Genomic DNA, 144,179 nt, shown 5'->3' with positions numbered 1-144,179 from the left:
TTGTCACGAGTTTTTTCTTCTGTCAATTCCGTCCCATCTTCCTTGGTCTGTCTAACTCTTCTTTATTCTGAAAACTCAACCAAGCATCCTTCCCTCCAGGAAACCTTCTCTGACTCTCTTTGACTGGATCAGGCACCTCTTCTGTGTGCACCCATAACTTACATATCCCTATACATTTGTCCTGTAAATATTGGCTCCTTAGTCTGCTTTCAGTCACTAGTCTGTGGATGCCATGAATGCAGGGGCCATGTCTGTCTTACTAATAATTCAACTCACAACATGTAACACAGCACCAGGCACATGGTAAGTTGTCCATCAGTGTTTATTGAACGAATGTGTAATGAGCATCCCCAGCCCAGAAAACCACACAGAGACAAATATGGCTGAAGATAGAACATTTGGGGTAAAAATATTTTGCAACTTCATCAACGTCAAAATATCCTGACCCCTTATAGAACCTGATTGCAAAAATATAGATGATCAAGATAATTACATTAGAAGAGAGGCCAAAGCAAACTTGTTGGGGGCTGTATAAAAAAGATATGAAAATGAAATTTTATGAGTATGTTTAATCTAAACAAAAGAAAATGACCACCCTACCTTTCTATGATCAAAACCAGTCATTTTGAATGAATAGTAGTAATTATAAGCTCCGTACAGGTGTGTGTGTGTGTGTGTGTACTCATGTGGTTGTATGTATATTCTTCAATGAAATCTTATGATTAATCATTTCATAGACAATCAGAATTTCATGTGCACTGGTATTTTGCCCTAAGTTATCCTCCTGAAAGTCTCACACTCATAGAAAAATATTGGCTCTTTATTCGACATAACGTTTTGATTACTCTGGCTCCAGCAAGTCTGGGGTTTGTCCTCTATCTGCATGCTTTTTAAGGAAAAAGCTTTTGGTCATGACAGACCAATATATGCACCTGAAACATTTTTTGAATAATCTAAGTGTTAGAATATGTGCCAAGAAGAAGGATACAGGAAGAGTTATAGGAGTCAAGACACGGCAGGGCAGAGTGAGCCAGAATTATCAGGGAAGCCCTTATGGGCAGGACAATGGGGATCATGAGTGCCTTTTGGGAGCAATTTCACACAGAGAACAAGGTACTGAATATCATGGAGTAAGTAGAAGAAGTGGTGTCGATCACTTCAGGAAAAGACAGCAATGTTGCAATAGAATGCAAGAACATGGCTAGCATTTGTTGATACAGAGAGCCTGGGAGGGTGCTGGCCCTAACAATTATTTTTATTATTGGCATACAGTAAAATTAGCTTTTTCATGTGCAATTCTATGAATTTTAACACATGTATAGATTCATATCACCACCACCACCACCACAATCAGGACACAGAACTGATCCATCATCCCAAATAAGTCCTTGTGATGCCCCTCTGCAGCCACTCCTCTCCCCAGTCCCAGGCCCTGGCCACCGCTGATCTGTTGTTCATCACTATAGCTTTGTCCTTTCAAGAATATCCTATTAATAGAATCATGCAGTATGTAACATTTTGAGACTGGCTTCTTTCAATCAACATAATGTCTTCGAGGTTCATCCAACTAATGCATCACTAGTTAATTCCTTTTCCTTGTTGAGTAGTATACCATTGTATGGATGTACCTCCGTTTGTCTATCCATTCAGCTGTTAAAGGACAATTGAGCTATTTCCAGTTTTTGGCAATCATGAATAGAGCTGTTATAAACATTCATGTGCAGATTTTTGTGTGAATATACGTTTTCATTTCTCTAAAGTAAATACCTAGGAGTGGAATCGCTGGGTCATATGTTAAGTGTAGTTTAACTTTGTAATAACTGCCAAACTGTTTTCCAGAGTGGATGTACCATTTTGCATTACCAGCAGCAATGTATGAGAATGTCAGTTGTTTTACATCCTTCCAGTTTGTATAGTATTATCTCACCATAGTTTTAATTTGCATTAACCCAATGGCTAAGGATGTGGAACATCTTTTCATGCATTTATTTGACATCAATCTCTCCTCTTTCATGAAGAGTCTGTTCAGATCATTTGCCCATTTTAAAATTGGGTTATTTGTGCTTTGACTGTTGAGTTTTAAGAGTTCTTTGTGTTCTGGATACAAGTCCTTTATCAAGTATGTGATTTGCAAATATTTTCTTCCAGTCTGTAGTTTGTCTTTTCATTCTCTTCATATGTCTTTTGCAGGGCAAATGTTTTTAAATTTTGAAGAATTCCAATTTATCAAGTTTTTTTCTTTAGTGGATCATACATTTGGTGTAACATCTAAGAATTCATTGCCTAGTCCCAGGTCACGAAGATTTTCTTCCACATTTTATTATGAAAGATTTGAAGTTTTATCTTTTACACGTAGATCTATGAACCAATTTGAGTTCACTTTTGTAAAAGGTGTGAGGTGAAAGTCGAAGTTCATTGTTTTTTGTGTATGAAAGTCAGTTGTACCGTTTATTGAAAAGACTACCCTTTCCTCCACTGAAGTGCCATTGCACATGAGTCCAAAAGCCCAAGAACCAGGAGTGCCAGTGTCCAAGGGCAGGAGAAGATGAATATCTCAGCTTAGAGGAGAGCGAATTCACCCTTCCTCTGACTTTTCGTTTTATTTGCTTCCTTAAAAGACCGGATGATGCAAACCCACATTGGGGAGGGTCATGTGCTCTACTCAGTTCACCAATTCAAATGCTACTCTCTTCTGGAAACACTCTCACCAACATGCCCAGAAATATTTTTACCAGCTCTCTGGGCATCCCTTAGCCCAGTCAAATCGACACATAAAAGTTTTCTTCTAGTGTCACCAGTGCTTCCTAGGCTTTTGACACAATTTCATATAAAATAATGCCTGAAGAATCTCTGGGAGGAAAATATTAATACTATCAACTCTACAGGCAAAAAGGTTAAGGCTCAAATTCACTAAGTAATTTGCCAGAGGGATTCCTAGATTTCGGATTTAGATGAAGATCTTGTGACTGCAAATACTGTTACTTTTTCCATCAAACCATAAAAAAAAGGCTTAGAAATCATCTGCCAACTTGTCTACCAACGCTAGTGCCTTCTGCCAATCATTCAAGTTCCCTTTATATGCTGACATATGGTAAAGGCAGAGCAGGTTCTGAACATGTCTGCTTGATCATAGTATCAATGAAGTTTTTGCATAGCAAAAAAATTAAGGCCAGAGATATTGTAGCCGCAAAGAACCCCATTTGAATTCTACCTCTTCCACTTACTTAGATACATTTCCTAAACTCTCTAAGCTTCACTTTCCATGGACAAAATAAAGATAATAAGTACCCCAAAGAATTGTTAAGAGTAGAAAAGGAGTCAGCATGTAAAGTTTTTAATCTTGTTCCTAAAATGTAACTCTTCCTCAAGAAATGGCAATTGTTACTGATTTATTGATTAATTATTACTACGTTTTGAACATATTAGGTAAAATATTAAGTATATATTTGAGCATATTAGATAATCGTATTCAATATATCTTCTTTTTTATGAGCAAGAATGCACTATCATGGGTAAGGTTTCCACAGTTCACATGGTCTCTAACATTTGCAATTAAATCAATTTTTAAAACAGCACTCAGGATAGCAGCAAACTGGACTGCAGAGTAAGGTTCAGGAAATGAGATGCAAAGCAGAAAGTTTCCTCAAAGAAATGAATTAAAATCTGGTTAGGATTTATGCTATTCAGAGTATATTGAAAACGGTAGAGGATTATATTTCAGCCATCTTTAGTCCAAAGAAATGTATAAAGCAAAAGTTAGTTTGAGATACATTTTCATTTCAAGCAATTATTTTTAAAACGTAATTATTAGCATCCTCACTCTGTTTGCTGCCAGGAGGTAAAATAAGACCATCACCCTTGTCCCTCATAATCAGCTGGTTATTCTCTTTTGGCAAATGCTATAAGTGAATGGTTTCCCCACTTCTCACTTTTTTTCTTTTCTATTTTTTGGAAAGAAAACAACAGATTAAGAAACAAAATACCTCTTTTCCCAATAGTCATATTTAGAGACTGTAATCATTAAAGGAAGATAATGTTGAAAAATCAAACTGAACATAAATTATCAGGTGCGCTTATTCTATGTCGAGCAATATGGTGAATTTAAATAAATATAATACAAACCATTAATCATCTAGTGAAGATAGGACTGAAACACACAAAGCAATATTAAGAAAAGTAGTTTCATAATTAAGCATTGAAGGTGATACATACATAAAAGTAACACAGAATGATGGCATCAGATTTCCACGAAGCTAACTTGAAGCGACAGAATAATTCCCTGACCAAGTGTAAGAAAACACACTCATGACGTTATGCTTCTAAAGGGAGAAGATGTAAATCCAAAGGGACAGTCTGTCAGATCATAAAAGTCTGAGAGGGAGCAATTGGTTGCATCAGTTATGGATCAGGCAACAATACCAAATAGACAACAGATACACTTCTAATGATCACATTTTATCACATTCATTTCTGTATCCCCAGTGCAAAGTATTATGCTTGGCTTTGTGTAGATGTTTGATGCAGATACTTTAGAAGCCTCTAAGGATATAGTGCTGAACATGAGAGATAGGTCCCAAACTCCCATGGAGCTTATATGAATAAAGAATATACTAGATAGTGATGAAAGCTCTGAAGGGCCATGTTATAAAGAAATCTGAGGGGAAGAGAATGATCAGGGTGCCTTCTCTGAGCAGGTGACAATCATTTCAGCTGAGACCTGAAGAGTAGAAGAAGCCAGTCAACTAAGGATCTGGACAAGTGCTACAGGCAGAGGGAAAGGCTAATGCAAAAGCTCCAACAGGGAACAAGTTTGGTGTGGTAGTGGAACAGAAAGAAAGCCAGTGTGGATTTAATAAAGAGAGCAAGGAGTCATATAAAATAGAGTTAGAAATGGAGCAGGAACTGTACCATCTAGGCCCTTAAAAGTCGAAGTAAATTATTATAAGTGTGGTAAGGTATGAGGCATTGGGCAATGCCCTTATATTATTAATATTTTTAAAAGATTACTCTGGCTGATGTGTGGAGATTGAATTATAGATGAGCAAAAGAGAAAGTAATTGCAGAGGTCAAGAGCAAGTTGACAGTAACTTGGACAAGGATGACAATTTGTTGGATTAATGAGTAATTAACATGTATTGGTACCCAGATATCTACAGGGGAGAAAAAAATCAAAGATAATGAAAAGATGTGGAACCTGGGTGACAGACACTTGAAAGATTCTGTGAAGGCCAGAGCTGTGAAAATTGGAAGAGTGAGTACCATCAGGGAAGAAGGTCAGTCCTGTTGGGGATATATTAAGACAGAAGTGGTGATGGACTATATAGTCCCAGGAATCTGAGGATGATATGAGACTGAAACTAATAAAAATGAAGAAAAAAAATGGAAATGGTTGTTTATAAATCATTCTAATAAATATGATGGTAAAATCAGAAGAGTGGAAAAGTATAAAGGAACAAGAGGAGAAAGTGAGACCTTCTTAAGAATAATTTTAGACCATCTAATAAAGAATGTTATTTTTCATTTAAAGTTACAGTTTTGTTTCTCTCGTAGGTGAGGGCTACAGCAGTGTAAGCCAGGGATGCCAAGCTGATCTTGAAAACGTGACCTGTCATTTGTTGCCTTGTCATTCCTTTACCCTAGTCTAACAAATGATAAGATCACATCACTGCCCAATTTACATCAAAGGTGTTATGTGTCCCTCCATGAGACATTAAGTTTTTTAATGTCCAGATTTGTCTAAGATGACATTTCATTCGTCTTTACATGCTCTGAATTTTCTCGCCTAAAGCCTTGCATATATTAGCAAACAAGGAATATTTGTTGACTTAAATGGACACAGTCTATTTAAAACTTGTTTACTCGTTTTACGTTACTGCTTGTTTACATTACTAGCATGATTGTTTACATTACTAGTATATCTCTTTCTCCATATCACAGTATAAGAAGATTACATGTGTCCTATTTCCCTACTTCCCCCAAACATTGCCACTCTTCGTATGGATAGTTCTCACTCTGGGTGTTGTTGCAAACCCAGGCTATTTTTGACCTGATTTTCATCACTAATGGGAATCCTATGAGGGAACATATGAGATTGTTACAGGGATCCTGAATAGTTGAGCCTGGACTATACAGAAAAGGAATTAAAAGTCTGTCCTCCTAAAGGAAGACCCCAGGAGAAGTCAAGAAAAATATGCTAACCCAGGCAATACTGGTAACCCAAGATTCTTATACACAATGAATCAAGAAAAAGTCAAAGATGCTACAAATATAGCAGTGGATGCAAAAATCTAAGTGACTCTAAAGACTTGGGCTTGGACTTGTGACTAGAGCTTGAGACTACTACTAGGGACAAATAAATCCAAGAAATTTTGGGAAATCTGTCCACCGTTACTTAGGAGTGCAACCTATAAGCAGATCTAAAAATAAGGTACTAACAAGAGACATCCAATACCCCCAAGAAATTCAGAGATCCAGGTGCTGAATGGAAGTGGCCACCAAATGTCACCCAAAGGCATAAGCAACCAAAAGCCTTAGGCCCCAACGGAAGGTAATCTTGTCTTATGGACTCCTTCTACATTTACCCACATTCAGTCCTAGCTATGCCTCCCTTGAGGACCTTCCCATGACGAAGCAGAGAAGAACCTACTTACTCCTCCCTCTTTAGATGTGGACTCAGTCAGAGAGAATGGTGTACAGTTACTTTACTTTCTCCTAACCCAATAAGCCCAAGGGTTCATGTGAAAATCAGCCCAACAGTAAGTTTGGGTTTCATGATTACATGTCATTACATGTCTGCCATTAGATGGCTTGTTAGACATCACACTCCTATCTTGTTATAAAATGTGTTTCACTCAGCTGCTATGAGACTTAACTGTCCCCATTTCTCCACTCTAGCAGCAGTTTATCTCCCAAATACAACAAATAATACTGTCAGAAAGTTTATCCTAATAATTAGGTTGAATTTATTGCTCTAAAAGCACTAAATCTTTCTTCTTCATAGGCATTGGGAACTTTAAAACATTCGTGCATCATTACCCACATACCTCCTGAATTATGGCTTAACCAGACAGAGTTGACTATTTCGTTATTTCCTCAATCCTACTCCCAATCCTTCAAATCACTTCTGTTTTTCTATACATTCTCAATCAATCACCAGCAACTCTGTCGCATTGAGACTCCAACGTTTAAACCTCTTAGATGGAGTACCCATTGGAAGGCCCCTACTTCTTTCCTAAAACTCAGCAATGCCCTTAGTGACTTAATTTTCTGTCTAATGTAATCCATGGATGGTTTCCACAACTCAAATTTCTTGCTGGATAACAGGATAAAAGGATGTAATGCTTGAGAGAATAAACTTCTTCTGATATACCCATCAACCTTTTTTAAAATTCTGCTTTGTTCATTTATTCAGTGAGATTCACACCTATTTGTGTCTATAGCTTTGAAATATCCCTAACACTCTTCCCTGAGCAATGTAATTGATGTACTTTGTTTGATTCTTTAATCCACCTTTAGGCCATGTCAATTGACATGGCTAAGCTGAACTTCATCTTCAAGACTAAGTCATAATAATTGGGACAGACATTTGACAGTTTATCAGTTCACCAGAATTCTTGGGATCCTACCAACTGTGACTTTTCCTACTTAAAACGTATCTCTTATTGCTCAGAGCTCATTCAATTGATTGGCAACATTCCCCACTGCGACATTATCCCTTAGTTTTGCTTTGCTTGGCAGAAGCTCTCACATTATTTGACACCACATAATCACTAATTTAAAAATTACAGTTAAAGATGACACATAAGGATTTGAATTCTGTAGCAGTAACTACAGTCATTAGCTTAGGATCTTTGTTCTCTTGGAATTCATCTAGTTCTAAATATTCTGACCATAAACTTAAAAATAAAGAAAAAATATTCTCTGTGGTCTTCTTTGCTTACCAACAGATAAATGTTCATTTTAAAAGTGTAAGTTGAATAACAGCTACCAAGCCAACAGTAGAGTACAATCTAAACACTCAAGGAAAATAAAATCCCAGTCTGACCAGCTTGATATTTGAGACTGTGAGAACCTAGATTGTGCCAAATGTGAGATTCCTACTAACCCTTACCACATACCTGACATCAGAATAAGTCACTCAGAAACAGTCTAGCCAACACCATGACTTTCTCTAAACATTTCCTCCAAACGTCCTTTAGTGGAAGTTTAAATTTCACATCTTCAGGCTAAAATAAAATTCCTTAAATCTTTCCTTGCATGACTTGTTTTGAAACACAATAAGCTTTCTCCTGATTGACCAAAATAATTATGCTTGTGTGCAGTTTCCAAGATTTAAATTGGGAATAAATCGTAGCAGGATAAAATGTCTGGCACCGTTCTTTGCTGGGTATAAAGAAATGGGAGTGGGGAATGTGCTCTTAGCAGGTTTTAAAGAAAATTCAATGTTTTGGACACTGGCTGCCCCACCACCGCCTGAATACCTCCACCATCACTAACTCCACATCACTAAAGCATGAGCAACATCTGAGCATTCCTGTCCCCCAGCTAGCAGGACATTTTGTTGCTTTCATGCTTGAAAAGCCTTTTTCCATTCCCAGATATTTCCAATATTTTATTCTAAGCTTTTTTCTTATGATTCCTTTAAAAAAAGCCAAACAACTTTTAAGTTCACCTAGCATTTTCGCTGTATGATGTAAGGTGAGAATCTAATTTGGTGTTTTTATTCTAAACAGTCAATTTTAACACCATCCTACCTCTAATTGAATAGTATTTTTATTTTATAGGTATAGAGGTTAAAAAAAATCAATAGTTGGGTAATCAGATTTCCAAGTGACCTCCTAACTTACAATAATGAAAGCCTTTCCTAACAAAATAATCGAAACAACTACCTATTGGCATAGCAATGGTTGAAGAAATAGCCATTTAAACCCCTTATAAAGTATAATGTGTTACATTACTGTGAAGCAGTTTTAAAAATAGGAAAGTCCTATTCAACCTCCTCTCTCCATTAAATAAACACACTTCTCATCCCCTCCTTATACATCTACAACCCTAGACCTCCCACTCTCTGCTTTCCATAGCCCAAACTTCTCCACAGACTTCCATTTTCATACCCCAAAGCTTTGTTTCCTGTTAAGATTCTCCAAGGAGGACGTTTATTTCATTCGTTCTAACTCCCTGTGATGGAAAACAAAGAGGTGGCTTTGGCATTGGACAAACCCAGATTCAGACATTGGCTTGATTACTTAGTCTTTGGATAAATTACACAGACAATCTGGATCTCACTTTCCATATCTGTCCGTTGGAGAATCTCTGAGAGGTAAGATTAGCACTAATGTAAATATACTACTGTATAACAGAAATCCATGATTATTTTTGTGTGTGTGATTTTGCTTGATCCATAGGTTGCAGACTCCTGAGACAGGTTGACAACAGAGTTAGGGAATAAACACATATTACTCAGAAAGCCTGGACTTGGAGATGGATGCAGTTTGAGATTATTCATCCTTGGAGAGAAGATGAATGCATTTTCGTTGTGGAATATTTACATTATGTTAAGCCAAAGCATTATTGAAAGCTTATGTATAGGAATATAAATGTGGATATTTGGATAGCCAAAAGCATGGAGTATATGTGGCAACTACTCTCCATCCTTTCTTGACAACATTCTTCTGCAGTTTGATGGAACCAAAGATAAGGATGCTCTGTGCTTCTCTGGCTGGAAGATAAGCAAAGAATCTAAATTAGCCTGCTTATATCTAAACTTGCTAGAATTTGAAATTGGAGCACACTGACAAAGGCGGAAAACTGAATATTGTGTATCAAGGGGCCAGGATGTTTGATGAACAATCTATCCTTTACTGCTGTATGGATGTATGAAGTTATCCCAGTTTCTGCTCTTCCTGAGCCTGGTTCTGCAGCTTTCCCATTGATTCGTGGACTGCCCCATATTCTCCCAATGAGTTCAAGTTAGCCAGAGTCACTTTCTATAACTTGCAACAAAGAACCTGGACGAATAGAATCCTCACTTGGTAAAAGTGGAGGCTGAAACTTCAGAAGCTAAGTTACTTGTGCAAAGTTTTCACAGGTAGTATGTGGTAGTACCAGGACAGGAACCCACAGACTTTAACTTTAGAATTTGCCTCCTTCTGATGCTGGCTCTTGCCACACATGCCATTTTTGATCTCGTGAGATGACCGTGGCTAGAAGAATCTCCCCTACCCTTCAAGGTCATGTACTGGTGCCAGGGTTAGAAAAACAACAACAACAACATCCACATCAACAAGCAAGGAAGCAAACGACACTACTTAGACTATTCTCTCTTTCTATCTGGTTACAGTACAAATTTTTCATAACTACACGGTTTGCCATGCCCTTGCAATAGTCCAAGCCACTGTCTTTGTTCTTAGTCACTCCCAGTTGTTGAAAGTGTGCCAAGATTCATTAGTGTCCCAAAGGAGAGGATTACAGTCAGCACCCAGATGCAGCCTGACCCTCATGTAGCAGCTGGGAAAGTAGGTAGTTAATCCCTTCCAGGGAGAAACTGAGAGATGGATGTTTTGCCTCCTTCCTCTGCACTGAGTCTGGGTGTAAGCTGCTCCCGCACCCATTTAAAATCTGCTTATTTGTTTGCTACAGTCCTGTGTGCCTCATGAATGCAAGCCTTGTTGTCTATCAGAGCCAGCAATCTGAGACCCCATCCCTCGGGCAGTAGCCACAAAAGCTGGGGTGCCAGATGTGTGTACAAGTTCCTTCCAGAGAGATGCTGGCGATTTGGCTTTATCATTGGTATGAGTGAGAGGAAGAAGGTGGGGAAGTGCCCACCAGCTCTCCCAGGCTCTGGGGAGGATTGCAGCCAGCCCCTAAATTCATGCTAAATTAGAAGCTTGACCCCCAGGCGGCATCTTCTAAATTAGGCAATCAGACTCCTTTCACAGAAAGACTGGAAGATGGGCATTTTTGTTTACTCCCTCTGAGCCGGGCCCTGAATGGGTAGCTGTGATGAATTCTTGTGCATCAGTTAAGAACTGCTTCTTTGTTTGCTTTAGTCTTGTGGGTCTTGTGGGTCTTGTGAACACAGGCCCCACTGGCTTTCAGAGCTGGGAGTTTGGGGGGTCCATCCTTCCGGTAGAAGTCTTAAAAGTTCAAGTGCTAGATGTGTGGTCTAAGCACTTCACTCCTTGGGGAGAAGCTGAGAGTTGAAAATTCCCTCCTGATTGCATGGCATTGTGCTAAGGGTGGGGGTTTATGGCGAGAGTCTGTCTCAGCCTTTCACGTTCATTTCTGTGTGGGTATTTTCTCATTCACCCAGTATGTAGGAGTCACTCAGCCAGTTTCTGGATTTCTTTCAGAGGGAATTGTTCCAAGTGTAGTTGTACATTTGGTATGTCCATGGGAAGAAGGACGTTCAAAAGCCTTGCCATCTTGGTCCCTCCCTCTGAATATATCATTCTTAACTAACATTTCATCTTATGGTTTTAGTGATGGTCATTAGCACAATCAATTATTTCATTGTGAAGTTGCAAAGTGCTGGGTATTTTTTTGAGTTATATTATTTTCTATGTTTATTAGTTGGTATTTTTCTATAATGAAGGGTTTTCTTTTATCAACTAGAAATAAACTACAGTTCCTCTTTAAAAATTGGATAAATACTTACTTTTCCTTTTATTTACTAGTAATATTTTGATATAATGATCACCTCCAGTGTTGATTTGGCCCATAGAAGCTCCTCAAAACTGACACATTGCTATTAGTTTTGAACTCTTGCCTTCTGACATAAAAAGTCCCAGGATAACCTTGTTATTTCCCAAACCAAGACCTAGAATTTACCATTTCACCACACCATCCTAATTGCTCTAGAAGGGAATTATGGAGCAGAAACCAATTATGAACACTAACGTGATAATTGTTACTTGGAAGATAGTCATTTTAGGCATCTTAAGTGAACAGAGCTAAGGAAAATATTTAAAAAGGAATTATGAGTCCTGACTTCTCTTTTTGGCCAAGGTGGACTAAGAGGGACCAGATTTATCCTCTTGCTGCAAACAACCAAAAAATAATCTATATGAAATAACAGTTTTCAAGATACTGGATATCAGGCAAGGGATACCGATCTCCAAAAGATGGAAAACAAACAAGATGAGTCTTATGATTATCAAAGCTTATTTCCTTAAGAGAGTTCCCAGACCCATTTCAGGAAGTGGGAGCCCAAGTAAAGTCCAGTAGATTCCCCAAGTTGAGGAGAAGAATCTGAATATCCATAAAGAACAAGGCACTAGAGTTTCACATTAGATTCCTGGGGACTAAGGGGCTGCACAGAAGGGGAACTGTGGGAGCAGAGAGTTTCCCTTCAAGACACAGCTGGGAGCATGCGTGAATGACAACTACCTGAGGCTGGGGAAGATCCGCACAAAGGGTTAACAATAACAGTGCCTGTAACGCATACAGGGCTAGAAATAGTGCCTATTACCACCAGGCAGACTAGAAAATCTCATGATTCAGGGGCATTGAATAAGATATTCAGACGGGACTTGTTTCAATACTAAGGAATAATTAGCCTTAGCCTGAGCAGTTCTCCAGCCCAATCTAATGAATCTGAAGAACAGTACCCAAAAGGATCAGAATCTTTCCATGGAACTTAATCGCTTGCCACAATAAACTTCAAGACTATTTATAGGAATTCCAAAACATCCAGCCCCCAACAAGTTAAAACTCACAATATGTGGAACCTAATAATAACAACAAAGCTCCCAGGCATATAAAGAAGCAAGAAAATATTTGGGGCTGGCCTGGTGGCATAGTGGTTAAGTTTGTGTGCTCCACTTCAGTGGCCTGGGGTTTGCAGGTTTGGATCCTGGGCACAGACCTACAAACCACTTGTCAAGCCACATTGTTGTGGTGACTCGCACACAAAATAGAGGATGATTGGCACAAATGTTAGCTCAGCGGTAACCCTCCTCAAGCAAAAAGAGGAAGGTTGGCAGCAGTTGTTAGGTCTGGGCCAATTTGCCTCACCAAAAAAAAAAAAAAAAAAAAGGAAGAAAATATGACCGCTAATGAAAAGAAACTTAAATCAACCAAAAATGATGCAGAACATACATAAGTACTAAAATTTCAAAAAAGGACATTAAAATAGTTATAATAACTACATTTCATATATGCAAAAAAGTAGAAATATGGAAGATATAATATAAATTAAAATCAAACTTCTAGCAATGAAAACTATACTGAGTTAAAGAAATACACTGGATGGGATTAATGGCAGATTAGACATCACAGAAGAAAAATTAATAAACTTGAGGATGTAACAATAGAAATTCTCCAAAATAAAACATAAATAGAAAAAAATAATTTTAAAAAAGACCATTAGTGCACTGTGGGAACACTTTAAGTGGGCTTTTATAGGTATAATTGGAGCCCTAAAAGGAAAAGGGGTTACACAAAAAGTATATGAAGACATAATGGCCAAAATGTTTCCAAATTGGATGAAAATTAGAAATTCACAGATCTCAGAATCTCAAAAAAACTCTAGCACAAGAATCTTGAAGAAAGCTACACCAATGCACATCATAATCCAATTGCTTGAACCCAGAGATGAAGAGAAAAGTCTAAAAGCATCTGTAAAACAAAGAAACATTAAAAATATAGGAACAAAAGTAAGGATGGCTACAGATTTATTGTCAGAAACAATGCAAGTGGGAATACTGGAGCAACGTCTTTAAAGAACTGAAAGAAAAAAATTGTCAACCTAGAATTCTATACTTAATGAAATCATCCTTCAAAAATGAATGACAGTCTTTAAACAAGAAAGAGATTCTCAGACATTCAAAACTGTAATAATGCATCAGCAGCAGACCCAAACTACAAGAAATGTTAAAGGAGTTCCATCAGGCAGAAGGAAAACGATATCAGATGGAAGTATGGATCTTCACAAAGGAGCAAAAAGCACCAGAAATGGTAACTGTGTGGATAAATGTACAAGAATTTTTTCTTATTATTTAAATGACTTTAAAACATAATTTTAGTTTTAAACAAAATTATAAATGAAAATAATAACAATGTAGTGTGAGGTTTATAAATCTGGAAAAGCAAAATGTTTCATAACAACAGCATAAAGTTAAGAGCAGATAAAGAAAAGTATAGTATTGTGAAGTTGTTATGGTGTATATGAAGTGGCATATCACTTGAAGGTTGACTATGATAAGTTAAAGATGTATACTATAAACCCTAAAGCAACTAGTAAGCTAAGAAAACAAAAAGTTATAGCTAATAAGCCAACAAAGGAGATGAATGGAATCATTTAAAAAAAAAAACTAATCCAAAAGAAGATTAAAAAAAAGAGCAAACATAGATCTCATCAAGATGGCAGTGTAAGCAGACTCTGAACTCATCTCCTCCCAGGAAAACAACCAGGTTACAACTATTTTTGGAAAAATTACCCTGGATGGAAAACTGAAAACTGGATAAAAAGAACCCCCACAACAAGGGACAGTCCTGACTAAGGCAGAAGAGGCAGAAATTCCTGCTGGAGAAGAAAAAAGCCACCTTTGGGAGCAGCAGAGCTTCTCAACTGGCCAGGTGGGAGCCACCTTAAGGTACGCAGCCCTCCTTGGAGGAGTGAGGTCCGGGGCAGGGGCCGATACTGCTATAAGCATCCTTCAGACTCAGCCCAACTGAGATGAGGGTCTTACTGTCTGGCTTTGCTGGCTGTTATCTGTAGCGAGGATACCCCCAGAAAAGCTATCAGCCGAAAGCCCAAAAGACCTGGGTCTTAAAGGGCCCGTGCACAAACTCGCTCATCGCAGCAACCTAAAATCACCAGAGAGAAGGCTGACAGTCCTTCGGTGAAACGAGACTCACCTATTGGGCTCTGGTGGCATCTTGGTGAGAGGGGAGACCTCTCCAGGGACTGAGACATTGGTGGGGATCATCGTTCTGACCTGATCCAAGTGTGCTAGCGTGGACCCAGGTGGGCGCCATTGAGGTTCTTTCCTTGGCCTGTTAGCCCAGGGGTCTGCCACACCCACTAGAGCACAGATTTAATCCAGTTCAGCCAGTGCAGGCAGCTGCCCTAGGGACGGGCCCCACCCAACAGCAAGCCCTCAGGCTACTTTTTGGCCTGCATTGACTGGGTGCCTTGATCCACTACTGGCAGGCGACTGTGTCTGCCTCTGTGGGGCAGGGCCTGTGTGAGGACCATGTGAACTGTAGGGGGCATTGATGGAGAGGTGGGGACTTCTGCAGTGCCGCGTAGGGGTATGCTCCAGGGGGTTGGGAAGTATGCATGGACCAGACTGTGTTGACAGTGTTTGTGGTCTCATGGTGGGGTGAAGCTTATCAGCAGCACAAGACCTGTGCTTCACAAATAGCCATAAAAAGGATCAGCCCCACCTTCCAAAGCCTGAAACAATTGAGTGCTCTTATGCCTAGAGCCAGCCCCACTCAGCTGCACTCCTAAGAGAACTGACCACAGCCTTGTAGGCCTGAGGCCTATGGCAACTGTAAGCCCCTGAGACCAGCAACCAGCTACACTGGGTAACAACTCAATTAAGAAGAAATCTGCTATAGGAGCGTGCTGATAGACTTTGTAGCCAACAGTGCTGAAGCTCCCCAAGCCAGATTCACAAACAGCTGGCCAGGGAAGGAAAGACTAGACTCCCTGGGTACCTGCAGTAAGAACAACCCTGCCACAGCAGAAAGATACAAGTAGCCCAGAAAGTGTCATGCCTGGATCATTTGGACTAGTGACGAGAGGGAAGTACACTGCTGGGCCTCGTAAGACACCTCATACATAAGGCCACTTCTCCAAGATCAGGAGACGTAGCTGACTCACCTAATACATAGAAATTAGCACAGAAAAAGAGGCATAATGAGGAGACAAAGGAATACTTTCCAAGCAAGGGAACAGGACAAAACCCCAGAAAAAGGACTAAATGAGACAGAAATAAGTGACCTACTTGACAAAGAGGTTCAAACAAAATATCATGATGCTCACAGATATTGGGAGAAGAATGGATGAACAAAGTGAGCTCATCAGCAAAGAACTGGAAAATATGAAAAAGAACCAATCAGAAATGAAGAATACAATACTGTAAATGAAAAATTCAATAGAGGGACTCAATAGCAGAGTAGAGGATGAAGAAGAATGGATCAGCAAGCTAGACAAAAGACTAGAGGAAATCACCCAAGCTGAGCAGAAAAAAAGAATTAGAATGAGAACAGTCTAAGGGAATTCTGGGACAATATCAAGTGCACCAACATTTGGATTATAGGTGTCCCCGAAGGAGAAGAGAGAGACAAAGGGGCAGAAAATTTATTTGAAGAAATAATAGATGAAAATTTTCCTAACCTAAGGAAGGAAACAGACATCCAAATACAGGAAGCACAGAGAGCTCCAAACAAGATAAGCCCAAAGAGGCCCACACCAAGACACGTTATAATTAAAATGTCCTAAATTAAAGATAAAGAGAGAATCCTAAAAGCAGCAAGAGAAAGAACACAAGTGACATACAAAGGAAAGCCCATTAGGCTATCAGCGGACTTCTCAGTTGAGACCCTACAGGCAAGAAGAGAATGGCATGACATATTTAAAGTGCTAAAAGGAAAAAAACCTACAGCCAAGAATACTCTATCCATCAAGGTTGTCATTCAGAATGGAAGGAGAGATAAAGAGCTCCCCAGACAAGCAAAAATTAAAGGAGTTTATCACCAAGAAACCAGTTGTACAAGAAATGCTGAAGGGGCTTATTTAAGTGGGAAAATGATGACCACAAATAGAGATTAAAAAAAAATTTTGAAAGAAAACAACATAAGAAACTGGGCAACAAAATCACTTGTAAAGGTAAAAATATGGTAAAAGTAGCAGATCAACTACCTGTAAAGATAATATGAAGGTTAAAATACAAATGTACTAAAATCACCTATTTCAATGATAAAAGAGACTATGATTTCAAAAACATAAAATGTGGGAGGAGGGGAGTGAAAAAGTAGATCTTTTAGAAAGAGGTCAAGCTAACGAGTTTATCAACTCGATATAAATTGTTATATACATAGACTATTAGATAGAATCTTCGTGGTAATCACAAATCAGAAACCTATAATAAGTAGGCAAAAAAATAAGACAAAAGAAATCAAACATATTACTAAAGAAAGCCATCAAACCACAAGGGAATAGAGCAAGACAAAAAGACAGGAACAGAAAAGAACTGCTAAAACAACCAGAAAAAAAAAAAAGTAACAAAATGGCAATAAATATGTATTTATCAATAGCTACTTTAAATGTCAATGGACTAAATGTTCCAATCAAATACCACAGGGTGGCCAACTGGATAAAAAAACAAGACCCATGCATATGCTGCATACAAGAGACATACTTCAGACCTAAAGACACTCACAAACTGAAAGTGAAAGGATGGAAAAAGATATTCCATGGAAATGGAAAGAAAAGAAAGTGGGGTTAGCAATACTTATTTGAGACAAAATAGACTTTGAAACAAAAACTGCAACAAGAGACAAAGATGGGCACTACATAATGATAAAGGGAACAATCCAACAAGAAAATATAGCACTTGTAAATATCTATGCACCCAACATAGGAGCACCTAAATACATAAAGCAATTATTAACAGACATAAAAGCAGAAATAGACAGTAATACAATAATAGTAGGGGACTTTAACACTCCACTTACACCAACGGATAGATCATCCAAACAGAAGATCAATAAGGAAACACTGGTCTTAAAGGACACATTAGACCAGATGGACTTAGTAGATATATATAGAACATTCCATCCAAAAACCACAGAATACATATTCTTTTCAAATGCACATGGAACCTTCTCCAGGATTGATCACATATTAGGCCACAAAATAAGTCTCAATAAATTTAAGAAGATAGAAATAATACCATGCATCTATTCTGACCACAAAATAAACTATCTAAAAGCGCATCTAAAGGTAGTGGAAAAAGAAGAATAAACAAAGCCCAAAATCAGCAGAAGGAAGGAAATAATAAAAATCAGAGCAGAAATAAATGAAATAGAGACTAAAAAAAACAACGGAAAAAATTAATAAAACCAAGAGCTGGTTCTTTGAAAAGATAAACAAAATGGACAAACTCTTAGCTAGACTCACCAAGAAAAAAAGAGAGAAGGCTCAAATAAATAAAATCAGAAATGAAAGAGGAGAGATTACAATGGACACCTCAGAAATACAAAAGATAATAAGAGAATACTATGAAAAGCTATACACCAACAAATTGGATAATCTAGAAGAAATGGATAAATTCTTAGAAAGATACAACCTTCCAAAACTGGACCAAGAAGAAGTAGAGAATTTGAATAGGCCAATCACCAGTAAGGAGATCGAAAACAGCAATCAAAAACCTCCCAAAAAATAAAAGTTCAGGACCAGATGGCTTCCCCGATGAATTCTACCAAACATTCAGAGAAGACCTAGTATCTATCCTTCTCAAATTCTTCCACAAAATTGAAGAGGAGCAGAGACTTCCTAACTCCTTCTACGAAGCCAACATTATCCTGATACTGAAACCAGACAAGGACAACACAAAAAAAGAAAATTACAGGCCAATATCACTGATGAACATCAATGCAAAAATCCTCAACAAAATACTAGCAAATCAAACACAACAATACATTAAAAAGATCATGCATCATGATCAAGTGGGTTTCATTCCGGGGATGCAGGGATGGTTCAACATCCACAAATCTATCAACGTGATACAGCACATTAACAAAATGAAGAATAAAAATCACATGATCATCTCAATAGATGCAGAGAAAGCATTTGACAAGATACAGAATCCATTTATGATAAAAACTCTAAATAAAATGAGAATAGAAGGAAAATACCTCAACATAATAAAGGCCATATATGACAAACCCACAGCAAATATCATTCTCAAAGGAGAAAAACTGAAAGCTAGCCCTCTAAGAACAGGAACCAGACAAGGATGTCGACTCTCACCACTCTTATTTAACATAGTATTGGAAGTCCTAGCCAGAGCAATGAGGCAAGAAAAAGAAATAAAAGGGATACAAATTGGAAAGGAAGAAGTGAAACTGTCACTCTTTGCAGATGACATGATTTTATATCTAGAAAACCCTAAAGAATCCACTAAAAAACTTTTAGAAACAATAAAGGGATACAGTCAGGTCATAGGATACAAAATCAGCATACAAAAATTGGTTGCGTTTCTATACACTAACAACAAAGTCACAGAAAGAGAAATTAAGAATACAATCCCATTTACAAATGCAACAAAAAGAATAAAATACCTAGGAATAAACTTAACCAAAGAGGTGAAAGATCTGTACACCAAAAACTATAAAACATTGTTGAAAGAAATCAAAGAAGACACAAAGAAATGAAAAGATATTCCATGCTCTTGGATTGAAAGAATTAACATCGTTAAAATGTCCATACTCCCTAAAGCAATCTATAGATTCAACACAATCCCTATCAAAATTCCAACAACATTTTTCACAGAACTAGAAGAAAGCATCCTAAAATTTACGTGGAACAACAAAAGACCCCGAATAGCCAAAGGATTCCTGAGAAAAAAGAACAAAGCGAGGGTATCACACTCCCTGATTTCAAAATATACTACAAAGCCATCGTAACCAAAAGAGCATGGTACTGGCACAAACACAGACACACAGATCAATGAACAGAATCAAGAGCCCAGAAGTAAACCCACACGTTTATGGACAGCTAATATTCGACAAGGGAGCCAAGAGCATATGATGGAGAAAGGAGAGTCTCTTCAATAAATGGTGTTGGGAGAACTGGACAGCCACATGCAAAAGAATGAAAGTAGACCATTCCCTTACACCATGCACAAAAATCAACTCAAAATGGGTTAAACACTTGAATGTAAGACCCAAAACCATGAAACTTCTAGAAGAAAAATAGTCAGTACACTCTTTGACATCAGTCTTAGCAGCATATTTTCAAGTACCATGTCTAACTGGGCAAGGAAAACAAAGGAAAAAATGAACAAATGGGACTACGTCAAACTAAAAAGCTTCTGCACAGCAAAGGAAACCATCAACAAAACAAAAAGACAACCTAACAATTGGGAGAAGATATTTGCAAACTATATATCAGATAAGGGGTTAATATCCAAATTATACAAAGGGCTCATACCTCTCAACAACAAGAAAACTAACAACTCAGTGGGCAAAAGATCTGAACAGAGATTTCTCCAAAGAAGATGTATTGATGGCCAACAGGCATATGAAAAGATGCTCAACATTATTAGCTATCAGGGAGTTGCAAATCAAAACCACAACGAGGTATTACCTCACTCCAGTCAGAATGGCTATAATTAACAAGACAGGAAACAACAAGTGTTGGAGAGGATGTGGAGAGAAAGGAACCCTTGTTCACTGCTGGTGGGAGTGCAAACTGGTGCAACCACTATGGAAAGCAGTATGGAGTATCCTCAGAAAATTAAGAATAGATCTACCATATGATCTAGCTATCTCACTGCTGGGTATTTATCCAAAGAACTTGATAACGCAAAGGCATAAAGATACATGCACCCTTATGTTCATTGCAGCATTATACACAATAGCCAAGACGTGGAAACAACCTAGGTGCCCATCAAGGGACAAATGGATGAAGAAGATGTGGTATTTATACACTATGGAATACTACTCAGCCCTAAGAAATGATGAAATCCAGCCATTTGTGACAACATGGATGGACCTTGAGGGTGTTATGCTGAATGAAATAAGTCAGAGGGGGAAAGTCAAATACCGTATGATCTCACTCGTAAGTAGAAGATAAAAATGATGACAAACAAACACATAGCAATGGAGAATCGATTGGTGGTTACCAGAGGGGAAGGGGAGGGAGGGCAAAAGGGGTGATTAGGCTCACATGTGAGGGGATGGACTATAATTAGTTTTTGGGTGGTGAACATAATGTAATCTGCACAGAATTTGAAATATATTACGATGTACATCTGACAGCTATATATTGTTATAATCCAATGTTACTGCAATTAAAAAAAACAATAAAAACTTTAAAAAAACAGAGGAAACATAAAACAAAAACAGAATCGACAAATAGAAAATAAATAGAAGGATGATTCAATAAAAACCCCTAGCTTTCGATTTTTTGTGTTTACCTCTGCCACCCAGCCTCCAAAGGAATCTCTAGCTCCCAAAACCTCTCCCTCCCTTCCAAAGCCTTTTCCTGCGCACTTTCCAAGTCCCATATTTTTACTCTCAAGAATCCAATGCTTTGACTCACCAAATCTTCTAATCTGTGTCCAGTATCTAATCTGTGTTCAATATCTTGTGTGGATAGATTTCATTTTTAGGCAGCTACCATTATCGAAAGGAATACTTCCTGTCTTCCTTCTCACTTTCCATTCATTTTTCAATGATATGTAAGGTGGCTTCTGATTCAGCACAGCTTTCTTTCCAAGATCAGCAGTGCCCTTATTGCAGACTTTAATGGATACATCTCAGTCCTTACCTTACTTGATAAGTTTGTACCTTTAGACATTTTTGGCTACTCCCCATTTCTTGAAACATTCAGTTTTTACTTTTTTTGAAATAACGCCCTCTTGATTTTCCTTCCATCTTGCTTGCTTCTTGGTGTTGTAAACTCTTTCTTCTATCTGTCTCTGTTTGACCCAGAGTTCTTTCCTAAATCCTAATCTCTTCTCACTCTAAACATGTTCTCTTCCTTTTATAGCTTTACTTTTCATCTCTGCGCTAATGATTCTCGAATAGTTTACTAAACCAAGATCTCAACCTGCATACCTAACTGGCTGTTGAACACTTCTATTTTACGTTCCAAAGATACCTCAAACTCATCATGTCCCAAATTAAATTTATTACTATCTAAGCCTTCGCCTTTCCCAATCCTAATCATCCTTTTAAGCACTGCTATCAATGATTTATCACCAACCAAACAATTATCCAAACCCGAAACGTGGTGATCATTCGTGCCTCTTCATCTCTGTCTTCCTCATGGTCCTGATGGTTCTACCCCTTTGGTATCTGTTGACTCTGTCCACTTATTACAATTATTATTACCATTACCTTAGTTCAAGTCTATCATTTTTCGTCTGGATTATATCACAGCCTTCTATTTCCTGCCTGCAATAATTTTCTTCTTCCAATGCATTACTCATACCAAAGTCAGAGGGGCCAGCCCGGTGGCTCAGCGGTTAAGTGCACAGTTTCCACTTTGGCAGCCCAGGGTTTGCCGGTTCGGATCCTGGGTGCGGACATGGCACCACTTGGCAAAGCATGCTGTGGCAGGCGTCCCACATATAAAGTAGAGGAAGATGGGCATGGATTTTAGCTCAGGGCCAGTCTTCCTCAGGAAAAAGAGGAGGCTTGGCAGCAGATGTTAGCTCAGGGCTAATCTTCCTCAAAAACAACAAAAAAAACAAAGTCAGAGTGAGTTTTGTAAACTACAATTTAATCGTGTCCCTCAATTGCTTAAAATTTTAAAGGCTCAACGTGCCTTCAGAATAAGATCTAAATTCCTTAAAATGGCATATAAAGTCAATAGGTTAGCCCCCTCAAATTCAGCCTCTTATCTCACTACACTTCTACTTTACATTCCACATTCTAGTCATACTGAACCCTGTGCAATTTTTATCAACAATTTCAGGACTTTGTTCATGATTTCCCTCTTTTTTCACATAGTTAACTCTCCATGACCTTTTAGATCTCATGTTAGATCTTCCTTCCTCTTTGAAGCCTTTCCTGATCTCCTACTGCCTCAAGAATGAATGAGAGGCACCTCTCTGATTCAATTATACCTGGTACTTAACCCTCCTCATAGATCTTGTCATACTGCAATTGTAATTTCTTGATTACAGGTCTGTACCTCTATTAGATGATGAATTCAAATAACGATGAGAAAAGACGTCTTCGTCAACTTATCACTAGCACCTAGGAGGGAACCCGGTATATAACAAGTACTCAATGAATAACTTAAATGAATAGATAAATGCATGCATACATATACAAATAAGTGACTTACATGTAAATGTTTATTCCAGTTGTTAAGCTATCTATTGATACTTCCCTTTGTACATTAAAAAAGCATGAACGTTATTCCCAGGTGGGTATGACTTGTAAAACTCACAATGTCAATAAAAATCAGAGTTATGTTTATTATTTTAGACTGAAAGATTTTCAAATCCCTTGAAGTAGTAGGTACATATTTTCAAAGAAAAGTGGAACTTTGCTAAGTTCTACTTTATAGATGGTAATAATAGATAACACTTACTGAGCACTCACTCTGTGTCAATCAGCGTTCTTAGCACTTTACATGTAATAAGTTATTGAATTTTCACAACAACCCAATGAGATTGCTATTGTCCCATTTTATAGATGATAATCTGAGGCATAGTTAGATTTAGCAACTTCCCCCAAATTACACGGCTACTAAGCAGAGCTGAAATTTTAACCCTGACAGTCTAGCTGAAAAATGCTTTTGGTTTGAGAGCTTTAGTATGTGAATGCTCTTGCCACTCTTTGATTTATCTTCCAATCTTTGTTATGTCTACATGTGTAAATGTGGAATCTATTCTATGAAGACTTTACAAAACCAACTCAGAGTTAACTTTATCCTTTAAAACCGAAAGCACAAATTCTAATACCTATTCTTGTTATAATGTAGAATAATGCTCCCATGTGTGCATTCGTTTCCATAAATTTGACCAAGCATGCATATAGCACTTAATTTCCCTCCTAAGTCTCAGGATTGACTACATAATTTGCAGGGACCAGTGCAAAATGAAAATGCATGGCCCCCTGTTAAAAAATTATTAAGAATTTCAAGGTGTCAACAGTAGAGTGTTAAACCAAGCATGAGGCCCTTCTAAGCACAGGGCCCTTTGCAATTGCACAGGAAGCACGTCCATGAAGCCAGTTCTGCTAAGTCTCCTTCCTAAGAGGCGATGGAAAACCCATCCCTTGCCTACAGTTGACAATCACTCAACAACAATACCGCTTAGCTTTTTAGTATGTAAGACTGAAAATTGTATCCTCGACTTTAAAACCACACCTTTTAGTTGTTTAAGATAGCAATCCTCACTACCATTATCACAGCACAGAAATTTTATAATCAAATTGGAAATCCAGCACGTATAATGTGTCTATGTATTTTACCCACCAAAACACCTACTCCACAGTTCTGTGTGATAGAAATAAGTGTTTCTATTTTACACATAAATAAACAGACTGAGAAAGATTAAGTAACTTCTATAAGGTCACTTAGCTAGAAGATTTGAGGAGCTGCCAGTTAAGCCCAGCGCCACTGCCTTCAAAGCCCACTGTTTTTCCGTTATACCATGCAACTTCTTTTGTCGCAATGGTGAAAAGCGCAACCAGTGATGGACTGAGAAGTTGGATGTGAGACATTTAGTTTTTGCTGTAAACAAAAAAATCTTACTCTTGTTTTCTCTATTGATTGCAGATTCTTCAATCTCGGGCATGTATGCACAAGCCAATATATGATTTTTAAAGAGAACAAAGCTATCTTCTGAGGCTTGGTGAGATCGCTACTGGGAGTGCTGTCATGGTCACTCTCAAATACCCGGGGCAGATGCAGTCTATTAGGAATTACAAGGCCAGCTGTTGTTTTATATCATTAGACATTTGAAACCAACTGGGAAAAATCTACTTCTGCCAAGAGGCAAGTCCCCGGGCTCTGCAACAAGTATCAATTCCAATTTGGTTGAAGTTGCACAGGGTTAGCTTTTTTCTATATTTCTTATGGTTCCAGAAGTGATTCTCTGCATGTTGGTTGGAGCTTAACCTGAAGTATGTCATATTTTCCACCTAGATTGAAGAAGATGTGCGTTTACTCATGTCCTCTAAAATAGAGCTGGGGCACACGTTTTCCATCAAGATTGAAGAAGATGTAAGTTTATTCATGCCCTCTAAAACAGAGCTGGGCATAAAACTTGGGACTTCGAGTTGAGAACAGTGCATAATTTGCAGAACCAACTGTCTTGCCTTAGACAATGGGAAAAAGAATTATAATTTGTTATTCTATCTCATGAACAGTTATATTGTCCAGTCAAGGTTTTTAGCCATCCAGAAACTCACAAGTGGCTCTCCTTGGTGAAATCTGATTTTGAATTTGACAGCAAGTCTGATGATTTCATAACATTTTAGAATCATGAAGCGTTAACATTGGAAGGGACCTTGGAGATCACATAATCTAAATACCTCATTTTGCAGATGAAGACATTGATATTCAGAGATGTTTCAAGGTGGCTGAAGTCATAACGTTAGCATATGAGCTGGTCCTGGAAATCAGAGATTCTGATCCTGGTTTAGTTCTCTTTCCATTACTCCACAGCTGCCTTGTTCTACTTAATGGACGTGTCAAACTCCATTTTCTCTTACTCTGCCAGCAGTTTCCAGTTCAGCAGGGAAGCTCTTTGAAATTGGAACATTTCAATGAATCAAGTTCTATTGAGCGTATACTTATTTTTTTTAATATTCAATGCAACATTCAGCATGGTGCTTGGTACATAGGGAGGCTTCAGTCATTTTTATGTTCACTTATTCAGTCAACAAATATTTATTGTGCAGAAAAAAACATAATAGGTGCTTATGAGAATGGAACTCATTGTTCATTTCTGCTAAGTAAGACACGATCCTTGCCCTGAAGGGGCTTACAGTCCAGTGGGACATAAACAATAATTGCTTAATTAATAATTACATGCATATATATATTATTGTATATATACATGCTATAACAAAGACACAATAAAATACTGCAGAAAGAAAGATGAACTTTGGCAAAAGGCTTTATTAAGTAGGTGACGTATGGAATCAAATAATGTCACCAAAAGACTCAGATGTGAGGAATAGCACTACAGGTTATGGAAAAAGCATGAACAAAGGCACAGAAGCATAAAGGGTCATGCAATAAGTTTTGGAGGATAGGCTGCACAGCAGGTGAGCAGGATATTGAGGTAGGAGGGCAAGATTAGTTCAGATCTTGGAGGCTATGGACTATCAGGCAAAGGAATATAGATGTTATCATGTAAACAATGGGGACATTAAGGTGAGGGAACTGAGATGATTCAATCTGTGTTTGGAGATAGAGTATAAGTTGTACTGGAAAAGCAAGACAAGAGAGAGAATCAGTAAATAATTAGGCATTTGTCTCTACTCAGTGTAAATAAGATAATCCCACTGATTGTGTTTAATTATATCACTTTCTTCTTTAGGATCATAAACAGCTCTCTATGGTCCATCCTTTAAAATTTAAAATCCTCAGCCCTTCACCGAATTCCTCCTCTACACCATGTAGCCACGAAGAAAAACAAATGTAATAAAATCTTCATGTTTGTACATTGGTGCATTATTACAAGCCACTTCCTGATACATTGTCCCATTTGATCCTCACAAGTGTCCTCTAAAGTAAGCAGGAAAAGGTTAATATCTTCTTTTTATAGATGACGAAATAAAGGCTCAGAAAGAAAAAGATCAATTTATCGAGGGCCTATTAACCATGTTATTCCAGTCCTCAATTTCCCTAAGTTCACACATCCAGTAAAGCACAATGACATCACAGTTCCTTGACTTCTCTCCTCCAAGGATCATGTCCTCCCTGACCTCTGCCACACTCTCCCATGGTCATTCCTTGGACATTGTTGCTACCAATAACTGCAACATCTCCAACTTTTTTCACTCTTATTCTGTTTTTCCCACTTGCTCCTGTTGTCAACCCAACCCTAATAACCCTTCAAGCTCACCACAATTAATACCCTACTACTTTCTCACTGGGTCTCCCTTGCTGTCCTTTTTCCCTTCCCTTACACATCTTACATTTATAGCTAAAGATTAGAATCGCTACATTGTATATACCCTCAATAACCTTGCCCTTTCTCACTTATCAAAGCTGCAGCCTAAAAACCCAACCATCCCATCTATTTCATGTCTCCATGTATCCATGCCTGCACTCATGCAGCTGAACACGGCTGGGAAAAAACACACAGCCATGTTGTCCGCTTTGACCTTGATTTCATAACCACAGACTTCACATGGGCCTTAATACTGTCAGGAAATCAAAGTATCCACACCTAGTCCATTTACTGTCCTACTGTTCTAGATGAATAGTTAACACCTTCTCTCTTCTCAAATGTCCAACACCTTCTCCCTCATCCTCACTTTCAGCTGATGACCTTGCTTCCTGCTTTACTGAAACACTGAAGTAAACAGAAGAGAATTTTTAGACTCTGATCATCACTTTGACTTACCTATCAGCATATGTAGGCACATACTCTCCCTTCTTGCCTGTTGTTAATCATAAACTCTCCCTATGCTCTTACATAAGGCCAAAGTATCCACCTGCACAGAGCAGATCCCACCGCCTCTCACCCGCTCAAGGACGTTACTCCAGGATTTCTCCCCTCTCACTCCTACAACATCGATTTTTCTCTTGGTACTGGAAAATTCCAATCAGCATGCAAATAACTTCATTATTTCTTCCATCTTGAGATCAAAACCAAAAGTATTGCTTCACCCATCAACACTAGCCCCATCCCTTTACTTCTCTCTGCAGCAAAGAGTTATTTGTACTTGGTGTTTCTGATTCCTCTCATTTCTTAAATTCATTTTTTTAAAAATTCTATGTGATTTTTTTCTTTTTGGCAGGGAAGGATTCAGCCTGAGCTAACATCTATTGCCAGTCTTTTCTCTTTTTTTCCTTCTCTCCAAAGCCCCAAGCATTGTTGTATATCCTAGTTGTAAGTCCTTCTAGCTCTTCTATTTGAGCTGCCACAGCATGGCAACTGACAGACAGGTGCTGTGGTTCTGCAACCAGGAAGTGAACCCAGGCTGCCAAATGGAAGTATGGAACTTTAACCACTAGACCATCAGGGCTGGCTCACTTAAACTCATTTTAATCAAGGTGTTACCTCCACCATAATCAAAACTGCTCTTGACAAGGTCACTAATAGCTTCCCCATTGCTAAGCCCAATTGTCAATTCTCAGGCTTCTTTTTACTTGAACCATCAGCAATATATGACACCACTGATCACTTTTCCTTGACATATTTTCTTCATTTGGCTTTTACAACTTCAACTATCTTGTATTTTCTTCTGTTATTGCCCCTTCTCAACTTGCTTTTGTTGGTTTCTCCTGGTCTGCTTACCTCTCAATGTTGCAGTGTTCCAGAGTTCAGTCCTTGGTCCTTTTTTCTTTCTCTAACTATACTCCCTCCTTTGGTGATCTCCCTCAGTTGCATGGCTTTAAATACAATCTGTAGGCCAATGACTCTCACATTTATGTCTTCAACTCAGAACTCTCCAGTAGACGGCAGATCTGTGTATCTACTCCCCTACCTGACATTTTACTTGAATTTCTACTAAGCCAACCCAAGTTCAACCTGTCCCAGACTAAACTCCTGATTTTCTTTTCTGCTCTGCCCAGATCTGTTCCTCCCAAAGTATTACATATCTCTGTTAACGGCAATTCCATCCTTCCATTTGTACAGGCCAAAAGTTTCCAGTCATTCTTGACTCTTCTCTTTTTCTCACATCATCATTCAATCCATCAGTGATTCTGTTTGTCTCTACCTTCAGAATCTATGCAGAATTCAAACACCACACATCATGTCTTCTGCTGCCATCCTAGTCTGAGCCACCATGATCTCTAGGCTGGATTATTGCAGTAGCCTCCTGAAAGATCTCCCTATTTCTATTCTTGCCCCTCAATAGTCTATCCAAGTGGCTCTCAACTAGGGGCAAATTTGTGCCCCCCAAGGTACATTTGGCAATATCTGAAGACATTTCTGATTGTCATAACTGGGGGAGGTGGTACTATTGGCATCTAGTGGGTAGAAGTCAGAGATGCTCTAAACACTATAAATGCACAGGACAGCCCCACAACAAAGAATCATTTTATTCAAAATGGCAGTGGTGCTGAGTTGAGAAACTGTTGTTTATCATCATCACAGCTGCTAGAGTGATCCTTTTTTCAAAACAAAGTCAAATCTGTGAATTTCTCTGTTAAGAACTCTTCAAAATTTCTCCATGTCACTTAAAGTAGAACCAAAGCTTCTACAGTGACCCATGAGGCCCTACATGATCTGGTCCCCAGACAACTCTCTGATGTTCTTCTCCCACGCTCCATCATGCTTATTCTGCTCCAGAGGCACAAACTCCTTGCTGTTCCTCAAACATGCCAGTTATGCTGTCACTCCAGGCCTTTGCTCTAATCATTCACTCTGGCTGGGATGCCCTTCCTCTGGATACATGTTTCGCTAAGTCCCTCATCTCCTCTAAATCTCATCTACTCTTACTAGTTAGCATTACAAACTGCTTCCTCCCCTCGCATTTCTTGCTCTCCTTACTCTGTTTTCTTTTTCCATAGCAATTACTACCTTCTAAGACGTTATAAAATTTACTTTTTTTTTTAAAGATTTTATTTTTCCTTTTCCTCCCAAAGCCCCCGGGTACATTGTTGTGTATTTTTAGTTGTGGGTCATTCTAGTTGTGGCATGTGGGATGCCGCCTCAGCATGGCTTGACGAGCACTGCCATGTCTGTGCCAAGGATTCAAACTGGCAAAACCCTGGGCCACCGAAGCAGAGCTTGCAAACTTAAGCACTTGGCCCTGGGGCCGTGCCCCTAAAATTTACCTTATTATGTACATTGTTTACTGTCTGTCTCTGGAACCTAAGCTCTATCAATGTATCTAGAAGTATACTTGCATACAGAAAGCACTCAATAAATATTTTTTGACTGAATGAAGAGGTTGTTAGAAGCAAGAAGCCCAACAAGATAAAGCTGGATATGTTAGCATAAGTAGATAGGTCAAGTCATTCTCACAACAAATCTAAAAGGAAGACATTCTTAACCCTGTTCTCCAGGTGGGCAAGAAGTTTAAGTGACTTGCCCAGTCACATGGCTAGTAAATAGGGGAGCTAGGATCTGAACCCACGTCTATGTGACTCCAAACCCTCTGCCCTTTAAACAGTGTTAAATGCACCTCAATAATCAATATGAGATTAACATAGGCTGGAGAAGGGGAGTCTCAGATGACTTTTACCACTTAACAAGCTGAGCAAAATAAAGATGGGAAAATCCAAGAACAGATAAATAAACAAGGCTGGCAAAATTCTGTCTGAAAGAATAGAGGTAGTGAGAGTAGAAGAAAGAAGAACAAAAAGAGAAAAATATGGTATTGTCAGAGAATCACAGAGCTGGTAGGAACTTAGAGGCTGTGTAGTCCTCATTTAATAGATGGGGATGCCGAAGTCCAGGGGCAGGACGATTTAATCTAGCTCAAAAGTGGCTCTGACATGGCAGAGTCGGAGTGGAAACTGGGACATCCTATTTTAATCCAGCACCTTTTTTCATCATGTCTCCTTCATGTTTTTGCACAAAATAGAGCCGCTCCTCAAAATAAAATTGGCCACTGTGAGAAGACATAGTAAAAACTTGAATAATTTGATTTAACTCAAGAGTGAGGGAAGTGACTACTCAGAATAATAAACTATTTCTTAATAGATTATCTTTAACTTCAGACGATGACAAAAACTAAGTTTAAAAGGTGTTGAATATTGAGGCTTCAGTGATCTGTTTTAATTAACATGCTATTGTTAATGTGTATTGCTGATACATAAATGTTATATACATATATAAATAATGTATTGTTAATATATAGCTTTTCTTTCTAAAGTAACTAAGAATTGTTTTCTTTCTTAAATTCCAGAACATTTCCACAGGCTATGATCCACCTCTCTAATCTAGCAGAGGGGTATTTATTTATGTAGGTATAAGTATTATATACATGTTTGTATTTATTTATCAATCTTCTCTGAGCATGCCAGGAGTATGAACTTATTTCTCAGATCATGACACTGTCTCACTCATGTGTATTTATAGCCAACAGAACTGTGTAGAAGATGGGCAGCTTCTCCAAGCCTGGGCGTGAAGCAGCTTTCCAGAGCATCAGATTCTCCTCTCTTCTCAGTGACCAGAATCTCTCTGGCATTAGGGATTCCATTCTGGCTGGTGACAAACAGCTGTGACACCTACAAAATGGAAGTAAAAGAGGGTAAGAACTGGATTCCAGAGCACCTTCCCCTGAGCTCCAATCTCTTGGGTTAAACTATAATAAACTGCTAAGAAATGTTAGTCTCTCTTCAATTAATTTTCTATATAGTAAGTCAGAAAATGCTTTCTTCTGCTTAAATTATACATGCTAATGCACTATAAAAAGTCACACTTATGCTACAGCTCTAAGGAATGTTTCTTGACCTCAAAGCAATTCTACTAGAATATCTGCTTCCCTGGAATAGGACAGCCTAAGGGGCTGATCTAGCCATTTATCTAATATACAGCATGAAGATCCTCAGGCTTACTTGGAATTATATACAGCCTTGCATTGCTTAACAACGGGGATATGTTCTGAGAAATGCGTCATTAGGTGATTTCGTCATCCTGAGAACATCATAAAAGTGTACTTATGCAAACCTAGATGGTATAGCCTACTACACACCTAGGCTATAGAGGACTAATCTTATGGGAACACCATTGTATACATGGTTGGTAGTTGATCGAAACATCATCATGTGGTACATGACTATAGTGATATAATAATATGGTTGTATCATAATTATGTAGTGACACAACTTTCCTGTATTTTGCACTTACTTTCTCATGGGGGATCTCTGGCTTCCATAGTCTCTTCCAACTATGTCTGAAAATTTCCAGGCAGTGACAGATGTGCTCACAAATCACTCTTTCTACTATAGCCACCATCACACATCTGCTGTGTTTTTCCTCCGTGACTCCTTTCTGTCCCCTGCCCACTCCTCCGTAAGTGGATGTCTTCTCACAAAGCCATGGCACAGTTCTCCTTAGCTGCTACCCCTGCTATCCATCATGCTGTCACCTGATGCTCCTCAATCTTCCCATTTTCAGGGTTCCAGGGCTGTCTGTGTTCTAAGTAAGCATGAGTAGAATGCCTTTCTCTATCTCAGTCTCTACCTAGCATAGAAAAGTTTACTATCTTAATAGCTGGCACCAGATCTTCTCTTACAGAGGGAAATGACTTTGTTTAGGAAAATACTCTGATAAGCAACCTGGAGTTGAAGGTAAAACCTTACAGCCATGGGGGTTGTCTGGACAGAGGCCTGGGAAAGAAGCAGGTGACTAAATTCCTCTGCATGAGACTGTTTTATTCTGGAGAAGGAAGGAGAAAGAAGGGAAGCACAAACAAGAGCCCCTTCGGTAGTGTGAGGCTGGGGTTTATGTGGATCAAAGGGCCAGTAGAAGTTTCCTGGAGATGGAGACATTTTAAGAATGGGAAAGCCTAATTGCATAAATTACATAATTATATAATTAAATGCTTCCATTTCTGCAGTGTAAAGCCCTCCTGTCTCCCAGTTACCTTCAAATACTCAAGTCTGCATGCTGAACTCAGGCATGCATGTTCCATGGGAATGGAAGCCCTGAGGAGGAAGGCCAATATATGTGCTGTAAAATATAGTTTGAACAAAGGCAGAGGTAATCATTAGAATATCAGTCCAGCTCCCTATTCTACCTCTGCCAAGAAATTTGTGGAAATGTTGGAGAGGAGAGGTCTTTTGGACTTCCTTGTCCCATGGAACGAGTGGGGAGGTTTAATGGTGGTTACACTTAACCACTTTGAGGACAAAGCTGCATTGCTTGTGTAGCTCTTCCCTCCCCCGTTGTGAACACCTCCAAAGTAGTGGCTCATTAAACTTTCATGAAAATTCTCCAACTTCTGCCTCTGGCCTTCTACTGTTTTACTCAAAAACTGGTTAAAAGAGCCTAGCAGGAAACAGATACCACACTACCGAGAAAAGGAAATACAAATTATATTGTGGAGGCTTACTAGGTATTGAGATATGAGATAACAAAGTGCAGGGGTAAGAGAATTAAATCAAATGATGGCCAAAATTCCCCTAGCAGGAGTAGAGTTAAAAGAAGAGATTCTTCCAAAACAGCACTTTTCAACCTCGGCATGATTAACATTTGGGCCGAATAATTCTTTGTTGTCCTGTGCATTGTAAGATGCGTAGCAGCATCTCTGACCTCTACCTACTAAATGCTAATAGCATTCCCCCCATGGTGACAACCAGCAATTTCACCAGACATTGCCAAATGTCTCCGGAGGGGGAAATCTGTCCCCCACCCTGCTAAGAACAACCGTCCTAGAGGAAGTTCAGAGAAAGGTGAATTACCATTAAAATGTAACTTAGGAAAGTCTATCTTTATTGTCATTCTAGAACTTTATTTGCAAGAAATGAGCACAATGTAATAATGGTATATATTCTCTGAGCCACACAGCTCTTGCCTACTTTTCCAGAATCTTCTTCTACTGCATCACGTGTATCCTACAGGGCTATTTGACTAGAATCATCTTCCTACCATTGATCTTATCCATCTTTAAGATTCTACTTAAAGATCTACTCTCTGTATCAATATCATTCCTTCATCAATTTCAGAAAGTAATCAAATGCCCACTCTTTATCCACCCCTACCTAGTCACTCCATTCTAAGTTTTCAAAAAAACTGGTTCTTTTAGCACTCCTCTGTCTATTTCTAAATTATCTTGCTTAGATCTTCCTTTGCCAGTAGACAGTAGGGTCTTCCAGAGCAGGATCTGTTTCTAATTAATCTTGTGTCTCTGATAACAGTAAGAGCAATAATTCTTAATTTAAGTACAACACTTCACAATTTTCGAAGAGCTTTCATAGACCCTGTCTTACTTTATTCTCACGACTTGGTCTATTTAGAAGTCAAGGTTCAAAGACCTTTAGGGAGACTAATTTGATATCATAAAACTAATAAACCGTGTCTTTGGATCTAGAACACAGAACTTTCATTCTAACCAATGTCAAAACCTAAAAGTATAACAATAAGATTTTTAAAGTCCACAAAATTAAATGATTACAAAGTCACTGGAGATGTTCAAGAGTAGATTTAGTTTCTGTGGCACAGTGAGTAATAAACCAGTTTTGAAAGTTTGTAGTATGTTTTCTCAGTGAAGAAATGGAAGGGAAACATTAACTTGAGAATTTTGAAAGTAAAATGGAGAAAGATATAGGATTAGGTTGATGGAGTTGCAGGTCAAGGGAATATTTTTAAGTCATAAATCTGTGAGCATATTGACATGTGTAGTAGAAGGAGAGGTTGAAGAGTCAGGCCAGAAAAATTATATAAGCACAATACACAGAGTATCTTCCTGAAGAGGTGATACAAGAGAAGATCAAAAGAAAGGACAGAAAGGGTATAAAAGGAGAGAATTTTATTTTAATGCTTCTTAAATTGCATTTTTGAAAAAATACTGCAGACACAAGTTTCAAAATGAAAAACACAAGCAGATGGTTTACAGATGCATCTTACATTCATTCAACAATTATTAAGTGTCTGCTATGTACTAAGCACTCTTCATCCATGAACTTACCTTTTTGGCAATGACTCTTTGAAGCAGCTATTTTGATCCCCACTTTTCCAATTAGGAAACTGAGTCTAATAAGTACATAATTTTCCTAAGTTTACACAGTTATGCCTGGAACAGGCAGTGTCTCACAGGAGCTCTTTCCTCCACACCAGCCTGCCTTTCACAGATGAAAGACACGGCTCTATCCTCAAGAGATTTACCTCCCACTGGGCGAGAAAGACCGGTAAAGTGGGCAATTACCCTACACGGGAGTGCCAGGAGGCGCCTACCAGAGAAGGCTTCATAAAATATAATAGTTCAAAAGATTTCTTTGAAATATTTAAGAAGCTATTTCTTATATTCAGCAAATTTTCTATTTTTAATTGTGCCTGTTTTTGTGAAAGCCTCACAATGCCCCTGAGAAAGACGCTGTGTGCAGGGGAACCTGGTGTAGACATTTTGTCCTCTCAGTGTAGTTCTTTCTGGAGCCACCGCGTGGTATCGTTGTGCAATGAAAATAAGCGCTTCTTTTAGCAATCTGGCCTTTGCATTGACTGGTTCTAATTCAAGGAGTATCTTTTCTAAATCTTATCTGTCAATTCTGGAGTAGGTGCTTGTATTCTCCCCGTGAAGTAGGGCTTTTTAAATGTTTATGTTGTCAAATTTCTCCAGAAGCTGAGGTAAATGGCTGGCCAAATGTGTTTGTTCAGAAAAACCCATGAAGGCACATGTGTCCGTGTCACTGCTTCAAGGAAGGACAATTTTATATTTCTTGGCTGACCACCTTTTATCACAGCACCACGCAGCATAGTAGTGCTTGGCCCACAGGCCCCCGTTGGGAGGGACACCAAGGTCTGTACAGGGGACAGAACCACTGGGACACACTGGCCTGAGCTGGTTCTTCGATGCTCTCCATCCAGCTCTTCCTCGTGAAAGTGACGTAAAAGCACATGGAAAATTAGGTCTCATTTTATAGCTCTCTAGGGGAGAACCTCCCTGGGGAGGGCAGTACAGGAGAGGGAGCACACTGAGCTCTGAAATTTGCATCAGAAGTCCTGGAATCTCCTTGGAAACTTCTGGAAAATTTCAGGCCTGTTTTTCCTTTCTGTGCTTGAAAGCTTATCCTTGTTTTTTACCCATCACAGTCACCATCATTACAGCTTATTAAGATTTTATTGACTTTTCATTATTTTGCTGTTATATCTGGACACTCTAAAGGACAATTGCTTAGACACCATCTAAGACTGTTTTTGAAGGGAGACCACACCCCAAATCAAATAGAAAGGTGCAGCTAAGGCAAATAATAATACAACCCCTAAGACTTTTGTATTACCTAGGAGTTTTCAAAGTGCTTTCTCACACATTATCTCAATTCATCCTCACAGGCACTCTGGAAGGCAGGTATTGCTAATTACAAATCAAGAAACCGAGCTTCTGAAAGGTTAAATGATTTTCCTTCAATCACCATCTGACAGAGGCAAGGTAGAACTCCAGTTTCTAACTCTCAGTATGTTGTGTTTCCACTGGATCTCCGCTACCCAAGCTGAGTGGCAGAATATACAAACAAATGCCTGCTCGATAAACGGAGTTTGGGATAAAAGGCAAGAACAAGGGCATAACAAGTGGTGAGAAATTGGGGAATCAGAAGATTTCCACAAAATGAGTCAGATTTTAATAATCAAAATGTAGTACATGCTTCAAACTTGCTTTAGGCAGAATTCTTATAAAATAGCTTGGTAGACAGCAGGAAAGTTGATTCCGTGGCTTTAAAGGAAAAAACTCTCATCAGCTAATGTTTGTCATGATGTCTTTCATTTGAAAATGTGCTTTGCACATGTGAGGGCCTAATAAATGCCATTGCTAATGACAATGAGGACTGATGAACTGAAATCACCTTTGGCACCAAACTTGTCAGCTTCGCATGAGTAGCATATGATGAAGAATGCTGCATCCTATTAACAGCTTGCTTAGCATTTGGGTCTGTAATAGGAACTTTTTGAACCCACTGTGGTGGGGATACAAAGGCTGATAACACAAGGGCCGTATACACACAATGCCAATCATTCCGATGAAAACTGAAAAATTCAGTCAATCATCTGGAGATTTATCCACATGACACCAAACATCTGGATGACTGTTTCCAGTTTTCACTAGGATGGTGCCGTATAGATGCTTTGGTCTACTCTTAGAGACTGGAACACTCCAAGACAAATAAACTTTTACATAGCATGGCACATTCAGGCCACAAGAGTACTTTTCATTCATTCATTCCCTCAGGTCAGTATTTTGGTATGACAGACCAAACATGCACAAAGTACTCACAGTCTGATGGAGGAAGATGGTGATTACAATGCAAGGCAATGAAGAGTGCTATAGAGGCATAAGCAAAATGCCAGGGGAATGAATGCAAAGCAGAAACGAACTATCTGTGCCTAAAAGTGTTTGCAAAGCTTCAAAGGTGAGGTGGCATTTGAATAAGATCTTATGATATTTCAACAGAGTAGGCGTGTAGATTCTAGGGGGGGAAAAAAGGCAGAGAGTGACATATGCAAAGACAAAGAGATACTTAAAAATACTCTTCAGGGAAAAGGAGAAATTAGGAAGGGGGTAGAACGTAGGATATATTGGCCATACCTGCCCAGGTCTTGTGCATTACAGGGCCAGGCTTCAGCCCTCCTCCAACTACATACCTTGCGTGAAACAAGAAGTCCATGGGCAAGAGGACGTGCTCACCCAGAACCCAGGCCCACCCCCTCCCTTCCACCACACCCCTTCCCTTTGCAGACCGCAATCTCGTTTCCCAGGATCCATTGTCTGCCCAAATGGCCCCAAACCTACTTGAGGGCCTGCACAGGGCTTTTCCCCAAATCCATCGTCCCAGAGGCAGATCGTGCTGCAGCTGTGAGCAGCCAGACACTGAGGTGAGGCCAAAGGGCAGCCATTTGTGGGCATGTGGATGAGCTTGGATGTGTGAGCTGGAGTCCCCATGGTGTGTGTGAGGTCTCTCACATTGTGGGCTGGAGTGCCATACAGTACCAGAAGGGGAGCAGGCTGAACCCTGGGACTGGGAGCCAGCTATCCCCACCCCACCCTGCTCAAAAGGGGAACTCCCAGGAGTCCAGGAAACCTAAATGGGAACCTAGCTTTCCAGATTGTTATGAAGGTAGGATAATCAACACAGGATAGCATGATATGCATTATCTAACAGTTGTTACCTTGCTTTATAACTTTAAATATCTAAATACAGGGTCTGTGAGCCTCTATTGACACTCTTGACCTGGGTTTTGTAATCTTTAGGGACAGGTCTGTATTTGGGGAAACTGAGTAAAGAACAAGCTGGAGAGAGGTTGGGACGAGACTGTGAAGGGTTTTACATGACAGCTTAGCATAGACATTTCTAAAAACAGATCTGTGAGATCTTAAATCGCTCAAGTCTTTCCCTTTCACATCTTCTCCAACTGTTCCTGTCCTCAGAGATGCCTTTCTTTTGCAAACTCCAATTATAATTATTATCCACTACATACAATTTAGCTTTTAATTATGGAATATCTAATTGATTAATGAATATCATCTTAACTCCCCAACCTGACTGTAGGCTCTAATATGAGATAATAAATATCTAACATTTCTTTTTTATCTTCCACAAGGTCTTACATAATTTTAGGGTGGTAGCTTTTCTAATAACTACTTAATGATTCATTGAGAACAGTTGATGATGAAAAATTAATTTCAGGATCACAACTGAGCCATGTTCTGATGCCAATCCTTTTATATTCCTCCATCCCTTCAAGACTGGCTATATAATTTGCAGCACCTAGTGTAAAATGAAAATGTGGGACTTCTGGTTCAAAATGTATTAAGAATTTCAAGATGGTGATAGCGGAGCATTAAACCAAGCACAGGGGCCTTCTGAGCATGGGGTCCTGTGTGACTGCACAGGGCTACTTCCCCTGATTCATTAAGACAAGATGCCTTTCAGGGCCAGCCTCGGTGGTGCAGCAGTTAAGTTTGCATGTTCCACTTTGGCAGCCCGGGGTTTGCCGGTTTGGATCCCGGGTGCAGACATGGCACCACTTGGCACACCGTGCTGTGGCAGATGTCCCATACATAAAGTAGAGGAAGATGGGCATGGATGTTACCTCAGGGCCAGTCTTCCTCAAAAAAAAAAAGACAAGACACCTTTTCATAGGCTTTGTTAGTGAACTCAGTGAAAATGGTCTTTATAAATCCTTCCCAAAGTGTGGTCAAGTGGCAGACGAGATGATTTTAGATGGTACACAGATGGACATTTGTTTTGTGTAATAGTTATGTGCCAATGTGTCATGACATGTGTAATAGTTATGCAAATGTGCTTTAGGGAATATAACTTGCACATCAATCAATAATTTCATGTTTATTATTGTTTGGGACAAGACTAAGTTAAAAATGGAGCAAATTAAAGAAAAATATTAAGGAAATAAGAGTACGGATGGTATGCAGATGTTATAGAAAGTAAAATATGGTACTTAAATGATTGAAGTTGGGAAACAGTGGAAAAATTGGGTGGTTAAGACAGCCTAATGACCTTAAGTATTTGGGAAGCATTCTTGGGCCACATATGACCTTTGATTTTCTGTTCTGACTGATCCCTTTTTTGTTTTCCTGCTAGGGTGGGTAAAAGATTTTCCAGTATTGAAAAAGAAAGGTCACTGAATCTGGAGCTTGTTGGAGACAGTCAGCAGAAATCTCCTGGATCTCAAAGTCCATCAGCCATTTACCACACCCTTTCCTGATCCTGTTTAGCAGACGGACAAGACTCTTCGCTAGGGGCAGAGTACTTGGAAGCAGTCACAAAGCTCCTTCTACCAATTTCCCAGTCAGCTCTCCACCCCAGTTTTTGCTCTTCCCAATTTTATACACGGTCATGCCAAATTTAGCAAGTATTATTTCAGATGATTGACTGAATTTATACTCCTTATTTATATAAAGTGCAGAAAAGGGTACAACATGAGATTCCTAATCTTATTTGATCTTATCAACAATCCGGTAAAGTATTAGTATTTCTGTGTTGTCAGTGGCTTGCCCAAGGCTGCCTAGAGGGAAAGTCTCTGAAGGAAGGTTTATATCTAGCTCTTCCAATTCTTAACTCCAAAATATTTTCACCACTCTTTGCTAGGTACTGAAGAATGAGGCCGCAGTATTTCATTCTAAAATGATGTTTCTTCCTAAATTCACCCAGGACTAGTGCTCCAAACTCCCAACAGGTATTAATCAGGGATCTGGGAACAAGAAATCAGAATTTCTGGGGATACCCAAAGTCATAAGTTATTTTTAAAATATTACCAGCATTCTTTATTCTCTTTACTTGTTATTATGGATGTCTAAAAAATGTTTATTTAATAAGTATATTAATTATTAATTTATTAATTTTTAGTATTAACAAGTAATAAATATTAAGCTTGGTAATATTAAAAAGAACTATAGCATATAGCAAGTATTCAAATGCCAGACAACATTATTGGGTAGTATTTAAACGATGTAACTTTTAGATCTTCCAAGAGGGTTAACAGCACTACACAGAATCACATGTCAATATCATCAATTTAAGGACTTAATTTGCTTCCAAGACCAGTTATTTCTAGAAACACTACTCATAGAATTAGTATAAAATATTCTATGTGATTAAGCTTTCTAATATTCATTTTATTTACAAGAATGACTCACTATGAACAGGACGTGAGCACACCCTTGTACTGTGGTACCAGCTACAAGCAAGACTGACCAGACAGCGGTCTCTCCTTCAGCTCCGGAGCTGGTAGCTAGAATGCCGACCTTAAACTTCCCCTCCCCATGTCACCATTTCCTGAGATTCTTTTGACTCAGCACTGCTGTATGTTTATTAAGTTTAATTCTCTCAGGAGATAATACATTTCTTCTCATTTTCCCAATTTCTCAGCTGATTCTGCTTGAGATTCAGGATTTAGAAAAGAGTATAAACGTAAAGGAAATGCTGGGAAGAAGTATCCACACGAAGATGCTACCTAGGACAGGCAGCCATCTGGGATCATGGGCTTTGGGTGGAGCAGTTACATCAAATTATTGGTCTTCCAAGAAAGAGTAGGGCAACAGCTAGTAAGGTTTTTAACAGCACTTCCTCCTTTATGAAATAAAGAGCCTTTTAAACCTTCTATTAGGTAATGAGTGTTCTACGTGGATTTAAAATTCACTATCTTCCCAGGAAGAACTATTATTTAGGAGTTAATTGCTAGTTGCTTGTTTAGTCGTTCTATGGCTGTCAGATTATTGCTTAGTGGGGGCCTCATAAACAAGAAGCTTCCTAGCACGTCCTCTCCAGACCAAATGGACATGTGTTTCCCATTTAAACATTTCATTGCCCCAACTGAAAACAAATCAGCTGTGTCTTTGGGAATCTTAAGGAGAAGAGGTTGGGATTTATTCCTGGACAAGCCTGAGGAAAACATTACCCTAATGGATGAAATATGTTTGTACTAAAGACTTCTTGAAAGTGTTGAATTGGTCTTTCTCAACTTGATCTCCTCTTCCTTGAAAAGAGAGAAAATGCAGAAATGTTCATCGGTATTATCCTAGCTTTGTCCTTAAATGAGGAGTAATGGATAAAACTTGCTTTCGTATAGATAAGTATCAGAAGAAGTAGTCACTGTCTCCAGAGATTATTCACACACCTTTGACAATGTGGTCAAGAAGTCCCGTTCTCTCTTGGCTGTATACAGCAATAGAAACCCATTTCCTGTTTTCTAAAGCCAAATTCCTCCTTCAATTCAATTTTCCCGAGAAGGCTCTCACTGATTTCTCAATGCAGTCAGCAAAAAAATTGGTTCTGGAAAAAATATTTGACTTTCTGCATAGAAAATAATGGTCTCCTTAAGACTGAAAGCCCACTGTGGAGGAATTTTGGCTTATTTTGTGTTTTGTACCCTGATGGAGCAAAGGAAATAGGAAAATAGGTTATTTTCCTTGGCAAACCTGGAGTATGTTTGGTTTAGCAATTGGACAATTTTTAGAGTTCAACCTGGGCAGCACAACATGAAGCCACTCTCAGAATTGTGTGTCAGGGTCTGAAGCATAATGAAAATTCATCAACACTAATGATTTTATTCTGAAATCTATGTGATAGGGCTGCCCAGCAATCAAAAATATGTTGTTTCTTTTTTTTCTTTTTTGATTTTGATGTTGCCATAAAAGGTGTGCAACAAAGAAACTTGAGAGCTGGCACACTCCACAATGCACCCCAAGAACAGTTGCTAACCAGAAGCTGGCATCTCACTGGCAGCTTGCTCATACTGGTGCCATGCCACTCAAGCATTGAAAATACATCAAAATAGTGTAAAAAGTCTATTTAAAAATTATCCTCACATAACTATCTAATTCAAATTTAGAATTAAATGTAGAAGTCACTTCTCCATCACTCACATCGTTAAGCCTGCATCTGGAGCAAGTACACTATATAACTGTCTTTGTTTTAGATTTGCTCCTAGAACCAGCCTGACTTGGCTCTTAGCAGAAAAAATTTTAGCAGAACTATTAGGAGTCAGTCTGTAGTTTTGTCTTAATTATCTTCTGGCTTTCACATTTTGTTGTATGATGTCTATCTTTTTGAATTTCAATTTTTTAAAGTAAGATCCAAGGTTTTCCTTTTAATTGTCATTCTGTGATGTAAAGTGAGACCTTACTTGACAAGATGATTCACATTCGCGTGAAATTTAAGCACATTATCTCATATTGAAAATCAGATTCAGTTTGTATTTGGCACCAACATTATTGTCTTCCAATAATAGACTGTGCTTAAATTTCAGGAAATTTCAATGTGAACATACAGATATATTATTCACCTAGAGAACTATAAATACAATCAAAAATAATAATTAAGATCATCATAGTGGTTATCGTTCCTTGCTTGCGGACCCTAGGCCTTGAGGGAATTCTGAATGTATAATATTCTCTGAAGTCATAGGGGGAATTTCGTTTTTGGTATGGAGGCCTAATTAACTGAATTAATCAACATATACCAAAAGTTTGTTCATTACTTTGCAGCTCAAGTCATTGATTCACAACTATTCCTACAACTCAAACCCTTTGTCACAGGGTCATTCAAGGAGCTTCTCTTTCTGCTCCTACATACTTTATTGGTATCTCCAACTTTTCCTTTGAGTTGTATGATCATATTACTTTTTAATCAACTTTATTGAAATATGATTTACATACAAGAAAATATGCATATTTTATTAATATGGTTTGATGAGCTTCAACAAAGGTGTGCTGTCATGTGGTCACCGCCCCAGTCAAGACAGAGAACAATTCCATCACATCAGAATGATCCCTTGCAACCTTTGCAATCAATCCTCCAAACCCCACCCCCAGGCAACCCACTAAATTTCCATTCCTCTGGATTAGATTGTCTTTTCTAGAGTTTCATGTGATGGAATCAAACTTATATACTCTTTTATCTCTGTCTTCTTGAATGCAACATAATGTTTTTGAGATTCGTCCATGTTATTGCGTGAATCAATAGTTTTTTCCTTTTCATTGCTGAGTAGCATTCAGTTATACAAATATACAATACATGTGTTTATTCGTTCACCTATTATGGGCATTTAGGTTGTTTCCATTGGGGGCTACTATGAATAAAATGGCTATAAACATTTGTGTATAGGTCTTCATATAGACAAATGTTTTCATTTCTCTTGGATAAATATCTAGGAGTGGAATTCTCCTTGGTAATACGGTAACTGTATTTTCAGCTTGGTAAGAAACTGACCAACTGTTCTCCAAAGTGATGATATCATTTTTTATTTCCACCAGCAAGATTTCCGGTTGTTCCACATCCTCACCAACAGTTGATACTGATGATCTCTTTAATTTTAGTGATTCTAGCAGGTGTGCAGTGGAAATTAGACTAGCAAAAGATGTTGCTTTACATAGGTGTTGTTTGGCTTGGGATTAGGAGCCCACTCATGTATTATCTAAAATATATACAAAATGAAGAGCATCTTGAAATGAGTCCTGTGATTCAAGTGCATTAGCTATTCCTTCAAGGCTTGGGCCATTTGAAATTTTGATAAGCATAAAATGTTTTACCTTTGTACAAATAATTGATTAAAATATTGAGCAAAAGTAGATCTACAATAAAGTCCTGAAATATTCTAATGAAGAAAGATAATCTGGGTATTCAGCCAGTCAAAAATTATATCCAACCTTACTATATCATTATCCATTTCAGATTTCTCTATTTTTTTTCTGTTGGGAAGTAAGAAACTTGGAAAATCCTCTTATTTTCAACTTTCCAGCTACCAGTCTGAGGACAAAGCCATCCAGTAGAATATGACAGATGCCCTGTCACAATAAGTTTCTTAATTTTTAAAAGGCCTCCAAAGCTGAAGATAAACAAGTACTTTAGCATATCCTAATCTACTGGTTTACTAATCCTGACAATTTAAAGGAGTGTAATAAACACGTCCTATCTTCTTGTGGCCATATTCTCTCTTCCTTTTTCTTGAAAAGCATCCTCTCAATAGTTTTCTGGGAAGCAAAGTCAAATAGGACTTAAATTTCAGCAGGGAGCCTGGATTTACCAAAAGACCAAACACAGATATTGCTTCATTAAATCAAGCTTGACTCACTTTTCTAAAGGATCCTTAAGGAAGTTAGTGCTGTCCGGATACAGAGCACATTTTCCAGGACAGATGGAAGGTCAAATTTCCACCCCCTAAGGTACTGCACAGTAATGGATTACAATGTCTCAGTGAATGAGAGTAACATCAGCTTTCAGGAAGCCCAGCTGCTCTGCTCCCTCAGGCTCCATCTTATATAGAGCAGAGCACGCCTGAGCATAAGCTAATCTGAATATATGCCTGAGATCATCAAACTTATTGTTATGCAATACACAAGATTATTACTGTGTGCAGGTCAGTTTAGTACATTCAGGAATCTCCCACAGCCTCCATAGATTGACATGAGTTCAGTCCAGGTACATTCCTGAACTCAATACAGTAGGATGAGGGCAAAGGTCAATTGCTCTGATGTCTCCGGGAGCCAGACCAACGGGGCCTTAGACTGGCTGTAGGTCTTATTCCCTAGACACATATAGCTACAATGTGTGTTATCTCCTTTCCTTAAAAGGTGGAAACAACTTCCTGGACCTACTCTTCTGGAATATGTTCTGCTATCTGTGGCTTTCAAACATGGCTATGATGTTTACTTTATCATATTTCTTTCGTTAATGATATTGTATTTTACTAATTTACAATAAGATGGTGGTCCATATGAGTTCTTTCATATTTAAAAAGCATTTTATATTGTCAATATTCATAAAGATCAAGATGGTTAATTGTCCTGTTCAACTCTTCTATCAGCTTCCTAATTTTTAATTTTCTTTATTACTTACCAAGAGAAGTATGTTAAAATTTCCAGTTGTGATTGTGGATTTCTAAATTTCTTTTTGTAATTCTGTCAATTTATGCTTTAGACATTTTTAAGCTATGTCATTGTGTTAAGCGTTATTTAAAACTGTTATAGCTTCATGCTGTTTGTCTTCTTTACCATTACGTAATGGTCCTCCCCATCCGTAAGCATGCTCTTTGCCTTAAAGTCTGTGTCATCTCTCATTAATATGGATAGACTAGGATTCTTTGACTAGTATTTGTCTGATTTATGTTTTCTTCAAAATCTCATCCTTGTGTTTTATGCATCTCTTGTCAATAGGATATTTGCAGGATATTTTTAGTCCCATCTGACCATCAGCAACTTTGGTGTTGGGGTGAGATGGAGAAGGAGATGCATTCTTACTCTGGGAAGGCAGGGGATGAGTTAGGTATCTAGTGACAGAGACAGCGGGGGCATGTGGGAGTCACTCCAGACTTCAACTTTTTGAGGCTTGGCCGACAATCCCGTGATCATTAGTGGACCTGCATGATGACTGCTTTTGTCCTCACTCGAGTGAAAGCAGTTAATTTTAAGAACACTCTTTGAAAACTCACCTGGAGCCAGGAAAGGAGAGGTTGGGGCTCAGGAGAAACAGGGAATGCTGTCCAAGCTGGGGAAGTTTCCCCACAGCTGACTGCATCAAACACTCCATCCCTGACAAGGAGGGGCATTGCACAGACAGGAAACAGTGGGGAGGATTGAAGCAAAGCACCAAAAACCAAAAGAACTGAAAACCTTCACTTTTTAGCTGGGCAACAAGAAAAACATCTCGTGTGTACTTCTGGAAAGAGCAGGGCAGTTGCACATTCTATGCACTCCCTCTTTTCCTTTCTGCATCTTTCCGCCACCTCTTGCTGCCACACTTCACTCATCTTTGAATTCCTTCTGCTATATTGCCAGACAGAGAGCCTGGACCTCCTCACCTACGTCCCTGACTCTCTGTATCTGGGTTGCCCATTGATAGTATGGAAGAAAAAGGAAATCTACAGTGTGATTCAAGTAAGATGTTAACCCTTTATGTATGTTGTCTCATTTAATCCCCCCACCAATCTATGGTGTAGGTCTCATTTTACAAAAGAAGAAAAAAGACAGGGATAAGCAATTTCCCAAGATTGTACTACAAGTAAGTAACTAAGCAGGGACTAAAAACAAAGTCCATGCTTTTCCCATTACATCTTGTCATCCCCTAAAATTCCCCTCTGTGGAGTTCCCATCAATGTTTGTTATTCTGTAACAGGCCTCTCATACCCCACACACAGAGCTCTCTTTTACCCCTATCTGACGCATCAGAACTATGTCCTATTCCTTAAGACCATGCAGGAATGATAACGGCTAATAATAACTTCAAGGTATGGGTTACCTCAAACAGTGCAGGCAACAGGAGACTCCTGGAAGGCCGTACTGTGAAGGCAGGAATTTAGGTCCAGTAGTAAACCGGGGGAGATATCTTTGTAGAAATCTTTCAGAGACATTGCCTCTTCTATGCCTGGAAGCTTGATTAGGTAAGTTAAGTTATACACAGGGGTTTTTTTTAGTCTTTTAAAAAATGTATTATAACATCCTTCCTTCTTGCTTGAACGAAGTCTAGGATTACACAAACACACTCACCTCAGTCTGGCATCTCCTGCTGCTGAGTTTGTAAGACATACAGGCCCATTCTTTCTTTTCCACATTTAACCAATTTTGAAATATGAAATTACAGAGATCAATATCATGAACATGCTGTACTTACCACTCAGCTTTTCTCAAACTTTAATGTTTGTCATATTTGCTTCTCATATTTTTAATTTTTTATTTATTTGTATTTTTATTTTTTTGAGGAAAATTAGCCCTGAGCAAACATCCCCTGCCAATCCTCCTCTTTTTGCTAAGGAAGACTGGCCCTGAGCTAACATCTGTACCCATCCTCCTCTATTTTATATATGGGACACCTGCTACAGTATGGCGTGATAAGTGGTGCGTAGGTCCACAACCAGGATCCAAACCGGCGAACCATGGGCCGGCAAATCGGAACATGTGCACTCAACAACTGCGCCACTGGGCTGGCCCCGCCTCTTGTATTTTTTAAGAAATAAAATATTTCAGATGGATTTAAAGCACCCCCCCAATCTTATCTCCTACCTCCTTAATCAGAAATTTTTTGTTCCAAAGCATCTTTTATATTTTTACCACGTACATATATATTTACAAACAGTATATGATTTTAGTGTGCTTTTTAAACTTTATAAAAACAGCGTTATATATCCTTCTGCAACTTATTTTTTCCCCTTAAAGCTATGTTTCTGAGAGATATCCAAGTGGATATATGTAGCCGTGGTTCATTTGTTCATTTTTGTTTCTGAATAGTATTCCATAGTGTGAATATATCACACTTTGTTCTTCCATTGATGGACATTTTGTTTGTTTCCAATATTTTGTTATTGCAAACCATGCTGCAACGAACATTTCTGTTCATGTCTTCCTGTGCACATGTGTGAGTTTCTCTAGCTGTCCAGGATTGCTAGCCTTATTTTACCTCTGCTTAAGTGAGTGACACTAAGTAAATAAATATGTGTCTCTAGGAAATAGTTTTCAGATGCCTTCAATTTATAGATGACCTGGCTATCTTCCCTTTAGGAATGCTGCCTTTTTTTAACTAGGATAACATTTTGAGAGATTTTTTCAGGAACTTCAGAGTGTCAGGCATTAATTTATTGAAAGTGTTATTTAGTGTATTCATTTACTACAACATTCAATTACTTAATTAGGTAGAATCCAAAGGGCACAAGATGATACATAACTATATATTAAAATATTCAAATATCCAATGTGGAAGAATAGAATGTGTGGTCATTGAAAGCTATAAGTCTGTGAGTTACCAGGATCTTGAAATGCAGGTGATGTGGAAGGAAAGAAGGAAGTAAGGGAGGAAGGAAAGGAGAGAAAGAGAGAAGAAAGGGGAAGGAGTTGTATTAGTTAGGCTGGGCTGAGCTGCGGTGAACAAATAGACCTTGTCACATAATGGTTCAGCAGAGTAGAACCTTCTTTCTCTGTCGCATGACACTCCAAGATGGTTCCAGGTGAGTGAGGATTGTAGCTTTACTTCCTACAGTCACTTGTCAGGGTCCCAGGTTGATGGTTGCTTTACCTTCTCTAAACTGTGGCTCCCAAAGTTGACCAGAAGTTGTCATATCAGGAAGTCAGATGGAAGAAAGAGCAAGGAAGAGGGCAAATGGGAGAGATGAGCCAGGATTGAACTTGTTAATTACCATTTCTGCTCACATTCCATCAGCCAGAAACTGGTCACAAGACCACATCTAACTATAAGAGATGCCGGGATTTCATGTTTGTACAGAAAGAAGACTGAATGGACTTTACTGAAATGCTAGTTCTGTATTCCATAGGAAAAAGGAAAGAAGCTGATGTGGTTTTAATTCAAGTATTTCCAGCAAATATTTGCCAACATTAGTAAAAAGAAATAGTTAATACCAGTTGAGCTGGAAAACAATTTACCATCAACAGTGCTTTGTCTCTTCTTCCTTGCTCTGGAGGATCTGTACTACTTTTGTCTATCTACATTCCATTTCCTTCTCCTTCTTCTGGTAGCAACAGGTCCCAACTACTCAATCTACATAATTTTGGGGACAATGTCCCTGGCAAGAAGAACACACCTTTTCTTAAGCATACCCAAAAGTTTTCTTAAGAACACCCAAAAGCATAATTGGAGGTAATGAGTGACACGCAGGTTTGGAAAATGATCCCGGGAAACATGAACAAGGGACTGAGGGAATAATAATGTAGAAAGGGAAAACCAATGCAAGGGTGTGCTATCAGGGTGGCCACTACTGCTATGGGGACTGATGCTCAGTAGTTATATGCCTGTAGACAAAAGTGGAGAACATTTATCCATTGGTTCAGTTGAGGTTCTATCTATAGGATGCTGGAAATATCCTGGGCACTGAGTGCTGCAGTAGTGACTAGAGCTAGAGGTGAGGACAAGAGGAGTTGTATTGGCACTCAAGTGGTGCCTGATACAGGCAGGCAAGCCTGGGCTGGATGCTTGGTACACCTCCACGCCCAGGGCACAGTGATTGGGTCTTGGGTGTGCACAAACCAAGCCAAGACGTTAAAGACCTCTCCCAGGATTTTTATACCAGGAGCTTGCTTATCAGATCTTTTTTCCAAAGTGGAGCGGATAAAGTCCACATCTGCCAGTAGGCTGCAGAGATGAGAGACAGACAGACAGTTCTGGTGATGCCAGGTCTCAGTTCCAGGACCTGAGTTTCTCAGAGCTACCCTGATTCCTATAACTCCTCCTTTCATTCTGTGACCTACTCCATCCATCTAATAAATCCCCTAATTAAATACTTCAACCTAATTTCAATTGTGTTTTTACCACTTGCAGCTGAAATGTCCCTGAAGATATAGAAATGGATAGATAAAAGTGGAGTGTAATTTGTTATAGTGCTTCAAATCTAGAACGAGATGACCTGAGGAATTTTGTGGAATAGGGAGGATCTCAACCCAGTGCTGGATCTCCACGACCCCTGAGGGTCAGACCATAGCAGACTCTGTGAAAGGTGAAAGAATTTCCCCCTTTTCAAGTAAAGTTGGAAGTTTGGAACACAGTGGAAAGTATTGGGGCTTAAAGGGAGCTAGAGAAATGACTGGAAGTCTCCTTTCTTGGCCCCTTCCCAAACCTCTCTGCTTCCCCTCTCCCCACAAGCCTGATAAAAGGTATCAACCCCCATTCACTGTAAATTACAATCTGCTAAGATGCTGCCTGAAGATACGGAGCAGATCAACTCTGTTCAAAACTCTTCTGTCACCCTGTCCCAAGGCTGAAGACTAGATGATGGCTTTAAACTAAGTTCCATAGGGATGAGCAGAGCTCTGAGTCCCATTTCTAAGAGAAAAAAAAGTGGGGCCAGGATAGATTCAGATGCAAGAATTAGGACTCAACATGATTTCCAGCACTGATTTCTAGTTAATGGTGTCTGCAGAAATTGAATCAAAAGGGAGCCACGCCAGGTCTTAAGGGAGGTGTGTCTGGCTCATCTACTTGGATGCTGGTACAGTGCCTGTGCAAGAGCACAAATGAAAGCCCCTATATTTACATCCATACATTTATGTTATAAATCAAGCTACCAAACTGTTAAACAAATTACCTTCTACCCTCCTACCTTAATGAATACACCTTCCTAATGACCTGAAAAGCCAGGTTTACATTTAGAATCCTCAGACTATTTGAAGTCTTTTTCCAGAACATGTCAGTGTAGGGACGGTGGGACCCTGCCCCCCAGCCTGTGGCCTGCCCACTGCTCTTCTCACCCCAGCCCCATCCTGCACCAAAAGCAAACTTGTGCATACACAGGTGGCAACTGCATCATCGTGCATATCCAAAGGTTATCTACAAACCCTGACCCCCAAAACAGTGGCCTCCACAGGCCCTGATAGAGGGTTCTGGATCATTTGGACAGAGAATTCCAAATCCCAAGTGCCTAAAGGATGGTCTACAATGAGGGGTGCAGGTTCCAGGTGGGCACATGGGGCTGTCTCCACAGACTCTTTGCCCAGGGGAGGAGCACAGTCAGAGGAGTGCTGGTGGGGCCCAGGGCAGGGTGTCTTGCCTGGTCTAAGAGCATGGGTCTCATTCCAGGGTCCAGGATCCCCAGAGCTGCTCTGGCTCCCGCAGCACTCCTCTGGGGTCAGTGGGCAACCTTAGTGTCGCTTAATTAAAGCTGCTTGTAATTTCAACTAGTTTGATAGATCTCTGCCACCTGCAACTGAAAGAATCCTTATTAAAATTGAGCTCTCAATGCCAAAAGTCTCAAGCAAATGGTCTATGGCCACTGCTTCTACTTTTTTTGTAAAGCAATTATTCTTACCATAACTTGCCAAAATTTACCTTCTTCTTCCAGGACTTTGGTAAACTTTTTACTTTAGAGCAAACTTGTTACTCTAGAAATTCACTAATCCAATGGCTGATCTGCTCTACAGCATTTGAGTATATTAAACATCCCTTTCTTTTTGAAAACTTCTCTTTTCTTAATCCTGGATAACAAACAAGCTCATCCTTCTCCAATTTCTCAAACAGCTCCTCGTAAATTGCCTTTGGAGGCCCTCTCCAGAAGTGTGGATGTTCTTCCCTGGGCTGAAACTGCTTCTAAAAGCCATTTATTAGAATAATTATTTGAGTCTCAGTGATATTCTCTGTCCTTGAAGCACTCATTCACTTTTGTACCTCAAGGAGTCACCTCCTTAAACATGAATCCCAAACTTCTATCTCTATCCTTGATCTTGGCTCCAAACCATACTTCATATCTTCACTTACTGGACTCTTACGTTTCGGTTTTCAAATTCAATAATACATCTAAAACTGCAATTATCGTTTCCTGTACCGGATCTCTCCTGTTTCTGTTGATTGTCAGTTTTCTCTGCGATTCATTCTCCTAGTCCCCAGGTTTTGAACCAGTGTTGTCTTCAACTCCTTTCTCTTTTTCCTGCCATGAAGGTCTATTAATTCTTTCCTTGCAAGAGGTTTCCTAGTCATCGTTTGTTTTTTGCTCCCCTTCTATCTGTTCTTCTGCTTCCAGTTCCTATTCTCCTCTAGTTTATCTTCATTCTTTTACCACAATCATTCTGCTAAAGTAGTGTTTTTTTGGCATGGCATTTTTTTTCTGCTTCATAACTGTCAATGGATCTCTATCGCCTGAGGAAAAGGCCAAACTCCTTTGTCTGACACACAATACCCACCAAGATGAAGGCTCAACTCCCATCTCCAGTGTTTTCTTTTATTCTGTTTCAAAATAAACTCTCCGTCCCATCTAGGCCCATATTGCCCCGTCCCTGAACACGAATTGCTCCTTCCTGTATCGCTCCCTTCATGCCGTCTTCTCCACTCCCCCAGTGGAAAGCCCGTCGCCTCCTCTTCTCCTGCCCAAATCCTGGCTGATGAAACTCAGTCCCAGTTCCTCCATGAAACCCTCTCCTACTCCGGTTCACAGTCTTTTCTTTCTTCCTCTTCTGAACTCCCGTCTGCTCTATTTGATTGACACTTAGTCATTGGTTGTCTTGAACTGTTGCATACCTTTGTTCATGCTAGAGTTGCCTTCTAAATCAGGTATTAATTTGTATAAAAACAGAAGCTGTGTCTCCAAATTTGGGTTTTCTGTTCTTGCCTCCGTTACCACACACCCAATGCTAGGCACCATAGAAATTTTACTGTTTTGCTTCTTTATTCTAAAATAAAAGGCTGTACTTTATATGAAGTCTGCTTTGTCATATGCTATCTGGTATTGTGGATGCTAAAGATATGGGCAAAAGAGTAGCTACACTCTCGTAAAAGTCCCACCCTTTACTTACTTCCTCCCACCATTGTCTTTGCTTTTGGGAAACAATAGATTATTTTCCTTTTTAGGAAATAATATCACACTCTGATAAAAGTTCTCTTGTTCATAAATCCATCTTACTTTCGCTCTTTTCTGAATGTAACCTTAGATCCTAGCAGATCTGTTTTTGAAGTTCAAAGAGAAAAGAATCAGCAGACTCAAATGACGACATGGTAGCATCCTTCTTTCTTTTTATTGAAAAGGAATCATTTCTATTCTAGCGCAGACAATGTATATTTTACATCATAAAGCAAGATATAATTTACATATTACATTTCTTATGAAATCTTTATACCCTAAATGTCATTCCCTTTTTTATTCGGTCACCTCTTCTGATTTGATTTAATGTGTCAAGTATCCTACAATTCAGCATCTTGTCTGGGGAGGGATTGGGGGCACAGGCAGTTTGTATGTATTCACCCGTGTCTGGGTACAATGATGGTGAGGAACAAGGGCATGCTTTCATACTTTGTGGCCCTGAGACCCTCTGTTGACGCCTGGCTTAGGAGCCAGAAAGCTACTCCTCCAAATCACATACCAAACTTCTGTTTTTTTAAAATCAATAATAAATGAACAAAACTGAGTGCTTGAACCATGTGTATACTTCTTGATCAGGTGCTTAGATAATAGATGCTTGTGGTATTATTAACCAACAATGAAAGTTCCTATGGCTGACCAGCACTTTATGATATTCCCAGATATTGCTTGCCCAGGCATTGGGTAAAACTGCCCAGTTTCATCTCCCATTTGGGTCATGGCTTCAGTCTTCTCTGTTCCCCACGGAAAATGGATGTCAGCATGAAAGCTTCAAAAGGCTTTGTTTCACATAACCCTCTATCTCTTTACTCCCTCTTCTAAGATTCCCCTTCATAGTAAAATCTCTTAATGTGTGATTTCTGTTCCCTGCACTATGACCCAAATCCTCTTTTAGCTGTTCTCCCCAAACTCCAAACTCCAAAAGTTCACCAATGTCTTGGATTAAACTCATTTCACAAAGAATGTTTAAATCTGTTAGGATACACGGTTCCTTTGAAATTTGATAATCTGCAGCAGCTAGTGAGACAAAAGAATTAGTTGAGAGACTCTTTAGGAAGCAAGTAATGTGTGTTGTTCAGCCAGCCTACATGAACCATTCAGTAAGAAATGTTTCAATACTAGGTTAAAAGAAGAGGGAATCAGTTGATAAGAGCAAAATGCTTTAGATGAGCTTCCTTCTTGTTATCAAAGGAAGTAACAGAATCAACATTTGAAATAACATTTTCAGTTTGGTGGCTATTTGACTGAAAAAATACCACCGTTTTCTCAATCTGATATGCCCAAGGAATAACAAATGTGTGCTAAAAGTGCATCTTAAACTTCAAATTCCTTTTCTGTACTCAAAGTTGGCATAGTTGGCCAAAATCAATCTAAAGCTTTTTAATCACTGATAACTAAAATTATAAGAGCCAAGCTGGTCAGGATGGAAATATGTCAAAAATATGTCTATTCTGTGTGTCTTAAATTATTCTTTGGTCAAACGATGTGATTTTTGAGAGGTCTGTAAATTATAAACCTATTTCCCCTTTCCAAATGCAAGGTTATAAGTATATACAGCAAGGTCGCATTCCCTTGCTAGAAAACCAGGCTTCCAGGTACTGTATCCTTCTATTAACTTTCAGAGTCCCTTTCCTCCCATGGCTACAAAGTGCTGGACATACAGAGAACACAGGAAAGAGCGAAGGAGCGAATGAACAGAGCCTCACAACACCCCTGTGAGGTAGGTAAGTATTGTTAAACCCATTTTGCAAAAAAGTAAACTGAGGCACAGCATGGTAATGTGGTTTGGTCAAGTCCACCTGACAAGTTAAAAAAGCACAGCTGGAAACAAGGGGAAAGAAACAAAGAAAGGTCAGTCCTGGCTCCCAGCCCTAGATACTAAACTTTATTTCACGATATTAGAAAACTAAAATAACCCACAATTACCATTTAAATTTTTACAATTTAGGCAAATCTTTAAGCATTCCACATAAACCTGGGTCTTTCAGGTTCCTGTTGCATAGAGACAGGGCAGATGACTAAATGGCTTTTCCTCCTCTCTCTAAGAGGAATTCTCATGACAGATCAGGATGTGCCAGCATTCCACCAGAGCTCAGGCTCCAAACTCATGGACATTTTTATAGCCTCAATAGTTTCTAATTTATTTAAAGTCCCAAGGTAAAAATAAAACCTGTTCTCAAACAGCTGCCCTATCGATTGCTCTGTGGCCTTAATGAGAAAGCAAGGAAACAGGATCCCTAATGAAACATCTCATCGCTATAGAGGTAAGGACAGTGGTGGTGGTGCGAAATTTGCGTTTCGTAGTGTTTGAGAAACTGCAAACTGAAGCTTGCAAGAATATTTTATATATATATATAATATATAAATATATACAGTATATATATAAGTGTGCATCTGACTACCCTTAAGGCACCAAAGAGATGTAGGCCATGCCTTTCACAACTCAGTCTTTGTTTTCCTAGAGAAATTTCCCTCCCTCTCTCAAGTGAAAAATATTTCTTCTATCAAATAGCCCACGATAGCAAATCATTCAAAAACAACAAATATTGTTAACTTGAGACGGCTGATTGTTTGGATGGGGGTGAGGGGTGGTAGTGATGGCAATATTATCATCTATATCTTAGAGCTTAAATCTAGAGCTTATATCTAGAGCTTAAATCTAGAGCTCAGAGCTTAGAATTAGCCAGACACAGCCAATCACATTGAATCAGAGAGGCCAGTGACCAGATGTTGTGCACAATTGCTTTTTTTCCAGTAGCTGATGGAAAAATCTTACCATGACCGACAGAGATGGAGACAATGAGAAAGGGAATCATGTCTGGCACAGATTCTTCAGAAAGACTTTGGCTTTTCAGAAGTTCTTAGAGCTTCTATACAGAGAATTGGGAAGATGGATAGGGTAAGGCACTGAGGTTCCAATAGGTCATTGAGGAGACTAGAGACAATTGTTCTGAATATTTATATGGTTTCTTTGGCTGCTGTAGATTTTTTTAAAACCCATACATCATTGGGGTGGGTGGTCTGAACCTAACAGAAGAAGCTCGGAGTATATTAAGCAAAGCGCATGAATAGAAGGAAAAACAAAATTAACACACACAGAAACAAGTGGTGGTGGTATCCCAGAGGGAGGAGGAACATTTGGTAACTAATTTTCATTTTGCTCCTCTCCTGCTTTTCTCTGCCATGGTCCCAATATTTTAGTTCTGTTTTTTGTTTGTTTGTTTTTATTTTTTTTTTCCAGCAGATGAAGAAATGACAGAGCAGGATAGGTGTCTTATGGTTTTTGATTTCTTCTCGGGCCTGTTTATTTATTTTTTTCCTCAGTTGACTGTTGGCACCTGGTTCCTCTGTAAACTATATTCCTTGGCCTTCAGTCTCAGGTTGGCAATGCTGTTGGCCATGTTGATGCCCTGTGCAGGGCTATTGTTGGCACATGTGGCAGAGTAAGTAGCCATGGCGCTGTAGGGACAAAGGAGAGAGCAGGGAGAATATCAGGCATTAGTTTCACAAAGCTGCAAGTCTGCGCCCCAGAGGGATGCAACTCTCAAGGTGTGGGCAGGCAAGGGCGGGAGTTGGACTAGACGACCTCTGAGGTCCCTCACAGCCCCAGATTTCCAGGAGTCTAAGGCCCTTGGGAAAGGGTGGTAGTGTTTTGAAGGGCAGGGGACAGCAGTGGAGAGTGGAGCAAGGCAGGGGCAGAGGTATTTGCTGTGTTGGATACAGTGAGTAACGATTTATTTCTGGGGTGAGAGAAGAAAGTTGCTTATGTTGAGTAGCAGGTGTTTCATCAGCTGACCAATTAAAACAGTATTTAATCTCTCTTCCTGCCTACATCACCAGCCTGTAGGAGCAAGGAAGAAGAGAAGCAGGCATTTGAAAAGAAGTTAAAGGGCCTTCTTCATTCTAGGTAGCTGACTTTAACTCGAACATATTTTCGATAACCAATAAACACCATATTAAATAGTGCACTTGGAGAACCATTTAAACAGACCAAGATAACTTCTCTGCCATTCTGGGTTCGCTGGCTGATAGGATAAGTATTGCTGAATCAAGAGCTTCCCATCCCGATTGGCCTGGAGTTTATAGCTTCTCCTTAAAGTACTTGAGTAGCTCACGCTGCCTTTCGGGTCAGTTATTTAGAAAACGTTTAAATCTCCCAGACAAACTAGCAAAGTCTCCAGTTTCAGGATTCGTGACCTCAGAGGTAACTATTTCTCATTGTCCTTATTGCTGAGAAAAACCTGAAGTTGTTTCTCATTGTCAGAGATTGTAATTAAAACCTAGGAATACCACTGGGCAGAAATTTGTAACTAGCAGTTTTCTATTAATTGCAGCCATGAATACTTTCTAAAGGAAAAACTAATGGTTTCTTAGACATGGATGCAAATTATCCATTATGTTATAAGAAACAGTTAAAAGGAAACTCATTTTAATTAAATGAAAATGTTTCTAGTTGTTGCTAAGATTAGCAAAACCCCTTTCAACTGAGGACTGGAATGAGATAGACTTATAAATGGAATGACATGTGCTCTTCTGTTGCCTGCATTCCAATGCAATTTTGTCAGCCACACAGGAGTTTGTGGTTCTGGGCATCAAGTGACAGACCAGAAAGAGAGAAAACTAAAGCTACTCTACACATAGAGAGACTATCATTAATACTTATTTGGGACACCAAATGTAAGTCTTATAGTCAAGACTTATAATCAAGTCTTATGGTCAAGACTCACAATAGCCTATTGCAGCTCAGTGACTAGCAATTAACCCAGGAAAATTAGGTTAAAGAAAAATAATTGGTCCCAGATCACTAGTTCTTTCCAGAAATACATATCATTAGCTTAAAATCTTTGTAGCACTGGCATGTGTGTGAGCATGTGTGTGTGTGTGTGTGTGTCTTATGGCAGGAGAGGGAAGACTCAGAAGGGTTCCAAAAGAATCCTACATTCTTCCATTTCATTTTTCCCTGTGTCACTCCTACTCATTTCAGGGTAGATGATCTTAACCGTCTACACAAAGTTAGTTCTCCAATAGCATCCTGTAATTTGCCTTTTAGCACGTATTTTGACTCCTCAACTGCACGCCCATAGATTAGACACCACATGTGCCTTGTTCACCACTGTAGCCCCAGGTAGAATGGACACCATACCTAGCATATATTTGGCATTTAAGAAAGTACTTAACAAATGAGTAAATAAATGGGAAATAAATTGATATAGTATGATTAAATTGATTCCTGCTCCACGTCATTGATCTCTGTCATCCAGCAGTGAGTAATGATTCTAAAAATATTTTCCCAATATGCTTTTATTCTGAGGAACTAGTCTTTCCTGTTAATTTTTCTGTCTTAATAGAATGAGCAAAATCCTAAGGGACATGACTAAGCCGAGGCTGATGACTGCAGATTCTTAGATCTATCAAAAATATCTGTTAATAGTAAAGAAAATGAACAAATATTAGTGCAGGTGGGATTTATAGACTAGACTATGACTTTTGCCACCATCTACCAAAAGACAGAGGCAGAAGAAGAGTCCCCAGTTAAAGCAGATTTCAATTAGGAGTGAGATAAATGATCAGAACAACCCGTTAAAATGGGACAAGGTTTTTTTAATAATATACCAGGAAATTTCATTTATTTTCAAAACCCAAGTAGATATCGTCATTTAATTCCTACATGAATGGCATGCTCACACTGAAGACTCCACCAGGAGAATATGCAAATGTGTAAATCCTATACCCAAGAAATTTCTAGGATATACCTAAATCTAAGATTTCAAAGAAATCAAAGATCTAAGTAGGTAAAAAAAAAAGAGAGACGACTGGATTTGGGAAATGTACCTAAGTTATAGATCATGGAATTAACCAAGTCAGTCTTTCTCAACCAGATTTCTGTGAGAGAATTCAGCCCTAAAGATGCGACATAGTACTATTTTACATGCATGGGAGAGAAGCTGGAATTGTGAGTTATCTGTATTATTTGTTAAGTACTGAGAATAATATTGAATGACTTCTGAAAACAGAAGCTGAAACTACATGAGACAGCACAAAGAAAAAATTGGCAAATTGTAGCTTGTCATGGAGTATTGTGCTTTTAAGTACTTGGCCTTCTGAGGGATATGTTTTCTATCCTTTGAGATTCTGCACAACCAATTCCTATTTAATAGAAATTCTCTCCTTTTTTGATCATCAGAGGTATGGTCTATTTTTCTCAGACAAAGAGAACTGGAAACTTGGGGCATTATTTGAGTTTACTAAAGATGCTGTTACTATTTTCTAGAAATTTGTACTATAGTTGTGATTTCAATTTTACCTATTATATGACCATGTTTTCTATAGTTACTTTATAGTTTACTAAAGTCATCTGATATTCTAAAGACTTAGTGTGGTAACGTAGTTCTTGGAAATACTGAGATTTTCTCTCTAATGCAGCCCAGATATTAATATCCCAAATGAGATGAATGTTGATCCACTTTCCAACTCAAAAACAAATTAATGGAAATTAGGGTTATATTTTGCACAGGAAATTTGATTTTCACTGAGACATTCTCCCTTAAATGGCAGCCTGTGTTTCCAGATTTGAGAAGAGCACCCTTGTCTGGTTGTACTGTGGTGGTGTTATCATTAGTGAGGCCATGACACTGCCTTGTAGGAAGCCCTCAAGTTAGTGGGGCATGAGGATAAAAAAGCAGTCAAATTAATGAGTGAGTTTTGCAGTTCCCTAGGAGCTTGATAAGAGGCAACACTTTCACTTGATAAATGTTTAGGAAAATTATAAACTTTCAAAAATTGATCTAATTTAGTCCAGCATTACATAGCTATAAGAAGTAAGAGTCAGAGGCAGTCTTCATTCACAGCCTCTGAACAAGCATTTAGAATATAGAACTCTACAAGTAAAGACTATAGTGACATTTTGTGCACACACTCAAGAATTAGGAGTCTGTTTTCCCTCCAGAAGCTTAGCATTGGTCTAGTTTCTCAACTTGAACTGAAAGTGCCATATAGGCAAGCGGTGAGTAGTCCTTTGACATACCAGTGACAAGCAAGACTTGTTACAGGTCAGAAAAGACAGAATTAATGAGTGGATATTCTAAGAGCAGCTTAATCATGCTTTAAAAACAGCATTAGAAGTAACATGGAGAGGACCCACTTCCCAAAGTGACAACAGATGCAAGAGAGCCTTGAGTGACTGCCAATCTGAAAGATTGTTGATGACCACCTGTTTTCCATGTCATCAAAACTTCTGAAGCTCTGTGTCAGGAACAGAAAGAGAACCTTGAAATATTTTCTCACAAGACAGAAACCGATGAGAGTAATTAGCTGTTTTCAACCAATTTTATAGGGCCATTCAAACCATGTAAAATGACCATTCATTCCTATGCAGGATTATGCTTCCTGGGATTAAAAAAGTGAGATTAAAACTAAGTGATTTGTACAGATCAAGCACATAACACCAAGAGCCTGCTTATCAACACCAAGCCCATTGGACTTGGCTTCTATGTAAGACCCACCTATTCCTGCAACAGGATGCAAACATAAGCTGAGTTCTGGGACTAGGTTTGTAGGGTTTGGCTAAAGCACCATTTCTGTTTAGTTTTTAAGAAAGTAAAGTTCTTTGTGTCTGTGACCAAGAAACTACATTGCCAAATAAAGTACATTGAGGAATTAGAGATGAAAAAGAAATGCTTGCGTCCCATCTGTTGATTCAGCAAATCTGCACTGGGACTTGTGCAGAGCTGACACATTTAAGTAAGCTTGAAAATTTTCCATCTCCATATTTGGAGATTCCTAACAGATGGAGTTCAGCCATGGACAGCAGAATGCTAACCACCAGCAGGGTTAGAGCTCTGTGTTCACTGGGGACAAATCATTTTTGATCACTTCAACCTACCCTGAAAGGTTGTCATGAAGAAGAATGCATTAAAATGACTGCCAAACACCAAAGAAGTATGGAAAATACTATACATGGTATGATTTTAAACCAGGAAACTTAAGGACATCTGCCCATCCACTTTCCAATCGCCCACGGTGTAAGTCCACAAATCACAAAACGATTGAGGAGAGCTGGAGGAAAAATAGTACCTGACTTAGTTTTCACCTCTAACTTTGTTTCCTATTTGGCCCTTTTGGACAAATGATGACAGGCTGTTGAAAATTTCACCCCAAAGACAAATCTGTCAGTGCAAGAATTTGTGTGCCTTCCTGAGGTCCTAGCGTCTCACCAGCTTGGGATTTTTCCAAAGGCTGTACAGCTTGAGGTTTTTGCCACTCTGTCTGTCAAGTGTAGAGGATGGAGACCATCTCTCTGGTCAGTGCAAGAACAATGGAGGTGTACTTGCTTCATCTAAGAAAATTCAATACCAGTTTTCCTAGGGAAATTTACTTTTAAAGAGAGACCCTACAAATCCTTTTGGAAGTGATCTTTTGTTATTTAAATAATCATTTCTAGGTTCTGGTTTTAAAATTCATAAGTTGATTTTTTAAATGTATATTTAGCACTTAAAATGGACATACTTGACTACATTTCATTGATAAGCCTTCAGTTTGCACTACATGTCCAGTGATCCTTCTGCCATCTTTCTAGAAAAGTTTTTATATATGAAGTCTTGCATCTTTCTATTGTCTCAGGATCTTTTTGAAATGCACCTTTCTTACCTCTAGGTTCCAAACACCCCTGAGACATGCTGTAGGGAAATTATTGGTAGCTCAATGTTAGATACAAGGCTACATAAGAGATTGATGATCCAACCAGCCTGAGGAAAAACAGGAGCCAGGACAAGAACACAGTTCTTCCAATCCTGCCCCATATTCTACAGTCATCTAAAGCTTAACTATTCAAAGTATGTACCGAGTGTCCACAGCATCAGCATCACATGGGAGCATGTTAGAGATGCAGATCCCAGGTCCTGCTCCAGACCTACTAATCCGAGACTACGTCGTAACACGATCCTGGGTGATTCATACACTCAGTAATCTTTGAGGAGCTCTTCTCCAGACTATCAGACTACCCTTAACTTTATGAACAAATTTTCTTGCAGCTCTGATTTACAATAGTATTCCCCATTGGAGGAGCTCACTGCTTTACAGTTCTAGAACTGCAAGCCCCACTTTCTTGAACACACTTAATTCCCACTTAAACCCTACCCCCAGCAACCACCCTCTTCCCCCTCTGACAAGTTACCTTTTCAGTGTCTTCCGTTAGAATCCGTTATGAAGCCCCTCGTGTAAACAACATCTTGGGAGGGACGAGGATCTATTTTTGAAAGTGTGAAAGGGAGAAATGAGCCAAATGCGTTCAGCAGATGTCAGGCAGCACCGTGACCACGATCAATGAGGGAGGAGGAGGAGGATGGGGGAGGGAAACTGTGGACAAGAAGAGCTGGCCTCTCTTTCACTTGTCATTAGTTTTCTTGGAGCCCAGCCCTCCCTCTGGGAATGGCACTCCAGACCAATACTGCAGATCCAGGCCATTCTCTATCTATCTCTCATAGGAAAGGATGTCTCTGGGGAAAGGTTTCTTGACTACTTCATCTAAAATGAACTTTTGACTTCTACTTCAGTCAAAAGTCCAGGACTCAGTTAATCACTGCTACCCAAGAGACAAAGCACCAGAAGATTTGTGAGTCCACATAACTCTGGTGCTTGTATGTGCTTTCCTTGCCTAAGAAAAACAGCTCTGAGCTAAGCAGTGGGCGTGTGTGCTAAAAACAAGCTTCCTTCAACTGGCTACGGGTAGATCAAGAAGACACCTGCCCGGACAGTAGTGTCTCTGTTAGGGAATGCTTTGCTCTTTCTGGTCACTCAGTTGCCTGCCTGACATCATCACCTCTGACATGTTCAAGGGAAGGAATGAGGTCATGACGTGCTATAAATAGAGTGAGCCATATGTCCCAGTTTGCCAGGGACAATCCCGGTTTATGCCTGTTGTCCTAGGGTCATTATTAATAGCACTCCCTTTCACTCTCAAAAGTGTCCCAGTTTGGATGATAAATTATACAGCCACCACTCTGGATACAAAAGACACCCACAAAAAAATGTGCTGGCTATTTCCCATCCCATAATTCTGACCATATGCAAACAACTGCTTTGAATCTTGGTTTCCTCCTCTCTTCTTCCAGGGGAGAGCTGTGGAAGTCAGGAAACTGTCCTCTCTGGCAAAACTGTCTGCTCACTGTCCCTGGGTTGTGTGACTAAGCCACATCAGTCGTCCCAAGGGGATGCCCACACACCCCAGAATGTGGAACTCAGCTGCAGGCATGCTTCACTGATCTGAAACAGACTCTGAATCGAAAGGGTGTGTTTACGTAGTTTCCCAGTCTTGTGTTTTTTACTAGTTTCAATATAATGTAAGTTTTAATTTGAATGAAAATATGGTTATGCGGCCTAAGACGTTGGACAGAAACAGGGATCACGAGCACTGAGTCTAATTCTGCTTGCTGAAGGCTTAAACTTGGGCAATGTTCAGTCTCTTCTTTGGAACCAGAGCAAGGACAGAGCTACCACACAGGAGCGTTCCAAGGATTAACCAAGAGAAATGCCTTTTAATGAATGTCACATGTGAGATGACTAACTTGACATAACAGTACCAACAGAGATAGCGCGTTAGTTTCCCATAACACAAAAGGCCTATCATTTCCTTTGATTTTCTTCACGTGTTTCTCTTTTATATTTCCTTAACAAAACTTTTATTTCCTACCAAGCTTCAAAATGTGAAATCATAATGTAGTTTGGTTCTAAACATAGCAGAAAAATCTCCAAATAACAGAATAGCTTTTTGCCACTTTTAGAAATTAATCAAAATATAAACACTCCAATCAACATTGGGTCAAAAACATTGTCGTTGATTAAATTAATGCTTTAAACCATCATTTTTCTACTTATATCTGGAGGTTAACTTATTCTTCATACAGAATATGAACAATCAAATTCTATGAAATTTTTAATTATTTTTTACAAACTCTGTATCTAAGAGAGAAACAATATAAAAGTATACCATGAAATGAATAAAAAGTACTAAGTTATATGATTTTAAGTGAAAAGAGCAGAATACAAAAGTATATGTACACTAAGGCTGCACTATATAAAATACTGAACTCTAATTGCAAAAATCAACAGTTATGTCAAGATGGTGGAATTATGAATGTTTTTAAAAACTGTACCTAGTATTTCTACATAATCTTTCAAATTAAAATAGAACATTTCCCAAAAAGGCACATATAAATTGCATGTTAATAATTTCAGTTAGATGCCCATATACAAAATATACATGACGCAGGCACTGGGGCTTGAACTTTTGCTGAGGTCCAGGTTGTCTAACCCAATATTAACTCAGCAAGTATTTCATCCCCACTCATGCAGTGTACTGCCCTCAGCCCTCACTAGTATGGACCAAATGACAGCTATCTGGACTGTTGAGAGCTGATGTGAAAAGTTCCGAACTAGGATCCAGGTAGAAAAAAGAGCAATACTTCCTGGTTGTGATCAAATTCAAACCAGAGGCCTTGAAACATCAAGCTTTGAACCACATCAGTTTCCCAAGCCATTTAATGAGTCTATGAACTATCAATGTTTACCAGAGAAACAAAGCAGTCTTCCACTTATTTAAAATTGTAAAGAATATGTGATTTCACAATGGTCTTCAAACTGTATTTTTAGTAAATCCTATGGGAACAGGAGTCAAATTTTGAATAGGACACACAGACATGACTAATCTTTTGAAATCAGCAAGGCATATTATGTCTGAGAGCAACAGCAATTTCCAATTTCCTATGTATAAGATCTCTATGTACTAATACCAAAGTAATTCAGGCTAATTTCATGATGAGGGATTTAAAAGAGAAATTTCCAAATGCATTTATGGTGTTTCTTTCAAAGAACTAATTTGGAATAGAAAAAACATTTAGGTGAGGTCTTTTGCTTTAATTAGTGTGATCAAATTTTGAAAAGTATTTCCAATTCACCAATGTGGCATTTCATATCAGGAGTTCAGCTTAGATTGGGAGATAATCTCTTATAATTAGTTTAAAACCTCTCCTTAAACCATTAATTAACCTTGACAATAAAAAGGTAAACAAAAGCGTAATACATGAATTTATGAATACTTCTTCCTCCGCTGCAATGGGCCAAAGAGAACAAACAGCCTTGCTCTGGCTTCCAAGAGCGCTCACATTTAGGTTCAAAGAAAGGCACTTTAGACTGACGACAATGCATTAGGCACTTGTGTCTCAGCTTCCCTCTGGAATTAACTTATATTTTCAGAACAGCATAAGAAATGGAAGTTAAATGACTCTCCAAGAGATTGAAATATTACTCTGTTATTTGCCTCATTAAAAATTTTGACCTTTTTAATATAAAAGTTTAGTGTAAATTATACATTGTCTTTATATTTTAAAAAACCCATACAAACTGACCCCAAAGAACTTCAGATAAGTAGATAAGAATTAGCAATAGAGTGGGAAGGCATTTTGGATCATCAGACATCTCCACCTACTAACAGAGAACTGTGGCCATGAAAGGGATCAGAATGTTCTTGGGTTTTTTTTCCTTCTCTGTCTCAGTCTCTCTCCTTCTTTCTTTCCTTCCTTTCTTCCTTCCCTCCTTCTTTCCTTCCTTCCTTCCTCCCTTTGCTTTTAATTCAAAATCAGCTTGCTATGAAATTTGCCTTCGGTCCTACACTTACAGCCTCGCAACTTAAATTCCTACTTGAGCATAAGAAAACAAATCTATCTCAAATTTGGAAGTGGAGTAAAGTCTTGTTCCAGAATGGTTGCAAGAGGGACTCTGGGCATAGCTTAATGATCTTTTGCTTTTAGATTCTTCCCCATCTTTGAAACCTTTGCAAGAGTTCCTGAGTCCAAGAAGAGATTGCTGTTGGCCTGCCTCTCTCTCTTCTGCCCCAAACCCTGCTCCTGGGGCAACTAGTAATCTCCTGTGAAAATCTGGGGATGTCAACAAGTTGAATGTCTTTGAAGAGGTTAACCCAGTAAGAAATGTCAGCCAGCTGCACAAGCAGCTTTGAACGTGACCAACCGCTGAGAAACATGTGGAAGTGGAGCAAGGGAGGGTGGGCCAGTAATTCACCTGTACGGAGAGGCCGTCCCCCAGGAGAGATAATCGGTGGGTCTTGGAGCAGGACGAGGTACAATGGGCTGCTCCACAGCAGTCACATCTCCTGAGTAGGATTTGAGGAGGGAAGCGTTTTTATTGGCCAGCATGGCTCTCTCATTCCTGCGGAATTTGGCTCTTCGGTTCTGAAACCACACCTGGAAGATGTTGGGAGGAGAAAAGGGCATGAGGAAGGAGAGGAGAAACAAAGAAGAGGTTACTTGAACGAAGTACTACTGGTTGATTTCACCATATAATGACTTCCCAGGGAAGATGCAGAATAGGTCCGGAATTCGTCCTAGAAGAGAAATCTGCCGCGATCCTTCCCTGATGGGCGGTCTTAGACAGCTATTAAGGGTGAAGACTATTCTAACAGGACCATGGAGTACTTCCAGTAATCAAGGTTCCAGAGATGAGATCCATGTCTAACCCACGGGATAGTAAAATATGGGTTATAATCCCTGTTGTAACCAAGAACAAGAAGAAAAATCTCATTAGACTTCTGCCACAGATACAATGACATTTTAAAAGTTTCTTCAAAATTCTTCAAAATGTGAAAACTTCATCTGCTTTCATGATACTCATTGATAATTAAAGAAAACTCTGCATCTTTCCAAAAGTAGACCCTGTGACAAGGATTGCAGAAGCAAACGATTTCTTGGGGAGGTGCAAGGAGCACAAGTAGGAGGAAGTAACAGAAGAAAAGGAACCTTCCAGAACGTGCTACTAAACGAGCACCCTCTGTGGTGGCTCAGTCTCTCAGGGGCCTTAAGGGCTGACCAGCAAACATACTTCCCGCCCAGGGGTGAGAAGCCTGGGGATTCATACACTGGCTACTGTCCGTCACTGGTTGTTAATGTTCTAGCACTTCTCCCATGCTAAACACAGGCAGGGCAGTCTCTTTGAGTTCTAGAAAGAAGCTTGTGGCACAGAAATGCAAATGCTAAAGGTTGGAAGCCGACTGGAGTACATTTAATTGCAAGGTTTGAGGGATTTGGGTAGTGCTGACAGCATCAGCTACAGCTAACAGTAAACCTGCCCTTTATTAAGTGCTACTAGGACTGGGAACTTATATAAGCACATGACAAACATTATTTATAGTTATCATGACAATTCCGTACATCAGGCTTTATTATTTTTATTTCAGCACTGAGGAAACGGGTCCTATGAGATTAAGTAATGTGTTGAAGTTCACACAAATAATAAATGGCTCATTCAAGGACATCTGAATGACGATCATACAACTCTTCCAGACTGCCAAGGAATTGTATTCATTCATTTACTAATTCAAGAAATCTTTACGGAGTGCCTGCTGTGTTCTAAGCTCTGTGCTAACTGCTGAGAACAGAGAGATGAGACATGCTCTGCTCAGAAGCAGCTCATAGTCTATTAAAAGACAAACATGTAAATTTGAAAAACTGCAAAACAAGTGTTTTAGGTGCCATTATAGAAACACGTAACAAAGTATGGGAAAAAGAAATTCTGTGGTGTGGAGTGGAACAGTTGCACAGCTCTTGCAGGCAATATTCACATAAAATACCATGGGGTTGGTACCCGGTGGAGTCGTGCAGCCTGAAGGGCCTGGGTGGAAATCATTAAGGTGGAATCTGGACACCTCTTTCCAGACTTTGCAGCCTCCCAGTTCTTTTGTTTCTAACGTGCCATTCACATTGCTATTAGAGTTATCACTTTAAATGCAAATATAATTCTATTAGTGCCCTGCTTTATATTATCCACTGGCTCCCGTCCCTCATAGAATAAAGTCAAAACTTCTTACCACGGAACAAAGGCTGTTCAGGAGTCAGCTCTTTGTCCACCAATCCAGCCACATCCTGCATCACTGGGACCTCTTGCTCTGGCCCTCCATCATTGAAACTCCTGCCCTGGGCTCAAGACTATCAAATGTATTCAGTTCCTCTCCACCTACGGATATTCACACCAAATGCTCCCTCTGCCTGCAATAGTCTCCCCTTCTTTGTCTAGGTGTCAAAAGACATAATATTTTTCAAGATTTGACTTTAACAGTGTCTCCTTTGTAAAATGTTGTAGTGGAGAGAACATGACTTTAAAGTCTAACAGACTTTGCTTGTCTCCACTACTGTAAAGATGTGTTGTTGGATAGTTATTTAATTTCTCTGATCCTTCATCTCCTAACCAAAAGGAAATAATAATGACTACACACAGGTTTGTTATGAGACTTGGCACAGAATGAGTGCCTAATATATGTGTAATCTCACCCTTTTTCCCCAGGCAGATTTGATCATTCCTCCCTCTGGTCTATCACTAATTCTTGTACATCCTTTTAGTGTAGGAATCATCTGACTACATCATAACAGTATGGTACACACATCTGTCTTCTCTGCCTCCAGTCTATTACATCCTTAAGGAGAGGGCCAGGGTCTTATTCATCCCCAGTAAGCCAAAAACAGTTCCAAGAGTATAATAAGTGCTTGATAAATGTTTGAGGGGGAATTAAAGAAGGAGAAAAAGAAAGAAAAAAATAAATTTTGCAAAGATGATAAGACATGGCTTCCATCCAAGAGATCTTCACAGTCTAGTTGGGGAAGTTGGCCCACATACAACTGAATACAATACATGTCACGTTGTGATAAATACCAAAAGTATAAAAAAGGTCAGAGTCAGAAGGGAGTGGTTCTGACTGGGAAAAAGTAAGACTTCGTGGAGGAAGAAGCAAGTCTTGGAGGGAGAATTCTGTCCACTCACACACAAAATGTCTGCAGCTCTGAAAGCCATTGGGACATAGTAGCGTGGGAAAGGAGGAAGATGAAATAGTTTCAACATATAAGACAGGCGTTTTCTTATTGTTGTAATGGGGGCAAGATAGCTCCCCAACCCACAGATTTCTCTTTCACATTAAAAAAAAAAATTTCCAACATTGCTCATTGCTCTGTCCAGGTTTCCTTATTTAAAATTCAGATCACCATGGCAAAAATGGTATTTCAAGGTACTGTGGGTTTCTGGTCTAAAATTATTTATTACACCACTGCAAGCCAAGCCTGGGGCATAAAAGATATAGGGATTTTGAAGGAGAGAGGAAGGGATTTAGGAGTAGAAACAGAGCATGTTTAGAGAGCTGTGGTCAGCAGCATGGGGAAAGAGGATGTGGGAAGGCAGACCTCAGAGCTGTGCTTTGGATGGCGGGACGGAGAGAGAAAAAGTGAGTTTTGTCCCTGTGGCTCCCTCTCACTTGAGCCCTGATGGATTGCCAAGCAGCAGCGAGTGCGTCCTCACTCCTGCTTTCTCTAACCTGTGCTCGGAGGCACCATGGCGCCCAGGAAACCTTCCCCCTTTTGTCATTGGCATTTTTTTTTTCTCCTGGGGAGCATTTCTAGGCGAGGTCCCTGTTTCCTATGGGGAAAACTCTAGCACACCTTCTCTTCCAACTGAAGGGAGCTCCAGGACCCTCTCCCTCAACTCAGCAAATGTCTCTCACAGCATACAGTGCCCCATGGCATACACATGGTTCTTACTTTCAAGGGCCTTGGGGTCTAGCTCAAGTCCCCAGTGGTCAAAAGTTTCATCATTTGCATAAAGAAATCCCTCAAGTCCAGATTGAACACAGATATACAAAAAATAATGTCCTCAGGAAGACAAGACAGATTTGGTCCACGGTCCTTACTAAAAGAGCAGCCTACCAGTGGCAATACGGAAGACAATAAAGTCTTGACTGTCAGCAGAGAGAACAAAGCACCACATGAAAAAGCATTTAGCCAGGAGACTTTCACTGATTCAAAGTTTACTGTGGCGCTTAAAAGCATGAACTCTAGATCTGTGTATCTGTGTTCGAATCCTAGTTCAGCCACTTCCTAACTGTGAGACATTGGGTAAAACACTTTAACATCTCTGTGCCTCAACTTCCTCATCTATAAGATGAAGAACACTATCCACCTCATTGAACTGGTGTGAGGATTAGCAGATTCATTTATGTGAAGAACTTAGAAGACTGCTTGGCCTCTCAGGGCTCAGGTAGTGTTTAGTTATTACATTATTATCATCATTATGATTACTAATCACAGACTGTGTCATTTCTAGATGCCTGGCTTGTAGTTCATGTGTCATGGCACTATTGTTAGAAAGAATCACTGTTCTCTCTCTACCCTGGGCTGACATGTCCTTATCTTCCTTCACTTCACAGAAACAAAGAGCCATCTGCTTGAATGTGCTTTTTTTTTCTTTCGAGGAAGATTAGCCCTGAGCTAACTTTTGCTGCCAATCCTCCTCTTTCTGCTGAGGAAGACTGGCCCTGAGCTAACATCCGTGCCCATCTTCCTCTACTTTATATATGGGATGCCTGCCACAGCATGGCTTGATGAGCGGTGCCATGTCCACACCTGGGATCCAAACTGGTGAACCCCGGGCTGCCAGAGTGGAATGTGTGCACTTAACAGCTGCACCACCGGGCTGGCCCCAATTTGAATGTGCTCTTAACACAGGTCCTAAGTGCAATGTCTTTAATGTGTTTATCTCCCACTCCCACCAGTATCCAGAATCGTGTGTACTTATAATGAGTTTCTTGAAGGTTTGTACATTCCCAAAGTCTGGGGAGGAAAACTGAGATGGGGACAGAGAGTTCATCTCTTTGGCCACGTGAAGCTCAGATTGAAAACTCGGAAGTGTGGAGTCAAATGCTCAGGTGGACGATGTTTATTACATGAATCTGGAAGGATGGGAAACAAAGAGGAGGAGTGAGCCCTATAAAAAGGCATATTCCATCCCACCTAAAGGCATTCAATTAGATTTTTAAAAATACTATGTTGCCCAAAGATACACAGTTAGAAACTGATTGTGACCTCATGCTGCCCATATATAATGCTTATTAGTCCCAGCTCCAGCCTGAAACCTACACCTTGTTTTGTGTATTTTTTTCCTTGAGGAAGATTGTCCCTGACATAACATCTGTGCCAATCGTCCTCTCTGTTTTTTTATATGTGGGATGCCACCACAACATGTCTTGATGAGCAGCATGTAGGTCCGCTCTGGGGATCTGAACCTGCGAACCCCAGGTTGCTGAAGCAGAGCATGCAAATTTGACCACTACACCACCCGGCTGGCCCCTGCACCTTGTGTTTTTAAACAGTCTTCTGAGATGTGCCTCTGAGGAGGGGAAGATTTCGGTTACCTGCACTCTGGCCTCGGTGAGGTTCACCCGGCGTGCCAGGTCTTCTCGCACAAAAGCATCTGGGTAGTGTGTCCGCTCAAAGACACGCTCCAAAGCCTGCAGCTGGCTGCTGTTGAAGGTCGTCCTGTTCCTCCGCTGCTTTCTCTTCTTCTTTTCCTCTGAGTTCATCTGATCATCTGGAATAGAAGAAATTAATGATAAGGAGCTAAAGTCATGTTGGGGGGGTCCTAGTTTATACTTCTTGACTATATATCTACAGTGAGATATTGTTTCATTTGCTTACATCCTTATCAAAGTGTTACAGCCAACACCACTTTCAATGTGCAAATGTGGGCATTGGTGCTCTCAAGTTCATAAGCGAAGACTACCCAGCAGTTCTGTTGCTTACTTGTTTCTAAGTCTGGGACCAGACCTGAACTATCAGAGGGACATTTCTTGCATGCTCCTATTTTGTCAAAGAGGGCTAAAGGAAAATCTTACTCCTGCCCCTGTTCTCTGGACTTCTCTAGGGATGGGGGAAGAAGGGTAGATTGCTTCAGAATTTGTCTTAGACAGTATTATGTTCATTCATATAATTTCATAACTAAAGAGACCAACCATCCCTGACGCCTTCTCCTCAACATACCCACACAAACACAAATGCAGAGGTAAAGAGGAAAAACCATGTTCAAAGTCATTAGAGGGATTTCTGTTTTACCATGCATTCTCCTGAAAACAGCAAGTAATTCCTAACTGCATTCACTCAAGGCTCCATGCTGTTGCTAAGGCAGGCTTCCGGAGCCTTGGCCTAGATCAGGGCTAGTGCTACAACACCATCAACCCAAGCCTATGTTGGCCTGGACGCACCCTATGAGAACTCTAGAACTGGAAAGAGTACTGAAAGATCTCTAAAACATTTTCACCCAAAAATTGAGTTCTAGGGCCCTGAGATCTTAGGAACCTTTGGAGAATCACGACCCCAAGTTTTCACCTGTCCTTCCCTGGTTTTCTCTGAGTTTCCCCAAAGGCACCTTGGCAAGCTGATCATCCAGCCTGCCCATGGCAGTCCGAGAGCAGTGTGCTCCTGCCCTGGCGCCCCCCACCCAGCCCAGGCAGGAATGATGGATGTATGATGCTGAGTGGAATACCAGCTGTGCTAACACCACCATCAAGTTATCACTCTGAGGCCCAAGCCACTGCAGAGCCTGTGCGGTGCCGGGAGATTTACAGCGCTGAGCTGCTGGGGCCCAGTCACACACTCAGCTTGATGAACTGGACTTACACTTCCAACAGCCCTCCCCAAAGAAACTCAGCCCAAAGAAAAATATGAGGAATGAGAGTGAGGATGGAGAGAAAGGAGAGCTGGGCCGCTTGTTCCTCATTCAATAGAAAGTAGCTCTCAGCCATTTTTTTCAACATGCGAAGTCTCTCGATCCTCTCTGACTATAAACACATGACGTATTCAAGAAAACTACTGGCAGGAGTCACGACACCATAAGAAAAGTGATTCTTACCTGAGCTAGACTATAATTCTTATAAGAAATTGAGGGCATGTGCTAGATTTGGATGTGGATTCAAAGTGTAGCTTAAATGGAGGAGTTCCTAGCCCAGATCCCTCAGTGCCAAACAACTGAGGCCTCTAAGTCTTTTTGAGCAAAGACCCCTTCTTCTGCACCAGGAATGCGCTTGGAACTCAGAATAGAGACTGCACATTTCCCCTTGATATTTAAAGCGGCCAGATATAGAAAGTGCTTATTGAATTGGTTCAGGGAAAATGTGAAAATTTTCTTGTGTTAAGACAACCATTTCTATACAAAAAAATACCAATATGATCTCAATCACATTCCTCCAGCTAAGCAGCTGCTGCCACCCATTCTCTCAGCTTCATGGTTGTGTTCACGGTTGACCACTTCTCTGTTTTGTTACATTTGTGGTGTGTCAACTAGAAGCCCTGCTTTGAAGGCACTGCTGTGACACTGTCAATGTCAGATCAGTGGCATCTTGAGAACGCAGCCAATTTAATTATCATAGATCTATCAAGGCCTGGGATGTTTCAAGTAACAGCCCTGATTATACCACTATTTAGCTATTAGCAAAATTAGTTTAGAATATTATCAACGCAGAATTCAAACATCTATCAGCAGTTGCCTTGCGTTTGTATTCTGCTTCCTATTTGAGTATTTGGAGGCATTTCTGGTGTTCCCACTCAGTTTCCCAGATCTTTTTTGTCTCCAGTTCTATATGCCTTGCACTTCAGCTCTCTCTAGGTCATCTTTATGACAGCACCGCGACCTGCATTTCATGCTCCTATTAAACAGAAGTATGCAAAAAATCCTTAGCTTCCTCACCGACCCCCAGATGGAGACTAATTAGACAGACTCTAGGCTATCATTTTCAATCATATAAAGGAAATCCTTTATTAAGCCAATCCCATGATTTGCTTTGTTCTCTCAAAGAAAATCCCTTCTCAGGTATAACCACAACTTCTAAATCCTTTATGCTGTTTTGTAAGCCTATCTCTTCTTGTTCTGCCAAACTGTGATTGAGAACAAGAATATTTTATGGTTTGTTCTTAGTACTACAACCTGCTACATAATCTTTCTTTGAAATCTTCCACAGTTCACTCAAATTCCACCGACTGCCCACCGTAAACCACCAAGTCCCCCGACGTGGGAGGAAGGGAAATGGAGAATTACAGTTTATGACAGAGAATAAATAGCTATGATGACCTGAAACAATTCCAGCGAAAGTTTCCCAGTGAACGTTCTTGTTGTTTTTAACAAATGAAAACACCAGTCCAGACCATGCTGAAGGTGAGAAAAGACACACAAGTAACAGGGGTCCAAGGAGTCTGGATCTGGTAAATGTCCTTCAAAGTATGAGTATAATAGGAAGAGACAATGAGGGGACAACAGAGACAGCTTGAGCGGCAGCCCTTCGGCTCATCTGTCTTTGCTCACGACTCACAAAGTGTGAGCTCCCTGCTTTCCTCCAAGAACACGGAAGAACAGGACCCAGCACAGTCTCTTCAGCAGCGTGAGAGGTAAAGTCAACATTGCAGAGGTTAACACACGCGGGGCGTCTGAAGGGCCTGTGATAAGCACTTATCAGACTCCAGACTCTGGTTGAATACAGGGGAGAGAAAGTAGTATATTTTTATCACTGCCAGAAGATCATCTTTCTTGTAAAAACAGCTACAGTAAAGGTTGATTTTGAAACATGTTGTCTGAGGACACTAACGTCCAACTGGGCAACAGGAAGCATCTGATTCTTTGGAATTCTGAAGTGGGTAAGAGTCACCAAATGGCAGAATAACCACAGGTTACATGGATGCATTCTTATCAAAATCATGTTTCAAGTCCAAGGTGTTTACAGATCTTATGGATGATTGCGTATGCTATGGATGGTTGAGTGAATTGCAAGTATGCAGTTATTGCCACACTTTCCAATAAAAACAAGCAAAATGACCTTATTAACAAATATATTTTCACTTGGAATCATGAGTCATAAAATATTGGCACCAAATGAAACCAGGGAAATTGTCTAACTCAACCGTCTTATTTTACAGTTGAGGTAAATGAGGCCTAGAAGAATGAAGTAACTTCCCCCAAATCACAATACAAGCTGTGACTGAGCCAGAGCCAGAAACCAGGGCTCCTAATTCTACTCCACTCTCAAGTGCAAATGACAATATACCTGCTGTGCATGAGAGGAACAATGAAGCATCAGAGACATAAATAAAAACCATTACCCCAAGAAAATTTTTATAGGAAAGATAGGTTTTTTCATGCTACCTATATAAACAGGGCCTAAGAAACAGGGTCCATCTATATCCATGTTGTCATTTCTACCAGAATAGCCAGTAAAAAAATGCAGCCACTCTCATCCAGAATAGCTACTTTGATCCAGATGTTCTTGAATTCTCCTTTTCAATGGCCTCTGTAAGTCCTTGATTCATCAATTAAATCTATGCAGAGTTATTTTAGCACACCAGTACAACCCCATCTTCCATCTTCTCCTTACATCCATATTGGCACTTCTCTTTCTTTCATTTTAGGACTGAGTTCAAAATCTCTGTTTCCAGGGCAGGCCCCATGGCTGGGCGGTTAAGTTTGCGCACTCTGCTTCAGCAGCCCAGGGTTTTGCTGGTTCTAAACCTGGGCAGGGACTTAGACCTGCTCATCAAGCCATGCTGAAATGGCATCCCACATAGCACAACAAGAAGGACCTACAACTAGAATATACAACTATGTACTGGGGGTGCTTTGGGGAGAAGAAGAAGAAGAAAAAAGAGATTGGCAACAGATGGTAGCTCAGGTGCCAAACTTTAAAAAAAAAAAAAAAAAGTTGTTCCCTGTGACACATCTCAAATCTTATCTCCTCTATAAAACTTTGCTGGTAACTCCAATCCATATTGATCTCCATTCTCCAAATCCCTATATATATTTTAGTATATAATCAAATACTTTTTTTAAATTATGGGTCAATTCTTTCTATGTAAATGCTTTATCACCTAAATGCATTCAGATCTTCCTACGGAAAAGATATAGGGTCTCTTGATAAATCAAATTTAAATAAAATTTGAAAGATTTATAGTGGTGTGGTATAGAAGCAGTCTCGGAAAATTAGAACATTGGTGATTCATCTGAAGTTTTAAAGGGCTGAAGAATTTCTGAATTCCAATTATTCTTTTTAATAGTGCATAGAAAATAATTAGGTTAACATTATCTTTTGTCTCTGGATAATTTTACCCACAGAGGGAAAAAACCTTTTGCTGTGTTTCTTTTTCAAATAAATAGGTTAGTCATCAGATTTAGAGATGGGAGGAGCTGTGTGGTTTGATTCCTTTGTAAATACAGGAATTAGTCCTTCATTGTTATTTCTTGCTAGAAAAGCAGCTCCGAGATGAATGATTTAAACAAACAGGAACACATATGAGAAAGAGATGTTAAAGAGAATGGTGTGTCCAATGGATCAGGATGTTAGAAAACACAAGAAGCACTTCTCCAGCAAAGCAAGCCCTTAGTTTTAAGTAGGAGGCCCCTTGTGCACTCAAATACAAGTTCAAGAGGACAATAGCTCTGTCCTTGGCTCTAGAGTGAAATTCACTCTGGACTCCAGATGTGGCTGCCAAAGTTGCGCTGAAGGGAGATTAGAGAAGACAGTGTGAAGTGCTATCCTCAAGCATGAGGACGAGGCAGCTTGCCGTGATCCCTACTCACTAAGGCCTTGCACTCACCAGGCCGACTTCAGTTAACTCCCAAAGACCCTGACCCCCTCTTCTGGGAGAAGTCTTGGAGATTCCAACTGGTCAGCCAAATATAATTTAAAGGTACAGCAAAAACATATTTTAGGAATAAAATCTGAAGGAAAATGTCTCTCAGATGCCTGAGTCATGTCAATTTGGGAAGAAATCTGATGCAAGAAGATAAAACGCCAGCTTCAGTAGCAGAAACCAACCACCACATCAAAGCTTGTCATCTGCCTTTTGGTTGAAAACATGGCAGGCAAGCGGATCTAAAGAGCAGCCCGAAGATCATTTTATGGGCATTGAAGAATGTTTTCAAAGGAACTTATGTTGCACAACAACTACTTACTTTAATGGGATTTGTGTGGTTCAGGCCCTGTAACCTTTGGAAAATTGAAGGGAAGTATAATTGCAAAAGCCACTAAAAACTGTTTGGCTTTTATTGCAAGGCTTATGAAAAGCAGCGAGATATAACTGTGGCATTCATTTGAATTTCTTTGGTTACACTAAACTCCGATTGCAATTACGACAGCATCCTTTTAATATGTACCCCAATCAATGACACACAGGCCAGATAACTGGGATGACCGTTGCAGCGCAGATGGAGCTTAGTACATCACAATGACCAAAGCCAAGTATATAAGCACATCCACACCTTCTCAACAGCATACCTGGCATCCTCCATCACTGAATCCCAGCAACAGTCAAGAGGGACGAGGTCTCTGCCAGTACAAATGCCCAACTGTGCAGCTCTGGTTCACCTTAGGGTGCATTATCATGACAGCAGCCAGAGCCTGAATTTGTCATGATGGTCTTTGATGTGCATATTTTTTCCCTTACTGTCAACTTGGCAGGGATGTGGTTTATTTTTAGTCAAGTATCAGTCTTAAACCTTAGAAAATAACATTAAAACATCTTAAGTGTAATTTGGGGGACATACACTCTTTGGAGAATAAAATGTTCTAAAAAGTGTGAAATGACATTATTTTGAATGGTTTTGACCAAAAAGGTGAGTCAGTGGCTCTGGGTAAAGCTACACCAGTTTTATGTAGATACAGCTCAAAGTTTAGCTCTCTCGGTATAGCCAACGCTCCTTTGAAACAAAACACTGAAGAATGTGAGGTATCATAAAGCAATTCGTACTACTTTTGAGTTCTTCACTCACGTATTTCCTTTCACCTCTCTAGGACAAATACATTTCCATGGATCCAAAAATGTTAACACAACCCATATCACTTTATCTGTCCTAACTCTTAAGACATTTTTCTAAAACGATTCTTGATCGGAACCCTGAGGATATCCAACGCCTTCCCATGAAGTCCTAGCTTTCTTCTGGGACTATGTAGATAATTTCCCCCATGCTGGCATTTTCCCATGTGACTCAGTATATTTTAAACTGTAACTTCAGAGTACAAAGTTTACGTTTGCATATAATTGAGGTTCTTATAAATGCTCAGTAAATACAAATTAGTAATCAGACATGAAATATTTATATATTTGAATTATTATTATAGGATTTCAGTTACTGAACAGAATGCCTTCTCTATGATAAAGACTGGCTTTAGATGTGTAACCCAATCCCAATTCTCTATGGATAAATCACTTATTTAGTCATTTTTTGGTTCATTTCTGGATGTTGAAAAAAGTGGAAAATAAGAATGTTTTTTAATCAGACCCAACTAAACTAGAATGGGGAGGGGGCCACTGTGGAGTAGAGTGGCTAGTTAACTGGCTTGGAAATCAGAACCACCTGTGTTCTCCTATAGGCCCAGCTATTTACTAGCTGTGTGGCCTTGGGTAAGATACTTCACTTCTCTGAGCCTCAGTGCTCGAAACAATAAAATGGAAGTAAGACTACCTACTTCCTAGAGTCATTTGAAAATATAATGAACACATAGTAGGCATTTAGCAAGTGGTGGATTTTTTGGCTACCGCAGCTGCTGCAGTTTCTCTCTGGAGATGGGTTAGTCAAAAACCACTGCTGTTGTTCCTTTTTTCTTTTGTTTACTTAACTATTCAGTAAGATTTCTATCACAGCATAACTGGGGAGAAAGTGAGAGAACCGTTCAAATACGTTGATATGGCTTAGTTACTTTTGATGGAGAGCATAATTGAGATCTAAGGGGCTTGAAAAATGAATAAAAGCTTTAAAAAATCAAAAAGAACTGAGACACAGTGGTAGACCCAAAATTGTATATGAAAATCATACATAGACGTTTATCCAAAAATCCCCATTTGGGACACTTTTCTGCTACAGGCCAACTCCTGGCTTTCCAACAAAATAATTTTCTTTTTTCAATTCAAATTTTGAACAAACATTCAGGAAGTAGGCAGATTCTAGCACTCAAAGATAGGTAAACAACTGGTAGCTTTAACAAGTAATCTCACTAAAAATGAGTTTAAAAAAAACAAAAAAAGACAGAGAAAAGGAAGAAGAAGTCCAAGGGCTAAAACCAGGCTATGAAAATTCAATGATTTCCCAGCCTGCTTGCCTTGGATTGACTAATTTGGTTGCCACATGTCTAAAAACACAAAAGTTGGGTCATATTACTCAATATTTATCCAGTGACTTTTCTTTTTTATAAATGTCTGAGCGCTTTGGTAAATTCCAAAGGGATAAAAAGAAACCAATGAAGGCAAGTTCTGGGAAAAGAGTGAGTTCTAACTGATATTTTAAAAGCTTTCTAAACTTGCAACATTCCAGGTGTGTGGTCCCCTTGGAAGTGCATGGAATTTGACTAGGATTACAAACAGAGCCCTAGATGAGCCATAAGCTCCTGCCTTCTTCTGGTAGTTTTTCCTTTGTAGTGAGACTGCTGTCATTTTGTAAAAGGCACAACATCAATCTTGCCATTAGCAGTAGAAATTGGTGTGTCTTCATGGGAGGCAACCACCGTAAGTCATTTTTTTTAATGATTCATTTTTTTTGGCAATAAATTTTAATGTTCTAAAGAAAAACCTGGTAAAAAAAACAAGAGGTTTTCAGAAAAATACAACTGAAAGCAGTAGCAATGAAGGAGATGTACATAATGAAGGAGTAAGCTCAGCTCTTGGAAGGACAGTAGTGATGGAACAAGACTCTTTTACGTGAATAAAAAGACAGTTACGAGACACTTGATCATTCGGGAATAGGAGCATGACTTGTACTTTCTTATACTTTCCCATCTGAAGTTAAAAGGACAGAATGCCTACAGCAAAGAAAGCCGCAGGGAACAGAGAATTAGCTTTTCATCACAAGAAGAGATGGAGCCGAGGGTAATTCTGTACCACTACATAGAGTAAATCAGGAGGGCTGAAGAAGAAAGGAAAGCCCCTCTCAAGTGTTACTCTGTCTTGACATCAAACTAACATGAAAACTGAAATATGCTAAAATGGTTAACATAAGGAACTTGGTATTTTTAAATAATGTTTAAGCGAAAGGAAATTAAAATTCTCTTTCAAGAATAAGAAAAGTGTAAACAGTGGTTTAAAGTTTGACATTTTTACTCCACATTGTAACATCGCTGGGTTTCAACTTTCTTGTCTGTAAAAATGGGTTGCTTTAAGATATAAACAGTACAAGCTTTTAGATTGTAGCAAGTAGGTGTACACATTTCTGTCTATTTTGCTTTAAATTCTATTACGAGCAATTGTGGACAGGGCTTTGGATGGGCTCAGGGATTCGGACTCTAACTCAGCAGGTTTACTGACCAAAGCTGTGAGGAGTGGCCTCAGTGTCCTTACTGGCGAAGTTACACGTTGGACGAGGTGACTACGATCTCTTTCAAATCCAGCATTGTGGGTTTTAGAGATCGTTCCTATATTTTCAGTATCTAGCCCAACAGAAAACTTTCAATAATTGTTTGTTAAGGCAATGACTGAATCATGTTCTTTTCTTGTTGTTGTTATGTTTTTGGTTTTGCTTTGTTTATTTTTGTCTTTTTTTTTTAGCAAACCTTTGACTAGAGGACATATTGACTGAGGACTATTCTGTGATTACCTATGCCCAGCGAAAGCTTATGTGATTGACCTGCTCTTCCATGCCCAGAGCACTCTGCAGAGTGAAGTCTCCAAATTGAAATTAATGTGAATCTTTATTTTAAAGGAAATTAGTTCACCTACAAGTACAGTCCAGTGAAAGAGGAAACCTGAGAGGTTCTTAAGAGACAGTTATTCTGACCTTTAAATTTACTAAACAGAAAGAAGAATAACTGCTATTTCTTTTCTTTCTAGCCTTGACCTCCTAACCATGGGGGGGCGGGTAGCCTTGCTGTAAACACCGTCTACTAAAACCACCTTAACCTTATCCCAAAATTGGTGCCACAAACAATGGTCACACTCAATCATGACCTTCACAACCTCTCACTATTACCTTATTTATTGACTTGAACAAATATTTGTTGAGCATCTGCTACATGCCAGGCAGGTAGGTGCTCTGAGAAATGCATGTAGTCTCCCTTCAAGGGACTTTATAATTGGTTTGGGGAAAGAAGTCACAAGTGCTAGAAAAGTAAAGCAACAGTAGCAAAAAGATATTCCAGAAGAGCCAGTGGCCATCAGAGCTAGCAACGGGCAAGGACGGAGGACGGAGACACCAAAGTGGGCGGCGGGTCAGAAGACAGTCAGCATGAGTCTTTCTCTGTCATTCTTTAAGTTCAGCATCCCTCTCTCAGCTGTATTGTGACTTGTCATTCCATTCACCCTACTATTGTTCTGCTGCCAATGGAGGTGACAAAAGTACATTTTCCTTGTCTTTCATTTATATTCTTCTTTGGCATTGTCTCTCTTTGCCTAAAAACATATCCTAGACCCTTCCCTTATCCACAGACTCTTCATATTGATGGCTCCTTCTTCTGCTCCAAGTCTCAGTTCGCCTGTCAGCTCTTCGTAGGGACCTTTTCTGATCATCAACCAGAAGTAACCTTTCCCTCACTATTCTCCTTCTAGCCTCTGAACCATCTGCTTTATCACACTTATGACAATCTGTAATTATTGATGCTGATTGCCCCAAACACTAGAATATGAGCTTCACGAGGGCAGGAAACTTTTCTGACTTGTTCACTGTCAGAATCTAGTATTGGTACCCTGGTATATTTTAGGCACTTTTCTTAGAATGACTGAATGCATATGTTAACTGTGCTTGGTGAAAATGCCTACTCTGCACACCCTGGTCAGTTAACACTCAGCCATCAAAACTGACAGCCCTTGCCGGGATGAGGTTCTGTAAAGTCTTGACACACAAATTTTCCTGACCTGAAGGCTTACGCCTCCAAGTCTTTCATGTACTTTCTTTGTGCATGACTTTGCATCAGTAATTACCACCCCAATAAGAGGTAAGCCTTGAAGACAGGTGAATCATGCATGTAGAATAGAGTCCAATACATCTTAGCAGCACTCAATAAATGTCTGACTTTGACGACGATGACACATGGAATTATTGACCATTTTAGACATGAGCTGGTACAGTTATTTCTGTTTTTAAAAATAGGTTTAGCTTTAGGTTGTATTCACTGTTTAGTGACTTGTTTCCTGTTCCCTTTCACCGTCAAAGGAGCTTGGGAAAAGCCTGCTTAATTCATTTTCTAACATACAGCAACATTACTGTCTGGCAACCACACCTAAACCTTAATTATATGGTGATTTCCTCTCCAGGGATATGGGACTATTTTAACTAGTAAGGAAGCTGATGCACTAAGGTCATATGAGAAAAAAGAGTTTTTGGACAAAACACTCAAAAATCCATGTGGAATAATCTTATTCCACTGAATCATGTCTCCGTTGTTGAACAGCTCTAAAGAACTCCTTGTTAATAGGAGATTCTGTCTGCTGGACTGGAAACCTATGAGTAATCTATGTGTCACTGTGACTCATGTCATGGCCATCACTCCAACTCCCCATCATCTGAAAGTTGGCAAGAAGAATTCATACTGCTCAACTCATAACAGGAAGAAGCCAGGATGGAGGAAAGATCTAATAACCACTTTTGTTGATTAAAAAGAAGATGATGACTAGAAAAGAAAGACAACCAAGCGTAAGAACAATGCCTTTTTAGTCACCACCTAAATCATTCTCTGCCTTGGCATCTGTTTCCAATATGCCTTCAATGCCAATACAGGTGTTCTTCCTTCCACATCCTTCGATCTTTTTTTAGATTTCCTCTATTTTAAAACTTTTCCAACTTTTAAATTACTTTTAAGGAAGGACTTTGATAGCAATATGTTAAACCAAGAGGAAGGACAAACTGTTAAACCAAGAGGAAGGACAAGCCAGCATTTAATTCCACTACAAAACCATTAATAGAACTTTCCATTGATAGAACTTTCATTTGTCAGCTTCCCTCTAATTTCTTCTCTATTCCTCTGCAATTCTGATTAAAATGGCACAGGGTTTAACGACTTGGTTAACTTACTGGGAAGTCAACACCTTTAAAATAAAGTGTCTTAGGAATAAACTGGAAGATTTTACGAACTCAGGGGACTCATAAAAAACAGATACTGATCTGGTGTGTAGGTGGGAGAAGAAGTTTTGGAAAATCAGATTTTATAAACATAATGTCTGCCATAAATTGGTTAAAGAAAATTTGTGTATGGTAACCGATTTGGGCAAAGGTAGGGACATCTTAAGCTGCAGTTTTAAAAGTTTTTACCTAGCCAAAGAGGAAGTTATTTACAAGGAAATCTGCTCCCTTTGTGCTAGTCAGATGTGTTTTGCAGACCCTTGCTGGGCTCCTTCCCTTTGTTCTATTTGGTGATTTCTATACTAACGTTTTCTACGGGTAGTAGCCCCATCTCCTTTGAAGCATCATTAAACTTCTTTCTTTACTACGGATCTGTTAGTTTGGGGGTAAATTTCCTTGGCTAGAGGATTGTTATGATTTTCTTTCCTAGAGACTTGCAGTTTTAGCATCAGTTCCAGCTCCTCTCAAGGCCAAGGGGTACTAGCTTTGCTGGCCACTAAACCTAGGTGGTCACCAAGTGATATCAGCAAAGTTAACTTCTTGAGTTGCGAGAGCCTACTTTCTATTTCAAAAATTTATCTCTAGTTTGTCATAGCTCCGGATCAGATTTACACCATATGATTTTATTCCCTTTCCCACATTTTAGGCAATTCAATATTTATAAAAATCTTTTCATAGAATTTTATCATAAAGACTACTTTATATAATGGAGGGCGGGGAGGACTCCAGTGGATTAGAAGTCAGACTGCACGTCTAGCCCTAAAAAATCATGTGATTTTTTTCCCCAGTCATGTGATCTTAAGAATGTAACTTTGCCAATCTGGATTTCCATTTCTATTGCTATCAAATAAGGCATAGTATTAGACTGTTTCTAATTTCTCTTCCTGATTTTAAATTCTAAATTTCTCTTCAAATACTTGACCAATGGATAAATCTGTGCCTTCAAAGAGATATGTAGTAAAGAATAATATATTATTTACTAATTATCTCCAATTTTGAAATCTACGAATTTAACAGTGGATTAACTAGATACTATGTAATTCCATGAATATGCATTTCTGTAGTCAAATCTGCAGTGCTCTTGATGTTTTAAATAACATTACTGATGATCTTTGTGGATATCAGGGTTATTTCAACATTGCATAGGTGCTTATTTTCTTTTAGATAATTTTTAAAGAAAATGTTCGGTTTTAGCAGGTGTTAAAACAATTGAGAAGAGAACAGAGATGAAAAACTGTTTTATAAAGTTTTGGAAATTTAAAATAATCTAACATTTAATGATAGGGGACATATTTCTTACAAAACATCTGTATGCATGTGCGTGTGTGTGTATCTCACAAAACGTGAGTGTGTGAGTGGTGAGTGTGTGTGACTCAGCTCAGAGAGTCCTTGGTTGAACTGTAACAGTGCTATAAACATAAGAGCTAGAAGCAGATCCAATTGCCCACAGTGGGAAGGACCAAGCTGTGGCATTGTGAAAGATTTTACTTGTTTAGACTTTCTGTATAGCTCACTAAAACTGCCAAGACCTATCATCATTACCCACTCTCATGCCAACTCTATCTGGTAACTCACTTTGACATATTAGTTTCTAGGTAGGAGCTCCCAGACAATGGCTCATGTGATATAAGTGCCAGTGAGACTCATCTATAAAAAAAAAAAAAAGTATTTAAAATAGATATTTCAGATGTTTAAAATTTAAATAAACCAAGGCAAAGTGTGTAAGGATCCAAGCAAAGTCAATTGCCAAGTTGTGCTGGTTGATACAACCAAGTACTACATCAACAGGGTCTTAAACTGCTGCATCATGTAGACAGGGAGGAGGAAATCTGGCCAAAAAAGGAGTGGGGGTGAATTAAAGATGAATCACTAAGGATGCTCTTCCATTAAACTCTGAGAGTTTGTGCACTGACACCATCTCACTAGGACCCAAGTAGCATGTGAGCCTTTCGAACCATTTGCAGTATATGTTTCAAAGTCCAGACCAAAGCCACTAGGTAAGTTTTATGAGTCCCTGAAGAAAGCAGTTTCTTGTCAGGGCTGGAAAAATAATGTTACTAGGGATCCAGTAACAACAGAATCTAGGCCTGTTAGTTAGATTCCAAGTTGATGCCTCTTAAAAGGAGAGTATCCAGAAAAACAATTCACTCCCCAGACCAGGAGAGAAAGTCTAATATTTAGGATTAATAAAAGTTTGGTGTATGGTCTAGTATACACAGGGTGCAGATATGTTGAGGCAGATCTGGCTACCATTTTATTTGTTTCAACAAAGATTATCGTGAAGGGGAATTTCTCCAAGATCATCTCTTGTGGGAGCTCAGGACAGGAGACAGGAAGATGTATGTCACTGGCTTTCCAAAGTCTATCTTGTTTCTAAAGGTTCCTTTAAGAATATAGCATAGCTGAGAAGGCAAGTTTGCATATAGCCCTATACAATGAATGCACTGACCAATGGCCAATAAATCAATTACATCTTATGTACCCTACTTAACCTTTGGAGATGATGAATATTTTGAGTGTGTTTTATGTGGTCTCAAGCCAAAAGTTAACCACAGCCTAGAGATTTTTGAACATCAGGAAAAGAACCAGAAATCTATGTTTCCCACTTTATTCTTAGTGCAGTTGGAGAGAACAGAATTCCATTAGAGAGAGACAACGTAATTGTGTTCATAACTTCTGGGGGTTGAGAGGTTGCATTTATACAGTGCCTTTCTTCCAAAGATCATAAAACAGCTCACATATGTTATTTCATTTACATTCCAAATGTCTTTATAATATAAGAAAAGAGCACTTAATACAATTTTAGCAAAAAAGTATTTATTTTTTAATACAGTTTAGCAAAACTAAGCAAAGCAACATTTATCTAATTTAATATACAGGGGAAACCAATGTTTATAACATTCTGAATAAAAATAGTCAGTGGATGAGTTCATTATTTTTACCTTTAATTAAAATTTTTATTTTTATTTTACTTTTCTCAACTTCTCTAGATGACATTCATTATTCTCTTTTCTTACCTCTAAACGCGCTAAGTGCTTGATTCACACAATTTAGCACATTGCTCTACACTGTTGTATTGTCTTTGTTTGCTGTGTATTTTAGTCACAATAGCTACTCAAAAGGAGAGATGGGGTGTATTGGCAATGACACTAACTAGAAGACAGAGACCTGACGGCCAGCCCTGTCCCTGTCACTCAGTATCTTTCAGCAAACTCACTCATTTTTCCCAAGCTCCAGGTTCTTTACTAACAAATGAAAGAAAAAGTCCTAAAAGTCTTAAAGGATTGTTGTGTGGTTCAAATAAAATGATTTTTCTAAAAATACAATGCATATAAGTAAAACATTATCATTATAGTAAATTCTGTGAAGGCAGAGACAATATTTTGTACCTTTCTTGTATACTTTCCAGGATCTAATATGGTGTTGGGTCAATACGATTTTCCATTAAGTACCTAATAAATATTTCTTAATAACAATCACTCAGTACTTACTATTTGCCAAGAACCATTGTTAAGTGCTTTACATGGAATATTTCATATTTCACTACCCTGGGAGGTCTTTCTATTATTGTTCCCATATTGCAGATAAAGAAACTGAGGCTGCAAGAGGTTGCACAGCCTGACCAAGGGCACATAGCTGACCCTTGTCTTCTGGTAGCTTGGCTACAGAGCCTACGATCTGAAACACTTTATTCTACCTGCCTTTCCCAGAACCAAAGATCCTGAAGGAATGCAGAGGCTATGGAATTTCCTTCCTAAAAGTATTAAAAAGTGGAAGAACTTTTAAGAAGTAGACAGGAACTTGTGAGAGTGTGTTGGGTACAATTTTAACCCAGAAACTGAAATAAACAAATAGACCATCTTCTTGATATGTTAGAGTTGTAATCATGTGATTTTCCTAAGAGTAATTTAGTTCAGAGGAACACTTCTGCGCATTTGATTTGGAAAAAATTGAGAATTGCAGTTAGAGCCTGCAAGATACTTCTATTCTTCTCCCGATCAACTAGTTACAATCCTTCCCAGAATCATGGGAGCATAAATCCAATTATGCACAAGGCCAGTGGGAACAAGATAATTGCATAGATCTAGTACCCATCCATTACACTCGGCAGCATAAATCACTGAACTGACACAACCTCAGCTTTCTGGAATCCCCAAGTTGTTTGAAATACTCTGTTATTGCCATTTATGGAAGAACCATATTATACTGTCTTTGCCTAAGTGCTATCAAAATAAAATTAAAATTCAAGTGTTTACCCTTCAGAGGGTGCTCATGTGATAGAACAATGGAATACATGAGAGAACAAATCAAAATTTATATCTTTTATCATGAAAATGCGCATGCATCTCAATTTAAGGAATTGGTTAGCCCCATTAAGAATTAAGTTGGGTAGTTCTCTTTTCAGTCTTTTTGTGTTGGAAATTAAATTTATTAGCAGAATTGTAGGTCTGCTTTTCCCTCACACACATGCCAATTCCACAGGAGAGAGCCTGACAAATGTGTAATTCTTGAACAAAGCAAGCATGCCGTTTGGTCTGAGTAGAGATGGAACAATCGGATGCCTACAGATTAAACTGAGTTCATGCCCAAGGCTTATCTGAGCCTTTAAACCATGGAATTAAAACTAAGTTACAATGATGAGTCAATTCAGATTTCCTATCTTGTGTTATCTTTCTATTCAACGTAACACACGTTTATTGAACACCTACTGGTTGGTGAGTGTGAAAGGTCAATGGCCTCTACCCCCACAAGGAGCTCACAGTTTAGCAAGAGCTAAATAAAATAATGGAGGCATACACTGTAAAGTTGTGGCACAAAGTAGGGGTCAACTCTATCTTAATATGTGAGACAAGAGTCACAGAAAAGATGGAACTAATTGCACTGGATTTTGAAAGAAAATAAACATTTTGACCAGGGGAAGAAGACTGTTTGTAATGGATAGAGCAGAGTGATAGAAAGCAATATGACTCCTTCCTAATAGTGGATTCTCATCACATTTACCCTTCAATGCAGCCCCATGAAGGAACATGACATTGTCCTAATTTTAGAGCTGCAGAAAAACAGACTCCCCAAGGAGGCAGGGCTGGTAAGTGATAGGATCTTGACTCTCCTGTGTTGCTGGCACCTGAGCATTTGGGAGCTTTGAGGAGAGAAGAAAGATGAAACTGAGGGAAAGCGGGCCAGATGGTGGCAGGCCTCTTACAACATGCGTTTGGACTTCCTCCCTCAGCGCAGGGGAGTCAGTAATGGACTTTTCAGCAGGGGAGTGGGTGACGGGAGCGGTGTTGCCTTTCAGATAGCATCCTAGTAATTGCAGGGAGCTTGGTTTTGGCTGGGCATGAGGCAAACATCAATGCTTTACAGATTCGGAAGGTCAATGCTAATAATGTGGCCCATCCTGCTACTTTTACTGATCAGGATGCTTGAGGCTTCTCTAATTCTTAAACTTCCACCATGACATCTTTGTCCATCATCTCCCAGTATCTCCCCATCTGGGTCTGTTTTTAACTCTCCTGCCCATCTTTCTTTCCATCTATGAAGTATATGTGTATCCAACTTAGTAAAGATGCCTAGCACAAATTCAGGATACAAAGAAGTATAATTTTTCAATGTCTGGGAGAGCTCTGAAGGACTTTCCAAATGGTCCAAATATATATCTCAAAAGTCCATGTACCCCTCTGTTAGGGGCCTGCAGTAACACAACCACCAAAGGCTCTATATTAGTGGGGAGTGCCTCTACCCTCCAACTTCCCACCTGGGACCTACTGAACTTCTTGGGCTCCAGAGGAGCCTCACTTTAAGCAACTTAATTCACAAAAAATTGAAAATTTCCAAAAACATAGTGTCAGATACAACAAAAAAAATGATCTTAGGATATTTCAAAATTGCTAGTTCACTGGTACATTTAAAATATAATCACATATATATGAAAACACCAGATATGCATCCATTTATACTTTGAGGCAAACTGGTATTTCTCATCATATTTTTGCATCGCTTTGTTTCATTTTTAAAAGTAGTCATCCCAATCCAAATCTAAGCAAGACTGTCTCCTTTTGAGCCACGGGAACCCTTGTTTCTCTGCTCTTTGCCATTCTCCAGCTCCTTTTACTATCACTTTCCCCCTCAGTCTTGCAGTGGCAGACCCCTAGAGTTCCTCTTCTCCAAACCCATTGCTAATAACAGTTTTCTGTGAACTGACGAGAGAGTCACCTTCTTGCCATTTATCTGGAGGAGCTGTATAAAAACCAGAGTTCCAGAATGGAACAGAGAAAGAAGTGAGACACATTTAAAAACTCAAAGAATCCCTCTCATTTCAAGGAACCAAACATTTACCTCTCTGAAAGGTTTTGTAAAAGAATAAAAATTAAAAGTAAAAAAAGAATAAAAAACCTTATTAATGCTTGCTGGAGAAACAGAAGAGCTTTTTCCACAAGAAAAGTCCTTTCTGTACAGAAATTGGCAGCCAGACGGCCCGAGCATTTATCTCCTGCATAGAAAGTGCTCTGTCAGGCAAGCTGTGACTAACAATAAGCTGAAAAACACGCCACAGACTTCCACTGTATTTTATTTGGCAGAGAGGAATTATTCCTCAGCACAAAGTATTTGCAACTGGCATTGGTTAAACAAGAAATTACAACCTTTAAAAGCCCTATTTATCATTAGCTGCAAAAGTGCAGACTTCACCGTCAATTAGTCTGACAAAGGATTACAGACCATCAACACCGCACACAGGATAACAACAGTCTTGGCAGCCAGCGGGCCCCTCTGAAGGGAAGATTAGAAAGTTAACAGTCAGGAGTCCCTTCTCCAGAGACCCCGTCTCGATCCTTCCTTGCCTACCTCTTCTCCGTTATAGGGTCGTTCTCCCATTTCTAACACTGTCTTTCCCTTCACCTCAGCCAGCAGAGGCTGGTGGACCAGCAAACTTTCAGCAGAAAGCTGGGCTGGTTGTGAAAGTCAGTGCTTAAGAATCACTGGCCAAATCAAGTCAGCAGCAACTTTGCCCCAATTCTGCCTTGAATGTGTTCTGTTGATAAATATGGAAATTACAAGATTGATTTCCGAAAGCTAAGAAATAATATGGTGTTATTCCTCTCAGATGTTTCATTTAGAGGCTAAATGGTCAGAAAAATAGTGGATTTTAATAAGCAAAAGAACTCTTCTGTCATTCTAAAACACCCTCCCCCAAACCCTGACTAGTACCTATGTATTCTTGGAAGAAGCCCTTTTGCATTTCACTGAGGCATTAACCCATCTTTAAATAATTTCATTCCTTAGGAACAGGACAACAAAGAGAAACTTTGTTTTCCAGACTTCCAAAATTGTTTAAAAATTTTACTGATGAGCGCTTATATAAGTGGTAAGAGATCTTCCTTAAGAAACTTATGAATATATCCTTATTTAGCTTTAACTTTCCAAACAAGTTTGAGGTCGTTATCAGTGTCACGATCACCTTGTTGACAGTTAAATTAGTTTAAATGGCCCTGGAGTTTCTCTTGTAGACTTGTATGTTAATATTATTATTGTCTTCGATATTTTGTTTATATTGGCTATATTTTTCTCAGTATACAAACCTCAATATTTCATGAGACTAAAGTAAAAAACATATAAACCACTTACATATGGTTTGGTACATAGTGTTCAATAAATGATGATGATGATGCCGGTGATAACGTTGATGAAGATGGGGGGGAATATGCAGTATTAAAAGTTACATTTATAAAGGCTTTTTAATGATGTGAGAGAACACTTATGAATATATATGTCCATATATATATGAATGCAAGTTACACATATGATATACTCTTAACTATAAAATAATATTTGGCAATAAAAGACTGGAAGAAAATAAATCAAAATGTTAAGAGTGTACACCTCTGAGTGGTCAATAATGGGTATTTTCTCTTATTGTCTTTTCTGTGCTCTTCTCTACTTTTCTATAATGAACTTGTCTTACATTTATTTTGAGAAAAAATTAGAAAAGTTAGAGACAAGGAAAAAATCATAACTAAAATACTATATTGGTAAGGTGATTGTGAAAGTATAAACTTTTTCACATCCAATATGCTAACCCTTCAAGGGAGACATTTGTTCCCATTTTACAATAAAGTAGCTGAGGTTCAAGGAGATTAAATGATTTGCCCAATGGAAACCTGGTGACGAGCCACACAGCTACAACTAAGACGCAGCTTATTTGACTTCCAGACCTACATGTTTTCCCCGCTTCTTGCGGCCTCCCGGACTGGTGTGTGTGTGTGTGTGTGCACTCATGCACACTAGCATATTCACACTCCGTATCTCTTCCAGTTAATGTGTGTTTAAGGAGCAGGTCTATTCATGCAGGAGGCTCCTAATCTCCAGACTAGAGCACGTTCCTTCACATTTGGTCTGCTATGTTCACAAAAACTATCACGGGGCTATCTCTTGTGGGTGACCTCCTCCAAAAATCACAGGACTTTGGCTAGCTTTATTTAGCTCTATTAGATTCAAAGAATGTGCCAGGCAGATTCTCAGTCCAAAAATAATCTCCTTTTATTGGTGCTCTAAATTAACTCATGGAGGAGTGAGCCGCGCTAAATTAAAGCTTTCATACAGCGTGGCCCAGGGATTTTTACTGAGTGGTAAACGTTTTCTCTCTCTGTGAGAACTTTACTGTTTCCTTCCTCTAAGAGAGGCTGTGCTTAGATGCAAAGAAAGTAGCTCAAAGCAGATCTTGGAGAATTCATTTTATTTGACAAAGACTCTTAGTTTAAGCCCCCCCCCCCCCCACATGTGGAACATTTAAAATTTTATAGGTTTTCCTAGCTTTTAAAGTAATTTGCATGTAAATAAAGAGATCCTAATCTCTGGCACAAACGGCAAAATGTGTTCTTTGCCCTTTTTTAACTGGAAAATTGAATTCATAAGAGTCATTGGGTGAAGCATTTTTACTTATAAAGACTTCAAGTGGCTTAACAAATCTTAACCACATCCCTTCTGGACTGCCAGCTGCACCTTAGTTATCTTTTCATAACTATTGGAGTACTGTGGTACATTTCTCTCAGAGACTGCACTCTAGGGAACAGCCAACATAAGACATAAAATCTGATCCTGAGATTCAAGGTTGCCTCTTTTTCTCTAATACAGACATGTCACTTCTGGTCATAGCTAGTGATGCATTTAACACCATTCCCGCAGTGTGGGAGTGACACCCACTGAGTGTTCAAACGGCCCTATACAAGCACGCCTCACTGCTGGATAGCCCTGGGACTTGTCATGTGTCAGTCTCTCCTTAGCCCGGCACCTTGAATGAGTGGCCCACACAGGTGTGAGGCACACATCAATCCTCTCTGTCTCTTTCTCGTACTGGAGTTTGGACATGCACCTCACTACAGAGAGAGGAAACTCATTGCCAAAGTCTTTTATATTGACCTCTAGGGGAAAGCATATCTTCTTTTTCCACACTGAACATCTAGAAGGTCCCAGAACAATCATCCTAAGTTGCTGAAACGTGTGCCACTTCTTTACCTGAGGTTCCAGTAAATGTCCCAGAGAAGAGAGCAAAAAAGAGTATTTCCAGGAAAAGAAGTGAAGAGAGAAGATGAGGTCACGATAGCCGAGGGGAAGATGCAAGTTCCTACCTCTTATAAACTTCTTGTTGACTAGAGAAGTGAGTTCGAACTAAGAGGAAGTGATTTGAGCTAACAGAAAATGTAATTGACTGGGAGTTGATGTCCGAGTGAAAAGAACTCAAGGCTGGCAGTATAGAGGCTTTTGGTCCTGACTCTGAAAAAGAAAATGCTCTCCTCTATCTACACTGTGGCCAAGAATCTCACATATGTACGTATGTATTCCCAGCATGAAAAAATGACCTTTCTACCCGAGGACGCATCCTCCTTCCACCAAGTGTATGTGAACAGACAGACGACATTACCATCAAATGTGTTCCATAAAGGTTTTGCTAAAAGGGCGTGGGGGATGATTGAATGTTTATGTATGTAGTATGTATGTAGCATCTTATTTGGCATGGTTAGAACCATAACGCAGGTTAGAAAAGCTATTGGTGGAACGTAATGGGCATTAAACAGGAGCTCAAGTTCCAGTCACAGTTCTGCAACTAGCTAGCTGATCTTGTGCAAATCACCTCAGTTTCCTCATTTCGTAAATAAGAGGTTTGGAAGGATACCATCTCTTGCCCCTTGTAGTTCTAACCGTCCATCAGGTATAGCTATTGCATTTAGCCATTCTACTATCAGATATCTTGTAAGTCAGGCCACCAAAGACATCCCAGTGGGAGAACTAGACCCTTCCATTGCAAGTTCTTGCAACTACATGCAAGGTCAGAGCACCTGGGCTTCTTTCCCAGTTCACTGCATTGATAGGCTTTGCCAGTTTCCTAATTTATTGCATGAGGAGGCTGAATGACAAATGAGAAGAACTGATGACTTTAGCCAAATGTGAGTTTCTACCTCTGTTGTTATTCTAACAGCAAAAAATTCTTAGATGTTATCACACTTTTCATTTTTATCTATAGAAACACTTTGAGCACAGCTGTAACGCATTAGAACCCAGTGGCTGAAAGCATTTGGTTATTACAGGAAAAGGAAAAAAAAGAAAATCAGTAAAGTTTTATTTACAATCTGCTTTCGTTGTGAAATAGTAGAAGTCCCTGAATCAATAAAAGGATGTGCTTGGTACAAAAAGCATAAATAATCTTTCTTAAAACAGTGGTAAATACTGTGGGCACATTTCCCAGGTTTTAAGTGCTATTCCAATTCTCTTATCTTCCCCACAAGTATGCTCTGAGTCACTTCTGAGCCCATGTGACTAGTTTTTGAATAAGAAAGTGCACTTACATAGGGAAGACGCCTCTTCTAAATGGGCATATGTATTACATATGCACACAACCATACACATACACAAAATTCTCATGTAAATTTCACAAAGATAATTTCCACCCTACAAGAGAAACAGCTGTTCTGTGAGAGAGTGGACTCTTTAGCTGTGAAACTCTTTAAGCGAGCATTGATTCTGTCTGCCAGAAATACCAGAGAAGGAATTTCAGGTCTCGGACTAGATTTGGTTTGATCGCTTATAAGCTCTCTTTCAATTCTGAATTCAAAGATTCTGTGAGTTTTATTTTTTCCTAAATTCATTTAAAAAATTTATCCAACCTTTCTACTGCGTTTCCTGTGTTGGCAGGTACAACAACAAACACAAGTGAGAAATTGAAACCTTGTGGTGCTGAAATTTGGATACATTTGCAACTGGGATTTTGGACACACTTGAACCTGGAAACCAAAGAATGTGGTAATAAAGTCTTCACGGCAGCACCCTCCCTCCAAGGAAACTGAAAAGTGCTTTAGAAAACTAAAAATACATTTGCCTCATGGAATCTGTGTGGTGAACAATACTATTCTCACTTCTAACAGGCAGAAAACATGAAAATTAGGAATCAAATATTTGTAAATAGGATGGAATTTTTGCTCCTAAACGTTTTACTTTGTGGGCAAAATCTCACCTGAGTTTCATGCTGTGTAGACTCATGACTTTGCCACTAGATCTCACCTTCCTCCAATAAGATCAGATTTCTGAGAGAACCAATTTTCCTTGATCTCTTCTCTCACCTCAAAATTTAGTCCAATTCAAGACCTGAGCTTCTCATCTTTTTAATTCAATTTCCAAGAAATTGCAAGTAATAAATTGCCCCATCAACCCATTACCCATCCTCCATTATACTACTCACGCTATCAAACTTCTTAATCCTAAAAGTTTTCCTTTTGAAGAGTCTAGCTGAGCAAGTTTTACCCAGCAACACAAATTTTCAAATTATTTACGACGGTGATTGTTGAGTTTAGTGCGTGTGGGGAGTGGGGGAAGAGAGGGATCACAGCCCAGCAAGAAAGTCAACTGTTATTCTTTCCTTGTCCCCTTCATAAGTAAGGCAGTACGGCCATATCAAATATCCTGTTTCCTGAAAGCCTGCCTCTGAGACTGGTATGTGCAGGAAATTACATCATTGCAGAGTTCAGTCACACTGACCCTAAGTGCACCCATATTCCAGCATTTGTCCTCTGACCCCACCTCCTTAATCACATTTGCATGCTGTCTCCACTCTTTAGAGTAATATTTAGAACCTTTCTACAGCATATTCTATTTTACAAGTCATTTATCAATGCTAATTCATCTCTTCTCACCTTCATTCCTTTTAGGTGGAGCTCTGTGATTACTAATAATAACAAAACCATGGGATTTGGCTTTTCTATAGCTTCTGTCTCCTGAGAACTCAACAAATATTAACAGCACACATATTGGTCTCCCAGAATGGCTTAGGTCACAGAAGGAGTGGGGAAGAATGCTATGACTAGCCTAAGTGGAATAAATTAAACGTTAGGTTGGAACTGAATCAAGATGCTGGTGTTAATATGCCTGACTATTTAGGAAAAGTTCCAGGATCACTTAATGATGAAAAGCAATAAGGCTGTCAAAATTTGCCTGGAATATACATAGGATTAGGGCAGCTCCTAAAATTTCCCAAGGTACCTCAAGGTCAAGGGCTTTCTGCAGAAGGTAAGCCTTTTAGATGATATAAAAATTCCAAAAGCCCCAGATGCAGAAAAATGTAAGATAGGGGTGTATGTCTGTGTGTGTGTGTGTGTGTGTGTGTGTGTGAGAGAGAGAGAGAGAGAGAGAGAGAGAGAGTGAGTTAATTAGTTAGGTAAGAGTTTCTTTCACTTATTTCCATGAAGGTTCTCTATTGGACCCATTTTAATCCTCAATACTTTTTGTAGACTCATTTCTTATCTTGAAAAAAATAATTCCACAACTAGGTCAAATCCGACTCTTAAATAATAAGAGAATACTAGTGGCCTGAAATAAAAACAGCTTTACTTTTTCACCAAATAAATGTAATACAGCAACTTAATAATAATGTAAGATGATAATGTGTATAACCTTATAATATAACGTGATACTTAATAATAATGTAAGATGATAATGTTTATAACCTTATAATATAAGGTGATGCTTAATAATAATGTAAGGTTATCCTTTAACTACCTTCTAGAAAGTTAGCTACATTGTAATATGTAACCCAACAGTGAATCAAGGAAGGATATCCCAACAGGCTTACTAACCCCATTTTTGGGGATTTTTAATGCTCTTCTTTTGAGTTAAACCCTTCAAATTAAGACTTGAATCAGAAGTGTTGAAACTATGGAAAAATAATAAATTGGATTTTTAACTCACAAGGATTAATATCAGTTATTAGGAAGGACTTCTTGTTCTTGCACAATTGTTAATATAAATGCAAATTCTTTCCTGGAAATGTAAACCTGAATAGACCCTACTCCAATTTTGGACTACCAAGATAAAAGTAACTCCTGTATCATATCATTTGTTCCTCCCTCATAGCATCACTTTCCACCTGATATTATGTTTACTTGTGAGTATATCTAATCTAGAGTCTATATTCTAGACCCATCAATCAGCTCTTAAGTTTCTTCAAGGACAAGGCAGTTTGCATCCCTCAGAGGGCTTATCGCAGTACTATGTGCACACAGTTGTGCATTAAATGTTTCTTGAATAAATGTTGCAATAAAGCAGGCTTCAGTGTTGTAACAAGGCACTGCTCCCTCCACCTCAACAGAAGGTCCTGTAGTCCCCTGAATCCTGCTGCTGGGACTCAGTTGGCCACCCAGAGCACATGGGTTAAAATTTTCCCACTTTACATTAAACTCTTGTGGCTACACTCCTTAATTTTATTTATTTTCAATACTGTATTTGCTACTCACACAAGAATACGGGAGGGAAAAGGGGAAGAGAGGAGGAGAGGGAGGAAGGAGAAGAGGAGAAAAGGATGGGTGGGGGAGAAAAAGAAGAAAGGGGAACAGAAAAGAAAGGAAGATAGGGAGGGAAGAAGGAAGGAAGGAAGGAAGGAAGGAATAAAAGGGAGGGAGGGAGGAAGAGAGGAAGAAAGGAAGGGTGGAAGGAAGGAAAGAAACTTCTCCTCAGTGATATCAGAATCCATCTGAGTGGCAACTCTGTACAACCAAGCTGGTTCTCATCACTTACGCAAGTTTAACCTGATCAAACCCATCAGCAGTCTCTAACACAGTACTTTGTATTTCTCTCCGAGGTTGGCTAATAAACATTTTAACTCGATCTTTGCTTGCTTGTTGGCACCCAATCCATCTGCTTTATTTTGTTTATTCATTCAAGAAATCTTTTTGAGCAACAATTCTCCAGGTCTGTGATTGGTAGTGGAAAAACAGTGGTGAACAAAACACATCCCTGCCTTGAAAGGCTTACCCTACTCTCTCCACAGCCGCCTGAAACCCAAATTAGTGTTACCATCCATCATCGAATTTTGTCAAGCAAGCACCTTTTTACCACATTATCCTTCCTAGACTCTTGCTGTCTGCCTAGACAAACCATTAGTACCTTCTCCCTGCAATCAAGCGTTTTCCTGTAGACCACCTCTGCTCAGTTCACGCAGTCCCTTGTTCTGAGGCCCAGGCTCTGACGTTTTCTGAAATTTCCCAGTCTGAATAGTTTCTAAATTTTATTTTATTTTATTCATACTCTTTCCAGAATCACACTTTCAGGACCTCTCTGGCACATAATCCAGGTGGCCCACACTTCATCCATCCTGACTCAATATGAACATTTGAATATTTAAAGCCAAATTTATACTGTAATTACATACTCTTATCACACAAATTCTCATATATGAGGGGTGGGGGTAAGTCGAGTTTTGCCAAATGTGTATTTTCTCAAATTTTCAAATTCAAAAACTGACCTACTTATGGTAACTACTGATGGTGCTTCTGAGTATGACTATGAATAAACAGACCCAACCAATTTTTCTCACACACACCACACACACTTGAACTGTTCAAGGTGGCAAAATTAACAATTATAATAATTTCCCTCCCCCAATCTAGTCTCAGTGATGAACTTCTATTCCTCTTTCACTCTTCAGCTCAACGTTCACGTCTTCCATGCAGTTTTTCCTTAGCCGTTGGACTGACAACTCTGTCCTTTGTGACTCTTCTTGATCCTGCCCTGATTGTGACTCTATTCTAGAATCCATAACACGTTGCTGATTTAGGGGTCACATGTCTGCCTCTTCTAAAGGACGAGCTTCTGGGGGTCAGGGACCAAACCTTACACGACACAATATTTCCAGTGCTTGGGACACTACAGGTGCTCTGTAAATGTTGAGTGAATGGAAGGGAAGAGGGGAGGAAGAATCTCATACATAATGAAATATGAACCAAAAATGACTAGTAGGAGCTAGAGACTTTTAGTAGCTTCTGAATTTTTCAAGTGAAATATTGTCTGGAATCTGGTGAGAAAAGTGTTTCATACAGATGGCGAATGCCAGGCTAGTCTTTCTCAGCCAAAAGGTAACCAAACCTTTACAAAGTTTTCCTTTTTTGGATTTGTCTCTGTCTCCCAAACATACATCACACACGCACAGAATTAAATCTGATCAGCTTGCTCTCCAGATCTCCACGTGCTTCCTCCTCCACTATGGCATTATCCAACCTCAGGCCCCAAGCTCCCCACACCTCACCCCATATCGCCACCTGCTGTCCAAAAGCACAAAAAATACCTAAGAAATGAAAACGATTTTGTTACGCTTATAAATATCAGGACCCTGGAACCATATACTGAAAGTTAAAAAAAAAAAAAAGTGTGCTTCTTGGCACAGACTTCTGGTCAAAACATAAAGATGAAATGCACAAAGCTCCCTCAAAGCACAGCCTTGTTTCCACTCGCATCTTCACAAAAAGTGTGAATGCTCTCAATCTTTTCAGCTCCAAGGACGGCCTTCTGCCCATAGCTTCCAAGTTTTAAAAGCTTTTCTACCAAATAAACTATATTTTTGTCATTTGCATTAAGTAAAACTCAAAATTGTCAGTCTACGCTACCATTTAGCCTGTGATAGTCAGGAATATCGTCATTCATTCATGAGTTCATTCATCTCCTTGATGAGTCCCACCGTGTTCCAAGAAATGTACAAGCCTCCACAGAGTCACAATAAATTTAAATCAATCCAATTAAAAAAATCTTGAAGTTTTTTTTGTCTGTAGAGAGTAAACACATATTTCCATTAGGTGTTTTGAAATTACTGAAAGTTAGGAAAGGTTTCCTGTTACTCCCCCTAACAAGTTGGGGAATCTGAGATTGTTACCGACGGATTAGGAAAAAGTATATCCTGATGGATTCGGTACAAATTCAAATCAAAAATTTCTGAAAAGAAAGTCTCAACTTTTAGCTCAGATTATCTTTCATCTGATTTTAAATGTGCAATTGTCGTTAATGTACACGGATGATAATTTTACTGTCACAGAACTAAGAACCAAAAGGTGCATAGCTAAAGAATAATATGAATTTTACTTGAACTCAGGTCACCACAAAATTATCAAATGAATTTCAGTAACAAAATCAGCAATTACATAGTGAAGATATAGGAAGCAAAAATGCCTCACTCAAGGATTTCCAGTCCACAGTCCTCCAAACAAAGACAAAGTTTTCAAGCTTCCAAAATAAAGTGGGGGTGGGGGGGATAAGAACAACACGGTGAGTTTCTTCAGACATTAAATGCACCCATCTGTTTTACTTTGCGATTTCAGTCATTTTTCTTAGTTTGGTGCTATAATATTCTTTCTTTTCTGAAACAACATACTCAGAAAATGGTAAAAGGTTTATTTAAATGTCCTTACTTGGCTACATAAATAAGGGTACCCAGATTTTTTTAAACGCAATTTTACTGGTAAATAAATTTCTCAAGTCTGGATAACTCTGAGCGTGAATCTGAAATTAATTGTGAAGGGCTGAAAGCTAGAAACCCTTGAAACGTACCTGACTTTATGTTATCTTTAAGATCAAATTGAAAAATCCATTGCTTTTTCAAATGGATTGGTTAAATAAAAACAATTTTTAATAAAAATAGAAAAAAAACATATACCTTAATTTTTCCATCAAGTATAGCCAATTCCAGTGATATCTCTCAACACTACGTAACATTACATTTTTCTGACCCACGTTGTACTTTCAGTGTTAGTGCTTCATTTAGTTATTTTAAACTGCATCTGGGTCCAAAGTTAGTAGGAGGTTCTAGGCTTTCTTTTATCTCTCCAGATCTCTAAGTTAATAGATAAAATAATAATAATAATCATAGTCATAATTTTAAGAGAGGTATGACAATAGATTTAAAAGTCACTCAGCAAATAAATGGATATACAGCCTGGATGCTTTGACTTCTAAATCATATAGCAAACCCCATGTTGCCTCTTAATCCAAATACTCCTGATGCTCAGCTTCAAGCAAAATCTATTTCTCTCCCACTTCTCCTCCCTCTTTCTTTTTCCCTTTCTCTCACCACAAAGCTTTCTGGATTGAGTAGAAGTTATTTGGTCACTTGCTCTTTGACCCCAGAGTCTCTTGAGACCATATATTCATTTTAAGAATGAGTCCCTTTAGTTACCTAAAGTGTCCTCAGACTAAATTGCTTCCAGATGTTTACAAATATTTCAAGGAAATAGCCACACAGTTTTTATGGCTGAGTGATAAAGGACTCCACAGTCTGCTCAATTGTAAAATGCGGATCAAGTACTTATTGTAAAAGAACTTCCATTCGGTAAGTATTTGCTACATACCAGGCACAGGGCTAACCATGTTCGATACATCATCTCATTGAATGCTCACAGCAGCCCTGGATGGGAGGAACTGTGGTCCTCGTTTTGGAGAAAAGGAAGGTGAGGCTCAGAGCAACTTCACAGAACAAGCAAGTGAGGGAAGTGGCCTGCCACGCCACGTCCACATTCTTAGTCCATGGGTCCTGCCGCTTGCTCAGAGCAAAACTCCTGTACTGTTGGCTTAGAACAGGAAAGAACAGAGAGAATTCACAGAAGTCATGGGCATCCCTGAGCATGCAAAGAAATGTCCTTAGAGAGGCTCAAGATGGAGGTATGTAGACCAAGAGTACTTGTTTCGTCTCAGCGAGTCCCTCCGACGGACTCGTTCACGGATGTGACTTCAACAGACTGTGAATGTGCAATGCCAAAACAGACTCATTACGTATTTCAAAACCACCTCTCACATATGAGCTTTGAAATTTGCCAGTTCAGTGTTTATATTGTTCTTCTCTCACAATATTCTGACCTGTAAAAAAAAAGTCCTAAATGTTCAAGGTAACCTCTTAATATCATAGAAATCATGCTTTTTGTTTAACTTTGTGCCACTCTTAAAAGAGGCTACTATTAATAAGAAAACTGAAATGACTTGCCTGTGGGGTAGGGATGAGGAAGTGTCCAATCAAGTCTTGATTATTCTAACTAATGGAGAGAAGCAAGACATAACCATTTACAAGGGTAGTCCATGCCCCAAAACAAAAGGTAATCAAAAAGCCTTCTGTGTCTATGCTTGGGAAATATTACATAGTTTCTTTGTTTGCAATTACCTAGGTACACATTTCTAACCAGTTTTGCCGAGGCTGCTTCTAGATGATTTTGATTCTCAAAGTGTACTCTCTCTGACAATGAAACGAAACAACTCTGGAGTGTGCACGTTAGAGATGGCAACTGCAGATTTTAAAAGAATCCACCAAGTGGGAAATCCATATGCAGGCAATTAAGAGGTGATGCTGTTTGTTCTGGAAATGTGTCTTATGGAATTGAGGGCACAAGCTGCTGCAGCCGCCCGTCTCCTACTGATGTTAAATGTCATCTATTCATGTCACCTCTTCCCCTGTTCTCATCAAACAGCTACCCCCCTCAGGCTAGAATTTGAATGAATGTCAGAAATTGCTGACCTTGGCAAGTCACATTTTCCTTAGCGCCGCTCCCCAAGGCACCACAGAACTCTCAGACTTTTGACCTTGCTGAAAACCACGGGATTATTTGAATGAGAAATTCTTTTCTCCACTTCTCTTCCTTCCCCTTCTGCTTCCCTCCCCCCCCCCCCCCCCCCCGCCCCCAGTGCTGCCACAGCTCCTTTTAAAGAAAAGCTGGGTTATAAAACGCAGAGCTGCCCGCTTTTGCCCTCTTAGGTTTTTGGTCCTCTAAGCCAGCATTCTTTCCGAGCTGCCTTTCTCCACTCACCAGACCATATTTTTAAAAAATATCTGGAACACAAACAGCAACTTGTTTTTTGTACCCTTAACTAAAAATCTACCAGGCTTTTTTTTTAATGTAATGTTGTTTCAAATCATTTTAAAGTGAGTTTAATGCTGGTGAAAGGCGCCAGATTGACAGCCTGGAGGCGGAGGGTCTATATTTTTAACTATAACAGAGTGAAGCCACGTCAGCTCCTGCCAGGGAAATTCACAGGCCTCACCTTTCTGCTTAGAAGCGTACTTGTGGGACTGAACAGGTACACGACCATTTGAAATTTTCTTGCTTAGTGTAGATATTGTTCTTAACTCGTAATATTCTGACTTGTAAAACAAATTCTACTACACTCAAGCCCCATTCAAATGCTGCCGCTTCCATGAAGACTTCTCTCATGTCTCCCTGCTAGATATGAAAATCCACCTTTGGAATCCCTGGCAGGTTATTACCCTCTTATTATACTAGAGTTTTATAGTAGTGTTGATCAGATCTCAAACCACACATACCCTTTCTTCCACATTGCACCCCCTCAAGACTCTAATATAAAAAAATAAAATGAAACAGGCATCCTCGCTCCATTTCACAGATAGGTAATAGAGGCGAAGAGTGGCGCACACAGGCAGAAAGAGAGGCAGAATGGAAATCTAGGTTTTCTGATTCTAAATTCCAAATTCTGTTTTTCTCCATCTGCCAAAACAAATATGTGTTTTAACTTCCTAGTTTGTAATTCCCCAATCATCTTCCCTCTGAATGTGTCTTGCAGACTGCCTTCACAAATCCCCAGGCTTGGAATCAGCCTTCTGAGGGGCACTGATTGTTTCCTAGTCAGCCGCTAGTCCAGCTGGAATCACCCTTTGACAGGACTTACCAAACCTGAGCCGGCTATGACCCACCTTCCCAGGCTGCAGGTTTTACCCACCTCACGGTGTCCCCTGGGTCCCACTGCATCAGGAGATGTGCGGGACTGGCGGTTGCAGCCACAACTGGTGTAAACTGGTTTATCCTGACCCAATTTCCTCTCCTCTTTTTCTCTGATCATTAACGAGGACATTCTTGGAAGCTCAGAAGAGGAAAGCCTAATAAAACCTCAAATCAGCCCTGTTGTAAAGTCAATATGTCAGCCTCAGGAAAAAATCGATTAAATTCCCTGTGCAAAGAAATTAATAAACTGATTGTCTCTGAATTCTGGACTGGAAGTCAGGGGACTGTCATCTTTTTCCAAGGTTTCGTTTATTTGAAATTCAGTTCTTCTGATCAAATACTGAACTTTTCTGCGTGGTCTGCTTAGTTAGTTGCATAATTATAAGTTTAGGTTGACTATATCTTATCATTTGTCAAATTACTTGAAATATCATGAAAAGTGTTGGAAGGTTTAGAATGCTGAGAACACGAGACAGTGAGGCATTTCCGAACCCTCATGGTGCTACAAGCTACAGAATGCTTAAAGTATTTGGGGCTTAAAAGCTTCTTTAAAAGCACGATGTATCTATCCAAAGTTTCTTCTTTTTTTCAAACTAGTGGTTTCTTACAGCTTTGAAACTCTTCCTACTGTCTGGAATCACCTTTGGATCATAGAAAGTTCCATCTGTAAGGAACTACAAGGAAAGATCTGAGGAAGGCCCTGTGAGACAGAATGATTGCCCTGAGAAACAGGCATGCAGAATGAAAGACATGAAGGGGTTGGAGTTGCTGTCGAAATTTCGAGCTGGTCCCATGTGATAGCCTGAGGTGCCGTTGAGTGATGGAGAGAAGAGGAAGAGCCGGTGAGGAGCGTGGGTCATCTCAGCATTGGACACATTGAAACTACACTGAAGGTGAGCTACATCAGGCCCAGGATTAGCTTCATCTCCCCAATTAGATGACTGACTTTTTTGTCCAGAGCTCATGTCATGTGCTTCTTTAGAATCCTCCAGAGCGCTGGGCACGATGCTGAACATAATAAATACCTGTTAACTGCAGGACCAGTGGTAGGTAAAATGTTCTGATTTCAGCTCACCTGAACTATGCTTACTATTTCGTTGTTTGGAGAAAAGACCTGACTGCTTTCTGACCTTGGGCTGCATGAATGCAGACATATGAAAGGGGAGGAACTCTGACCCAGGAAATCCAAATAATTTCTCAAGGCATTTCAGTTACACAAGTCTTCACATATCTGAACTGTAGTCGTTAGTAATGCTGCCTTCTGATGTTTTGCTAAATTACAAAGAGGCTGGTTTGCAGAACTTAAAACAGAACCCTTCCTTTCTCGGAAAATTATAGGCAGTACCTGAATTACAGGCTTCAACTTTTCGAATAACAAACTTAAGAAAAAATTGCTCCCATTTCACACCCCGTTGCACTCAACCACTCCCTCTCCTTTGTCAACTGCTTCCAGGGAGCCTGCCACTGAAAGGCTCGCAAGTTTGAGGGAAAACCTGGGTACAGAAACACAGAAAAGAAGAGGCTAAGAAAACTGAGTGCCCTGGGTCAGTCCTCCAGGCAAGGCCTCTTTCATCTACTAAGACAGCTGGCTCCCATCAGCCTCCTGAGCCCCTCTAGTAAGCGCAGTCTGGGTGCCCACTACCGCTGCTCAGCTCCTCCTGGATACAGCGGGTTCAAAACGCCATCGTCTCTCATCCGGCCTGTTGCAATAACCTCCTGATTTCCTTCCTTCCTCCTCTGATATCCATTCTCCATATAGCAATCAGATTGTTCTTTTAAGTACGTAAATCAGATTACAAAACTCCCCAGCTTAAATCTCTCCAATGACTTGCCATTGCGACACTCTTAGAATACAAGTCCAACTTCTCACTGTGACCTACAAGGTCCCTATCACCTGGCCCCCACATACCTCTCTGACCTCATCTACCAAACTCCCATCACTTGCCATCTTGCAGTCACATTGACCTTCTTTCTGTCCCCTGGATACATCAAGTTTGTTCCTGCCTCAGAGCCTTTGTACTTGCTGTTCATTCCTACCGCCTGAGTCTCTAGATGGTTAGCTCCTTCTTGTCACTCATATCCTTTCGTAAATAAGCCTGTTTCATTTCCTTTATAGAGTTTATCATTATTTATAACTGAATTATTTCTTTAGTTGTTTGTTTATTTACATGTGCATTGCCTCTCATTCCCAGGAGAATGTAAGGCTTATGAGAAGAAGCAATTTGTCTGTTCATTGCTGTCTCCTCAAAACCGAAGCTAATGACAGGCACACAGCAGGCACTCAATACATATTTGTCAAACATATGGGAAAATAAGCGAGAGCCAGACAGAGAGTGGAATGGGAGTCTGTTCTGCAATCATAACACACTTAAACCTAGGCCTCCAGCTTTGCTTTATCAGCAAATCCCAGAGGATGGGGCCTTGGGTGCCCAGTGTTCATTGAGTGTTTGCCCAGATCTCGACAATTCAGTACAGTATTTCCCACTCCGCTCCTGTTCTTCGTGTTTGTATTGCTCACTGGGAACTCTAGAGAAGAGGAGTAAGTAGGATGAATGAGGCAGCAAAACCAGGTTCCAGGATGCAACACTCCGGCTGCTTCCGTTGTCACTACAGTTCATCTACATCATACAATTTACTAGTTTTTTGGTGGCTTCCTGGGAACATAATCACCACTTATAACATTGCCTCTAGAAAAATGAATTTCTAGTTCCAAACAACCAAATCAGACTGTCTGAATATTGCAAATAAAATCCTATTCCTAATGCAAAAAAAAAACAGCTCATCCTCATAGCAGGAGAGAATTTAACCAGAAATTTTGGACCTGTCATTTTTTTTTCAATATGTTAATCAAGTTTTAGACCTGACACAATTTATAAGCTTTGTACCACCTGTGAAGTAAGGTAAGGAAGATCCACATAGATCTGATTTAATCTTCAATAGACCTGTCAAAATTATATTGCTATTCTTCCCATTTCACAGGATTATGGCTCAGGGGGTTGGGTGGAATGTTCAAGGTCAGAGCCATGAGCAAAGTCAACTCCTCATCTTCAGGAAAGCTCTCTGGCTCACCTAGTTTCTTCTCTAGTACTGTTTTCTAACTCACTCTTTCATTCAAGATCACTGAGCCCCGTAATTAACCTCAGTTTTACTGCTCAACTTTCACTGAAGTGTCCATTGTCATCAGGGGGTTTTCTTTGCAAAGATATAATTTTCTGAAGGATTATTTGCATTTTTCATTTGTAATCCCAATACACAGTCCAGTACTACAGTTATAGGACTTCTGTGTTCCACTGAATAAACGTCACAGAAAAGCCATTCAACTCAACCATGTACTTCCAATTTTGTAGCCACTGGAGGCTAAATGTGAGGATAATGGAATACCGGGTACAGAGGGGTCAAGAGAAGTTCTGGTTTTGTTGTGACTAACTTTGAGGCTTCAGAGAAGTTGCTAAGCCTCCTCTGAGTCTCAAAGCCTATTTGTAAATTGAGGGTGACAATATCTACCACTCAGCATTACTGTGTAAATTTAAACAACGCAAGTGGTATAAATCACCCAGCAGAGTGATGGGTGCTCAATAAATCATGTCTTTCCTTTAGCCCCCTTCCTTCATTGAAAGACCCAAAGACCCTAGATAAGTAGGGTCATTTGTGAGCCGCAGGGCCAAACACAAAGAAATATGGAGACTAACCCAAATTCCCTTTGCTAACCTAGAAACCTTGTTATCTCATTGGTACCTTTTACATCCTTGTGGGTTAACAGAAATAGAACCACGTTTTATAGTTACATTATAGAAGTCAATACCACGTGGGAGATTATCTTTCTATGGAAGCATTATGCTGGCTACGCAGAAAACTGAGTATCTAAACCAGGAAGCCCAGCTATCTTTGGTAACAGTTCCCCCAAAGGAAAACTCATTGAAAAGGTGAGTCAGCCAGGACAACTCTGAGGACAATCTCAACCAAGACCAGCATCTGCAAGGCCTGAAATACGGCATGTTATGACACTTGGTGAATTACTTCTGACGTACTTAATTATGCAACAACAAGATTTGCAGGAGCATAACCACATAGTTCCCCTGGGTATGCTGCCAGTGTGCTCCACAAATGATTAAATATAAAATAAACAACAGCTAACTGTGAATTATGAAGTTGTAATTCCACCAAGGGGGTTCCAGTGATGTCATAAACCACTAGAGCAAAGTTCATGTCACCAAAGGCTCCCAGATGGGCTTAGAGTCCTGTAACTCAGCAGTGGTCTCTGCCGCAGACATGGCTCTGGGAAAGCTTACCCCTCGTTTTTTGTCCCTTCTCATCTCTGCAAGCGCCCTCCTTTCTTGTTCTCTTCCTCTGAGCTTTCTAAAATCACACTACCCTGCTTTTCTAGATGTAGTTCTTTTTTAATTAGTTAAATGGTCTGTCATTTAAAAGGCTATTCCGATCTCCCCATGCACTCTGTGGACAGAAATCTGTGAATCACATATACACCATTAGAAAAAAACAAAGGCTGATATTCATTGGAAGACCCATTTAGGACAAAGCCCTGGAGTATACCTCAACAGGACACATTTGAGATGTAACTTTAGGATGTTCCAAGCCCAGTACCCCACTAATGGAATAAATTTGATTTTAAACATGGCAATCTTGGAAAAGTTATGTTGAAATTTCAAACACAATCGTCCCACAATCAGCATCTGAAAACAGAGTAAATTAAAATTTGACTTTCTCAGACCACGTAGAAGGTAAAATTGCATAAATTTTAGAAAAACTGTGCTTTATTAACCATCAGAAAGAAAGGAAGTGCTTTGTAAGAAAAGAAGATACAAAATACTCAGCTCTATCTTCCTAAATGTGGCATACTTTCATCTGAAGCCTTACTTACAACGAAAGTTCAATTGCAAATATTGTTATCTGTGTGATAGACAGCCCCTTCTTTGCCGCAAGTTTTTTCTTCTAGAATAAGAGCTGAGATGACAATCACCTAAAATTGGTCACACTTAGGATTTTTACATCCTCTAACAATGGTCTCAAATTGTTTTTCGTTGTTATATGTGAAGCACTTAGAACAGTGCCCAGCACCTGGTGAGAACTGCATGCATGTTGTTTTTTTATCTCCCACTTCTTTGCTCATGCCTTCATTTAATCAATAACTGCTTATTGAGTCATCTGTAATATGAAAAGCACCATGATAAGTGCTCCAAAGTATAAAACACCTGCCTCTCTGTCCTTGTCTTCAAAACTTTATACATCTGGTTGAAGAGAGAAGACTAACACTTAGGGAGAGTTACGTAACAATGGAAAGCACAAGAAAATACATCATTCAACACCAATCGCAAGGAGACAACGTGGTCTACATCAGTATTTTCAAAGTCTGCCGTGTATAAAAATCACCTGGGGTATTTTAAATGCACACGCTTTTGCAGATTCTGATTCACTGGGCATGGGTGGGCCCTGGAATCTGCATTTTAAGACACTGAGGTTTATTCTGGTGCAGGTGAACCAGGCATCACACCTTAAGATATCCAGGATTAGACTGTAAGTGCATTAGAGAAATCCCTTTTCTCTAAATCATTAGAAGTGAATTTCATATGGGAGAGACATGCATAGAAGAAAGAAATGAGGAAAACAAGGACCAAAGGAAAGTTTTCTAGATGAGGAAGAACTCCATGCTCTCTAAAGGAGAACTGTAACCCAGAGCTATCTGCACCTCCTATTTAGTGACTCTAGCATCGTAAAGCACACAGAGCATTTTTAGCAAACACACGAACACTTTTCCATATATCAGAACTGATCTTCCCGACAGAGCTGTGCTCCTAATCTCTGACTAACACCCACTGAGCATGTTCAGGAGATGATCTGTCTCTCTCTTGCCTAAGGCACATGGCAAACTGCTTCTCTAAACCACTAGCACACTAGTCATGCAACAAACCGTTGTCAGCCTCACCCACGGTGACCCGCTTTCTCTACATGGACCACAAGTATTAGCCGTGCTGATTTATTACCAAAGAATGCCAAGGAGATTTAATTGTTAACTACTTGGCAAAAAAATAAAGGGTCCTGGATGCATCATGATGTAGAAATGCAGTCTGTATGTCTTCCAGGTTTATCAGATTTCAAAGCAATCCATATGAAAGCAGATCGCATATCAAACTGAGAATGGAATGTTTATCTTACTCAACTGGTTAGGAAATCTAAGTTGGCAAAAGAATGGCAACTTTATGTATAATCACGGTTAACATGGTGAGTATTATTCACGTACAAAAAATTAAGTAAACCCCACAGAAATCTCAGAGGAGTGGTAAGACACGGCTAAGTTAGAGACACTATACTACAGAGAAAATTTAATATAGTTGGTGTCCTGGAAACTTGCTGGTTGTGTTAGGTCTCGAATAAGAAGACTTGACACCTGGTGTCCTAAACGTATGTCATATTTTCTCCATTAAATTCAGTGGCTAAATTAGGGGAGGGCATTTGTCTCCTCCAGTCACTGAAAAATCCTTGGTGATGAATGAAGCAAGTGGAAAAACGAAAAGTTGGTGTTATCTCAAAGGTTAAACTGATTTATGTGACTGTTTCATGCTAGAGAGGGGAAAGGTGGTCTGAAGGAGATGACCATAGTCAGGAACTTCTGAGCCAGACCCTGTCTCTGCCAGGAACTTATGGTGTGGCCTTCGTGTGTGACTAAAAGTCATAAGGCATCAGCTCCCAGCTGTACATCAAAAATGGATGTCTCCTGGGGCAAGCCCAGTGGCATAGTGGTTAAGTTCTCGTGCTATGCTTTGGTGGCCCAGGGTTTGCAGGTCTGGATCCTGGCTGTGGACCTAGCACTGCTCATCAAGCCATGCTGTGCTAGAATCCCACATAAAACAGAGAAAGATTGGCATAGATGTTAGCTCAGAGACAATCGTCCTCAAGAAAAAAGAGGAAGATAGGCAACAGATGTTGGCTCAGAGCCAATCTTCCTCAGCAAAAAAAAAAAAAAACAATAAAAAAGGATGCCTCCTTACTCACTCAGAAAGTGACATACTGTAGGAGCGTGACTTTTGGAGTATGGGGATATTCCTAATTTCAGTGACATGAAATGGCCTCCAACCTTGATTGGGAAACTGCATTGAATATATATCCAAGCCTGGAATAAGTGATACTTGTCAGAGATGTTGTGGAAGTGGAGAGCAGGAAAAGAGCAAGCATGTATTTGCACGCCTTCCGTGGGAAGGGAAGTAGGGTATTGGGGTCTTTGTTTACATTATCCCACTATTCCAAACGACAAACCTGTGTGATAAATATTAATGAACCGTTTTAATACATGATAGAATTGAGACCCAGAGATTTGTCAAAAGTCAACCAGCAAGAACAGTGTAGAACTGTATCTAAACACAGAATTCTCTGAATACAAGGTGAAATGCTTTGAAACTCCTAATGTCCTAAATCTCAATGAAAGGTTCTCACTTTCTGAGGGCTGAGTATAAATTTATTGAAACACATTCTTAGTTTTTGATCTTTACTTGAGAACTTAATTTAGAAAAGTCTCCATTGATTCCTTATGGTACAATAATGTACACAAATGTATCCTTTTATTTGTCAAATACTTTCATAAATGCGCTATCTTTTTGGCTTGCTACATTGCCATGAGGAAGACAGGCACAGCACTTTGTAATGAAGACTATAGGCCAGAGGAATTAAAAATAATTTCTGCAGCGTAGCAGTGTGCGCTGTCTCTCTCATCCTAACCCAGTATTGTTCCGCTAGACAATAACGCATCTGAAAGAATTTGGTTGACATCAGAGATGGTGGGATACAATGAAAAAAAATTAAAATGGGATCATTAGAGAAAGTTTCAAGTCACTTAACATTAGCTCACTAAAATTCCTCAAGCCAGTTTTCTTATCTGTAAGTGAAAATCATTATGCTTTCCCTCCTGGCTTCTTAGAATTGGCTTTATAAAACAGAATAGCATTGATATATCTTCTTAGAGTGTGTGAAGCTTTTTCATATTTTTTCTGACTTTACCGTTCATATTATTTATGTTATTCATCCTTTAAGACAACATCAGTCATCAACTTATACAAGTTATCGGGGAAAAGAATTAAATACACTAATATACAGTCTGAGTATATTAATTCAGTTCAAAAGACTGCCCCTTGAGGCCTACCCAAACACAGCTGGAATTTCCTGCCTGTTGAAGGTAGTAGCCCTGAATCTCCAAACCAAAAAATCCAAAACAGTGTAGACAACAGATATTCTCAGCACCCTGAGAAAGGAGAATGCTGGGGTGAAGAAAAAACAGAAGATATAAATTTAAATGGCACTCCATATATTCAGAGTAAGAATGCTCACACCCGGAAAATCTCTTCTTCCCTGGGGGCAGCTAAGCACAGACTCACGACAGTCAAACGTGCGATGGTGCTATTTTCTGTCTCTCTTGTCAGAAGGGATTCAACCTTTGAAATATGTGCAGCAAAACTGCAGATTTCAGTTTTGTGATTAATGAACTAAATTACGTTTTATTTCTTAAATGTGTTGAGGATTCATCCTGTGGTCTTCCCTCGAACTTGAGGATTAGAGCTGCTGAACAGCACATCTGGTTACAGGCAAAAGCTCTCTGGGTGGTTCTCCTTCTTTCCTCCCTTAGAAATAGGCAATGTGGGAACTGCAGAAACTTTTATTGGGCAAGTGTGGTTCTTAATCCTCAACAATGATGATTACTCTCTCTGTTCCCCCTTTCTGATGAGAAAGAGAAAGATTAATTATTAAGATGTATCTAATTCATATTTTAAAAATTTTGTTCTACATGATTTTATATCACTTGTTAATACTTTCCCTAAAGAAAATATTTGCATCCGTCAGGCAAGTGTTTTAGTGTCAACGTGCCTGTGAACGACTTTTAAATAGACTTCATAATAACAATTTATATTTTCGCTGTAATTATCACTTTAAATAAGGGCTGGGGTCCTGTAGACCCTCATATCTAGATAAATGCACTACCTTTGATTTTTATAAGTGTTTCTTCCTCTGTCAAAACACATTCCTGTGTCCTGGAACAGGTCACTATCGTTTCTGATCATCGTTCTACAAAGTGCAGAGAAATAAACGTCATCTTCCTCTTCCTTTCTCTACAAAAGCATGCATGAGTCTTAAAACATTTAATAAAAGAAAATTCAAGATCCAGGGATCTACAATAATAGAAAATGTTCAGTCTCTTAAGATATTTTCTCCATCATTTGTTTTGTGAAGCTCTTCCTCACTAAACTATGCAAAAGCGAATGTTCTGAGCGGTAGCTCTCCAACTGTGGTCTCGGAATGTCCTTCAGGTATTAGGCAGGCTTTTCCAATTTCAAAAGGAGACATGTGCTCATGTCTAAAGAAGGTTCCCGGCTAGAACAGAAAAAGCAGAAAAGAAAAAGAAACTGTTTCCTCAGAAGGTCTTTACTGCTGGAAACGTACCCACTGGAACTCGAGAAGGCTGGGAAATAACTGTGACGTCGCAATCTTTGGGGAGCTTTGGTTTATTGTTGGTGTGTTTGTTGGCTTAACTTTTGTGATGAAAGTGAGTGGGTTAAATGCGTGTTTCTCAATTTGGGGGAAACACAATCTTTGAAAATGGGATTAAAGAGTCCTCCATTGATTAAAGAAAAATCAGTAATCAAGAATATTAATACAAAAATTGTATTAAAAATAGAAAGGAAATATTTTAACACCAAACTATTAACTGTGTCTACCTCAGGGTAGTGACATATAGGTGACTTTACTTTCCCACTTAAACTTTTTTAAGGTAAAATAATATATTTTCTAAAATGAGCAGGTATTGCACTTTGATATTACTTTCATATTTAAAAAATTACTTGTGGCTAAGAGAATGCAAAAACAGCAGAACCAGACTATACCAAAAAGTTATCTACGTATTTGCTTACTGCAGCTTTGCTATATATACGGTGGAATATGCTTCCTCCCTCAGCCCCAAAAAGTCTCTAACCTTAAGAAAATTCTCAGGGTAAACGAATAATCATGAAACATAGTGAAGTAATATTTGTAGACGCATTGATTATTTTTAGAGCAAGCATGGAGACAGGCATTTGCTTCGTCTGAAATGAAGCAGTCAAGGGAGATGTCACAAGGAGGTGTGTTGGGAGTAGAACCTTGAAAGGTAGCATGGGTGACTTTGCAAAAAAGGGACACGGGGCAAGGCCATTTCAGGCCAGAAGTCAGAGAAGCAGAAAGGAGACTAGTGCACAGGGGGAATGGCCTAGCCTAACTTGCATCCTAGGGAAAAGGAGGGAAACAGTCGGACCTGCACGTGTGTGTGAACAGGGAAGTTGCTAGGGCAGGGATGGAAATATAGACTATAAAGAGCAATTTTAAAAAATGAGACAAATAGTTGTGTCTTGACGTAGAAAAGAACGAAAAGCATTTGTGAGTTCTAAAGAAGGGGAGAGCCATGATTCTTACGAATGTGCCTGCAAAGGACGCGCTAGCATTCATCATCTATTCATTCAGTAAATATTCTTTGAGGCTCTGTGATATCCACTCTGTCCATTACCTACACAGAGAGGAGGACAAGCAAGGATGCAGGGAGACCCGAATAGTTAGCAGGCTGGTACAGCAGTGCGGCTGAGCTCTCACGGAGATCCACAAAGAAGACGGATTCCAGTGACTTCAGAAGGTAATCTTGTTAGGATTTGGAGATAGATTGGACAGAGGCATAAAAGAAGGAGTCAAGGATGAGTCTAAAATTTCTGAGTTTTGTGCCCATGTGTTGTGATGCAGGAAAATAGGGAAAGCTATAAGAGGATCAGGTTGGGGAAAGGGAGCTCATTAGTGCCACGTTTTGTGGTTTTTGAGGTTGAAGCACTTCTGTGATGTTCAAATGGAAACATCGAATAGGTAGCTGCATATATATAGAACTGGAGCTCCAGGAGGCCCTTGAAACTATAACCTGGGAGTCATTAGTATATGGATGTTTACAGAAATGGTGGCCTGGAGGAGATCTCCAAGCAAAGGGTACAAAGTGTGAAGGGGAGAGAAGAGGCCCTAGTCCTTCGATTGGAAAGGGGATCCACTAAAATGGGGAGCTCATTCTATCACTTAATAAGCATTTACTGAGCACAGGCAACAGTTTGGCAGCTGGTCCAGTGGTATACGACGAATGTAATCCAGACCACTATCTGGGGAAGTAGCACTGGTAGAAAATGGAAAGAAAAGTCACAATGTACATAATTATTTTATGTCACCTCCCCATCTGGATTAATGCTGATATATGTCAATGCCCAGGGCTAAAGGTTTAGATTCAATATCTATTTCCATTGGAACTTTCAACTTCATATATTTATGAGTTACCTGAGAAAGAAACAGAACAGTAACCAGTTCCCCAACCCTCTATTCCCGAGAAGTTTCTAACTGGGCAACTGTAACGTGAATTATCAGAGAGGAAAAATATACAAAAATAGCTGGCACATTACATGTCGCTGGGCTCAACAGCCCTTTCTTTCTCTGAAGATTCTAGAAAACAGTACTTAGGGGGCTTCTGTGCCCTGCAGGCACCGGTTTTCTCTGCAGCACACAGATCTTGGACAGCCAGTCGGGGCACAGGGAATGCAAAGAAGAAAAGGACGGTGGACAAGGTCAGGAGGCTGTGATACTGACCCCCCTACCACCCGCCGGGCCCAAGCCAATTGTCCCAAGCCCTCCACAGACTAGCATGAATTTGTGTGGACAAATACAGTGGAAACGAGAAAACGTGGTTCTCTGTATATATCTGAAGTGCCCGCTAGGCCTTGCCCTTTGCCCATAGTCAAGCTGATTGAACCTAGCATTTCCTGGCTCAAATTTCGATTGAGTTGGGCCTGTTGGCCTTTAAGTTGTATATCTGAATCCTCTTTGAAAAGACTTGGCCTCCCTATACATATTTAATGTATCGAGAGAGCACCCATCTGTTTTTATGCTTGCTTATAACTATACCACCTTCCAGCACTGTGAGGTCCTTTAAAATATAATGACATGACTCATGATGAGAAATTAAGCAAACAGCGTGAATGTTCTTATTCTCAGATGAACGATTGTGGGAAAGCAATTTCCCTTACAGTTCTGGCCTCGTGCCTCTGTTTCTAGTGAACACCCAAGCTGGGATGATCTTGGAAGGTATGCATTAACCACCACCTATGCTAAGACAAAGTATTCATCCTGCCATTTGTTGCTCCCAGCGTTGCCTTGTCTTGTTGATCTCCAATGTTAGGGTGTGGTAAAGAGAGAAGCAGAAAATCCCAAGATTTACAAAGGAGGGTTACCAATTTATCCTCACATGTCCTGTAAGTCCCTTGAAACTCTTGCCTAAAAAGAGGATCAGTGGAGGCCAGGAGTCAGATCTGAGTACTGGAAACGGCTGTGGGTGCCCTAATTGCAGGCACACACAAGACTCGGGCCAGCTATGCTTGTCCTTTTGTGCGAAAGAGGGTTACCCTAACCCCAGGGCCTAACTCCAAAGTGGCCAGTGTTCTGCCCTATCTGAAGACTTCACCTACTATGACGATTTCAGTGGCAGTTTTGCAGCATCTCACTAATACTACCAGCTCTCCCTCTCTCAAATCTGCCCTTTAAATACCTAAGGTTCATAAGCAGAAATGTCTCATTCACCTCCACAGGGACAAACCCTCTCCTTTCCCATGGAACCCACGCATGAGCCCTCGCACCCACCGACCCAGGGTCATCTAGCGCCACTCCTCTCCCGCTCCTTCCTGCTATCCCTGGAATCCTGACCACCCCCTTTCCAAATAGGGAGATACAACGCCTACCGGTTGTCTCTGTTTCCGTTAAAACGCATGTGTAGCATGTATTTACGCAGTCCCTGGAGCGTCTTCACGCTATTGATACTTCCTTTCTTTTGCTACTTGTGTAAGGGGGTCTTCCCGCATGTCTCCTCCTGCCTCAATCCAAGGGTTTTGAAGGCAGGATAGGTCCCAGCGCGGGCCTGGGAGGAAAGCGCCCCCTTTCGGAGAGAGAACTCAAAGAGAGGCGCGTCTGGCGAGGCTCGCGGGCACGTTCCACCCCGCAACAGCCGCGCCCCAGCGCCCTTGGCACATGGAGGACAGGGCGGAGGTGGGGTGGGGGTTTTTGCATCTTTGTCTTGGCCCAGATGGAGAACATTAAAATCTGAGATACTGTGGGCTCTGTTTTAAAAGTTCAAATTCTTCACTGAATTACTGATTTAATTCTCTCTGGCCCTATTCACTCCTTTCCCCTCCTCCTCCATCCCCCCAAAAAGGTGAGACTCAAAGAGATCCTGCTGCTACCGCTGGGTTCGATCTCCATCCGGCATGGGGGTTTCGATATAGTCTCTCCGCGCCGTCCATTAAGAAAATTTCCAATCGCTTGTAAATAACTCCAGGAAAGCAGACAAAACAGGAAACAGAGGACCTGTCCTTGTCCTTTCTCATAGGATCTTGGGGATTCAAATTACTACACACTTTTTAAATTTATTCCTCGTTTGGAGCTGAGTCTGGGGAAATCAATAATGGTAAAAATAAGCCCCAAAGTTCTTGGGAATTAATGCTCTCTCATTACATGGTGCAGCGAAGGGCCTGGGACGTCGAGTACCCAAAGACTGCGTTCTGGTCGTAACACAGATCATTATTCCTATATTTGAGAACTGCGAACTGCGGGAACAGCAGAATCCTTACGATTCCGATAGCCCTCAGACTCTTCCAAGAAGTCATTTTGAGTATGTGATTGATATGTTCTGACATGTTTTCTTTCGTAAAATTTCCTTAACCATCCACCATTTGTGTCTTTGTTCCCCTCCCGTCCCCTGAAGTGGTTATCGCCCCTGTAATCGGCTTTCCAGATATTTTCTCATCAAGAAAAGTGGTTTCAGGACAAGTGAAATGTAGTGCGGTGGTTGTTGTTTTTGTTGTTTAGTCTTAAACCTAAAATCGATAGCCCGTAATTATCCTACGACTACTTCCTTGAGACTGCCTCGCTAAATTAGACAAATGACGACGCCCAGAATCTGCTGATATTCAGACCTCTGTGGAAACTTCTTATTCAAGAGCTTCCACACGTGGAAAACAAAACTGACGACTGTCGTTCCTCAGATGTCTCGGCAACGTTATCTCCGCATTTACTGATTTAATAAGAAACAGCATTTAGAGAAAAGGAGGTTGTGGCAGTTTGTTGATATTATCATTACTGCTTGAGATGGTTAGTTTTTAATTGAGTGTTGTTAGCCTGCTCACCAAGCTGTTTGATTTTACAAGAATCCAAATTCCTGTGGATAAATAATAATGCTGTTGACATATGCATCCTCTTTGTATTGTTGCAAAGGGGGTTAAGGGGCCGCAGAACGAGGGGAGTGATCCTCAGCCGTGCGTCAAATTCAAAGAGCGCCCAATCGGATTACAACGGCTGCGCTCCCAGGTAGTTCTGTAAATGTTTGCACACGGAGTGGCCACGGGGAGTTGGCCCCTTGTCCAAATATTTCCTGTAAATGTCTAATCTCTAGCTCAGAGGAATACTCGGAGGATCCTGTTGGCTGAATTTACGAATGGCTTGGATGGAGGATGCTGAGCTCTCACGTTTTGCTTTTTCTTCGGGGGGGATTCTTCCCCTAAAAACTCTTTCACCCCTTGCAAAAAAAATATAAGCAAAACGCAAGCCTTATCTCCTTCTCTAAAAATACATTCCTCCGATTTCTAAAAGTTGTACCTCCTATGGCTTCTGACTCTATCTTTCCCGAAGGGTAAAAAATAAATACATATTCTCAGACCCGTTGAAAGCCAGCACCGCCAGAAGCAGGAGGCACGCGGGGGTCGCTGCGCGCGCACAGATTTGCAACCTCTGTGTACCCCTGGCCCTGGCGCCCCCGCGAAGGACACTTTTCCAGAACTAGAGGTCTACTTTGGTGGTTTGCCTTGCTAAAGTAGCGAGCGGGTAAACAGGGTATAGGAGAGGAATTGTAAAAGAAACACATCTTTGAAAATAAAAATCAAACTGGCCTAGGGATCCTCGTAGATGAAAATCTACAGATGCCATTTAAAAGTGAAAAAGGGTCCCGGAGGTGGGTGCTGGCCCGGAGAGACGTTCAAAACTTGGATCTGAGCGGATCTGAGCCACTGGCCACTGGCGTAGGAAGGTATTCTTGGTTCTGAAGGGGTTTTTTCGCAGGGGACGGGAGGCAGGGTGACATCTTGTTGTTTTAGAGATGATTTATTCCCTCGTGTTGTAAAATCTAAAATAACCCCCCTGGGAAGACGCAGGGATCCATGTGACCCCCCGCTGCCCGCTTGACGCCCCTACAGTCTGACCTGAGCGTGCCGGGGGGGCGGGGGGGAAAGGTTAAGGTCGCCGGGCCAAAATGCAGGGCTGCGCGACGCCTAAGGTGCAGGAAAGGCGCAGGAAAGGCGCTCCGGAGTCTTGGAAAGGGCTTCATCGGTGAAATGAACGGTGGAAGCAGTGGCTTAGTGTCTCCTAGAATTGGGGGATCTGGAGCCCCAGGGAGTGTTGGCGGTCGGGGGCCTCGGACTTTACAGGCCCAGCTCCCCGACCCTTCAAAATCCAAGCAGCCCTACGCTCCAGAGCAAGTGTGTCACTAGACTGTCAATTTCTCCAAAATATTAAGACAAGGAGTCTATCCTGTCCCCTGCCCCCGCATGAAAGATAAAAAGGATTCACCACCTCTTCTCTGGACTTGACATTCGACTTCGGGGACTCAGTGACCTCCCTTGATCCTGGATTTCACTGCCTCCTCTAAAGAGAACAATTTTTCAGGCTACCCTTAAAACGATATGTTTCGTTGGCTTCCCCTTGAATAGAGATAATTGAGGCCCAGATTCAGAGTGCCAACACCGGTTCCAGGGCCCCAGGGTGGTGCCTCATAAGAAAATTTCTGGCGCCATAGTTGATGAAAACGCAGAGACTCCAGAGGAATTGATTTTCTGATGCGAATTCCAACTGGGGAGCGCCCTCGAGTGTGTTCCCGCTCCCCTGGGCGTTTTTCTGGCACTGAGGAGTTGGAGCCGGGCGCCGGGGAGCGTGGCGGGCAGATTGGGCGGGCGGGCGAGTCCTTCGCGCCGCGTTTACACCTCTCCCTTTGTGACAAATCGATTTCCCGCGCCACTGTTCTGTATTTGCATCCCGCCGCGGCCCAGGGCCCAGCTGCACCCAGTGCACACTTAGCACCGGTTTGTGAGTGTGTGCGTGTGCGCGCGTATCTAATTGACTTTCCGTCTACCTTTTTATGACTACATGTGTTTCTAACAAAAGGTCTTATTAGGACAATCTGGTTTCACTAATTTAGAGTTTGGGAACGCGGAAGGCAAGCGCTTTTTTTTTTTTTTTTGAGAGTTTGCAGAAGTTCAGATTAAGAAGTGACAGCGGGATGCACCGGGTCTGGCTATTTTTATGACCTGTTCCTTTTTCCTCTCCCTGACTACCACTGCTCTACCACTGCCTCCCTTCACTCCACACTCCCCCATTAGCCACTAGATTCATAACAGTGTTTAAAAAAAAAATAACCTTTCTTTAGACACAAGATATTTGAACCCAGAAGGTTGAAAATTTTTACTGGGCTGGGAGAATCAGTAAAAGGGGAAAGAAGTCATTCTACAGAGAGGAAAGTGGAGTGAATATCAACCAAAAGGGAAACAGAATTGCAGACTGGCCGGCAGGATCAGCGGGAAGCCCTCACTTCGGATGGTACTTAGCTAAGGTTGGTCCAGGCTGCACTTCGAAAATGTGCAGTATTAACGATCTAATATTGCAGGTGTAAATGGAGTCTGTTTTACTAATTTCAGCCAAAAAGAAAATTTAGGAAGGATCTGTTTCTGTATAGCTGGACGAATAAAAGATGTCTTGTAAATGTTTCCCATCTCTCTGAAGGAGATTATAGTCTCCCACTCTGGAGTAGAGTCCCAGCAGGCTGCAAGGGGCGCCTGACTTTTGCTGTGATCCCCTGTCCCCTGGTGGCTCTGAGCTTAGCTCCAGCCCTCCGCCTGGAGACTGCTCTCTTCCCTGATTCATGGTCTCAGCCTCACTGTCCACAGCAGACTGGGGGCCTAGGCAGCCCCAGAGGTTCCACTTCCAAGTAGTCCACAACAGCTTCCTAGGCAACTCCTGGTGGGGGCCCAAGAACTAAGCACGAGGGTCCTCCTGGGCACTTGCTAGCACCTAATTTACCAGACCCTCCTATTCTCACCCCAGAGATCCAGGAGGAGGTTGAGGAAACACTGCTTCTAAAAGCAACAACTATTTGTTAGAAGAATAGCCCCCAGTCATCTCTGGAAAGCAAGGACTGTCGTGTGTGGTGTGTGTGTGTGTTTTCTCAGCTACTTTCCCAGCCCCAGGTGTCTTCTTCCCTATCACCTTGCTCTGCATTCTGCAACCTCCTTCCAGAATTGTCTGTCCACCATGCTTCCTCAAGCATCCTCTCCCTGGCTGGCCTCCGAACCTCAATTTCCTTGAGGGTCCACTTCCCGCTAGGCCTCACTACTCCTTGAAACTCCAAGATGTGCTCAAGTATCAAGCGGGCAGGTTCCCAGAGGTCTCATCCCCTTCCTTCTGGACACACAGTCCCTAACTCCCCCGGCTGCCTTACGTGTGTCCTTGTGCGCCCTGGTGGATGCCACGTGTGTAGCGCAGCCTTGTTGCGCCAGGCCTGGGTCTCGGAGGAACCATCCCTGGGCAGCCTCCTCACCACCGCGTGCAGACTCTGCCTCAGCTCGGGGGTGCTTCCCAAACCAGCCTCGCTTGGTACCCACTAGAAGGTCACCACTAACCCGAGCTTCCTTCTCGCGGCACCCACTCAGAGACAAACGACAGCAACGGCCAGCATCCCTCCAGCCCTGTAGCATCTGGCAGCCACCGCTGCCAGCATGGGCCCCGGGCTTGCCGTGGCCACTGGCCTTGGGCCTGCTTTTCGAATCACTCCGCTTGCTCTGGGGCAAAGCAACACTGGCTGGCCTCTCCCGCCCCACCCTGATCTTCTAGGAAGCAGTTTCCTCACGACCCTATTTTCTATAGTGGATCCAGCCTCTGGTTCTCGAACAGTGATACAAGTTGTGATTAATAATTAACCACGGCGAAACAAGAACAGCGGAAAGAACGTGCAGAATTAGTGAAGCTGGGTGATAGGCACACGGAAATTCGGAATACTATTCTCCCTACTCTTTGTATGTTTAAATTTTCCCTAGTAAAACTTTTTAAAGTAATCATATTATGTTGCAGTGCATTTTCTTGGAGCTAAAAATGTCTATGCAAGCAATTAACTCACACTGTGCTTGCAGCACGAGTAGCCCCGTCAAGCACCAATATCCTGAAAGATGCCTGTGCCTCGGTGCCTAGCCATTATCCAGGACTCGAGGACACCGGGTCTTCATTCTTCAGAGTTGGCCCTTTTTCCCTAGTGACAAGCCAGGCCAGACTCCTCCTCGTGCCCTCTGCCTTTGCAAGTAGTAGGGTGGATGGGCCCTGGTTGGCTTTTGGGTAAAAACCACTGAGGAAAGCCTAGGCCTGGACCACGGAAGCAGGGCCAGGGCAGGAGGCCTGTGGGACAAAGGGGTTCTCCCTGGGGCCTACATTAGCCTGGCCCCCAGGTTCCCACCACTTTGCCCAGGCTTTGCTTCCAGTTGTTTCTGGGTCCCATTTGCTTTGTCTATCTATTTTCTGAAAGCCTAAGATTGGCAATGTTTTTTGAAAATGATAGAATGCCTGCGGGCCCCCGAGTTCCACAGGGTCCAAATCTGGAGACAAAATAGCAGTAGGCAAATAGTAGTGTGGAAAGGGATCAGCCTCATTTTAGAACTTCCAGCCGAGTTCAGACTCTTGCAACTTTGGAGGAGGAAATATCCGGTCCCATGTCAACTGGGATAAGCCAGGTGACAGGTCTGTTATAGAGTCCGGGACAAATGGATACACTTGGAGTCACATTTAAGGCCTGGCTAATAACGGGAGGCGAGATTTCCACGTGGGCAAGATATCAGTAGGGGAGGGTGCGCAGGGGGACTGTGCGTGGACTTTTCTGGAGGTCTTGGGGCCAATAGGGAGAGCTCCTCGAATATGGCACCGGCATTGGAGCCCGCGCTTCCCCAGTGCATCTCTCTCGTGCAGGACCTTGCGGGGCAGGAGCTCGGATTTCATCTCTAAAGAACACTCCCTTCGCTTCGCCTGCATCTTCCCCAGTCATTCAGGCCTCTGCCAGGGGTCTCCAACCCGTTTGCAGGTGGAGGCAACAGCGGAGGACAGAGAGCAGCTCCTGCTCGGGCCGCGCGCTGCAGCGCGGCCGCTCCCCCGCGCCCGGCGCGGCTTTCGGAGCCCGCGCTGTGCGCCACCGGGGCAGCGCGGTCTCGCTCCTGTGCTCGCTGCCCTCCGCCGCCTCTGTCTGCCTGCCCGCGAACCCGCACATGCCAGGGGAGTAGCCCTCCCGACCCGACTCCTCATCTTAACCCGCTGCCTTCCCAAACGGGGCGAGCTCCCCCAGTTTGCGCCCCTCTGGGACCCTTTCCCCACCCAGCCCTGTCGCCCCGCAGGCGGGAAGATCTGGCCGCCGTGCTCGCCCCGGACCGAGAGGCAGCCCAGTCGGCTTCAGCGAGAGGCCGCGGCGCCAGCCAGCGTCCCTGACCCCGAGCGCAGGGCCTCGGAGCCTCCCTCCCGCGTCGGCCCTGGCTACTCCCTCGGCGGAGCTCTCCTTTTCTCATCTTTTTTCCGTCTGTGACCGGCCCTTCCTCAGGCCACTGCCACCACCTCTCCTTGTCCCCCGACTTCCCCCCCCCTGGCTCCGGGCTGGCTCCAGCCGCCCAGCCCGGACCCCAGCCCCCTGTCCGGGACACACACACCCGTGGGCATGCGCCCCTCACTCACTGTCCTGCTGCGGGGTGTCGCTGCCGCTGGTGAGTCCCGGCGACTCCAGTAGGCTCCGGCCCGCCTCACCCACGCTCTCGTCCGCCTGCGCCGCCACCATGTCCCCGGCTTCCTCCAGGTCTAGCAGGTGACTGACGGAGAAGTTCTTTTTCGCCTGCAGGGTGTCGAGGTTGCCCGGGCTGTCCAAGCGGCCGCCCAGCGCCGGTTGCCGCTCCAGAACGTGCCCGTAGCTGGAGGTCATGGTCTCCCCCTCCGATCCCACCCACCCCCCTCTTCCCGCTCGAATCAACACCAAACGCTGTGGGCGCGAGGGGGGAGAGGAGCCGAGTGGGGAAGAGAGAGGGGGGAGTGGAGAGAGAGAGAGAGAGAGAGAGGGAGAGAGAGAAGGAGGGGAAGGACAAAAAAAAGTGAAAAGAGGGCGGGGGACCCCCTTCTGCAGAGCAGGGCGTTCTGCACCAGCAGCCTTCGATAGCCTCGGTTGCTTTCCTGAGGCCAAGTCCGGCGCGGTCCAAAGAGATAATCCACACCAAAAAGTAAAATTAAAAAGTCACCCTATGTTCAAGTCAGGAGAAAAAAATTCCTTGGAGCTCTCCAAAAGCGTCCACACGCACACACTAAAAATAATAAGGGGGAGAGAGGAAAGGGGAGGCCAGCAGGGCGGGGGAGTTAGGCAAACAGAAGAAGAGAGAAGAAGGGGTGGGAGAGAAGAATCAAAGTGGGGTTTTTTTTTTAAGGTTAAAAAAGTTATTCCCAGGCAAGAGTTCAAGCACCAACAGAAGAGGCTTGTTCCAGCTTTAAAACATCTTCAAGAAAACGTATTCCCCCTCTCTGCACTCCTGTGGATTCTCAGGAGTGACTAAAGTTTCAGGAGGAGAGGGTGATGTCTTGCAGATGTACTGGAGAGCAGGATTCTCACTTTACTTTTCGTAAGGAGGGGAAAAAAGAAAAAAAAAAAAGGTCTTCAAGAGTCCGACGGAGGGTGGTGGTGGGTTTGCCCCCTTTCCCTTCTCTCTCTCCCCCTCTTCTTGCTGAGCTCCTTTTTCCTTCTCAGTTGGATCAAGAAGCTCTCTGGCACTTCAAAAGGCACAAACTGGCATGCAGAGGAGGCTTTGTAGGGAATACAAGAAAATTGGAGACCCCTGGGAGGGCAGATCTCGACTTAATAGGAGCCTGTAATTACGTGGCAAAGCCTTTGTGCGGTGCCTGACGTTTTACAGACCCTCTTTCTCCATCACAATCTCCTTCTTCCTCCTTTCCCTCGGACCAAAAAACAGTCTGATTAAGAAAACCCCCTTTGCCAACATCTGAGCAAGAGGGAAAGAGAGAGGGAGGGAGCGAGAGAGGGAGAGAGGGAGGAGGGAGAGAAAAGGGAGGGAAGAGAAAGCGAGAGAGCCCCTCTGGATTTTTTAAGTAAAGGTCTAATTATCATTCCCCTGCAATAGTATCACCGGGAGAAAAGACGAAGTGAAACCCACAGTCACTTCAAACGGGCTGATTATTTTGCTTAGGCATTAACTCCTCCAGATTTGTTTAAGATCCTGTTGGAAAATCTCATTTGCATGTTTTGATAACAGCTGCGGGGAAACTTTTTGGAAAAAATCCACCACTATCTCAATCAAATTTTCTTCTCCCTCTGCCATTTTTTTTTCTTAACGTTTCCTGCTGTTCTAACAGTTTTTTGGGGTGGGGGTGGAGGAGAGTCTGGGAGAGAACGAGGGAGAGAGCAAGCATATTAAGGCTACGTTTGGCTCTGTAGAGACAGCCTATTAAATAATGTAATAAAATAACAGGCGCGATAATCATGGGAGGCTCCCCCACGCTTCTTCTGCCGACTAAAGTCGAGTTGGGGGAGACCTAGAAGGTGCCGAATCGATTCGAGTCTCTCCGCGCTGCTAAGAAGCCCCCGGTCAGGGCAGTAGGAAATTTACGTATTTATTTAGCTGGAAGAAAGGACTCGGAGTAAGTCACAATTGCTTCCCCCTCCCCCACCCTGGCCAATTTCGTAACCTCTTTGGTGCGGCCAAGGTCGCTTCCCCAGGCGACGATGCTAAGCCGGGAGGGTCGCGCTGCCCAGATGCGGAGGAGGCAGGGGCACTCCTAGAGTCAGCGGCCGGCCAGGCTCCTGCGAGGTTCAGCGTCCAGCCCGGGGGCCCTGGGAGTGGGGGAGGGGAGGAACCCCCATCAAAGTCCACGGATAATGCTCGGTCGTCCGTCTGCTGAGCCGTAGCCTGACAGAGGACAGAGAGGTGCTGAGCGATTTTTTCATGACCTCTTGGAATTTGGTAACAGCTTTAATAGTCTCATTAGAAATGAGTTACTATATGACGAGTAAGTAAATTATTAAGTGCTTATTTGTGGCGTTTTATGTTCTTTAGACACACACACATAAACATACATATACATACTCCCTCACTCCCTTGATTACTAGATTTCTTTCTTTTTTTCCTCCGATAGCCGAGAGGCTGGACTGGAGAGAAAGAAGGGTCCGAGTGTGTGTAAATGGTTTCTGGGCTCCAAACGGCCATAGTTAGCCCAGAACTTCCAGCCCTGATCTGGGGAAAGAACATTTGATGCCATCAAAGGGCTGCAGATTGAAACCAGATGTGCTCGCCTCGGTTCTTTCCATGCATTTAATTAAGGAGCCGAGATGGAGGAGACTTTTTCATCATTAGTCCACCCACTCCTCCCTCCTCTTTCCATCCCCTCGCCCTCCCCCCGGCCCGCTCGCACCCCCGACCGGGAGCCCCGAGCCCCGCCAGCGCCGCGCGGTGCGCCGCGCCCGTCGCTCCGTCTCCCCAGCGGTCGGGGCTCTAAGCAGTAAACATCTGTCCGCGTCTGGGCCAGGGCGAGCGGCTCGGCGGGGCGAGGGAGATGCTGGTGGGAGGCGGATGGGCCTCGGGTGGGCCTGGACTGAGTGGGAACGTCGGTGGGGGTGCCTTCCGCGGGGATTACCAACCCCGCTGTCTATCTCCTCGAGCCTAGACCGAGCGCCACACGTGTCAGTGCCACCGGCTCGAATGGACGCGGCTTAAACGCGCAGAGAGGTTTCATCAGGCGTCCTGCTGGATGAGCTTAGGGGAAAGGGCCGAGAGGCCGTTTCTCGCTTCCCTCTACGCCGCGCGAGGCCCTGCTGGGTTAGTCCCGCAGCCGGGTCAGCCTCCTCGAATCTCCGCACAACTGGAGCAGGCCGGAGCCTCCCGCTCCTCCTCCACCCTCATTCACACAGTCGTATTTTAACATTCCTTTTCGCCCATCACACCGGCCGGCTGCCCTTTTTGACAAAGGTCTGGCTAAGGGGCCAGGGGATTCTGACACCCCGGGACACGCGGCTTCCCCTGGAGACTGAGCGATCTCCGATGGCTGGGGGGAGATCGCCCTTCTGAGGAAGTTGCCTTGTCCCGAGTGTCCCGTCAGTCTGGTTGGTGACCGAGAGGGCGCGACAGGGAAGACCAGTCAGAGATGGGCAGTTGGACACATAGTCGGACATCTCCGCTTATATTCCGCCGCGTTCTTCAGAGGGATCCGGCTCTCTCTTCACATCATTCACTTCTCATTCCTGTAATAATATCAGACAATCATACCAATACCAACAAGGATGCTAACGGTTTCAACAAAAACACCAAGACACATTTTGCTTCACATTTGTTGACCAAATATGTATATATGTGTGTATATATGTCATATTATAGCATATACATTGCTCTGCACAATATTTTCCCAATGTGCCTCCCGGACCTAGAGCTCAAACACCGGCCGACTGTGCCGGGCTGGTCCAGACCCGCAGCGCAGCTCCGGCTGCAACTCCAGAGGCTGGAGGCCCGAGGTCCCCCTCCAGGAATTGGGGTGGCCTTTGTGCCCTGCGGGGTTGGGGAGCAGAAGGTCCTCCAAGCCCAGAAGCTGGAGCTCGAGGGCAGACTCCTAAGATATCCAGGGAAAGGGAGATGCCAGTGTTGGGACAGGGACTCGAGGCAGGCGGCAGCGTCCGCTCTCGCTGTCCCGGCGCGCTTTTTTCAGAATCCTGCAGAGGCCGCGGGGCGCGAAAGGCTCCAAAGGCTCTTCACTCGGGAAGGCGGCTCCTTCCCACGGTATTCCGTAGGCCTCCGCTGCTGTAGCCAAGCCCCAGAGTCCTCCAGCCTCGGCCCCGAAATCACCGTAGGGATGGAGAGGGGTGGGGGAGCGGCAGGGTGGGCTGGCTGGAAGCGCTGGAAGGGTCCCCAAGAAAGCAAATCCTCGAGCAGAATAGATCTTTTTTTTTTTTTTTGCTTGTTTGGGTCTTTGTATTTTTTCTTTTCCTTTTTTTTCCTATTAACAATTACTAGTGAATTGGACCCTCACCCTGATTATGTTTACACACAACATTTGTAGTTTGTTGAGATACTGGATTGTAATTAAAAACCATGGGGATGACCCTACAGGGAGACTGTCGGAGCGGAGAGTACATTCACCCGGTAAACGGTGAAAGGCGTCGGTCCCCGCCGCCAGCTGGCGGGCGGAGCAGGCTCTCTCCGAACCCTCGGAGCCAGCGCCGACGCTCTCCTTCGGGCGCACAGAGGCGGCCGGCGGGCGAGCTGCTTCTCAGAGCGCCAAGGGTCGCCGCGCCTGGCCTCTCCTTGCTGTCCAGGCGCCAGGCCCTGCTTGCTAGAGGGGTGGAGGGAGGGGAAAATTGGTGGATCAAAGTTCTCTAGGCTCAGGTTGCAAGAACCAGGAGGGCCAAGCACCTCTAGAATTCGAGAACGACCATCTGGCAGAAAGATGTCAGCAGAGGAGAAGCTGTGGCTGGGAGCACATGCTCATCTCTCAAGCAGGCGGCAGGCCTGGCCTGGGCACTCAGAAGGCCCCAGAGAACGCTGTGGCCTGTTTAGTTCCTTAATCACTAGTTTGCTTTCCCCATGTGACTTCCTTTTGGGAAGAGTTGGAAGGAGAGCCTTTCTAACTCAAAATCTCTGACCGTGTGTAGATCTTTCCTTAGCTTTTGCTTTGACTTCCATCCACTAATTAACATTGATTAAAAATTTGAAGTGCTAGGTGATGTAAGCAACCAGAACTCTCTTCCTCACCACCCTTCCAGCATCTGAGAGTGGCTTTCCAAGCCTTCTTTCTGCCCTACCCTCTTTAAAATATCTCCTGTTTCGGGGATTCCTCCCCACGTAAGTGGGAGCAAAGCTGGGACTAGCAAGGAAACTTGCCAAGAGGTCAGACCAAGGTAGCAAGGAGGTTTGGTTCCCAGCCATGTGCCCTTGGGTGGTCTTATTCATAGTTGGGTTTGGTATTGATTACTGTCCAGCATTTCCCTGGCACTGGAAGCTGGCAGAACTCTGTCTCATCTGGCTAGCAGAATGTCCCCCACCCTAAGAAGTTTCCCTGCTGAGGTGGAAGCCGGGAGTTGCACTCCCTGACATGTTAATAAGCTGACATGATAATCACATGTGGCAAGTCACAGGTTTCATGACATAAACTTGACAATACCACCCTCATGCAGATAACATGCTGTGGATGTGGAAATGCTTTCCTGCTCATGGTTGACAATCTAGGATATATTCATTAATAACGAAACAGGGAAAAAGAGTGAAATGCATGATGGATTCCGCAAGGTTCCCGTATTTTAGTGTTTCTGAGAAGGAGATTTTATGCCAGGCTTGAAAAAACTCTCCTTTGCCCTTCCAATTCTGGTTCTTGTAATCATAAGTGGCATTTCAGGAACAGTCCTCCTATGCATGGGTGAATGCTCTCTACCGACCCCCACCTCCATAGAATAGCTCTATTGAATTATTTTGAAGTTTTGCAATAATCAAAGGAAGTAGGACTAAAAATGCAATCCCAAGTAGTGAACTGGTAATGGGTCCATTCTGTTACAGGCTGGGAGGTCCAACATATTCAGCTGGGACCTAGTTTCACTGGGGCTATCTGTTCCTCAAACCACTGTGTATCAGTGAGTCTAAAACCTAAATCTTAAGCTTTGTTACCCACTCACTATCACTGTGAGCAAACCGGGCAAGTTACGCACCTCTGTAAGCCTCCGTTTACTCATCTTTCAAATAAGACTAACCATGACTTCTACCAAATATATTTGTAAGAATTAAATGAGAATGCAAGCAAGCCATTAAACATGATGCTTAGCATAAAGTAAGCCCTCAAAAAAAAAAAATAGCTTATCTTCTTGCTGGACATGCACATTCACTGAAGAACCTTAAACTCAACATGTCCAAAACTAAATTCAGCTAATTTCCCCATGCTCCTCCTCTTTTCTCAGTAGGAAATGTAGGAGTTACCCCAAATTCCTCCCTCTCTGACGCCACTTCCAGTTCATCCAGGCAATCATTAAGGTCTGCCTATTTTATCTAGCTAGCATCAATCCTGTCACTAAAAAGTCAGTATAAGTACTTGTCAAATTGGAACCAAAGATTAAGTAAGACTGGAGCAAATGAACAGGCAACATTACATATGAGTATGTAGTTATGATAGTATAGTGTGTTCATGTTATATAAACATAGTAACAATTAGTAGTCAGGATGCCTTGCCAAATAGCTCCAGAGGAAGTATGAATGTGTAAGTGCCATAGCTTCTCTGTCCTGAGGAATTTAAGCCTTACTCACCAGGAAGATGCAGATATACCACAAATGGCTGTTGGTAGGATTAAGAAAGAAACAAAAGAAAAATGCCTTACCATAGTCATTATTCAACAAATGTTTATTCCTTTCCTCTGCTCTTTCCTTTGCACTCAAATGGCCCGGGGTTACAGGTTTCCCTGGGCTCCACAGAAGAATAGGAGGCTAAATTCTTGCTATCTTCCTGTTTTAGAAAAACCTTTAAAGATGGGCATATGCATTTGACTAAGCAGCTTAAAACTGGGAATTGTTCTAGGCAAGCAGCAGCACACAGAGCTGCCAGGGAAACCATTGGTGACCCTTCAACCCCGTCCTGGAAGAGCTCAAGCCTGGGGGATTGCTGTATCACACTCTGAGAAGTAGAGAACCTGTACGCTCACTGGATTCTTGGACCCGCATAAGACTTCTGAGCTGTGGCCCCAGGTTGGGTTGCTGCCTCTGTAAGCCCCCAACTTTGGGGCCCTGAAGCTCTGTTTCTGGGCCAAGCAAAAGTGGAGTGGAATCTTACAGGATAGGTTTGAAATGCTTTGGGCTGGGGTAACTTGGGCCAATTTGAAACCCTTCAGGTCCTTCAGCTGACTTAAGTGCTTATTTACAGCATGCCAGGTGGGTGTGCCGCTTTGGATAACCTTCCTTGGCTTGCTGCTCTCATAAATCTGGAGCCAAGCACAACCCATTCTCCACCTGCTTTCCTCTCCTGAGTCCTTCCATAAATCGCTAATTTTCCAAACAGGCCTTTCTCTTCTCTTCTCTTAGTTCCCCACTTTTCCTATGATTCTAGCTCATAGGTAAAGAACCAAGCTGGTTGCATCTTCTGTTGTCCAGTTACACTTGTTAAGTTAGAGATATATTTTACCCACCTTTTTCCTGTGTTTAGTATGTTAAGCACACTCGAATCTACCTTACTTCAAGTTTTGCTCCACAGTAAATAGTAGTAACATATTTCAGCATTTTTTTCATTTATTTCATTTTTTTCTTGCTTGCCTCAAAAGGATGCTGTGAGGGGCTGGCCTGGTGGCTTAGCAGTTAAATTCGCAAGCTCCACCTTGGCGGCCCAGGGCTCACTGGTTCAGATCCCTGGTGCGGACCTATGGACCGCTCATCAAGCCATGCTGTGGCAGGTGTCCCACATATAAAATAGAGGAAGATGGGCACGGATGTTAGCTCTGGACTAGTCTTCCAAACAAGAAAAAAAGGATGCTGTGAGATAACGTGTATGTGAAGAACTTTAGTATAAAAGGCAGGACTATAAAAGACCAGTTGCGGTTATTATTACCTCCAGTTGTCAAATTTTCCTGCCATTCTTTTCTTGCTTTTCATCACTACAGACAAGAAGGAAGAATTTACATAATGGAATTTAGAATCCTGATTTTTTTTATTTCTGAAGTAATGTATTGTTTCAACACTCTGCAGATCGTGAACCTGTTACTTCAACACTTTGTTCAGTCAGGATTCACCTCTTTTACACAATATGTACCTTTGCTTTTCGCAAACCTGGTGTCCAGCCCTGCATTTAAAGCACTAGGACCTCCTCTGCCCATCACACATGCTTAAAAAAAATATATAACTTTCTTTTGCCACTCACCTTTTTATCCTTTCCTCTTTCTGGAATTTTTCTTTTGAGCATCTTCTGCTCCTTTAAGCCAGAAGTCTGAATTGTTTCTTTCAAAATTTGAAGGGTGAGATTTGGTGATCTCTCTAACCTTCCTTACTGTTGGGTATCTCAGTTTTTCCTTTAAAAGTTATTATACAGGATCTCAGATATCCAATTTTATGTTATTTTGGACTAAACGACGTGAAGTAGGAATTCGCCATTAATCTTTAATCATTGCCAGATAGTCTATTATGTCCCACTTTGAGCCTACTATGATGAAAAGAGTAGAGACTTTAGAGGCCTGGGAAGTATATTCCTTGGTTCTGCCTCTTAAAAACTTTGAGCAAGTTACTTAGTCCCTCTGAGCCTCTGCATCTGAAGGTACTGCTGAAAACAAGGTAAGCTAACACAGGTAAGGATCTAACAGAGTGCCTGGGAAATAGCAAATACTCAACAAAAATTAGTTCAGAATTTCCACTTTTGGCTATGATGTAGTGGCTTGCAGCAGACCAGCAATGCTCCCTCCAAGAGCAACTAGAAAATCTGAAATATTTGTATCCTCCTCATCCCAAATATCCAGGAGCTTCCAAAGCACGCAGAACTTGAACAATCATCTTACAGAGAAGGACACTCTTTGAGGTAAACCAAACTCTCTATTGCCCTTTATCCTTGGGTTAACTGCCACATTTGGCACGGAGCAAGAAACTTAAAAAGAGAAAGTACCTGCAAGTTAATGCAATTGTATTAGAGGAAGGAAAAACAGAGTTTGGGATTGTTGAGATTCATAGAGAAGGGAGGCTGAGACAAATGAGACCAACATTCACACCAGTTTTCCCCCTCACGGTATTTGCCAATTAAGCTGCACAAGGCAAAAGGCTAAGAAGCACAGCATAACGTGAACAAAAAACAGATCAGAGGTGTTGGCAACGTGACAGGGCCAGGAGGACCAAAATGGAAGTTCACGACATACCAAGGAGGAGAATCCACAAGAAACATTTCAGGCTCTCTGTCAGGAGATCTAAAAAGCTACACCCTAAGAATGCAAAAAAATTAGGTATAGACTGAATCTTACTAAGACTGAGTTCAGTCCCAGATTGAATTTAGTTGATTTGCCTCCCTGTTGCCTTCCAAGATAGGTTTAATCCTCTCTGGAGGAATATAACATCCAATGTCACTATAATTTTTATACAAAATTTCCTGCATTTGATTAAAAAAATACTTATATATTCAGAAACATGACCAAGTGGAACAATACACCACAGAAATAGGTGGCCCAGCTGTTGGAGGTTCAGACATGGACTTAAAAATAGTAATAATCAATATAATCAAAGTAATATATGATAAGATGAGAACTTCACCACTGAAACTGTAAGAATCAAATAGAAGTTCTAGAACTCAAAAAATACAACTGAACTTAAGAACCCAGTAGAATTAACTGGATATTTGAGACAGCTCATGAGAGAACTAGTGAGCTGGAAAATAGATCAAAATATCCAGACTGAAGCATGAAGGGAAAAAGTAATGGGAAGTAGAGAGGGCTCTGGGAAGATGGAAGAATAAGAAGCACCAGGAAATTGTCTCCCCACTTGGACGACAGTTTTACTGGCAGAATCTGTCTAATGTAATTAATTTAAAACTCTGGAGTCTATTGAAGGCTTGTGACTTCAGGGGAAGGCTTGGATGATAAGTTGAGGTTAATTTCTGTCAATTTTAGCTCTTAACACAGCAGCAGCTACCCATCCCCCACCCTCAGCCCCATGGTATCAGGGATCTGTGCTCTCATTGCTGCTCGCTACTTCTGATCACAGAGGTGCGGACAAAGACGAGGGTGGCAACAGTTGCAAGCTCCTCTCCTCAAGCTGAAGTGACTTCCAGGGGATTTAAATGGCCAGTACTCTCCCTTCTGCCTTCATCTTCCCCTTTTTTTCCAGTATGGGAGACAGACATTAAAGACTAGGACATTCAAAAGCAACTGCATATATAGAAAAAAATTAGAAAGTGACCATACATGCCCAGGGAAAGGTGCAGGCCCAAAAAAAGGCCTGAGGTGAACTTAGGTTTACACCTCAGGCTGATCCTTGGAACAGAGACAGCCTGCAACAATAAAAAAAAACCAAAGCGCAGAAACAGAAACAATAGCAATACCTAGCGAACTCTAGGGAAAGTAGAGAATCTGATTTCCAGAGTTACCACATTATTAGATTCCAATGTCCAGTTTTCAACAAAAAATCACAAATCATACAAAGAAATAAGACAGTATGGCCTATTCAAAGTAAAAAATAAACAGAAAATGTTCCTGAAAAAGACCTGGTGGAAGACCTACTAGACATAGATGTTGAAACAAGATGTTCAAAGAACTGAAGGAAGACGTGGAGAAAGTCAAGAAAATGATGCATGAACAAAATAGAAATATCAATAAATAGGTATAAAAGAAACCAAGAAGAAATTCTGGAGCTGAAAAGTACAATAACTGAAATGAAAAATTCACTAAAGGGATTCAAAGGCAGATTTGAGCAGGCAGGAAAAGAATCAGTGAACTTGAAGAGAGGACAATGGATATTATCAAACATGAGAAACAGAAAGAAAAAAGACTGAAGAAAAATGAACAGAGCGTAGGTGGCCTGTGAGACACCACTGAGAAGATCATTTATGCATTGTGAGAGTCCCAGAAGAAGAAGAGAAAGAGAAAGTGGCAGAGAGAATATTAGAAGAAATAATGGCAGAAAACTTCCCAAAATTAATGAAAAACATGAATATAAACATCTAAGAAGTTCAATGAACTCCAACAAGATCAACTCAGAGACCCACAGCAAGACACATTATAATCAAACTTTCAAAAGCCAAACATAAAGAGAGAAACTTGAAAGCAACAAGAGAGAAGTGACTCATCACACACAAAGGATTCTCAATAAGATAATCAAGTTTTTTCATCACAAACTTTGGACACCAGAAGACAGTGGGCCTATATATTCAAAGTGCTCAAAGAAAAAAAAACCTGTCAACCAAGAATCCTATATCCAGCAAAATTGTCCTTCAAGAGTGAGAGAGAAATTGAGACATTCCCAGATAAGTAAAAGCTGAGAAAGTTCATTACCACTAGAACTTCTCTCCAAGAAATGCTCAAAGGAATCCTGCAGGGTAAAATGAAAGGAAACTACACAGTAAACTGAAGCCACGTGAACAAATAAAGATCTCAATAAAGCTAAATACATGAACAATTATAAAAGCTGGTGTTATTGTGACAGTGGTTTGTAACTCCACTTTTTCTGTTCTACCTGATATGAGACTAATATATTTTTTAAAAATTATTGTCTAAAAGCTAATATTATTGTAACTTTGATTTGTAACTATACATGTTGTTTGATATATAATTTAAGAGACTAAGGCATTCAAAAGAATTGTTAGCTTAGATTTAGGGGCACATGATGTAAAAGATGTAATTTTATGACATCAATAAGTGGAAGAGGTAGAGAAAGAGCTGTAAAGAAGCAGTTTTTGTATGTTATTGAAGCTAATCTGGTATAAATTCAAATTAGAGCATTATAACTTTAGGATGTTAAATGTAATCCCCATGGCCCTCACAAAGAAATAGCTATAAAATATATACAAAAGGAAATGAGAAAGAAATTGTAATGTTTCACTATCAAAAATCAACTAAACACAAAAGAGGACAGTAATGCAAGAAATGAGGGACAAAAAATCCTGTAAGGAATGTAGAAAACAAACAGCAAAATGACAGAAGTAAGCTCCTCCTTATCAGTAATCACTTTAAATGTAAATAGATTAAACTCCCCAATCAATAGACAGAGGTTGGCAGAAAGGATAAAAAATGCATAATCTAACTATATGTCATCTACAAAAGACTTACTTTAGATCCAAAGACACAAGTAGATTGAAAGCGTGGAAAAAGATACTCCATGCAAATAACCAAAGGAAAGTATGGGTGGTTAATACATTAAAAGAGGCAAAGAAAAATGCTATATGTTAATAAATTTCAATACAGCAAGAAAATATAACGATTCTAAACATTTACACATTCAGTTAAAGACCAGCAAAATATATGAAGCCAAACTGACAGAATTGAATGGAGAAACAGAGAGCTCTACAATAATAGTAGGAGACTTCAATACTCCACTCTCAATAATAGATAGAAAAACCATACAGAAGATAAGAAAGGAAATAGAGAACTTAACACAATAAATCAACTATATCTAACAGACATATTGCAGAATACTCTACCCAACCACAACAGTGTATACATTCTTCTCAAGTGCACATGGGGCATTTTTCAGTTTAGACCATATGGTAGCCACAAATTAGGTCTCAATAGATTTAAAAAGACAGATATCATACAAATTATCTTCTCTGATCACAACAGGATGAAATTAGAAATCAACAACGGAAGTAAAACTGTAAAATTCACAAATTTGTGGAAATTAAATAAGATACTCTTAAACAGCGGATCAAAAACGAAATCACAAGGGAAATTAGAGACTACTTAGAGATGAATGAAAATGAAAACACAACATACCAAAAACCAGACAAAGAGACTATAAGAAAAGAAAATTACAGACCAATACCTCTTATGAACACTGATGTAAAAATTCTCAACAAAATACTAGCAAAATGGTTTCAACAGCATATCAAAAGGATTATACATAATGACCAAGTGGGATTTATTCCTGGAATACAAGGATGGTTCAACATATGAAACATCTACCAAAAGAAATGTTAAAAAAAATCCTAACAGTACTATTTGTAACAGACTCAAACTGCAAATAGCCCAAATATTCAACAACAACATTATGGATAATAAATTGTGTTATATTTACGTAATTGCATACTATTTGCTGCTACATGCAGCAATATGGATGAGTCTCACAAAGATAATATTGATCAAAAAATACCCAACACAAAGAGCACATTTTGTTAGTTACATCCATTTTTTAAAAAAGATGGTTCCTTCCCAGTTCCACTTCCAAAACTGAGGGCATCCCATATTATGTTTTTCACAGAAACTATAACTCAAGAAGGAAATTGGAGGTCTAGCTCTTGCCGCTTATCTACTATTTGTCTTCCACAGAGAATTTCTGCAAGGATGAGCAGGAGCATGCGGAAAAAATGCTTAAAACAGAATATTGCTTGTCTTGTTAGCATCAAATATTTTCAAAAATTGCCTTCTGATATTTAGCAGCATCTTAACTATGCTTTCATATGTTCAATTAAATGACATACTAAGTATACAGCACTGAAAACAGATGTCTCAAATATATAAGGCCATGATAATTTTCTCCTAACTATATACTTATTTACACTCACCTCAATTTCATAACATTTGAACTGTAATATAGTAATAATTGCTATCATTTGATGAGTATTTACTATGAGCCAAACACTGTGCTAAGTGTTTTATATCCATTATCTTATTTAATCTTTACAACAACTCCAGAAGGTAAGTTTTACTATCCACTTTTACAGATAAGGAAACCAAGACTAAGTAACTTTCCCAAAGGGTTACCCAGCCATGATTAGAATCTGGTTTTCTCTAATAATCAGGCATGTGCTCTTAGCTACCTTGCTAAATGGTGTGTCTTGTTGTTGTGCATCAGTGATTTAAAGAAATGCCAATTCAATGGTATGAAACTGCAAATGTAAGGTTTAGTATAAATTTAGCTCCAAGAATCCCTCTGTTTCCCCTCCCTTAACCTCTATTTTATCCTCACTTGACTCTCTTGAGTCATGTTATACTACAGTGGCAATTGAAAAACTAGAAATATCATAAGGAAGAGGAGAGCATTGATCCCTTTCCTTATCTCATCAAAGAGTTCATGTCCCAAAATAGGGTTACCATTGAATGTTTCAGGCCCTGTTTTTGCTGTCTTTTCCTGGGGATGGAGTAAAGAGGGAAGCTGTACAGTAACATTCAGACTTACTATTTTTTTTTTTGTAGAACAATGGAAAAGAAAGAATTATAAAATGTATGCTTAGATAGCCTAAAAATCAGAAGATACTTGTACTTCGATTATTTTTTATCTTTACCTTTACACCCACTTCCTTTTTGAAAGGTTCCAGTTTTTTATTTGTAATGAAAGATTCCTTTGCCGTGTCACATGAGGATGCATATCATCAGCAGCATGTTTCTCAGCTGCCAGGAACCAGACTCCTGCTCTTAGACCTAGGGAAGACTTGTTATCATGACTCTGCCCTTGGATTGTGTTCTTAAAATATGTTCTTTCTGGAGATAACAGCCTCAAGTGAAAAATGAATCTGTACTTACAAGGTTGAAGAATTTCAGCCCCTGCACCCTGCTGCAGCAAGAGGACTAATAAAAACCTTGAACCCATTACTCATGTATGAGAACAAAGGAAGCTTTATTGAAGATCAAATAAAAAATATAAATAGTGAGTCAGGCAGCACATGAAGTGAAGATTCCAGCATTCTTTTTTGCTCATATTGCTTTTAATGACCTTTGAAATTAAAGATCAGATAGAATTCAACACAGTGATCCTTGTAAAGCTTGATTTTCTATATTTGCAGATTCCAGCTATTCACCTCTTCACCCAGAATGTCACTTCTCAACAAGATGTCTGTCTTCATTGCACTTTTCATATCTGTTTATCAGGAATCCTAATCAGCAAAATGTGTACTTTTAAAACAATCTCTCAGGACTTTCTGCATTAGATGCTCATTCATTCACTCACTCAACACGTGTTGAGTGCCTCCTAACCCTGAAGATTAAAAAAAGAAAGGTCAAAAGGTCTGTCCACAGTATGCTCACTGTTTAACAGGGGAGATAAACAAACTTTTTAGAAAATTATTTTTGTGGCAGAGTTGATGATTGAACACTATATTTCTCAAATTCAAAAAAAGTAATTTATAAAATTGATCTATTCTCCTACCCCTTCATCCAGCAGGACCAAAAGAGAAGCTTAATTCAGTAATTAATGGTATCTCAGACTCCTGGGGATCTAACAGTCTCTCAAAGATAACTCAGTCTCTTCAGGGATGTTGATGCCCAGTCTTTCAGCTTGCTTTCCATCTCCCTGGCCTTCCTCTAGGACAGCATCTGAGTATATCAGGGAGAGATTTCAAGTCTCAAAGAGGCTGGGGAGAGGGGGTCTAAGATCCACAAATAAGATCCAAGACCCAAGAATAAGTCCTCTGTTGATTTTTGGGTCCTCTGTGACAAGGCTTCTGTGTGGGACCAATTCCTGGCCTCTCTTTTGCAGGTGTTATTGATGAAGGTGTGCTTTTTTTCTCTGAGCTGGCTAGGCCCTAAATGTCCATCCTGGCTCACTAAGCCTCAATTTGACTCTATTTAGCATTGCGTATCCCTCTCAGTTTCAGCCCACCGGGTTCAGCTTGCCAGCGCTAGCATCCTTCTGGTAAGTCTCCTCATAGCAATACCATGCAGGTCCAACGGCTCAACTCAATTACTTTCCTTACCACACTCCCTACCTGCACTGTGGGACATGCAAACTTCTGGATCTCTTCTATATACTAGAGGAGATAAGGGGGGTTTTGGAGGGCTAATGCAGGCATTATAAGCAAACCAAACCTTTCTGTCATTTAAAAAGCTTTTTTTGGATTGGATAGCATCCTGTGAGGTCATCTCTTTTCAGAGTTCCAAATAGGAAGTAGGAGGAAAATCTCAGAGTTGGTGGGGGACAGGGGGACCTTTGTGGGGAGAATGCCTGTGGAGCTCAGTCTGATCACTTACCTTCTCTTACCTCTTTTTCTTCTCACAACTCTTAGGCCCGAAAGGGTGGGATTTTTCACATTCCTATGTGGAAAGGACATATGTCTTCTGAATTCTCTCTGGCCATGGGAATTTGATGTTCAGGTTGGCCTGTCTCTGTTCTTGATATTTTAAAGAGGATATAAAAAATTAGAGATTTATGTTCTTTCTCTACAATGCTTGGCTTCTAAGAATATTGTTATAAAAATCACTCAAAAATCCCATTTTTGGTAGTCAGTAGTTGAATATCAACTACTTTCTTTTCCATTCTTCTTTGCTATCTCCAGAAGACGGATATTTCTGAATAACTAGAAAGTTACATTCATGGAAATATAAAATTAAGTTTACATTTTTATATTTATTATGTATTATGTATATTTATTGTATCTTATGATGTTTAAAATAGATTACATAGTTGTAATTTTAATATATTATATGCTATAACATTTTAGAAGATACTATCCCCATTTTAAATACATAAATTACAACAGAAACATCAAGAAGGAACACATAAGTGTGCAGATAATTAGAGTAAAAGAACCAGAAAGAGAATTAATTAAATTGCTAGAATTTGTTTTCTTTTGGGAAACTGGAGAAAAATATACAGTCAATTTTCTTGCCATTATTATCTCTGAGAATTTCCATTAATAGAGCACAGGTTCTCCAAGGACAATGTCTAAAGCATAGTATCTTTTCCAATAAGCCATTTAGACTGAAGGAAAAACAAATGGGGAAGTAAAATGCAATTTATCAATTAATGAAGAGCCCTTAAGGGCTTTAGGACAAAGTTGCTTTATCATCCTTAAAGTTAATACAAATCAAATAGCATTACTAACATTGGATACTTAGGAATATATTTGAAAATGAGCGTGTGTGTGCACACACACACAAACATACACATACATTCACAAAAAGGCCCGGGAAAGAAGAATTACAGACTGATATTCCAGGTAGATGCTAGTGATCCATTCAGTCATGGATACCCTGTACATCTCACTCTATGCCCAGCTGACACTGTTCTCCCTTTTCCATGTGAGCAGCAACTCAATTGTACTATGCTGAAAGAAGTTTACTAATAAAGTCGGATTGTGAAACGTTTGCATTAATAGAGTCAAGTTACAATTCTCAATTCTCTTTGAGGCCAGTGATACAACTATGAGTGTCCAAAACACAGACAATATTGTTGAAACTTATAGACACTACGTGGGCAGACAAAATGTTGCCCAATGTTACATCTTTTGAGTTTAGTTGCCTCTCTATCCAGGCAGAAGTGAACTAACTTGTTAATGATTCTGTAGTATTCAGTTAGCTGAAGACAGATAAGTCTTAGACAGTCAAAGAATATTCCGTTGGCTTCTATGATTGGTTGCACAAAGAAGAGTTGAACTGGTTGTTGCCATCACAGCCAGATGCCATTTATCCATATAGTTTATGCCAAAAAGAAAGGCACAGAAAAGAAAAATAAAACAAGTCTTTTCTGACAATAAGACAGTAAAGCTAAAAATTACCTTTTGAAAAAGTAATGGAAATAAACTACAACTAATGGAAAATTAAAATTTAAAATTTGTAAAAATATATGAACTTAAACATAATTAAAACTAAAATTACAAAATATTTTAAAAATTATATAGACCTCTGGTAAACATGGCGGGTTGAGTAGGCAAACTCAAAACCTAGGAAAAGCAATCTCTGGAGTCAGAAAGGAGGCCCTGAAGAAGTCCCGTGAAAAACAACTTTCACTGAGTTTTCCTCTGGTTTTTTGATCTTTACCTTAAATTTTCTTAATTTTGCTACTGTTTGAATAAATGTGGGCTTGTTTTATGCACCCACTAAAGATTTGATATGTTCCTTTTCATGTCTTTTTTCAATTCTGGAAAATTCTTAGTTATTATTTCTACCATAATTGTCTTTCTCCCATTCTGTCTATGCCCTCTTTCTGGAATTTCTTTTAAGGATCTCTTAGAATTGGTGATTACATGCTTCATATTTTCTACCTTGTCTGTCATATATACTGTCTATTTATCTCTCTGTGTTGTGTTTTGAATGACTTCCTCAGCTCTATTTTCCAATTTATTAGTTCTCTCTGCAGTAGGATCTGGTCTATGGTTCTATCCATTGAGTTATTTCATTCAATGACTATCTACATCAATTGATTCTTTTTCACTCTCTCCTGTTCTTTCCTAGTAATTTCTGTCACCTCTTGTATTTTAATACTTCGAACATATTTGTTTAATCTCTTTCAGATTGCTCTATTAACTTTTTTTAAGGTAAAAGTGTTCCCATTTATGCATCCAATGGCTTTCTCTCAAGTTGTTTTGTTCATTTCTGATGTTTGTGATTTTTTTTTTAACGAAGATTAGCCTTGAGCTAACATCTGCCACCAATCCGCCTGTCTTTTGCTGAGGAAGACTGGCCCTGAGCTAACATCTGTATCCATCTTCCTCCACTTTCTATGTGGGATGCCTGCCACAGCATGGCTTGCCAAGCAGTGCATAGGTCTGCACCTAGGAGCCGAACCGGCACCAAAGCAGAACGTACGAATTTAACCACTGCACCACCAGGCCATCCCCAAGTTTGTGATTTTTTTTATGAGTAACTATAAAAATAATCACCAAACTTGTGTAATTAAAAATCAAACTTGACCAAAAATCTAGACAAAAATGTCATGGAAAATAAGAGTGTGGAGTTAAATGATTCTAAAGCTTTTGCATTGTTTGGGAAGAAGATATGGCTAATGATTAATTTTAGTCCTTGCTAAACTAAGTTAAATTAAGGTTATGTGCTACAAATTTGAGGTTAACCACTAAAAATATATAAATAGAATGCATAATTTCAAAACTACTAGGGGAACATAAAGAGTTAAGAAAATTCAATAAAGTCAATAGAAAGCAGAAAACAAGAAAATATAGAGAAGCATAATAGAGTAGTGCCTCCTTATCCATGGGAAATACATTCCAAGACCCCCCAGTGGATGCCTGAAACTGCAGAGAGTACTGAACTCTATATCCTATGTTTTTTCCCATACATACATACATACCTATGATAAAGTTTAATTTATAAATTAGGCACAGTAAGAGATTAAGAACAATAACTAATAATAAACTAGAACAATTATAACAAAAAACTGTAACAAAAGTTCCATGAATGTAATCTCTCTCAAAATATCTTATACAAACTTAATGCCTTTTCCGTCTTAACTAAGCGCTTATCACGCACCGTGGCCTTAACTTTTATAATTTGAGGTGCAACAGCAAAACTAACACAAATCTCTTTCTCCTTCTTCACAATCTCACAAATTAGACTCACTCTTACCACAGATCTTAGCAACCTCAGTATATGATTTTTTTTCTTTCCTTCTTAAGTCAGAACTTTCACCTTTTCACTTAAAGGAAGCACTTTACAGCTTCTCTTTGTCATATTCAAATTGCCAGCATCATTACTCTTGCGATTTGGGGCCATTATTAAGTAAAATAAGGGCTGCTTGAACACAAGCACTGCAATATCATAATGTGACAGTTGACCTGATAACCAAGATGACTACTAAATGACTAACAGACAGGTGGCGTATACAGCGTGGATATTCTGGACAAATGTCCCAGTGGGCTGGAGCGGGCTGGCTCAAGATTTCATCTCTCTACTCAGAGTGACACATAATTTAAAATTTATGAATTGCTTATTTCTGGAATTTTCCATGTAATATTTTTGGACCGAGGCTGATCTCAGGTAACTGAAACTGTGGAAAGTGAAACTGCGGGTAAGGGGGACTAATATAAATATAAAACACAAAACCGAGTACATCAGTACTCACAATGTTGCAAGCAGATTAAACACATTTATTAGAAGTCAGAATTGGTCAGATAATATTTAAAGAAAAAGTCACTGATATGATACTAACAAAAGACAAAGTAAATTACACCAATAAGATAAATATGCTCTGGGAATGTAATGTACAAAATGGTGACTATAATTAATAATACTATATTTTATATTTGAAACTTGCTAAGAGACTACATCTTGAAAGTTCTCATCACAAGAAAAAAAATTATAGCTAAGTGCGGTGATGGATGCTAACTAAATTTATTGTGGTGATCATTTCACAATGTCTACATGTATCAAACCATTATGTTGTATACCTAAAACTAATGCAATGTTATATGATTATTATATCTCAATTAAAAAAATTAGATTGCACCTAAAGATTGAAAAATAAGAAGAGGGAAATATTAATAAAGAAAGGGATTAAGTAAACTCTGGGTTAGTCACTTGATAGAATGCTACACAGAAGTTAAAAAAAATGATCTCTCTCTATCAATATGTATAAATACATCAATCAAGCTATAGGTCTATTAGCATAGTTTTTGAAAATACATTGAACATAAAAGATATAGAAGTATATATCAGCATGGTAGTATTTATTTGCTTTAAAATAATATAAAGCAATGTTGTATATTGTTCATGAATTTGTAGATTTGTAAGATTTAAAAGTGTAGATTTGACAGATTCACCTCAAATTCATGATAGAGGTTGCTTCTATGGAAGGAAAGAGAAAAATTATCATAGAACAAGAAACAAAGATAACTTTAACTTTACGATGTTTTATTTTCTTTGCCAAAAGGAAGAAAAAGTCAAGAATATAACAATAAATACACTACTTAATAAAGTAGAATAATAGGTACATTTAAAGAACACATTATATGTGCCAGATATATATATAGTAATTTAAATATATAAACACATCTATGTGCCATATACATAACTATACATATGTATACTATATGCATATATATACGATATATATACTAATTTAAATACATTTATCACTAAGCCAGGAAGAACGAAAATCAATTGCTTACAAGTAGCTAGAAAAATGAAATCTAACACAACTAATGAATACAAAAGGAAAGAGCTACAAAAACTAGAACTTAATAAATTAGAACAGAGAGAGAATAAATAAACAAATCCAAGAGTTAGTGCCTTTGAAGAATTTTTAAAAATAGAGATAATACACTAACTAGCTTTATTTTTTCAAAAAAGAGAACAATAGAAATGAGTTATATCATTGATAAGAGAATACATCCTATAATTCTACGTTAATAACACGAAAATAGATAGGCAATCTTTCAGGAAACAAAAATAAAATGTATTGACCCTAAAGGAGGTAGAAATATTTAGCAGGTCAAAGGTCATGGAAGAAATAAAGAAATTTATTAAATAATTATCCCTTTAAAAGGCACTGGAGCTGAGTAGTTTTATGTGTTTATTCATCCAAACATTCAGGGAACAAATAATTCTGGTCTATTTAAATTTTTCCAGAACATAGAGAAAGAATGTTTCCAATTTCTTTTTTTACATATATAGTTAACACAACCCTGATACCAAAATCTTACAGAGAGAACACAAAAACCAAAGGACTCACCAATTTGCTAAATGAAATACTAACTAAACAACCTAAATTTTTATTAAAAGACTAAGCTACAATGACTAAGTAGGATTTGTTCTGGCAAGAAATTAATGGTTTGATATTAGAATATGCATTACCTTTATTCATCAAAGGAAAAGCATCAGAGAGATACTGAAGAGGCATTTAATAAAATTCAGCATCTATTCTCAATAAAACTTAAAAAATAGGATTAGAGAGTGACTTTTTAACATGATAAGATGCATAGCTTAAAATAATTGAACAATATCATGTCTCGGAATATAACCCTACAGAAATTCCCGTTAAAGTCAAGAACAATGAAAGAAGCATATGATCATAAAGATTGTATAACACTGTCCAGGAAATGCCAGCTAGCACAATTAAATAAGAAAACTATGTAAAAGTTTAATAATATTGGAAAGAGGAAGCAAATTTATCAATGATTATAAAATGATATGATTGTCCACTGGAATAGCCTGAGAAAATCACCGGGAAAAAAACCCCTAGAAAGAATGAGTTCAATAATGCAGCCAGTTCCAAATTAAATATTAAAAGTTCCGCAGTTTTTCTATATTTCAAATATAGTCAATTGGACTATATACTGTTAAATAAAATACCCCGACCACAACGGTAATAAAATGTCAAATACCTAAGGATAAAATGAAAAAGAAATGTGTAGGGCTTACAAAAGGCCGCTACAAAGCACTACTGAAGGAAATCAAAGGCTTGCCTTGCAGTGGAGACATAGCACGTCCCCAGATGAAAATACTCAATAT

At 40.3% G+C, this 144,179-nt stretch overlaps 1 protein-coding gene across 2 annotated transcripts; it reads right to left on the bottom strand.

Moving 5' to 3' along the window:
* Positions 1-52,424: 52,424 nt before the first annotated feature.
* Positions 52,425-123,332, bottom strand: PRRX1 (paired related homeobox 1). Of its 2 annotated transcripts, XM_046681999.1 has the most exons (5): positions 122,048-123,332; positions 70,522-70,697; positions 65,358-65,539; positions 61,459-61,530; positions 55,610-55,745 (listed from the first exon to the last, which is right to left on the bottom strand). In XM_046681999.1, exons 1-4 carry the CDS (start codon positions 122,286-122,288, stop codon positions 61,476-61,478), a joined length of 654 nt encoding a protein of 217 aa, XP_046537955.1. In that variant the 5' UTR covers positions 122,289-123,332; the 3' UTR covers positions 55,610-55,745; positions 61,459-61,475. The 2 variants fall into 2 exon arrangements, with proteins under 2 accessions (XP_046537954.1, XP_046537955.1); XM_046681998.1 differs by lacking the exon at positions 61,459-61,530 and having other exon boundaries at positions 52,425-55,745.
* Between the last annotated feature and the right edge of the window lie 20,847 nt (positions 123,333-144,179).

This window comes from Equus quagga, chromosome 13, assembly GCF_021613505.1.
Source record: "Equus quagga isolate Etosha38 chromosome 13, UCLA_HA_Equagga_1.0, whole genome shotgun sequence".
Classification (NCBI taxonomy): Eukaryota; Metazoa; Chordata; class Mammalia; order Perissodactyla; family Equidae; genus Equus; species Equus quagga.
The sequence above is the reverse complement of the archived record's forward strand: the minus strand, read 5'-3'. Positions and strand labels throughout refer to the sequence as shown.

Coding starts and splice junctions, on each gene's coding strand:
- PRRX1 (XM_046681998.1), bottom strand. CDS start 122,288: ATGACCTCCAGCTACGGGCACGTTCTGGAGCGGCAACCGGCGCTGGGC. Junction 70,698..122,047: donor CGACACCCCGCAGCAGGACA/GTGAGTGAGGGG, acceptor CTTCTATTCCAG/ATGATCAGATGAACTCAGAG. Junction 55,746..65,357: donor GGGACGGCCTCTCCGTACAG/GTGAATTACTGG, acceptor TTGTCCCTACAG/CGCCATGGCTACTTACTCTG.